At 41.4% G+C, this 132,936-nt stretch overlaps 6 protein-coding genes across 6 annotated transcripts; 4 read left to right on the top strand and 2 right to left on the bottom strand.

Moving 5' to 3' along the window:
• The first annotated feature begins 33,457 nt into the window (after positions 1–33,457).
• Positions 33,458–59,745, top strand: LOC107187645 (probable Na(+)/H(+) antiporter nhx-9). Its single transcript, XM_015575788.1, has 17 exons — positions 33,458–33,926; positions 34,976–35,239; positions 39,148–39,344; positions 40,104–40,360; positions 45,451–45,668; positions 48,207–48,409; positions 51,859–51,948; positions 52,481–52,551; positions 53,176–53,391; positions 54,746–54,881; positions 55,612–55,752; positions 56,221–56,290; positions 56,421–56,525; positions 56,785–56,886; positions 57,657–57,818; positions 58,978–59,133; positions 59,473–59,745. The coding sequence occupies exons 1-17, from the start codon at positions 33,458–33,460 to the stop codon at positions 59,712–59,714; spliced, it is 3,099 nt and encodes a 1,032-aa protein (XP_015431274.1). The 3' UTR covers positions 59,715–59,745.
• Positions 59,746–64,119: 4,374 nt separating this feature from the next.
• LOC107187644 lies at positions 64,120–68,332 on the top strand. The gene is made up of 12 exons (XM_015575787.1): positions 64,120–64,431; positions 64,580–64,657; positions 64,926–65,020; positions 65,106–65,183; positions 65,273–65,419; positions 65,522–65,597; positions 65,672–65,859; positions 65,998–66,142; positions 66,379–66,594; positions 66,882–67,000; positions 67,396–67,531; positions 68,015–68,332. Exons 1-12 carry the CDS (start codon positions 64,120–64,122, stop codon positions 68,330–68,332), a joined length of 1,908 nt encoding a protein of 635 aa, XP_015431273.1.
• Positions 68,333–68,447: 115 nt separating this feature from the next.
• On the bottom strand, positions 68,448–71,727 carry LOC107187715 (uridine-cytidine kinase-like 1). The gene is made up of 10 exons (XM_015575869.1): positions 71,530–71,727; positions 71,339–71,466; positions 70,400–70,570; positions 70,228–70,334; positions 69,977–70,147; positions 69,827–69,898; positions 69,465–69,716; positions 69,186–69,395; positions 68,934–69,119; positions 68,448–68,861 (listed from the first exon to the last, which is right to left on the bottom strand). The coding sequence occupies exons 1-10, from the start codon at positions 71,580–71,582 to the stop codon at positions 68,544–68,546; spliced, it is 1,668 nt and encodes a 555-aa protein (XP_015431355.1). The 5' UTR covers positions 71,583–71,727; the 3' UTR covers positions 68,448–68,543.
• Positions 71,728–73,305: 1,578 nt separating this feature from the next.
• On the top strand, positions 73,306–74,646 carry LOC107187674 (ras-related protein Rab-10). Its single transcript, XM_015575817.1, has 5 exons — positions 73,306–73,456; positions 73,792–73,852; positions 73,908–74,046; positions 74,131–74,220; positions 74,302–74,646. Exons 1-5 carry the CDS (start codon positions 73,330–73,332, stop codon positions 74,485–74,487), a joined length of 603 nt encoding a protein of 200 aa, XP_015431303.1. The 5' UTR covers positions 73,306–73,329; the 3' UTR covers positions 74,488–74,646.
• A 1,050-nt stretch (positions 74,647–75,696) lies between these two features.
• On the bottom strand, positions 75,697–80,193 carry LOC107187703 (protein lifeguard 1-like). Its single transcript, XM_015575855.1, has 7 exons — positions 80,135–80,193; positions 79,071–79,291; positions 77,763–77,833; positions 77,266–77,352; positions 76,896–77,070; positions 76,559–76,829; positions 75,697–76,471 (listed from the first exon to the last, which is right to left on the bottom strand). The coding sequence occupies exons 3-7, from the start codon at positions 77,812–77,814 to the stop codon at positions 76,112–76,114; spliced, it is 945 nt and encodes a 314-aa protein (XP_015431341.1). The 5' UTR covers positions 77,815–77,833; positions 79,071–79,291; positions 80,135–80,193; the 3' UTR covers positions 75,697–76,111.
• Positions 80,194–84,032: 3,839 nt separating this feature from the next.
• On the top strand, positions 84,033–86,827 carry LOC107187723 (cirhin). Its single transcript, XM_015575880.1, has 4 exons — positions 84,033–84,232; positions 84,310–85,849; positions 86,115–86,417; positions 86,485–86,827. The coding sequence occupies exons 1-4, from the start codon at positions 84,129–84,131 to the stop codon at positions 86,599–86,601; spliced, it is 2,064 nt and encodes a 687-aa protein (XP_015431366.1). The 5' UTR covers positions 84,033–84,128; the 3' UTR covers positions 86,602–86,827.
• The last annotated feature ends 46,109 nt before the right edge of the window (positions 86,828–132,936 follow it).

The raw sequence follows: 132,936 nt of genomic DNA, 5'->3' as shown, positions 1-132,936 counted from the left end.
AGCCGATAGGCCAACCACCCACCCATCCTGCTGACTACTAGCTGCCAGTGGTAGGGAGTACGTGTATTCACGGGATGAACGCACCCCCTTGTAGGTACTCGGGAACGCTAAACTCGCGAACCGAGAGGCGCGCTTCCTTCTTCGCGACGCGGATGTATCCTTGCCCTTTGTGCGCTGGCTCTCTATTGTTCTCGGCGAGCTACGCCGATACCGACGGCGGAGGCAATTCCTTCACGACCACGATACAGGGCTCGGCGGAATTGAGACAGCATCGGAGGGTGGAACGGGGAGAGAGGCGGTCGAAGCTCCGATGGTTTGCGGTGAGATTTTGTAATGCGGATACGCGGCCTGTGCTTCCATCCCCTACCTACCTACTCTTTAGGGATATCCTGAATAATTTGGAATTGCTGTGCTCGTCGATATATAGAGGCAAGGTTGACCAACTGGGGAGAAAGTTTGGACGTTGGTTTTTGGAATGGTTTCAGGGTTGATTAGGACGTAGTTCTATCTACTGATTTTTTATGAAATTTTCTAGCACGAAACACCTGTTGGCGCACGGGAATACTTGCTTCTTCGCTTTCTTTTGTGTTCCGAGTCGCAACTTGCGATGAACGTTTCGCTGGTGGCGTGATAGTAATGTTTGGTGAATTGTGAAAATTTTTTAGAATGAATATCGGAATGATGCTGAGGGGATGCTTGCACGGCGAATCTTTTGTAGTAGTATGTATGCTCGATGTAAATATGTTGTTTACTAGGACGTACGGTAAGATTGTAAGGGAATATTCTTTATGTGCGCGTTTATGGCGCCGTTCTCGTGTACGACGGAGCACAGTGTCCTCAATAAGTTTTACTTCAATAGTAAACTGAAAATAGAAACTTTCATGTAGGGTGAACGTACCAATGAATGGACACTTAAGGGATTTTGTAGCTATTAAACGCTTGTCTTATAACATCGAGTCAGACTCGTGGTAAAGATTTCAATAAGGGATTTAATACAAATGAATATCATTCGTTTTCCTTAAGACCAAGTCAAATACTATACTACTAACATTAATATTTAACATTTTATAGAAGTATAACATTTTTTTACTAGTAACAATAAAGTAATTTGGAAGATGGTAGACTTCAAGAAAATCGTAAGGCAAGGAATTAAAGTCGAATTGTAACTGATAATAGTATTAATAGATATTTGGTACATGAAAATTAGATTTGTTAGTGTCTATACGTGTTTAGAGCATGTAGATTTTATTTTGAAAAATTGGGAAATGTAGTTAATTAAATTAAAAAGAAAAAAAAACAGATTTCATCGGTGAATGAACAATATTAAATAAACGAATATTTCTGACCAATGGTGCGAAAATTGTTTGAATATAAAACAAGGAATTGGAAAAAATCAGTATTTAATCATGTGCTTATTTCAATAACTTAATCTACTCGTTTTTATGTATAATATTCATTCACGCATACTTGTTCAGTCACCAGTGCATCCACCCTATTATACGTTACAGGATTGGTCTATAGACATCTATTGATCTTCAAATAGGTACTACACCTAAAATCTTTGAAGTCAGTATCTGACAATATCGATGCAAACGAACCCATCTCCTTCACTGTCAGATAAACGTATGTATATATACATGCAAGGAACGAAATTGAATAAAATATTTGTATTTTCATTTAAATTGAAGTTTAACATATTTTACACTGAATAAACAATTTTGAAAAAGTCGTAAGGATATTCCCTCCGCTGTGACCGTCAAGATGGCCGTAACTCGTGCGGTTGTTGGGTGAAATATAAACCGTGTTCCGGAATATTCTTTTCGGGTGAAGTTTATTACCCCGTCACGGAATATTCTTTTTCTATAATAATCCCCCGGTTCTGATGGAAAAATTGTCGCCGCCCGCAGGAGAAGCGTATGTGACTCGCGGATGACGTCGCTTCGTCATACTTATTTCGAGCAAATTGCACATTTTTCAATAATGTCCCGCAGGGGAGTGATGGATAGGGCGAGGAGACTCCTTAATGCAGTCTCCTCGGTCTCCTGATTCGGATCTACCGGATTTTTATTCCGGGGGTATATGGAGGGGAGGCTGCCGTCATTTACGCGGGTGGAAATGAACGAACCTTCGTGATCCGCGACAATGGCCCTCCGAAGTCATTAAATAACACGTAATGGCTTTCGAATTACTCGTACGACGGATACTCTCAGTCAGGTTCGAACGAATACACTCCATCCTCACCCACCCCTTGGCCGTCTACTTTAATCCGGACGCGGTATATTCATATTGCTCGTTTGCAAGAAGTGTGCCGCGCCGGAAAATTTTTCAAGCTTCGGACTTCCCCGATAAATTTCCCGTGAATGTGAAACCTGTGGCCTTCGTCCCGGAGAAGTTATAATGTCACGGAAAGTTATACGGATCACCCTTAAAGAGAACTTTTTCAAACGTCTCTTCTGGACAGTTCGTCGACCTTTCGGTTCAGTCTAATCCTCCCATTTGCAATGATCCAGAAAATTTGTTTATTAGGAAGATGAAAGACAAAGATGAATAAAATACAATGAAATATGCTATAAAACGATGGCTTGAGAATTTTGCATTTCGTCTACGAATGTATTGGGCTGTTTGGAAAGCAGTGTTATAATCCATGTTTTTGAATTTTTATAATATTATTATTTACTACTTTCTTTTACAATTTCCTTCCGATTTTTCGACTAATTTCATTCTAGCAGTTATAGACAACTTCGATTGTTTTGACAAATAAATCTCTTCAACCTATGGTACTTCCGGATAGACTCCGTTTTCCAAGTTTTTTCTCGATACAGAATATCCTAGCGATCTAAAGCAATAATCATCTGATGAAGCAAAGTTTAATTAATTATGTAAATACTACAGCATGTTCTAACCGAAGTAATGTAATTTTTCTACAAGTTTGGTAGAACGCAATGACTTTTGCCTGTATTTCTTACAAGAAACAAAAACAAAGAAGGAATAACTTACACAACAAACACATTCAATCCACACCTGGAAAGTAGTACCTGTTCGCCAGCTCAAACAATTTTTCCTTCGTCCAGTAAAAACGCAACAAAGACACTGTACTCGAAACGCAACAAATCTTCCAAACAATCCAATATATTAATATTATCACACAAATCGATACTTGAACCAAAGAAAAATCAATTTACATAACTTTCAAAAGATAGCAGTATTAATTCTTACCATCAAACGTTTACATCTATTCAAATACTCCAAGAAACCGGTCCCTTCCCCTCGTGTCTCGTGCATTCAAACCTCCCCTTTTCAAGTAACTACCTCCATCTCTCAAACACGCTACAAATCCACGTGCGTGAACCTTGTATGCCTCTCCAACCCCCCTCTATTGTACTCCCCCACGTTCGATATCCATTCAACGAAGCAAGGTTCGAGAGATTCAATTGACACCTTTATTCGCCCCGTCGACTTACGTAACAGGTAACTTCCATCGGGCACAGCAGCGTTTCTCAGCAAGTTCCAAGGAACCGTTCGGTTGTAAAGTGAAAATTATTTCCGCGGAATCATCTTACGCGCGAAGAGGTCACGACTATATCGCCCTCCATCCACCCTCAAGCTTTTCCATAGACCAGGTAGGTTTCTTCCATTACACGTGTTTATCAGGCCAGCACGAATATTCCAGTACGTTTCAACGTGAACCGATACAACCAGGCTCGCGTGCATAAGTGGGCGAAATCTGGCCTACCGATAGATCCCAAACAACCCCTGGCCGACGCCACGACCCTCCGGATCCCCCAGACCTTGTCTCTGTGTGTGTATGCGGACGAAACGATAGCACCAAGTTGCGGTGTGTCACGCGAAACTTTCACGCAGCGTACACCCTTCTTCCCTATCTTCGACTTCCTTTTTCACGACGTTGCCGCCGCCGGCCTGAACCCACCCTCGGTTTTGCTCGTGCTGCTTTATTTTAATCCTTTTTATATTCCCTCCGCTGAGATGCATAATTTCGAAAGGAAAGTTACAGCGATCCAATGAATGGGAAGTTTTATTATGTAACTTTAGGCTATGGTATTCTGGCTCGTGTTTTGGTGAAATATATTTCAAAATACGGGGCCTCGTTATTATGGTAGGTGTAAGCAGATATAATAGCTGTGATATTTAAGTTGATACTGTGATTATTGTGGTTTTATTTTGTTTTATGGAGGAGACGGTGTATTTTTCCGAGAACAGTACGGAAAATTGTGTACAATGAGATAAACTGGTTTATGTAATTGATGCTAGTAGTGGTGATTCGACACTGGAAATATTTCCGATGGAAAAGGGACATTATATCTGCATACATTAAATATTAATGTATGACGTTCAATAATGGCAATAATGGACATCGTTTTAAATACCCGAAGTATGATTTATAAATGAAGTAATTCATTACGTTTCCCGAAAGTATCGTTATTATTATGTAATATGAATTTAAACGTGAATGTAAAAGGGGTAAGTAGACTGCGGATTTTGATTGAAATTTTATAGGGCAATTTACTGAATTAAAAATACGACGGATTATTTATTACAGATTTCGTTATGTCCGAAAGTGAAGTAATATAAAATAAAATAAGTTTTGCTTCACTATAGACCTAACTTATTTATCACTGACTTTTCCAAAAAAATTTTACTGTGTTGCGTTTTGCATGTTTATATTTACGATATAGAATCTGCAGTCTAGTGGTAAGAAAAATTCTTCGTTTCGAATTATTTCTAAATCGATCGACGATTTGGCGAACTAGTGCGTTACCCGGCCGAAACTCGAAATTGCCTTTCAGCGTAACGGTGTCGTTGCTAACCTCGACGTTTCGCGGGAAAATTTTCCACAATTTCGAAGTGGCCACGTCAGGGATTCTTCCGGTCTCGTTCGTTGTTCACTGGCTTCGGGAAAATGATAATTGCCGCGGAAGTCCTGCCGTGGCTCCGGCAATCGAATCTTCTAAGAACATGAGGTTCCGTTTCTTTCTCGGATTTCAGGGTGATCCGACTGTTTCCTTCCAAGTTACATCTTAATTGGAATCTTGGCAACACGAAAATCGATTTCTCTTCATACATTTCCTATGAGTTTCTCGAAATTTAAAGGAACAACGTTGCCTTTCTACAGTCTATTCCTTTGGGATCGACCGATTGACGTCACGATTACAGTGCAAGACTCGTTAACTACTTCAAATATAATATTTATTACGTACTGTTTGCCTAATCAAATTTTACAATATTTCATCATTCACCCGGGCGAAAATTTAATCAAAAAATACACAAAGCTTCTCCTTTTGCTACCCTCTACTAAATGTAAATGTTCCAAATACTGCCAATTAGATTCCCACTTTATTTATTTTACTAAGTAAAACCCTAACGTAAAAAGAATTGTGCCTACACAAGGGTTAAGGTAACAGTGCAGTAATGTCTCAATAAGTGCGTCATACTCGGTTCCACTTCAGAGCTTTCGTGGCAAGGCGAAAAGTCTTTCAGCCGCTCATAAATTTGTTTCTTGTCCGAAACCGAGCCTCTGCTTAGCTTCCGTTTACTCTGTCTTAATTGGTTCCACAGGGGGGACTTCCCCAGTGGTGCGAATAACGCCAATGCTCGTGTCGCATTCATCGAGGAATGACTGTAGTTTGGACATCTAACCTAAACCCCCAGAAATCCAGCAGAATCCGTCACAGAAATAACAAAGAAAATCGCGACCAGACCCAGATACCACTTTTAATGGAGACATCCAGGCGCCATTGGGATTCCGGGAGTAGTCTCCGGGGTTGAATCTATTTTTTCCGGGCGCGATATGTTCGAATGGTACGTTGACGTCGGCCAAAGGGGTTACTAACGCGACGGTTTCGATCGAAGACCTCGTCGTTCTCCTCATCCCCTTTCCACCCCACCCCGGCGGAGAGCCGGTAAACAAACGCAATTGCACGTATCCGTTGCAATTCCACGGAATCTCATTGGAGGCGACGACGAGGCTCGTTCCACGGAGGAACACGCGTCACTGGGTTTCGTTTCCGTGGATTCGAAACGAGTTTTGTTGTTGTCTCCTTAACGCTGCCTCCTCGCCCCAGACGTCACGGAAATCCCAGCGCGGTTCCTTGGAAACGTAGAAAATTCCCCGAGACACCCGTGCGAAGCCAGCCAGCCAACAACGGCACAACACACCGTCGCGAAACTCGGGGTTCGGAGGATAGCTGGTGGAACTCCGTGTTCTACCATAAACGTCAGAGTTCATTTTCCGTGAGAAACGAGTTCTGTTGACAGATCTTCGGGGCCGAGGCTTGCGCGCCGAAACGCCGTCATAGGAGTCCTAACGCGGCTTCCTGGTGAATATTGAACACACACCTCGGGAACGGGGGATATTATGAACCCCGGGGGCTGCCACCTTCCACTATAAATGTCACCGGGTACTATCGCATGGGAAAAAAAGAGTACCGTGGTTTTATTCCGTTGGAGAACTTTTGCGACACCTCGGCTCTGTGGATACGCGAGTACTGGGAATTTTAGGAGTCGAGATCATTCGCGAGGACATCTTATTCTTGCGGTGTTTAATCGAGATCATTGTTTATGATAGTGTACTGTAAGGAAAGTGTTGTGATCGGAGAAAAAAATGTGGTCCAGCTTCTTGGGTACTTGAGAAATATGGAGGGACCTCTGTATAGGTTCATGACTCTGGAATATCTGTGAGCATATACAGAGGTCTGGCATAGTTGCAGTATTGAATCTAAATTATTGTTCATAGTAGTAAATTGTAACAAAATTGTTACGAATAGAGAAATAAAATGTGGTTCAGATCAGTGGGTATTTGAAAAATACGGAAAGATCGCTGTCAAAGTTCACTACTTCGGACTGTGTGTGATTATATAGAGAGGTTATGTGTTCTTACGGTATGTAATCTAGATTACTGTTTATAGTTGTGTACCTGTAACGAAAGTGTTATGACCAGAGGAAGAAATATGGTTGTGATTCTTGGATACTTAAGAAATACGAAGAAACCTCTGTACAGGTTCATGACTCCGGACTGTCTGTGAGCACATAGAGAGGTCCGGTTGGGAGACATCTAGCGGAAGCTCCACCAACACCTCAACCAATCTACTACCGTTGATTCTCTTATACTTGCTACTTCTTTTACTCTATTCTCCTAGATCCTATACCATCGATGCATAAATGTAACGAGCAAAGGAAGACAGAAGTGTGTAAGGACCATTGTCCCTAATCATCACTGCAACAACTGACGAAAACTGACACATTGTTCCATAAATCGAAGTTGATAATATGCATCGATCTAAAACTTACTCCCTAGTCAAACTTTGTAATAAATACTCAAACCAGTTTTGGCAGATATCATTCGACAACAGACGTTGGTTCGGCTCGCGAGAGTATAATTCATAGGTTAGTTCAGGGAGTTACTTTCGCGAGTTAGTGTCTTGTACAGACTCATTGCGTGACAATAGGGTCGTTTGGGTCACTCTCGCGAGCCGAGGGTGGGGATAACTCATAATTCTATTCAGAGGCCGAAACACGATCCTATAGAGAGACGGTATATCGTAACGAGAAACGTCTGTTGGGAACGCCACGTTCCATCGTTAGAACTCCGGCTGCAGGTTCGTTTCTGCACGAAAAATGTGCTCCGGTCGTGATACGTATTTCTTTCTTTTTCGCGAAGCCTGTAATCCCAGTTCCGGTTATTTTAACTCGGTTTCTTTTGACACGCCACAATTATAGCGTAATGAAAAAATTTTCGTAGCGCACAGAAGATCCCGTGTTCCCCGATCCGAATACGGAATGTACCTAGAATCGTTCGCCTATCGCGGAACGCGAGCGTTGTCGTCGACACACGGCTACCACGGCACAAAGGGTAGCATACTTTTCCTGAAAATATTGGAAATACCTCATAACAAAACTTCTCTGCACATGGAACTCACGGCGTTCCGACAAGAGTATCGAACCCCGGCCTCTCGTATATATATGAAACAAGTTTCATCGATACAGCTTTGTCGAACTTTACAATCTTCTTGCTGGCATACCATCGCGATTCACCTTTTAATATTTTACAGATTAGGGAACAGAGAAGATATATAGGAGAAGATTGTCGAATTTGGACTATCACTTAGGTTGGACTATGCTCCTGTAACTGGTCATGTGTTAGCAATGTGCGCTGTGTGATAGGCAATATGTGTTGTTTATACAGGGTGGACCACGAAAAGTGGTCAGCTTGAATTATTCTACTACTAGTTGTTCGAACGAAAATTTTTGGCATGCTTAACCATCAGTACAGACGTCATAAACAGAAGTAAGCAGTGGTTTCTTAACCACTAGCTGATCGACGCATTTTGAACATCGTCTTAATTAAGGTAGATTTATTTATTTATTTATTAGCGGGATAATACCCTTTAGTACAGAGTTATAATAATAACAGAAGGACGCACATAAAGAAATGAAAATAATGGTGGTAAATGATGATTTCTTAATGTTTCTTTGGTTTAGAAGAAGAAAATGTATTTATTACGATGCTTGCCGAATTCGTCTTAGTATCCGCTAAAAAAGGGGCGTAGGAAAACTATAGGATTATCTATAACAAAACTGATAATGACTGTGAAAGCTCTAGGAAAAAGGGTTGACAAAAAATTGTGTACAATCCTCTTAAAATTCTCCTCGAATCATGTTATACTAGCGAAAAAAATTTTCGATCGAACGTTTCGTGGTACACCGTGTATACTAAGCTACTTAATGCAATCACTCTGTCATACGGCGTAAATTGATTACACACAGTGATCCAATCTAGGCGATGGTCCAAATTCGGCAACCTTCCCCTAATAGAAATTTCCACGTTCCACAACAGAAAAAAAAAACAGAGTTCATTCGATATAAAGGATAAGTTTCAACGTCCTAGTTCCAGTATCATGGAACACACCTGTGGCAACGGTGTGAGCCGCACAGTCGTTAAGAGGTATCAAGCCATCGTTCGATATACAACGACGAGAGTTCCACTACAGAGTTCCATGAACAAACTTCCAGCGTCTTCATCGTCGAAGAACCGAGTTCTGTCGTATCTTCGCGAAGTATACCCAAGGCAATCTATTGAAAATATAAAATATCCTCGGGGATGGACGAAAAATCCCAAAGAACGGAGAACTCGACGTGGGACGTTCCGTCGTTTCGATTTTCCGCGTGCAGAAAGCCGACGTCACAGAAGCCTTAAACGCGATCCTCTTTGAAACGTATCGGACTTTCTGTAACCCGAAGAACCGAGAGGCTCGTGGATACCGTGGGAATCCCCCCGCCCAAGCATCTTCGTTTCACAGAGACGGGAAACGCGTTTTGTCGTGGCATCATTGTCGAAGGCAGAAGTCGAAGCGGAAATCCTGACGCAGCCCTTTCCGTACCGGCTCGAAAATTCGCCGTTGCAGCGGGAAGAATATCGCGTCGGTAATAGAAGCCCTCCCCCCTCCTTCGCGTTTAGGAGACGACCTCGGTGATCTCGTTTTAAGCGAGCAGGACGACGAACTCGCAAAAAAATTCCGAGAGTTAAGACATAGTTTCGCGGAAGTAAGCTGATCAGCACGAAATCCGAGCAAAACGCGCTACGTCACTGGCATCTGGACAATGGCGTTCTTCGGTTAGGCGTCAGCTGCCCTCCGCGTGTAATAGGGTAAAAGACCCATTTACTGCCAGCTACCGATCAAGGCTGTTTTACTTAACATAACAAATAAACGATGTGAAGTTATACGTAAAGAAAATTCTGCATGCAATTAATACTGTAATTTATACGATAGAAAGAGCAGTACTTTCGGAAGAGTAGAAACGACGACTTCCTTACTAGCGTAAGGGAAAACAAGCTAGTAAAGGAAAGACTATAATTGTAATATTTGACCTAGTAACATAATAAAATATATGTTCTAGATAATAAAAAGATCATAGAAAATAATGTTGATCATAATTGAACTATTCGTCGAGTTCTTTAGTTTAATATTTGGGTGACAGTGATTGGTACAAGCGTTTCATAAACGTTTCATTATTTATGAACGATAGTGTATATTCGCTTTTCATTATCAGTGTTTCGCAATTTTACTTTATCCACTTTGGATTGGATTAATGTCAGATATTATTAAATTATCGGAAATGAGGAGTGTCAAATTTGAAACGAATACAAAGTACAAAAATACTAATAGAGTGTTCGAAATATGTATATCTATATTATTACCGTTTATGTTACTATATAAACTGTGGTTAAGGTTCTGCAATATCTCTAGCGGCACAGGTTATAGACGCTACTTTGATGATATATTAAATATATGAAATTATTATTGCGTTTAAATATATGAAATTACCCGCTAATCAATCAGTATCGACAACTCACAGCCAGATATTGATATTCTAGGTATGAACGACCAAAGTTTCAAATTTGGCAGGAATATACAGTATAAAAATACTAATATGTAGAATATTGGAAACATAGGATTACTGTCATTTATGTTACTGTTTCAAAAATTGTCGAAGTTCTTCAATGTCTACAACGATAGAGATTATAGACGCCATATTGATTACAGCACACGAAATATACATACAAGAACGGACAAAATAGTTACTACTTTTTCGATTTGTTCCATTTTTAATATTTTTTTAACGTCAACTTCAATTTTGGTATCCGTTCAATATATATTCCACTACAAAATTAAAAACTGTATAAAACCCAGTTTTAAATTCACATCAAGAAATAAAAAAAATTAAAAAATCAGGAGAGTGGAAACTTTATTGTCCGTTACTGTACGAAATTGCGTCCCAATCTGATGATGTCTAAAACTTATTATTAGGCAACTATTGATATTCTAAATAAGAACGACCAAGATTTCGAAAGAATAAAAATTAACAAATACCAATAACGTATTTGAAACATTATACAAAAAATTGTTAAGGTTCGTCACTATCTGCAGCGACAAACGTTACAGATGTCGTTTTAATTACACCACACAAGATATACAGAATTACGCGTCAATCTGCTGGTGTCAGCCAGATATTTATGTTCGAAATAAGAACGACCTCGCAAACGAAACCTTTTCTATCAGAATCAATCAGTGTTTATTTACAACTCGGTCTGGATCACGGGATCTCATCACAGGACACGCAAATAAAGACAATCCGACAACTCTTCGTCACGCGAGCAACGGGACCGTAAGAACGAGCTTAATTAACGAAATCGCAGGCGCAAGTTACAAACAGATCGCGTACTCCGAGTAGCTTTTAAACCAGATTAGAACGACGATAGCCGTGAAAGAGGCCGCCCGAGTAGTTTAATTAACCTCGGACCGGTCAGATTTTTAATTCGAACGAAACTCGACTCCTGAACACGGCCGGATCTCCCTTTTATAAAACCAGGCTCGAGTTGTCCGGTCGACGGTCAAGAAAAATATAATAATTACCATTTCCGTACGAAGTAACAAGCCTCCCATCCACCCGATAAGGACTCGTCGTCGCTTTGATTAAGGGAAACTTTCAAGCTGGCTTTCAAGCGGCGCGTTTTTCCGGGGTAAGGCGAGTCAGAGCATCCACCCTCCACCCCCTTTCGATGCAAAACTTCCACGACTAGCTACTGCTGCTCTTATCCCTTTCCATCTTCTTCTGCCGTTTCACCCACTTTTTTTTCCTCCATCCACTTCTCCCTACCGTATCCTCTCCCGGCTAGTTTTTCCATTATCTGGTTTTATCTGTTACCCGTGCACTTCTTTAACGCTAGGGAAGGGAAGAGGCTAGAGAAACCTGAGCATTAGATGCAGTTCCCGGCTAGTTTTTCCATTATCTGGTTTTATCTGTTACCCGTGCACTTCTTTAACGCTAGGGAGGGGAAGGGGCTAGAGAAACCTGAGCATTAGATGCAAAACAACGAAGAAAGCGCCTTCACTAGCGAAACAGGAGTAGCTCTCTCCTCTGTTGAGGATAGAATTGGCCACTCGAACGTCATCGTTCGAGTCTCGAAAAAAGCTGCCTGACAATTTTCTTTTTTTTTAACCACTCCCTTTCCCACCCCTCTGGAACTATCTTCACGTGGACGGGATATGCCTGTCACCGGTATTAATTCAATTACAAAATCCCGAGGATAGGACGCGCTTTCGTGCTTAATTCTTCTTTCCGGTTGAAGCTCGGCCCCGAACTCCCCTCCCCTCCATCGACCAATCCCCTGTCCGTGTTGGCTGTCTCGCCGCCTGTCGTCTAAACGGAAAAGAGGGTGTGGGAGGGGAAATAACGAGGGACGGCGGGAAGCGCGGCCGCCTTTGTTTGGAGGCCTCGAAAATGTGATTGTTTAAGCTGCAGCGTCGGCTAATCCGAGGACTCCCCGAGTAGACGGAGCGCGCGAGTAGACCGAGCTCGCTTCGTATTATTTAGCTGAAATGGATTTGTATTTATTCATTAGGCTGGAGGCCTTCGGAGCCTTCTCGAATCCGAGTGCCAAACTTCCCCCCTCCCCTGGCTTGCCTCGGATTCCCTCGCTAATGACTTTGGCCGAAGCCGATGCGCATCGTCTCAGGCGATGTTTACGCGTCTGCACCTCTTCCGACTGATTGTTCGCGTTGTCTGCAATAATAATTAACCTCTTTTTTTTTTGCTTCGGTAATTTCGAAGACATTGTGTTTTTCGGACTGGTTGTTCGAGAGAGACAACAGTTGTCTGGTGTGATTTAGCTCGAGGTTTAGGGAGAGACAAGTACACTATTCAGATAATTGGGAGATAATAGTAGAGTACTTGAGATTCTTGAGAAGATTCCTCAAGAGTGGAAGATATCATTGTATTGGTTAGATGCTTACTCGAGTTATTATGTGATGTTCAGAAAGTATCTCTTCAGAGAATTCAGCATCGTTAATATCGATTACAGCAATTATTCCAATATCTAAACAATATATACGGACACCTGGTCTGTATGGACAAAAAAAAGATGTTCCAGAAAAATGATATATTTTGATCCATGTTTATTACTTTATATTTCAATAAATGCTGTCCATCCAGCTTTAAGATCCCAGGGAAAATATTCATTTCAGACGTTCGATAATTTCGTAATATAACTAAGAATCCCTCTGTTATCTTTAGAAATACGAAAAAACTTTATTTACGAAAGTTGTACTTTGTTTTTCGTTGATACTCGTAGCTTTTCTGGTGTTTAATTAAGGTTTCTTGGTGTTAACAATTTATTGAACAGTGCCGAGAGTTAACCTGTGATATTCAATCTGGATCAGATAAAAAAAAACTAGAAAAATAACATATAAAACACATACTTAGTCAATAAATCACACCACCCACATATGGTCATCACAACCCCCATACGTGACCCGCAACCACCATCAGGGATCCAACAATCCTTCAAGGGGTGCGTCTTACTGCAAAAAACGGTGTCGACCGTCCGAAACATTGTACTCCCTTGTCTCGGTGGTATCTTTTCTTTCCGATTTCTTCTTGTTCATCGTTGTTGATCACGCTTTGATCACGGGGCGTCCCGTGAATCAAAGCGTGAACGACGCCCCGCGAGGAAAGCTGCTTCTTTCTTCGCTGCTTTATCACGACCGAGTGGGCCGTTCTCATTTCCAAGGTTCAAAGGACCCCCTTCTTCTCTCGGCGGAGCTTGTTTTCCTTAATACTCGATGTAACACGACCTCTCGCATTCTACGCCTCGTTTCTTTGATCAGAAGAAAGAAGATGACGACGACGACGACAGTGGCGGGAAACAGCTCGAACCCCGGGTGAGTCTGATAACGATAACGAGGACGAAGAGAGTCAAAGGGCGTGGAAAACGAACCCAGAGAAATATTTCAGACGGTCGTCACCGTTACCAGTGGCCCGTTCATGTATCACAACCAATGATTTCGCGAATTAATTAAGTACAGATGGTCCCAGGGAGGTATACACGCGTGAAAATCACGATTCTCTGTGAAAAATCTAAGAATTCGATGCGGTGTTGCGAGAGGAAAAGTTTTTCCACCGATTCCACGAGCTACGATGTCTGAAATAATACTTTAGTTTCTTAACTTCGAGCTCGAACGCTCCATTTCAGATTGATCTTTTGCGGGCTGGTGTTCGTTCGAGTACCTTTGTTATAACTTTGAAATTCTTGCTTCAGAGAGCACTGGTAGGGGAGATACATTTTTAAACGTATTTTCTACATTGTTACATTCCACGCTGGGAGAGATCGCAGTGGCGTTTTATTTTTTTCACGCGTCATCGCACATTAGGATGACAAGATGGCTCGCTAGTTATCTCTCCATGTCTCGTTCTGCCATCTTTCAATCGATCAGCCCGGCCGATAGACAGCGCTCCTCGATTCTCTGGACCGGGCAACGGGTATTTCGGTTGTTATTATCGTTCGTTTATTCGGAGGATTAATTGTAATGGACAGGAGACTGTCAGGCTAATTATAAGGCTATTTAATGCTTGATTTCGCTGTGTTACGTGCGAATGAACCACAACGCGAAACAATTCAAATAGAATTGCTTGAACAGTTTGATGATTGCGTTCGAACGAAATAGGTGAAACTCGAAAGGATGTAAAAAAATTTTGATGAAAAAAAACAACAAACTTAATATATATGTACACTTAAAGAATATAAAAAATAAATTTGTGGCACGAAGTTTGTTATCAAACATAAAACCTAATGAATGAAAGAATATTTGAACTGTGTATTCTTCAATTCTGAATGTTTCTTTACTTTCGCTTCCGCAGAGTCTGTTAACGATATACAAATTTGTATTCCGATCCGAGAACGTGAATTTCAAGAAACCACACAGAGGGGAATGCAAATTTTCTTTTTTATTCAAACAGACCACTTTGAAGAGTAAAAATATTCCACACGTGTTGTCACGTGTCATCAATATTTCCCCTGAAATATCTAACAACCAAGAGCCACAAAACCATACACAGAGCACGATATACACACACGAACAGCCGCCGGCAGAAAAGTTGCCACCCGCAGTTTTTCAAAAGGTTTCGTTCTCCGATCGAAATACAAAAAAAAAAAAAAGAGAGCCATAAAAGGGTCACGATACTCGTCCGGGAATTGGTGTTTTTTTCATTCCACCGAAACAAGCTTACCATCGGCGAACAACGTACCGATCTGACAGACGGAATATTAATCCCTGCCGTTGCTGTTCAAACTTAAATCGAGTATACACTGCGCCAGTATTGGGAAAGTTGTAGTTCCCGACGTGATAGTGCATGACAATTCAAGACAACTGATAAATATCTTCCAATAGAAAGAACATTTTCAACTGGTAACAGTTACAATGTTTTGTCAACTGTTCCATCATCACCCCATTTTGTATTTTACAATAAAGTTGTCAGAAATAAAATTGTTGCATTATTCTAGATACAGCAAAAAGATGTCAGTAAATAATTATTAGGACTGTGTCCATTTGTATATTGTTATCTTGTGCCTATTCGTTCCTTCCATAGACTACTGCTAAAAGGTAAGTGATCAATTGATTTTAACCTGTATTAAACTGATATATTTCCTTTTTTTAATACATATTAACCCTTTCAGCACTATGAACCTATATATAAATTTCCAGAATTTGTTTGTCATTCGCTTTGAACCCATTTGTAGAGGGCATTAATACAAATGTGACATTTGCACAGGGTGGCTCTACATGACAAATTAACATACAAGACGAAATTGTAAAACAAAAATCAAGAATGACGAAATTGCGTTCGATACATCATCTTCGAGTTATTACTGGTTCAGAATACCAGCAAAATACGCGTGAAATGCGTCTGACGCAACGGGTTAATCTACTTAAGAGGCGCGCTTGTTAATTGTTTCTCGAGTTGGTTTCTTTCATTTCATTTTACTCCATTCTTAAATTTAACTAGGTCATCGATCGAGCCCGTGTATCAGCTGGGAATCAATTGTTTGAGTTCAAATCCACCCTGCATTAAAATTGTCCCACCTTTTTATGAACACCCTGTATATCCGCATGCAACCCTTCAATGCACGGTATGAATTCCCAATACGACCGATTTGTGTCGTAATAAACGATATAAATGTTAAACAAATGATTTCGTTGAAGTTTTTGCATTTTAGTTTTCGAATAATTTCAACTAGAATCGATATATTTTGCATCAAGATTTGAAAAAACTATGTACCCCAAGGCACGCTTGATCGTAATAAGCAGACAACGTATAATAAATGTGCGTCATCGAACATCTTATCGTTGTAAAGATCGATCCGTACATTCAGTTAACGAAGAAAAAGAAACTGTCGTCGCAACGGGCGCGCAATCAAATGCTACATCGTCAGTACCTTTGCGTTGCCTGAGACATGTACACTCCCGTCCACAAGTCACCGGACATTTGATTGCTTGGAGACAAATGGAAATCGAAACAGAAATGAAATTACTTGACACAATTGCACTGATTTATTCTAATATTTATTCTGTGTTTAGGTTAGACAGTGATGTTTAACATATTTGAAACATATTTTAGAGTTACTTTAAAAATACAAAATTGCAAAATAATAATCCACTGAAAATGGTGTAACCCCATTCATAGTCGAACAAATCTAATAAATCAAAGGTGACGTGCTCTAGTAAATAGGGGTTAAGGGTGCAAAAAAATTGATTTTGATTTCTTCAGGTTTTTTTACAGGCAAAAGTATGCTCTTTACAATGACACCAAACCCAATTTCCTAGAATTAATATTGACTCCACAATTTACAATTACAACCATGTATTAATAATCAAAGTTAAACAATAGAATTAATTGGTTGTACAATCTTTATTACGCAAAAGTACTATGTTGTCTGTACATACATACTCTGATCGACCTTAAGTGAAACACGGAATGCTACCCAGCTGGAAATACCAACGTCGAAACACAAGAGAAAACAGCTGGAAACGAAAAAGACAACCTCATTACGGAGTGCCAAACGTTAAACGCGTTTATCTCGAGAAGTTGTTTTCCCACGTTAGCATCTTTTTACCAGAGTACGTCACAAATGATTCTGACATTGATATCTAAGAAGTCTACGAGCACGCGTAAAAATGACCAAAGAACTCGTGAAAGTGATTATAGACTGATTCAAATACAATAAAAGAAAAATTATTTCGAAAGAAATCACTGTTAATATACACTTCATTCGTATGAACATTTCTGAATAAAATGAACACACTGATTAAACTGATCGTTCACACCACTGACAATAATTTACATTATCTCTGTAACCTGCAAAATGACCAAGAATCCGTTCATCTCGTAATTCGACTAACTTTTTAACCCGAATACTCCCTTATTCGTCGTTCGATAGCAAAGTACATATCCCCGTTGGTTTATGGACGTGAGTGTACACCGTCCGCGGAACAATAAGGGCGAACGTTAACAGTAATTACCGAGGGGGACGACGTCGAGGAACGTCGTTCACGAAGACGCGTTTATCAACCGAAACGAAAAGTAACATCGCGTACTACTATATCCAGGACGCAATTACCGCGAATATTCTTCAGGCAAACAGGCCTCGGTTAAGAGGCGGACAGCGTGCGTATTCACGGGTTGGCGTGCTCGCCCTTTTCATTCGCCGCCCGAAAAGGGGGGGATGGGTAGAAGGCTTCATTTCATTAAGGAGACATCTCCGCCTCGGGCAAACGATCCACGAGATCGAAAAGACCGGTCATTAAACGCGGTTAACCGTTTCCTTTTTTTTTTTTCGCGGGGTGAACCGTGCCACCGATACACGGGGTCGAAAAAAGCTCCGAGTTTCCTCCTGCTACGCTTACGCAATCGCATTTTCAACATCTTAATATAGACACGTCATCCACGCTGCTTTCCACCCTTCTCCGCACGGTCCGCAGCCTCCCTCCTCTATCCACCCCGTTTTTATCTGTCTTTCTCTTGCACACCCGTTATATCCCCAACCTCGTCTTTCCCGTTTCTCCCTGCGGAGCTGAGCAACGGTCGAAGCTTGAACGCGAGGGGGCGAACGAATGCGGAGAACAAGAGGCACACCGTGGATAGGGGAGGGAGAAATGGAACGAAAGAGAGGGTAGAACGAAGGGGATGAGCGCGAGGGGTGGGTAAACCGGTGGCTGCAGAAGTTTTCGCATTGCGCGTAAATTACAGACGACATCGATGCATCCCGAGGCTTCCTATATTTGCAACGCTCTCCGGTGAAACAATCGCGCCTTCGATACACACACCGACCCAAGGAGAGCAAGAGGGAGAGTACACCCTTTTCCTGGACCCCGTTCGTTGATTTACCCCGGGCAACTTTAATCATGATACTAGCCCCGGCCAATTTTATTCCGTAGCGAGGGGCAATCAATTTAATAAGGGAAGTTCGCGAGCTCCTGTTTCAATCCTCACCCCGCCCCCACCCTTCACCTCTCGCCGCCTTATGTACCCTCTTTCGAACCGGCGGATGCCTCTTATTTCCTGATTACGTAAGGGTAACGCGAAACGTACTCGCGAGAGGCGACGCGTCCCGCATAAACGGATATACCGACGTGCCAACGGACGATTTTCTCGGAATAACTTTACCTGGGAGATTGGACTTTAGGTTTGTATTGCTTCAGGTGAAATCGTGAGTTGTGCTAAAGGACCAGGCACAGAACCGTTAAGGGTAAAACCACCCCCGGTTTTGCTGGCTCGCGGTTACTTTTTACGGGGTTATTTGCTGCGAAAGTTCGTCAGCGTGCACCGGGTGGACCGATCGATTCTGGAAAGTTCGGCTTGTGAAAATCTGAAAGAGTGGATGAGATGAATTGTGCAATAAATAGTTGCGTATTCGAATTGTGAATGTTAGGTCGTTTCACAGGGAGAGGGTGAAAATAGAATTAAGAGTGGAGGAATGAGTGATAAATTAAAGTTATTTGTATTGTAAGGGTAGTAGAGAATAAATTAAATAATGTAAGGAGTGTGCAGAGTATGTCAGTAAAATTAAGAGTGGAGGAATGAATGATAAATTAAGGTTATTTGTATTGTAAGGGTAGTAAAGAATAAATTAAGTAATGTAAGGAATGTGAAGAATATCTAAGTAGAATTAAGAGTAGAGGAATGAGTGATAAATTAACGTTAGTGTATCGTAAGCGTACATTTCAAGCGGTCGATAAACATAACAAACTTTTGAAAATTTATAAATGTATAAATTAACTAATTTCTCCACTTTCATATTGTAATAAAAGTGGCAAAAAATCTGAGAAAATGCATTATTATAAAATTTTAATTATCGTTACAATAGTGTACTGACTTTTGACTTGTTTGGTAGTTCTAGTGATAAATACATCCTCTTTACAATATGCATTCGTGTCACCCATATTTGGATGACATGACAGTCAAAGTATTAAAATGTCCTAAAATGAAACAGAAGTACAGCACAAGGAAACTTATAAAATCTCCTTCTCCCAGATGTTAAAAACGAGTAGAACAATCAAGCCAAGAAGAGCAATACAGAAATGAATCTCTCCGCCCTTAACCTAACATTTATCGCCCGTCGTAGGGACCCAAGGTATCCCAAACCGAATTCCAAACCACGATCGGAGAAATTTCGTCGGAAGGAAGCCGTCTCCGCTTGAGACGTTATTCGAGACTCAAGGAGATCCGCTGCATGACACCCGAGGAATCCCATGGATCCGCAAACGTCGAACGCGAGTCTCGTGTATCGTGGGTCTCGTTTGGACGGTCATTGATCAGCGTCACGACACCCAGGCTGGGTAAATCTTGATTTTCAGACGCGTCACGATACGCAACCGGTCAACGAGCCCGATTCAATAGAGTCCTCGGGGGTCATTAAAGCGCCATTAACCCGGGCACTTGTCCGTCAGGGAAAATTAATGTTCGCGAAACCAGCAGTTTCGAAACCGCGCCAACACAGCAGCCACTACCCCTAGTCTGTTTTCTTTCGTTGCTGAAACCATAGACGAGATATAAGTATAGAATTAACATCTTATGGGACTTGGTGTCCCACGAAAATCACACATGATTCGAGCGCACTCCACATAAAACTTTCCGACTTCAGAAACTGTGTTCGCCACCGTGATGACGCACAGCAACTGTATATAGCAATACATTGAAGGAATGGAATACTGAAATGATACGGGGGCTTCTGACGCCCTCGAAGCATGGGACAGAAAATTACATTGCATGTTAGGTCTATTGTTATATCTTGTCCGTGCTGAAACTTACGAATTATCGTCCGAAACCGATCGGTGGCCACGAAATTTATCGATGACCTTACCTGTGCGATCGCCAATACGTGCGGGAACGCCGCTGCCTGTCCGCGGACGAGAGGAAATTCGCGACAGCACGATCGCGCGGAGAAATACGCGGATATCCCAGTCAAGGCTGCACGTGGCGTAACGGAAAATCGATATTAACCAGGACCTGTTTCTCCACCGTGTCTCCCCTCCCCCCGTGTGTTACTTTTATCGTTCTGTCGCGATTTGTCTCCGTATGATAACGAGAATGTGAAAGTCAGACGCGATCCACTTCGTCATCCGCCGGGGCGCCGTTGAAAAATCCTCGCGACGAACCCGTACTCCCTCTCGGTTCGTTTCGTTGAAGGAAAATTGTGCTCGATTGCACGTCGACGGCTGTGTACGGAGACGTGGCGGAGGTATTGGAGCGCGTTTGACGGGAAGAAAGTAGAAGGAATATGAAGTATGTACAGGGTGTTAAAGAAACAAAAGGTTCGAGTGGTCAGAAAACGAGTTGTAAAGAAAAAATGTGGCTTTTGCCCCACTCTACAAGAAAAAAATTGGATTTTCTCCCCCTTCCCAGACTTACAAAATTTTTGCGTATTATTTAATATTGCAGTATAATTTGAAACACGACCAACAGCCTATATTAACAAAACGTATACATTTTCAACGATTTATGACTTAAAAAAAATGTGTCTGGCTACGTACGGCCTTTTTCACTGTGGCAATCGATGTGTTAATATTTTTGCCCCCCGATTGATAACCTGGCTACGCCCATGGTTACAGTACTCACTGAATGGAGCAAAGAATGTCTAGTCGTCATATGTATAAAATCAATGCTTTCGATGAAAACTACAGAAGTTTGTATTCACTTTTGTTAGAGATATGTCCTTCCTTCCATGTCAATGCATACGTCGCGTCTGAGGATCCGAGATCGTACTGCCTGTTGTCATGCATGCTTAAATACTTCTAAAAGTATTTTTCTGTTAACATTCAATCTGTCGCGACGAGGCTCCACTTACGACATCGAATACACTCGTAAATATGAAAGTTGATTCTACATCGAAAGGATTGATTTCAGGACCTACGTAACCTTAAGGATATGGACCGTGAATACGCCATTTCTTTTTTTGTCATTTTAAAAGGCAGCAGCAAGCTTTTTGTTTAACTTCCTGTTTCATAATTTTGTATTTTTAATAGTAGATAATTAGGATGAGAAAGAAACATTTTTCGAGTGAAAAAATTTAAAGCAATGGAAGATCACTTCGTATCGATGGCGTACGGAATAGGACACCCGTGTCCTTAAGGGTTAATTAGAAAATTTTTAACTGCACTTACTGAGTACTATAAATCCCTGAAGTCTTAGACCCCTTTTTTAACGACCTGTATAACGGGTAAAGGGGAAAGAGCAAGAAATGTCACGAAACAGCTTTACTAAGAAAATCAATTTTCAGGACTATAGTCCATTACTGGTTAAAACCAGTACACTAAAATTTTTAACGTTATTTTATGTGAAACGTTTCTACTTTATAACCCTTTGTGGTTCGACAGTGATCTTGAAAAAGCACGAAAAAGGTACGTTAAGAGAATTTTTTTTCTTCCAAGATATTTCTCTCTCAAAACCATTTAAATTGTCATTTTAATGTGTTCGTAACAAAAGACAGCTTTGAACAACTGACAGGAAGATCTGGAATTGTATTTTCAGGAATTACGACAGTCTACCTATTGTTTAGTGTAAGAGAAATCCTGTTACCATTTTCGAAACCAACGGTGTATGGTGTACCTACTCCCAGCTCGCAAAGAGAAGGAAATTATTGAAACGTTTACGTTGTCTCAACGAATCACTCGCTTTGATGATTGATTTCTTAACATTCCGCGTCGCTGATTGCAGCGCAACAGGGTCTCCGTCGTTATTATTATTAATTTCGTCTGAATTATTTCCAGTCTGTTTCGAGAGATTCTTCGCGACGAGGTAAAGCCCGTATCGCAATATTGATTAGTTTACATTCACAGCGCATTCGTGCCTGTAGGGTGTTTCTTCGCGTTTCGTAATAATTCTCCTTCGTATTACGTGGTAATTAATTTAAATTACAAATGTCAATATCTTATTAACCGACGCAATAGAAATTAATTTTCTCCAAGCAATTTCTAGGGGAATTTCTATTGAATTCAGGGACTTCTACCGAAACGTAAAATATCGGTATTATACTGGTATTTTCGGTTGTACCTTCGCCTTATATAACCCTATATAAGCCCTACCTTTATAGAAACCGAAAAAATACCGGTATTTATTTCGGTTTTCGGTAATATATCGGTTTCGGTATAGATTTGATGACACCGGTATCAAAACATATCGGTTTAAGTCCCTGATTTAAATACGATAATGGAAAAAGATTTGCTACGATTGCTGGAAGGAACGTAGAATCTTAAGCACAATGTGATGACTGGGAGATATCTTACACCGACGACGACCGTCATTGCTTGATTTCTCTTATGGACAGCATAAACGAGAAGTAGAATTTTACACATCTGTTTCACATTACTATACTATGGTTAATTTCGTCGCAGAAGCTACAAAGCGTATTTTAAGCCGACTCTATACGTATTAGAATCTGCAGTAGACTAAACATATTCAAGGTAACACTCAATGAATAACTCGCAAATGTTTTAACAACTGCACGCTCAAAGCTTGGAGTGTGTTTAAGCATAATTCAAGATGCATTCCCTAGTATTTTCTAAATAAAGGTAGGACATCTTTGTTAACTCCTGGAAACTAATCAAAAGTGATAGAATATTTGTAAACATAGTTATTAGACGTGGTCAATTTATCAGTAATTTCTTACGATTATGCTTTAGCGTCTTTGCCTAAAAATTTGAGCATCGACTGTTATTTTATTAGTAAAATAGTAATAATTCATAGAATTTTTGTAAAAATTGTCATTAGACGTCCCCATTTTAGCATATAATTATCTTTTAGCATTAGTTATATTTTATCTACGAATTTGTACAGTAACTGTTTAGTAACGTTCCATGGAAATAATGAAATTATACGTCTCCGAATAACGAATGTTACACAGAACTCTTTGTGAATATTCCTCCCGTAACTTTTTATGCCCATTAGACCGTAATATTTTATCTCGCAGTCGTCTACAATTGATGTGACCGAGGAAAGAATATCATTATGCAAGACGAATCGAAGTTGTCCGAAAGTTTTGCGAGTACATTTTGCCGACTTTGCCCGGCAAAAACGCTTTGATAAACGTGGGTCAGCGAACTTCTTGTTTCGAAATAGCCCTTATCAATTTTCACATGAATCATGCGCGCCCACGTGACATGCATTTGGCCACAGAAACTCATTTCTGGCAGCGGGTAGATAAACATCAAGATAAATAATCGTAATCGATTTTCCAATTTGAAACACTTTCTAGGTGATATTTAGCTGCATTCAATTAATGTCGTTACCTAATTCTGTAAAATGTATGTTTTTTTAAATAAAATATATTTTTGTAGTCTGCAAAAACATCGATCGATAACGATTCTTGAAATTCGTTCGATATTCTCGTCGTCTCATTACTGCTAACCGTATTAAACAAGCATATTTTCGGATTATTTAAACTAATTCACATCTACCTTTAATTGTAATGACGATGGAGTAAATACAGCCGGTCTGTAATAGAGATTAATAATCTCAGAAATTCTGAGTTCTACGGTTTGCCAGATTTCACTGGTACTCAAATTAATCCTCCCGGAATAAATTTCATTCTGCGACAAGCAACTCCCTCTTTTAAATCGGATTGATATCGCTGATTAAACAGTGCAATTAAAATTAGGTCAATAAAGACTCCGAGATAATTAACATAAAATAGAGAATATTAGTGAACAGTACAGTTTAATTGTGATAAATATTTGCAATAGGAAAGACAAACAAAATGCATCGAATTAATTAGATACCATACGTTGAAATAATGTTTAGTTTACTGAACTTGAATAGCTTCCGCATATCGATTACCTCGATTAATTACCATTAATTACGTAGGCCATCCTGCAATTATGTCAAATGATGAGCATTACGTATGTATAGTGCTGATTTTACTCTTTAAATTTGGTCTGTCCATAATTGCTAAGAGATACAATCCTATAATATCCCTTAAAACAAGCTTTCGTCTTTGTATAAAACATTATTACCATTATGGTTAAATATTTATACGGTCTTCTTTTGAACAGAGAATTTGCACCTCAATTACGTTACATTATTCATGCAATAGCTGTAAGTACTATCGCATTAAATACGCAAGCTTGTCTTCCAGGCTGGATAACGTTGAACAAGAAATAATATCAATATACTTTATTACATTTTTATCTAACACAACTTCGCCAATTATTTTTAAAACAAGGAATATCTTCCTCCAACAAATCTCAATTTTCTATGTAAAAATTCAATTGGAACCATTCGACGGAACGTGATACCATCGACGGCCATCTTGGATATTGACTACGGAAGATTGTATTGCGCTAGAAGTAACAATATCTCAGAAATAAATTGCTTTGGTTCGTTTTTTTCTCTCTAGATCCCTGCGTCGAATATCAGTGTAAACGTTTACGACATTAATTTCGAATGACCCCGTGTAAAATGACATCTATCCAGGTCGCTAGGTACCATATATTTGTGTGTCAAGCTTAACGCGTTAAGCCGCACGTGGCGTAGAAATTCTACGCGGAGCGATTTCACCAAACAATCGTTTTTGTCCAGCTTCCCCGCTTTGTTTTGCAAATATTTACTCAAAATCTGTTCAGTTTCGTTTCTTAATCCCAGCTGACCGTCACGGAGATACTAAATAATTGGTAGAACAAGAATTATTGAAAAACAAGCTTCTTTAAATGTAAAACCCCCTAAAAACTGCTTAAAAAATTAACTTATCACTGCGACACCAATCACCAAACTTCACTAATCTTCACTAATCATTACTAATCTTTACTAATCTTTACTAGTCTTTACTAATCTTTACTAATCTTTACTGATCTTTACTGATCTTTACTAATCTTTACTAATCTTTACTAATCTTTACTAATCTTTACAAATCTTTACTAATCTTTACGAATCTTTACTCATTTTATAATTATGTATGCTTTATGTTTCTTACGCAAAGCGACGAACTTAACCTTTAACTGGTTAGGTGAGGTTTGCGGAACCAGATGAAATTTTTAAACAAATGAGAATCAAATACCAGATACATCTGGGGACCTCTGGTGATCAGTAGCTGTCCACTATAACTCAGTCTTTGTGTAGTCATCATGGAGACTATTACCCAGAAATCGTTGTAATAAAATTATGAATAACACTTAACAAAATCTTCATATAATTCGAAACCCGATAAAACCTTAACATAATTTCCTTGAATCCCAATTTCTTCAAACTACTCAATGAAAATCTATATTTACATCAACACATACAAGTCCAGTAATAAGTATACTGCGGATTTTTATGGAAAATGGCATTTTTTAAAGGTAATTTTTGAAGACAACAGCAAAGATAGGAATGTCATTCTTTCTTAAATATCTTATTGTGTTCAGAATAAAGTGAAAAACACATTGCACCTAATGAAAGTCTTTTCTCTATCGTATTACACAAATTGGCTATAAATGCATAAAATCCGCGGTCTAGTAATAAGATTTCCACCTTACCAGTCACGGTTCAAGCTCACAATGAAACGATTATCAGTTGCACACCACGCACATAAACACCACACGGTTCTCCCACCCGCCTCAGACAGCCGCGATAATTAATTACGCGACAGCCGCACAAGGAAACAGGTAGCATTCTTACGAACGTCACGTTACATTCCGTCAGACCTGGCGAAGGCAGAATTATTTACGAGGCCCGAGGAACGGCCACGAAATCGAAACGGTTTCCGTTTCCTCCCAGCGGCGTCGGAATTGCCGTCATCAATACCGTCGTCGGATACCCACCCCTTGCCTCCCTCCACTTTCCTTTCGGGATCTGATGAAGAAAAGCCGGAAGAAATCGGGTCTCCCGATTACATCCTCGGCTGGCTGTAAATAAAACATGTCAACCTGTGACCACCAGTAACCAGATGCAATCTGGCCGAGCTGATAATAGATTCGCCGCGCAAGCAACCGGAACAACAGTGGCTCTTATCTGGGATGGTCGACGAGGGGTGGGGTGTAGTTTCTCGCGGCACGATTTAAACGCTCGCTGCGTTCGTTAAACAATCGGTGTGACGGGAATATCTGTTCCTATCGTGGCCGAACGCGGAGCTAAAATCGGCCTTGCGCTGAGAATGGCCGGTCAACCGAGCGTGTTACGCAAACCCGGTTGTGTTATCAACCCAAAAGCGATGGAAGTCGTCGAAACTCTGTCTCTATCTCGTTCTCTCTCTCTCTCTCTCTCTCTCTCTCTCTGTTAGTCTATCGAGCTGGTGGTGCTCATCGACAATTAAATTTCGTGACGTGCGTTGCTTATCAATTTGTTTACCGTTGGTTTGTCACTTTGCCGAACGGCGCTCCATTATGAACGGACGAGCTTGATCATTTCTATTGAGTTTGCGGCCGCCGCACCGCGGAGAAAGAGATTTATCGGCTCAGAGTGGGAACGGTAATGGGGAACGGTATACTTTTCCAGAGACGAATAAATGTATTATCGGGGAGGGGGGTTGGGGTGGAGGAGTAAACGGTTCCGGCGTAACGAGCGAAGGGTTTTGGAAACCGATTATACGCTGTTTAATCGAACGAAATGGTATTTTAGGTTGCGAGATGGTATGTTTTATTTGAACCTTCACAGACAACACACCACCTCAGCATACGTAAATAGCAAGCTAGTGCGAATTGGGATTTTCAATTGAAAAATTTTTCATGATTAACCCTTTGAATGCGGCGTACTCACGCACGGAACCATCAGTGTATGTATGCGACGCGACATGAGTATGTCAGTCGCTAAGAAAAAATCTAAATTCTATGTTTGATCAGTTTAGTAAAATAGTAAATGTGTTATAGTAAAAAAAATTTCGAGGGCGTATACATATATACGCCTTTCGTAGTGAAAGGGTTAAGAACTTTGAATAAAAGCAAATTGAACGATTAACATATTTTTTAGTCTAAAGTTTCCTGAGGAATTCTATAGTAATAATTGCATAAGAAATATTTTTTTTACTATGAAAATTTGAAACTGTTATACTAACCAATCGCTGGTACAAATTCGCACTCGTGTGGTGTCCGAGGATTAACCCTCCGTAAACAATGTGGATCCTTGACAACCCAAGCGAATTCCTATTTTTTTATCTTCATTAGAAAAATGTTGTAAACATTTAACTCGACGAACGATTGTATTATATAATGTGGTGGAGACTTTGGTAAGTATTCCAGAATTATTTTCAAATTTTTTAGAAGTCTAAAACAGTAAATTAAGCGAGGGCACAAGTGACCCAGTTTGCCTCTGAAGTGTGAAAATATATGTTTACCTACTATTTTTAAGCTGTACTTTAAATTGTCAAAGACTCTATTGTTTCTTAAATCTAAAGCCTAAGACTGACTACTGTATTCACTTTGATTTAATTTTTATAATTATGCAAATACTGTAACGGAGGTTTAAGATGTCAGCTCCAAGCCGCTTTATAAGTAGCTTTGGAGCTCTAAAAGAGTATTAAAAAAGAATCAGTAGAAAGTAACTTTAGGATAATGGACAGTTTATGATTACATCGACGTCCGAAGCATCTCAAGCGCAGGAAGATTTAATTTTCAGTACCAATACATAGCCAAGAGAATAAGTAAGCTTCCGGTACCAATTAAAAGCGTACTAATTACTTTAACAACGACGATGAGAAAAAATTATCTCGAGGCAAAACCCTTCGCCGTACCGAATCTTTTTTTTCCCGGTAACTGTCTCATTATTTCCAAAAAAAAGCACTGTCAGAAACATTCGATAATAAAATAAACAAGCCCCACGATATCCTTGTTACGATGCTCAGCAATCGTGACTACAAAAACAACAAAAAACGAGATTGTTTTTCAAAACGTGATAATTAATCAAACAACGCGAAACGTTTAACAAGTTCGCCCAATGATCGGCGCAGTCTCACGAAGAATGTTCTGTTTCTTTGAAGCTCGAATGGGAAAAGTGCAATTGTCATTTAATAATAATAACAGTTTTCGTTGTTCTGACTAATGAATCGTCAGTGAAATCACGAAGTTACAGTCTTATTTTAAAAATATTTACGGCATTATGAAGGACATTATGTGGACATTATTGAAACGGTTAAAAAAGGTTGCACTGTACTCACCCTCTTATCTATACAATCACTTTGCACACACACGCATAAATATTTTACAGTCTCTTCGATTTTTCACTTTCTCCGCAAACATGCGTCACATCGAACTGACAAACGCTAGGTCACCCTTAATACTAAACAACTGTGCCATTCTTCCTAATACCTGGCCTAGACCCTCATCCCCTCTACTACTCTCCAAAATTGTTTAGGACCTCTTCATTTTCGCGATTGGTCACTCAGGTCAGATCAGTCAAACGTTCCATTTTCTACTCAGTGGTTCTCAACACTTAATGTTGAACTGTAGTTTGAAACAAGACCAACAGCCTCTATTAACAAAAGACACACATTTTCGGTAATTTATGACTTGAAGTACGACATAAAGATTGTCTGTCTACGTACGGCCTTTTTCACTGTGGCACGGAACGTGTTAACCGGTGTTCCTCAGAACACTAATATTCCACAAAATTATGAAAATAGCGCACAAGCTAGGAAACTATACTAGAATCTTAATACTGAATCAAAATATGTTGATAGATATTTTTATTCTTAGCTTTGTGATCTTAGTGATTTTGGTGTTCCGAAAATGTTTCTTATAATCAAAAGTATTCCGTAACTTTGAAAAGGTTACCCCTCTGTAGGTCAAAATATTTTTTCACATTCTATGGGCAAACTGCGTTGTTCATATCCAAGCCTACTTTTTTGACTGTTTTAGGCTTCACAAAATCTGAAATAATCCTGGAATAATTATCAAAGCCTCTACTACACTAAATAATCGTTCTTTAACTTAAAAGTTTAAGATATTTTTCAATAAAAATACAAATTTTGAAGAAAGTCTGGCAACAACAGGATTTCCCTTGGGTTGTCAACGACCCACATTGCTCACGGTATGATTAAAAACCACTGCTCTAGATCTTAGATCTCAGTTTCAACAAACATTCTTGTTAAATAGTATTTCGTTTATTCTTCTGTCTATTACAAAATAAATTTCATTTAATTATCACGACGTTTCGATTCCTCCAAGACAAACAGATCGTTATTGCTGTCTGTTTACGTGCTGCAGAAATAAAAGAGAGAAAAGGTCGAAAGCCTCGCTTATGTCTTTTTAATTAAAAAGTCATGAGCCGATTAGCCGCTGAGTCGGGTGGTGGCGCGCGAGAAAAGAAAAAGGGTATAAGTAGGCTAGGCAGTCGATGTGTAGGTCGCGGAGCATGATCGAAAAGGCTGGTCGAGTCGCGGGCTGAATGTCGAGGCGAGCCCGAGCATTTCGCCTAGCGCAACAGTGACAAGGTCAAGGGCGGAGGTGTCTCCGAGATCCGGCGTCGGGACGCGACTGGTTTAAGGTCGCCTGCAGTCTGTATAGACGAGCAACCTGATCCACGTATGGGTCTCTTAAAGTGTCTTCAAACATTCATGGTTCACTTCAAAGAAATGAATAAATAAACGAACCAGAAATTTCTTATATTGTGAACTTTGGGTGGAGGATGAGGGTGGGGTTACTTAAGTCACGGAAACTCATCCACTTCGTTCATTTAATTATTCACGGACCTTCGATATTCGCTGGTCTAAACATTGTTTAACGAGTATTCCGTGATGCACTTGAAGATTGAAAACGAAGGGGGTTGATTAATCCCCAGCGATCTAATCGTGCTTCTCTTTGAATTACTCACGATACATTCGTTTAATTAGAAATAGGTATAACTCGACGAGAATTATACAAGCTAAATAAGATAACAGAAAAGAAAACGGTATAATTATTAAACTGCGGAAGTTCATGCAAAATTACAGTTTCCGATATCTAAAAATTTAAATGGAGCAGAATTTTGAATTCTTTACTAGAACACACGACATCTAATGACACCCTGAAGACGGCTTAAAGGCGCCTCAGACCTAAAATAGCTGTAAAATGGACGTCTCTAAGGCGTCATGGGCTATCTGGGATATAAATAGTACTAATATTTATTGGGCCTTTATCTTATTGCATTGTTCAAATTAAGAGATCCTATTAATGCATAAATATCCACGGTCTAATAATTATTATCGGTTATTCTGCCGTCTGGATAAAAATTGCAACAGACCAACCATAAAAAAATCGTAGACACGACACGCAGTAAATTTATGAAACGAAATAAATACTGCTCAAGGCAGTCAGGGACCAGAGACCAGCTAAAAGAAATCAGGATTTTTATGTCGGAGTGCAGAACGCGCGTACAAATCTGTCTACCACCAACAAGCGACCATCATCGTCATCATCGATCAGCCTGGAGGGGTTAGAAATTCCAATTTCGTTACAATTTTCCCCATATGCTCCCGCGACGGGCTGCCTCCAGCGGCGAAACTCTCAACAACAAGGGATCCCGCCGCCGCGATGGGTGCGTGGTGGAACAAGCACGCCCCAGCGACGTCGCGCCGGAATCTATACAGGGTGAAACCAAAAAAGGGCTTATTTATAATCACTACTTATTCTTAAGCAAATGCTTAAATTCCCAGTTATGAATGTATACGTGTATACGTATGGATTACACATTCATAACTGGGGACTTAAGCATTTGCTTAAGAATAAGTACTGACTGTGAATCCCGACCTATAACTTCTAGGGTAAATAGTACTTGCCTAACGACGAAACAAAGTCCTGATGAACATGGGTCCAAAAATTAATATTCTCCAAGTTACAAACAATTCCTTATTTCGGTTAAAGCAACTGACTTTCTCGGTTCGAGAGCTAAAAAAAGTAATAGGAATTGTAGAAAACCTTTTGTAACCAGAAAAAGAAACAATGATAATGCAATCCATTGTTTCCATACGATACAATAGCTCCCAAATCGATAAAGTCAGTTTAACCGAAAAAAAAACTGTTTATAACTTTCAAAATATTAATTTCTCGACCTATGTTTATCAGGACTTTTAATCATTTGGCAAGTACTACCTACGCCACAAGTTACAAACCCTTTTTTCTGTTTCACCCTGTACATCGAAGCGTCGCGACGCCTGCGCGGGTTCCCGCAACGATCAGCTGGGCTGGAAGGCATCGACGACGGAGACGGCAGCAGGCGATGCCAGAGCGAAACGACGAGGGGTGACGAGGGAAGCGTATTGCGTTTGCAGAAAAAGGAGAGAAATATCGTAGGAGCAACGGGCGCAGGTTAGTGGAAGGGAGACGGAGAAGCCGCGCACATCGGCTGTCCACGTCATGGGGGACAGCCTGAACGGGAGTTACGCACGTTTTTGGCATCGTTGCTTCGTGCCTTCAGCCACCGTGGCCATGGTGCTCGTTTCTGGACGTCACGAAACCGGCGTGCACTCGTCGACGTTGTCGTTGGTGATTTAATTTTCCGCGCAGTGCTGCCGTGACGGTCGATCGAAGCGCACCGCCCCGGAGAGACCTGGGAACGACACCGCGGCAGAACTCCTTCCCGAATGCAACAACGATGCCTCCTCGTCGTAACCGCCGCCACCATCGCCACCACCACCACGGACTCGTTCATTGTCTGCTGCTACGTGTCCAGAACGCTGGCGCGTCATCGAGTGCCTGCGTGAGGATTTGAAAGTGAGTCTGATCATCGATCCTGGCTCTGTTTTCTCGACTAGTGTCTACTTGCTGACCCCTGTGTATGTGTGTGTGTGTGTGTCTACGCCGGGCGAGTCACCAGGATCCACGTCCCTGACGGGCTGGCGCTGTGATAGGATAGAGGATTTATCGTGGATTGTCAAACGGAACAATTACCAATTGATTCCTTTGACGAACGTGGTGTACCGTGTTCAGGAGAGGATCATCGAGACCTGGTGCTGTGATTTCACGGGAGAGGATTGATCCTGCGAGAGATTGTGATGGAAGTTTGAGAACCGAGAGAAATCTGGGTCTAGAGGGTGTGTTCTTGTACCTGGTTGGAGTCAGTGGATCACGGAAGGTAGATCCTTCTGTGGGGAACATCGACGGAAGTCTGAAGGAGACAATAAATTGTACGGGTCTTCTGGGTCTACGTTCAAGGTGTGTTTTCCTGTATCTGGTTCAGACCTCGATGGTTATGGAGTAGCTCTGATTAAGAGGAGCTTCAAGTCCCAGAGCAAGGATGTGTAAATAAGTTCTCGAAGAGGCTATCCAGTGCTTCATCCCGCAGCTGCGTACCAAAGAGGATACGTCCGTCGATAACCGGCCAATAAACACGGCACCCGCGCAACATCGAAACGGCGCGGTAAGTACCAAAACAAATCCACCACTCGACCGGTCTATTCTGTCCGTGAACGGGGAAGCATTTTTAACCGCACAAAAATGAACTTGTACGCGCGTAGGTGTCCACCAGGGGTTCATTGACACGACCTGGAAAATCGTCCGCTGCCGAGAAAGGCCACCGGGTAGACGAATATAGACCGCCGCGCGACACTTGGAGGCAAGATTTCTAGGAGTTCCACGGAAAGTGGGCGTTCGAACGATCGTCCACGTCCATGGGCAAAAAATTCCAGAAGATCGGTAAATCTGAAAATCAGCGTGGTATTCAACGGAAATTCTAGTTCCTATCGCTACCAAGTCTGCTGTCCAGAGCGACAAGAATCTTCCATGCCTGCCAGCAAAGCAATACGGGACACCGGATGCGCGTCCAAGTTCTAAGAACTGATCGGGTAGAACAAGCGACATCCGATAACCTCGAAACGATCGTCTTCCACGTGTGTGATCAAGGAAAGATAGTCTCCGGAAGCTTTATTCAATAAACCACTTCTCGAGACAGTGGAGGCTGTACCGTCGATAAATCTAAGAACTAGTCGCGAGACCCCTGCCTGGATAGCAGGAAGCAAGGGTGTAACGGAGTGGAGACAAGGGTGGAGATCCCCCCCAATCCTAAGTGTGACGTGGGAACAGCAGGAGCCACGAAACCCCGTAGCTTCCTCGTGGCTGGAGGTGGTCCCTTTTCTGATGGTACATCGAGTGACGCAGAAACGGTGGACGAGCGCGGACGACGAGCGCAGTCCACGCCATCAGCATCCGAGTCGTCCACGTGTAGCCGCACCATGGGTCCCCGTCCAGTTTGCCCGATGATCGTGCTCCCTTTGATCATCCTGGTCGCCTGCTGGCCTGGCCAAGGCCAGGCTGGTCTGACCAGGTACTACGAAGCTGTTCCCGATAATCTGCAGCCGGAGAAACGGGTCCCTGTGAACGACTACGCGGGCCACGGACCGATCGTCGACGACCAGGAGTTCCCGAGGGATCTACGGGAGCCGTATCCGGGGAAGAGCTTCGGCCCGATGGGTCCGATAGACGGTTCTTTGCCGGATGACGTCTCCTTCCGTAGTCTCTCGGCTGGTAACGGCGACGGCGGTCCTGTGGAATCGCATTTGTCCTCCCAAGTGGTCGGCCAGAGTGGCGATGTCGCGCATCGCGGTGAACGGGAGTACAAGATCATGTCCGTGGAGTTCCATCGTGTCGAGACGCCTTTTGTGATCGGGATATGGATCTTCTTCGCGAGTATCGCGAAAATAGGTACGGTTATGCTCGTGGAACTTGAAGGGATTATGAGTCGAGCGACCTCGATCAACCGGCCTCGTTGCTGGTTTCGTTGGTAGCTATCTACTATGTGGTTAACTTGATCGTTGTTGCGTTGTATCGGATGCGATACGGTCGGATTCTGTGAACTGTTCGACGTCGCTTCACCTAGTCAGCTTTGTATCGGGAATCGAGGTCTGTTTTGCTTGGCGTGTTCATTGATCTGTAATGTTGTGTTAGCTGACTTGGCTGATTGGAACGTTCGCTGTTTGGTATCCCCCTTTGCTGTACGTATAGTCGTTCCATTATTTTCAGAATTCGGTTCGATTCCATGAATTCATGAACTTGGACATTTGTTTCATTTAATGCTTCGTCGTTTTGGATCGTAGTATTGTGTGACAAGTACGTGTGACTGGAATATTAGATGGACACTTAGGTGGTGACCTTGACCGGCTGTAATCGATTCCGATGCGATCGCAGCAACACGCTTTCCCGAATATACAGTAACGAGGCACGGTTCTTTACAAAGAGAATAAATAACGAAACAGTCTCTCGTGAATACTCACACGCTTCCAGGCGTTTCGTATGTTCCAAATTACGAGGACCTTTTCGGTCAGGAGACATTCAGTAGCTGGTGACTGCTTATCACATTTAATCATTTCCTCGTACAAAAAGAAACACCAATTCTCCCTCGTCAAGTTAATCACCAACACAAAACAGTTTTCATACCTCCATATCAAATAATCCAACTTTCATACCTATATTCAAATTATCTTACTCATACTTTCCACAAAATTTCAGCGTCTCAATTAAAAAATTTTCATTCCACGCTTACAACAATTTTCCAGAAATGATAATTGAAGTTTCTATAATTTCATAAAGTCCATAAACTAACTGCTCCCAGCGCCAAAAGCTACCACCGGATAACACACTTACCCTCGAGTGGTAAGGAAAAGGGAAGATTTATCCCCTGATCGCCAGCCCCTGAATGTCCAGATCGAGAACGGCTCGAAGTTGTTACCGTTAAGTTACGATTCTACGTGCAGGCTTCCACATGACGCCGAAGCTCAGCAAGATCTTTCCGGAGTCCTGTTTGCTGATTGTTGTCGGCGTCGTCGTTGGTGTCTTACTGTTCCAGGCGAGCAGCGTCCACGTGTCGCCCCTTACGCCGGACACGTTCTTCCTTTACATGCTGCCGCCCATCATCCTAGACGCCGGTTATTTCATGCCGAATCGGTTGTTCTTCGATCATCTGGGAACGATACTACTCTTCGCGGTCGTCGGTACCATATTTAACACACTGTCGATAGGTAGGTGGAACCGATAAAAAAAAACACCTGTGTCATTGCAACGACTCACTGTGGCGGCTGAATGATAGAATTTGGGAGAAAAATCGACATTCAAACGTAAATATCGAGATATGTGAATTTATTTATGGAAAATAAAATTAGCTACTGAAATTTGACAAATTTCGTGAAATTATTCACTGCTGTCTGATTCAATATCGCTTATCGGTAATGAGTGATTCATTTGATCATATTTGTGGATCTTTAACACTTATTGTAAATCTGCGTTAAATTCTGTTGTCGATTCATAGCTAACTTTCGTCAACAAGGATCCGTAGTTTCACTGATGTGAAGTAGATCTCCGCGTTTTCAGTTGAGAAATTCAAGTGTTCTCTCCAAGAATAAATAATAAAAGAAAATAATTAAAAAATGGGTCTGTTCAATATCAATATTTTCGACTTTAATATAAAATAACAAGATATAATATGTACACAACCGGCCAAAAGTATGGGATCAGAGTTCATGATTGATGGAACACTAATACATTATTTTGTTATGATATAAAAAAAAACGTACGGAATCAGTACGTATACAAATTATTTTTAATCAGTTTCAGCACATTTCTTTTACCAAATCTTTGTACGATAAGTATTCCCCTCTTTCTTTAATTATCAGACCTGGTCCCATACTTTTTGCCGGTAGTGTACATCAGTCTCATAATTTTGAAATAAGGATTTAAGGATCTGGAAATATCCTCCTAACATTTCAATAAGTCCAATAGTTTTTTATTCCACTTTTTAATTCGTTTCGTCCCAACGGAACAACATAACCAGCCCGTTTTTCTGTCGTTTGCGCACTTTTCTTTTATAGTCTGCCTTTTTATTTCTGCTCCACCACAGTGGGACAAATGCGCGGACGGTGATATCGAAGTTGAAGTCGAATCCCAGTTTGTTAACTCTTTTTATGCTCTCGGACGGTTCGCCCGATTCCCGGCGAGCGGCACGAAGTTGAATTCGAATTAATGCACGAAGTATTCGGGAACTGTTGTTGAAATTCTAGTTGGAGTTAAATGGGAACACAGTTTCATCCCCGATTAAAGATCTTATCTTCCAGCGATAGAAATTACTTCTTTGTTAGTTTGAAATTCTTTTGTTTGGAATTCTGTAGTAACCACTTGCGTTGGCAGTTATTTGTCGAACCCGCGTGTGACAAATTCGTTCAAATCAATTTCTCATTGAGCTGATACTTGAAATAATTTCTATAAAATTTGTAGACATAATGATGAAATTAATATTAATTGATAAGTAAATTACAGTAAAACTCTTTGATTTCCAGATAGTTTCATTTCGTAAATGTTTTTTTTTGTACATACTTTGCATCTTCTTTAAGGTCTTTATTTGGTTTTTGCGAGTGGAATGTATCGAGAAAAATGTCCCCCGTTGCTATTCTTCTTCTTGAATGTGGTCGAATAATATCTGCTAGTTTCACTATCACTATCATCAAAATACTACCGTATACTAATTAATTTACTTTATTCTTATTTTGTACCATAACTGCTTTATAATTCAATATATAGAAAATTGATAGAATTTTATAAGAACTGCGAACTTGTTACGTATTTACGTGCCCTACGCGATCGGATATTTTAAACGTTCCAGTGTGCTCGCCAATTACTATAGAATCACTATAGAACAATTGAAAAACCATACAAGACTATTTTTAGTCAACAAGAACGGACGACGTATTATACACGTCATGTCCACGTTTGGGACAGCTGGCATTCATTGTGGTTAACACGTCACTCCAACGCAAGTGATTAATAAAGAAGACTGATTTTAATGTTTTAGCCCTCGTCCACTGTTCGGGTCAATTCGACCCGAGACCAATGTTTGATTTTTATTTATATTTTTTATTACAGAAGCTTGTAAATTAAGTTAACACCAACAGCTTACATACCTTCTAATCTAGCGATATGTAAATAGATTTCCCTAATTCGATTTAATTCAAACACGCTTTAATTCACAGAATAGTAACGCAATAGTTCATTGAACAATGCAACGAGTGTCGATTCACTTAAACCTGTGACTATTTTCTAGCACAGAATCCATATCAATTAGAATATTCTCCAATGAATGAAGCTTGCGTATTCAAATAACTAAGAAACGTTTCTTTCATGTCAGACTTATTTCATCCCACCGAACCGATACGATACAGAGGATCCAATATTAATATCTCGAGAATTGTACGCTCTCGGGAATACTGATCCTCGTATTACATCCTTTCTAACTACCCAATATTGGAATACGCAAGTAAAGATCGTTCAAAATCGAAATTATGGAATCGACGAATGAATGTAGCATTATTCGATTTTCTATTGTTAGGGTAACATTTACGCACAAAATATAACCTTCCACCGAACCATCGAGCACAGATTTACTTAGGGAAAACATGATATCCGCGACTACCATCCCGCTGTCAATTCACCGATCAACGGTTGCACGGTTCTCAAGCCAAGAATTTACGATCGAGGGGTTTAAAAATACACACACAACCGAGCTGCAGTAGCGACGGTTACGTTCCTCCAACAATCGGAAAATACTGGACGACATGCACTTCTCGAGATTGCGCAATGGGTAGTTACGTTATTTCTCTCGTGAAACAAGCGAAAATAACCGTTATTTTTGCCACCCCTGTACATGAAAGGTTCGACCACCTATTTTATAATCATCCAAATAAAGAAGCACCAACGTGAATTTCTCTAAATTGATCCAGATAGAGAGAGGAAAATCGTGTCGGTCGTCGAACTGCCCACGCGTTTTCTGTTTGTGAAACTGCGTAGTCGTCATCGTTGCGAAACTAAGTTTTCCTCCATACGTCGAGGACCAGCCGTGTCCGTGATAATTAATGACGCACGACAAATTTCAAGGAACCAGACTCCGTTTATTATTAACGATGAACGATCATCGTGGAAAATTTCTCCTCGACGCGGAAACGATTTTAAAAAAAAGTCGGCCGAAATTGCGAAACGTTCGTTGGGTAATAATTTTTCGGACAAATTGGGAAAAACTCGACGATGATTTTCCGATACTTTTAATTTCTCCTCGGTGTATTCTGTCAGTGAACAAAAATTCCGTCGATTTATGCATTTCATCGGCCGAACGTTTCGATAAAGTTCAAAAGAGTGTCGAGCACTTTTACGCTGATGATATCCTTTCATCGGCCGGTATAACAAATAATGAATATCGCCGATGAATATCGGACACTTCGTATTTACATTGTTTCGAGCAGGTATCGCCGTCAGCGTGGAAAATGCTTGCTCTCGATTTTATCGGTTTCGACGAAACAAATTGTCGGCGCGTGGTTGTGCAATGTTAAACTCATGATCGACGTTTATGTAACGTTGTCATTATCCGTCTATTGAAATCGTGGCGTTATGTCCGTTTGCTAATTAGTCACCTCGTGGATTTCTGTCTCCAATGTTGATATACCTTTCGTAGAAATATGCATTATCTAATCGACGATAAAAGAAATTCCCTTTCGACAGTTTCTGCATGAATATATCGCACATATCTAATCAAAGATTAACAAATTCTTTGGTTTCTTCGAATGGAAACCAGTTTTTGCAACCGCTATCATACGATAACAGCGATGAGGATGGAAAGATGAAATGTAGAAAATTTTAATGGACCTCTTGAATGATATATCTATGTAGAAAGAAAATAAAACAATATGGAAAATAATTTTTTAGGGGGCCAATGAATTCTTTGAGATCATTGTCAACAGACACATCTGAAATTCAATTCTACGGTTCCGTTGGGTTATTTCGATTAATTCCTTGATCTCTTCGGTCCATAGTTCAATTCTAATTTTTTTTAACAAAATAGTTGAAATTAATTACTGTAGATTTTTCTATTATTTTGAATTGTGTATAGGCTCATCGCTATGGGTGCTAGGCAAAAGCGGTCTGTTCGGCTTCGAAACACCGCTCCTCGACATGTACCTCTTCTCCGCGTTGATCAGCGCTGTCGATCCTGTCGCCGTGTTAGCCGTTTTCGAGGAGATCCACGTGAACGAGATCTTGTACATCGTGGTTTTCGGGGAGAGCCTCCTGAACGATGCCGTCACCGTCGTGAGTATTCCCTCCCCACCGTATCGAAATCAATATTATTGTACCTCGAACATTTAATTCTGTACCGGACGTAACACTTTGCCTGGATATAGACAGAAGCGTAGAATAGTTACAGATTATTTGAGATTAGATTATCACCTATTTCTACAGAATTATGGATAAAACACGAATCTTCAAAGTACAAATGTATTTTAAGAATCGAAGACTTACAGAAACACTCAAATATAGCTTAATGAATTTTCGTTTTGTCTCTAACATAATAATATTCTCCATACTCGTACTATAAAATAAGTTATATAATACAGAATAGAAATCTTTCATAAAAACATTTTACATGATCATTTTCAAGCGTGTAGTAAATCGCTCTCAAGACAAAACGACGCACAGAATTTGTCAGACACGCGTATGCACTACTTCTTTCAACAAGTAGAAACAGTAAGTGACGCGCAGACAGACAGCTGCGATGTTGCTTTCAGCAGCACGTGTGTCCGCGATGAATATCCGATGCAAATTCGATTCCCCAAAACTTCTATCCTTTCGATTCATTCTTGTAAAGTTTCTTCTCTGTTCTGTCACCAATAACACGACAACTTCTATAAAAATCGGAACTTGCGCATATATCCACGATCTAATAATAAATAAAGCGTCCTTGGTCCACGCTGTTCTTCGTCTTACGATCATGGCTCGCGAATCTCCGTAAGTTGCGTTCAAGTCGCTCGATTAACCAAGTGAGTCGTCAATTTTTAATGATCCGTACAGGTGCTGTACCACATGTTCGAGGCGTACAGCGAGATGGGACCATCGCGAATCCTTTACACGGACTTACTGTCGGGCCTGGCGTCGTTCTTCGTGGTGGCCATCGGCGGTACCATAATCGGCGTGATATGGGGCTTCGCTACTGGTTTCGTTACCAGGTTCACCCACCAGGTTCGGGTGATCGAGCCAATCTTTATATTCGTAATGGCGTACCTGGCCTACCTGAACGCTGAGATCTTTCACATGTCGAGCATTCTGGCGTGAGTAGAAAGAACCATAAAACCTCTCGACCTTTCGTCCCGTCCAGACGCCATATTGATTCGCCTGTGGTAACCTTCGACTGTTATAGAATCGTTGGAAACAGACGGAAATAATATGAGAAATGTTCCATCTATTTGGTATGTCTACATGAAAGATATTGTGGATAATACTGATGTTAATTGAGCTCTCTAGAAGCTAAACTGATCTAAACTGTTTTATGACGATTTATCCTGTAGTTTTCAGAGTTTTACTTTAATTTTCTGCACGCAATTCTGGGTTCTCAGTGTCAGAGATATTTTCTTAACCTTCATTTGGATAGAAGAGCTTCTGAGGCTCTTTTATTATTTCACAATGAAAAGTATAGTAATATATACAAATAATAATACGTGTAATAAATATTTAAAAATTTATTATTACTATTTTACTAAACAGACAAACTGAATTAAAAGAATATAATAAACTGAATTATGAAGTAAAATATCTTAGAATTATTCATTTCAGCTATTCTGTACTGAGAGCCTCTGTGGCTCTTCTCTATTCTATCCCGATGAAAGTTAAAGTGTTCGAGACAATTCAATCGATTACTGTGGCAAAATCATTTCATTATCACATGATATGACATTAATGTCTTAAAATAATCTAGTTAATATTCAAATTAATTCGAATATATAGTCCAGCTATACATTCGAAATAACGACGAAGAAAGGGATCAATAACGATTTCCTTGTACGTTTCGCGAATGCAAAAATATTTCTGAAGAGACGAAATTACAATTAAATCGACAAACATCGAAAGTCCTAACAGCGTTCAGAAAACCTGAACGTGATTAAGTCGGTGTAGACCCGATAACCGTAGCAGGGTTAATGTGACGCCATTTATTCAGTAGTACCCTGAAAGGGTCAATCTTGTGGACATACGTTAATTTGTTAAAACTTCTTATATATTTTCAAGAATATTATTGAATAATCTCTTCGATCACCCCATACACGGGGTAACGTTATAATCTCAGACATTACATATTCCCTCATTTGCACCAATAAAGCCAAACCGCCACGCACGTGTCCGCCATCGCCCTGGAAGTTATATTAAACGTGCAGGCCAGCATTTCTTGACACCCCCAAATTATGTGTCGCAATAAATTTGAAAAACGACCAGCCCGGGCCGGTTCTCACGCGACTTGTCGCTGTATATATTCGTCGTAGTCCGTGCATGTTCTTGAACAATAGCTGAGCAACCTAGCAGCCGATCGACGATGCTTTTAATCAGCCTCTGAAACTCGTTAATTGCCCTTTACTTCCGTCAATTATAAACAAAGTTCGCGAGCACTTTTTAATATTGAATCGCGGACGCGCGGCCAGGGAGCGAAAGTTTAACGAAGATTCCCTCCCCCTGGTACCCTTTTTTTATTTCTTCCTTTTTCCCGCCTTTTTCCGAACTCTTCGTGATTATTAATTGGCCGACGATTAGTCAAGACGGTCGAACGCTGGCTTTCACCTTTATCGATATAATTGAAAGCCACGCCGTAAATCCTTTAAAACCTTACCGATCACTTTCCCACCCCTCTGCGATTCTCGTTAAGTCTATTATTTACACGTTTCCCAGGCGAAGAGTCCAGCCCCGACGATGATCGATCACGGCGCAGAAGTACGCCCTCTGTAATAACTGTTCAAATATGCTTACCCCGTAATCGGTCGTTCTTGCACGGGACCATAGTCGATTTTTATCTTTCTCTCTCTATGTATATATATGTAGATATATATATACATATATATACGGTTAAACAGAATGCCGCTAGCGCTCTATTTGACTGGCAAACAAAAGGATTTCGAGCCAGGCTCGCGCGTCAGTGCCGCGGACTCCCGCGACACAGACACCCGTGTTGCCTGGTCGATTGTTGTTTACTGGGGAACCAGTTGAGAACTCTACGCGAGGGCCATGTAGAATCGACAATCGAGAGGTTTTTTATGAAGAGAACAACGGACGACTGTAAAATACGCGGGTGTCACGCTGAAATAAATGAATGACGAAAACTACCACCGCGAAGAGGTTCTAACTGGCAGGAGTAGGAAAAGAGCTCCCTGATTTCCATAAAGCTTGATGAATATTGTCCGTATCTAGATAAGAATATACAGGGTGGACAATTGTATAACTGATATGGATTATCATTCACCTTTAGACAGAATTGGGCAGAATTTTATTCGAATAAAAAACAGTGAAAAGCAGCAGTATCTAAGGGTGTCGTTCTGAGCTTTAAACAGTCAATGAGATTCATAAAGAAGTATTATTTTATTATAAAAATTGAAATTTTCACGTTTAAACGATTAAAAATGACGAAATCCAATTTTGTTCTTGTAGATAAGAAGTATTATTTTATTATAAAAATTGAAATTTTCACGTTTAAACAATTAAAAATGACGAAATCCAATTTTGTTCTTGTAGGGTGGGGCAAAAGCCACTTTTTCCGTCCAGGGGGCAAGTGCCCCCCCTGCCCCCTAGTTCAGCCCATGGAAAGTTATGAAATTTTATCGTCGAAAATAATTAAACCTAAATTATACCAGCTTCCATTTCCACATTCATCATTTGCACTTCCTTCCAACTGTTACAATATTTTGGATCATCACGATGGTAATATACTCATCTTTCTCAATTTCGAGACCGCACACTAATCTCAGAAATTTCAATTTCGATTTTATTAATGCAAGAAGCTCTCGGCTTCTTAAGTGCTGACCTTCCCCATCGTTACTCTCTGATTTCCTCGGACGTCTTATTATGAGCCCGCCCTAGATTTCTCAAAATTTATTCCCCCCGAGAAAGTTACCGCGCCACCCAGCTTCGGTCCCACAAAGTTTCCTGGGTGGCTCGTAAATTTATACCGCTCGAACTTCCGGGCATCTCATATTTTCATCAACTCACCTTCGAGCCGTAATAGTTGTCGAAGAAAATTTTCGCGCGCGTTAAGTTCCTCGATCAGAGGAGCCGACGCCAGTCTGCCCCTTATGCATAATTCATCGTTTCTTCGACAACAACGAAGTAGTAATGGACAATGCAACACGGGAGTTTCCAATATTTCGCGTCTCTCACGTGTCGAAGAAGTTTCATGCGGTAGAAATGAAAGTCGCGTTCCCAAGCGTAAAAGACGGTGAGGGGGGAGAACTATCGGCAGTGGCAACCGATCGACAACGTCTATATTCGCGATACAGTATTTTTTTAATGATATAATAATAAAAAAAAGGCTTTGTTACTTACAGTTGGACTTAAAAAAGTAATAGAAAATCTTATATTTTTCTATAGTTTACGGTTTGTCACACAAGAGCGTTCTGATGATATTTTCAGAAAAATATCTCTATTTGCGATTAGAATATTTTTTTCGCCCCAATTTTCTGTGTTTGAGATGGATATACCTTCGTACCTTACAGACCCAATATTGTCAGTAATGAGCCAATAATAATTTCAGTTAGAGAAAAAACGTATCTCTGGGTAATAAAAATTTCCCGATAACGCTATTGATAATATGAAAATTTAATCAAAAGTGTAGTAGGGAAAACTATATACATATGTTTAAATTATCACAGTCTTGCCCCGATCTACTTAATATTTGTTTAGATACCAGCAGTACAACCCTTATGTGACATACTGTATATTGATTCTCTTCAAATATGGTTGCACTATATATGATTCAACTTGTAAAGCGTACAAGATTGTTCGAAAATACATAGAATTATTTTATCATTTTATTGTTTTAGTCTCTTATTGTAGTATAATTAGTGGAACGAGGTTTAGACTTACTACGAAATGGAAACTTCGAGTTCATACGTGCTGTTTAAGATGGCCTGGAAGTTTCGAGTTCTCTCTCGCACAGTGTTCTTCCATTTACTGTGCATTAAGGAGTCCCTTAAGGAGTAATTCTGTAGAACTCAGAAAACATACGTAGTAATTCATTTTAATATATCTAATTGTTGAGAGGATAGTCGTATAAAATACATCCTCCTTAGTGCGCCATAAGCAACAGGCTTTATTAAAAAGAATCACACTCTAAGCAACATCCAAACTACAATGTAATTATTATATCACACTTGAAGAACTGGAACTTCTCTGCACCTAAAAGGACTATTAGGATCATTTTGCCACAAATGTGCTTTCCTTACCTATTATCGTCAAAAAGTTTCTTTATCTATTATTATAACCTATCTTTATCTGAATACATTCGATACTTTTCAAACCTGGACTACAAAAATCAATAAATAATCCACCGTTTCTTGACGAAATCGGTATTTGTTTCTATAAAAGTCAAGGATCTATACTATTCAAGATCGAGAACATACTTTTACTTTAAAACGTGCCGCCTCACAATTTTAAAAAATAGTACAGTAATGAAAGGTTTTCAGCCCCTTACAAAATTTGTTTTTTTCACAAAGCCGAGCTTCTGCTTAGCTTCTGCTTACTCTGTCTTGATTGGTTCCAGAGGGGCCCCACCCCTCAGTGGTGAAATTAACGCCGTAGTTCGTGTCGCATTCATCTAAGAGTCACTGTAGATTACATATTAGTACACCTACTAAAAACCTTCATAACCCTTTCACTATCAGCACAGAAAATCCTCAAAAGGAACTAGCGACTCTAACTTCAGCGATGAATTTCCCTCCAAACAGTTTCTATTTCGAGACAAAAGGGGGTGTCAACCCCCCCAGACATTTTTACTACTATTCTAACAATCACCATGTTACAAAAGGCATATTTATAGCACCATCAATTTCCCAGACGTGTCCTTTCACAGAGTAGATCGGTTCGGCTAATGAGGAGCTCACGTAAGAAATTTTTGCGCGGCCACCCCTTCGAGAATACCTCGACGGGAATGTTCGTGTCATAACCGCAAAACCGCGTCTCCCCGATCGTCCCCGTAACACGGCCGAACATCGATTTCGTAAGCGCCGCCGTCCCAGGATCGTATGTCCGAATTAATTTCGACGGGCGTTTAGGAAACGGGCTGCGCGAACGATCGATAACTCGAGTTTCCCGTGCTCTCGGCCACGCGTACTCCCTTCTTCTCCCTACTCCCCCACCCCTCTGTTATCCGTGACCTCTTTATCCGCAGGATCACCTTCTGCGGCATTACCATGAAGAACTACGTGGAGGCGAATATATCGCACAAGTCCCACACGACCGTCAAGTACACGATGAAAATGCTGTCGAGCGGATCGGAGACCATCATATTCATGTTCCTCGGGGTGGCGACCGTGAACAACACCCACAACTGGAACACGTGGTTCGTCGTCACGACCATCGTGTTCTGCTCGATCTACCGGATCGTCGGTGAGTACCAGAAGAAACGATCTATAAGTTACCGAGAACTCGTAAAAATTCTATAATAAACCGCGAGGACCTGTTTTACACCCCTTGGTCGACCATCTTTCGCAGAGTTTTTAGACGATTAAGCTTCGACGGTGGTAATCGAGTATAGTCTTATTGGAAAATATAGTTTCATGGTATTCTTGTTGAAGAAGTTGTCTAACGCGTCAGTGTTTACGTTCGCGTCTTCGGAGTGGAATAAGATACGTTGTTAGGTACGTGTTGTCCACTTTTGGAAGTGGACTCAACTAGCGCGAGGGAAGAAGGCGGCCATATTGAAAATCGTGGACGCTTATAGCTTCTATAGTTTCTTTAACAACGGTATATACTTGATTGGATATTTCTTTTTAATGTTCAACGGATATATTTTACTTCGTACTATCTTGTTTGTCTTCAATTTTAACCCTTTGACAGCGAACAGTGCCTTTAGACTTTCTTCGTTCGTTGTAACAAGAAATTCGCAAATGACCATTCTTGAATCTGGCGTTGCTTCATATTTGCTGTACGCTTCTTCTGTCATAAATACAGTTGTTATATTATATAAAATTTAGGCAAACAATTGAATATTTTAAAATTATTATTTGAAAGTCCGAAGTTATACTTCCTCTTGTGCTATACCTATTCTATTTTTTATTATTTTTATATTATTCTCGTTTTAAAATATTTTCTATTACTTAATAAACGTTTACAAGTTCAACAAAAGTACAAGATCCAGATAATAATTTTTTTTACCCGTCTGAAAACAGCAAAAAAGAGCATGGATCGGATCCGACCTCACCTTACCAAGTACCTTAAACCCACCTTACCATTCAGGCTTAACAAAGGTCATCGTAAGATCGTACATAACATGCGTTCTGATTCCGAATGGTTGGCAGTCTAAGGGTTAAGAACATTCTATGCATTTAGAGTACAGATATTTCGATTCTTCAAAATTTCCTCGTAAATAATATTATTTAACATATAATTTTGAGGAAGGCAAGATTCTTTTAAATTAATTTGGGAGAAAGGTTTTACATAGATTCGATACCATTTGATACTCTGGCTAAAGGTCGACCGTGATCGGAGCACAACAATCTCAATGTGCTCGAAACACCCTAATCGTCTCGCTTGGATCGATACGATCGTTCTGGTGGAGTGCGTAATACCAACCGCGCCGATTCAGATGAGTCCGACTTGCTAATAGTATCACCGGGATAAGAGACTTAAGCTAAACCAATCACCGCTTATCGTGTGTCACTTACCGAGGTTACGCGATTCTGCCAAGAATATCGCTTCTTACGGTTCCCACTCGGTCTTTAGCTAACAGGCGAAGAACCAGCCGATGATAGCCCGTGGGACAATTTTTGGCACGGCGATCGGAGGATGACATGTTTTATGCATTTTTAGTCGATTTTCGGCGAACTTCTCTGCTTTGAATCCGTGGAACGAGGGGACCCAACGGAGTCGAGTGTGGAGATTATTTGGACCGGAATTTCAGCTTGAACTCGACTTTTTATTCGATCGTGGGAATGTAATGCATGGAATATCTTCGAATCGACGTAAAAACTTATTTTTACTAGTTGGCCGGCTCGGATCTTGCCAAAACGGATCCGAGACTTTGAATTTCATTCGTGTGATACGATTCTGAAGATCCTTTTTCGATACTTTTTTTTATAAGAAATATACTGGCAGGGACGTGGTTCGGAGCACATAAATGAATACATGATTAATACTTACATCTCGTGTTTCACTACTTAACCCTCCATTGTCAAACGTAGTTGTCACACTGGAGCAATTTTACCCAAGCCAGTATTCAATCAGCTGTTAGTTAAAGACTATTTGTTAAACTAAATCACAAAAAATTCTGCGACAAACTTTGAACATTGTAGATTACATATTCATGATGAAAATTCACATTCAAATTTTCGTCATGTTTAAAAAAATTCTTGAAAAAGATACAAAATTCTGAAAGAAGTTTCTTTAGAATATCTGAAATTATTACTACATCGCGCCAGTAGTGCTATTTACAATGATGCCTAAAGATATTTTACTTCAAATTCTAGTTCAATTTGACCCAGTGTGACAACGGAAAGATAATGTCTCTAACACACATAGACGTGCTCGATAGATACAACACATTAGGGGACTAAAGAAACTTAATGCTGCGTATCTACTTCAGAATGTTGCTCTTGATACCAGAATCGACTGTGATTATTTTACACCATTTACTCGAACACGAAATAGGCTGCCATCAACACGCGTCATTTCCACCAAAGAAGATCCCCTTTCCTTCATCCAAGGCGTTTAGATGTCCCTTAAGTGACAAAATCTCAAAAGACTCTTAAAAGGATTCGTCCCTTCTTCCGCGACCATCAGTTCGCATCACGGCTTACTGTCACTAGCTTACGGCTTCCCGATTCCACTGACACACCGCTAAAATGTCCGACAGCGACCCTCAAAAATCCTCCCCCTTCTCCTGGAAGATTCTGACATTCACGAAAAATCGAAACGGGGATTTTCCAGGTGTGATCGTGCTGACAGCTGTGGCGAACCAATTCCGACTGCACAAACTGGACAAGGTGGAGAAGTTCGTGATGTCCTACGGCGGTCTACGTGGCGCTGTCGCGTTCGCATTGGTTCTGCTGATCGACCCGAGACACGTGCCCCTGCAGCCGATGTTCGTCACCACCACCATAGCCGTCATTTACTTCACCGTGTTCATCCAGGTAACCGAAATTTTCACTTAAAATAGAGACAACTGCTAGTGGGGCAGAGGAGGAAGACCGTCGCGAGCAAATATTGTAGCATTATCTTAGCAAACAGCCGGTGTCGCGTTTCCCATGCTGCCAGCTGCAAGCAATGGCCTCTATCAAAGGAACACCAGGGTTAAAGGTACGACCCCCTTAACCCTTCGTCACGCTTTACTTTCAATTTACGAACGGCAGAACAGCGGGCTATTTAAGGTCGGATAGCTTCGATTTTTGATCGACGATTTTTGCGATGAAAACCAGAGTCTTTTACGTATTTTGGAGATTTTGTGGTTTGCGTGGCGATTGTTTCAGATCTGTCTGTTGAAATAGGATTATACTGCACTATTGCTTGAATACTATGATAATAATAATAGATTAGTACTCACTATTAATATTAATTTCTTTCTTTCTATATTTCTGTTTCGTTTCTGAAGGAAGTTTCCACTCAACTCTTTAACTCTTTAACACCCAGTGTGATATATACGTCACATTTAGAAAATCATATCTCCAGGGGTTTTGTTGTGAAAATACAGACAAAGTGCACGTTTTGGGACCATTTTTGAGTAAACTAATCGCGAAAAATAATTATTTTCCCAGAAGAAGTCTTTAGACGTTAAAGGGTTGAAAATAAATAAAAAGAAATTTAAAAAATAGGTTGGTTTTAAATATCGATAGTTTCGACTTAAAAATTACAAGGTACAACATATATATCTCTCATAATTTTGAAATAACAATTTGAGGGTTTTGTCGTTAAAGGGTTAAGACAAGTTGACTTCCTTGTTTATATAAAATGGAACGACAGATGAAAATTTGTATTGTTTGGATAGTTCAGGAAGGCACTGAATATTCCAGGTATCTCTGAATACATTGAGGGGCGGAATTTCCCTTTGTAAAACATTTTTATTGCGTTTCCTGAGAATTGCAAATGTTTCTCTTAGAAATTATAATGATTGAATTAAAATATCTCAAGTGTACGATGGATATTACCGAACTAAATGTGTTTGGTAGAATAACAGATGTGCCCGAGGTAACAGCCAGAAAATATCCGAGACTCGGTTATAGGCACAGGGAAGAATAACGATAAAGGTTGTTCGATTTAAAGAGGGCTACTATAATAGTAGGAAAATCCCTTTTCTCTAAATCAACATCCCTCGAAGTGTGGCACTCGGGTCTCCCGGCGGCGCTGGGGTTACGGAGAAGCAAACTTCCAGAGATGTTGATTTAGACCCGGGAACCATTCAGTAACACCGGTCGAATTTACTGTTATCAAATTTTCGTGTCTGATCGACGATCATTCCCAAGAAATGGCCCTTGCGATTCCATTATGATGTTCAAGACTGGCATTTAGAATTTTCAAGCCTTCAAAATCTTCAGGTTTCAGAATTTTTAAATCCCTAAATTTTTAAGTTTTCAAATTTTCACATTTTCAAATCCCTAAATTTTCACATTTTCAAATTCTTAAATTCTCAAGTTTTCAAGTCCCTATATCTTCACATTTTCAAATTATCAAATTCCTAAATTTTAATTTCAAGTTTGTAAGATAACAAGCTTCAAGTCTTCGTACTTTCCGAACATTCGAATGTTAACTAAATGTGAATTACTGTCCCATCTTAAAAATCTTAGATTCCCAACGAAAATAACTATTTTCTTCAACTGGAATATACTACCTAAAAATTTACTTCAGCTCCCCAATGCAATCTATCCCGACACACGATGCCGTAAGGCCGTTCGATTAGCTTCGAGCTGGCAGCCGAGGCAAGAAACAACATTTTGCAAAGAGCCGCCCACCCATGGGAAGAATACACCGTGGCCCGTTATCACAATTTGTATCGCTGCATGGTATCCCAGGGTATAAAAACAACTTTTATTATTCGCCTCCGTCATTTTGCCATCATAGACAACCACGGATAAACTCGAGCCCATCCACCCCCTATCCCGCCGCGCGTAGGCTTTTACGACAATCCCTGTGCACGGTCTAGTGGTCGGAAATATATTCCCCTGTAATATTAGCGTGGATATAACCAGCGCGAAGGATTCTTTTCCTATTTTACATGCACGTACCATCGTATACAACAACGCTCGTGGAAATAGACGTCCACGCGTTATCCAAGGCTTGAAGGCAATACTACTTTCCCGTTGTTGTAACTTCTCTGCATAATGACTCCCTTCGATTCCTGCTCGAACCGTTCTCCACGGGGGGATTTAAAACGATCTAAAATAAGAGCGAATCAAATACGAACGCAATTAAATTGCAAAAGGTTAAAGGCCTAGCGAGAGAGAGAGAGAAAGAGAGGGTGGTGAGGGAATGAGGAAAAACACCCTCTTTCATCCGGAAGGCGCGTCCTGTTTGCGAATGGAGCGGGACCCGAGTCCGTGGTTCCATTAGTTCTAAAAACACCGTCGACTTTGTCGGCCAGTCGATCGGAAACTCGATATCGTGGCATTCGAGCCACCGACGAACGGTTCGCGATAGACGCTCAATCCTGCATAATCTATGCAGAGAAGGGCAACTTCGACAGGCAGATTCTGTTCGAGCTGCTGAAGTTCTGGCTATAATAAGAACAATGACATACGTGGGTTCACTTGTGTGTCTCTAGTACTGTTTACATTCACCTTCATCGATTCTGGTACTCAAGAATATACGGTTAGTTTCATTTTCTCGAGTATTTTGACACTTCCACGTTCCTACATATGGAAATTTAACGAACTTCGATATCCTGAGTTCCAGGATCGCTTTAATTCTTCTAGGTACTGAAGCATCTAGCCAATTTCACGAATACTTGAATATTCATAACTATTCACAAATAGAATTTATATTTTCTCAGATACCTAGAATACCTTTGTTCATACTAATATCTTTAAATAATGTGATACGAAGTAGGTGAATTAAACAGGTACCTAACTGAGAATGCAGGTTAGTTTTCATTCTTCTAGGTACTCGATCATCTATCCACCGTCACGAGTACTTGAATATTCATAACTATTCACAGACAGAATTTAGGTATAACGTTTCAAATACCTAAAATACCTTTGTTCATATTCATATCTTTAAATAATCTGATACAAAGTCAGTGAATTAAACAGGTACCTAACAGAATCCAGGTTAGTTTTAATTCTTCTAGGTACTCAATCATCTATCCACCGTCACGAGTACATGAATATTCATAACACTCCATAGACAGAATTCATATGTTCTCAGATACCTAGAGTATATTCAATCCATATCTTGAAACCATCTAACATGATCTCAGTGAACTAATCAGGTACCGGACCGACAATATCCCGGTCAGCGATTCTTCTCCCAATTCGCGTAATCTGACCCAAGATGCCTGCCCTACTCTACCGCTTGCACAACCATCCAACAGTATCTCTATCAACGAAATTCGTCCGTCACCAGTGCCCGTTATCAATCTCTCCGTTTCCAGGGTATCACGATCAAGCCACTGGTGAAGATCCTGAACGTGAAGAGGGCGGAGAAGAAGAAACCGACCATGAACGAGAGGATTCACGAGAGGGTGCGTGAGTTCCTCGCGACTCGCAAACGCCGTCGTTCACCGTAACGTTTAACTTTTTTTTTTTTTTTTTTTTTTTTTTAAACGTTTCCTCGTGCCGCAACGGGGATCGATCGGCTAATAAAAATACTAGACAAAGGAAAGGGGCGGATACGGCGGGGCGTATGAGTTGGAGGACGTTGTAAATTATAGACACGGCTCGCGGCGTATCCTCGTGTCGTTAATGTAAATATTGAAAAAGAATAGCCGGGCCGCGATACGGGGGAATCAATAATCGTTGACCGTACCCCGTGTGTGCACCCTAGGATCGCATTGATTTTCAAGCCGAGGGGGGCGCCTGGTAGCGCAAATGAACGTGTCAAAATAAGAACAATGGCCCCGGTAAATTAACCAAGTCGTTTCGTGGTTGATACCCTTTAGCATATATCACGCCAGATAACGGATATAATAAGCGGCCAACGATCCACACCCCCTGGTAGGGGGGAGTGAAAAAAAAAAAACGAGGCGTGAGAGGAAATGACGTTTCTGTTTTTAGATAATGGATCACGTTATGGCCGGGGTCGAGGACATTTTGGGGAAGCACGGGAATTACCATGTTCGAGATAAGTACGTAGATCCATTCTATATTCTATTAACCATTTACACTCGACTGTCCCCTCCAAAGGGATAGAATGTATGGAAAATTAGAAATTCCGAGTGCAAAGGGTTAAATTACTTAACTTAGTATGAATAGGGCTAATTACACGACTTCTACAAATAACCGTGTAATTAGGCACACCGACTTCTTTTTTATTAATATGCCTACGCAATCAGCATACAATCGCTTTGAGAGCCAGTTAAATACTGATTGGAAGGAATTTTTATCTAATTTTGTGTCTAAACGTAGGCAGTTAAACATGTTGTGTGTATACTGATGGAAACTATTGTTGTGTGAAACGGAGATATTTGTAATATTCGAAGTTGTAATAATACACATATATGGGTATTAGAATTAGACATAATTTTGCGTAAAGCTTAGAATTAAGGGCAAACAGATACCATTTTGAAATTAAAATCAGACACATATGAAATATTCTGAACAGTTCGATAAGAATTAGCACCAAACCAAATTGCACCAGAAACTAAATGTTCAAGGATCTCTATATAACACTTCCATTTTTCGATATTTTCCGATTTCGACAACAATTTGCAAAATCTCTTTATTCCCTCCCATCGTCATGTTTTTTTCAGGTTCAAACGGTTCGATAACAAATTCATCCGGCCGTATCTGGTGAGAGATCACTACGGGGCCGAGCCGAAAATATTGGAAACATACTCGAAGCTCGCGATGAAAGACGCCCTGGATTATATTAGAAGGAACGCGTCCACGATCGGTAATATCAGCGGGACGGAGAGCATGTCCGCGATATTCCGCAACTATAGCAACACGGGACAGTTCAATGGAAGGTACGATTTCTTTCTTTGTTTTTTCCTTCCTTTTTTTCCACCCCTTTACCCCTCCGTTTCCTTCCCTTCTTGCCCGGTTACGTTTCAATCCGCGCGCACGGACAAGAAGCTACGATCTCCTTTACGCTTGACCTGCTTATTTTCACAATAACAAATCCACAGGGGAATGCTCCTTCGAGAGAACAGGTCGCACGACGGTCAAAAGGGAACAAAATATTAATTATAAAGAAAGTTTTAATTAACGACAGACGAGTCGTGGATGCTCGGTTTGGCTATCGTTTAAACGGATCTACCGCGCTTTTAATTCAATGTTTTCTAATTAGACAGATTTTGGCGAGTCGTAGGACAACTGTGAAGTAGTGAAAAGTATCTTTGAAACATTTGATGGATTTAAAGGTGGTTCACAATGCTGTAGAAATCAACTTTACGAGAGGTGTAGGAGGACGCTTCAGAAATGAACTATCGTTATTACTAACTCATTCAGTACTACTGATTCAGAGACACTTCATTAAAAAAATTATAAGATAATTTTGAATATGGAAGTAATAACAGATAATAAATCGTTCATTTTTGTCGTAGCTATTGTTTGAAATATATAAAAGTAAAATATTTATCGGTGTGGAACATTTAAGTGCCAATATTATTATAAGTGATCCCACTTTACCTTCATTTTGTAATATTTTTATTACAGCTTTCTAGTAAAGCAAATTTGGACAACTTTCATAGAATCTTTTCTCCTATTGCTTCCAAAAAGTTAGATCCTTTAACTGTAGAACGTCCTATATCGTACTGTACACATTTAACTTACTGAAAAATTCTGGAATTCTTAAAACCAATCAAGATCCCCGACCCTACTATGATATTTCCTATAAATTCCTATCTTTCTTAATCAATACACACGAACAGAAAATACTAAAAAAAATTGCTTATTTCGTCAAGAGAATCGTTAGATCGGACATAGCAGAGATCCATCTAATTAGTTGTCGTTTACCCCTCCATTTCGTTACATTTCGCCTTTTACTGGCCAATAACAATATCCTCCTATCTCATCAAGAAAAGCTCCTAACCGCGTTATCTCAGAACCACATCACACCCAGCAAATTTCACCCAGCATCACGGTCCCGGTCGTCGAATGTCGGGCTCCGAAAGTAGTTTAGGGGCGGCGAAGTACCAATGACTCACACCCTCCCTGTTCTCCTGTGCACGCGTTGCACATGAAAAACCGTGGCCCCGAAGATAAGTCTGCATTGTATCCTCCCGATTGAACGAGGCGAGCCCTCCTCGAGGCAACCTGGTATCGATCTCGAAGTGGCAGGCTCGTCATAAAATGCAGTCTCATTCTTTCTCCTTCCAGTCCGAGTTGCAGCCAGCTCGAAGCGGGCTGGAATATTGATCCCCAAGAGCTGGAGTACAACCCATCCAAGAAGGACCTGACGGACGCCAGGATCCACCACCTATTGGCCGAAGAACTTTGCAAGCCTTACAAGAGGGTAAGACGCAGCCCTACCACCCCCTCCCCCTCTTTAGTCGACAACGATTTACATATATGCTTGCGCGCGCGCTCACGGCCCTGAAAAACTTTTGCTGACGGCGGGAGGGGGTGGGGGGGCCCGGAATGTCTAGGGGACGGGATCTTAACGTTGAGAAATTCCAATCCCCTCGACCACAGACATACTCTCGTATTCATGAAAAAAAAAAGAAGAAAGGACGACACGAGTAGCGCCCATCTGTCTCGTGGCTGGTGAATCCGTAGTTACGCTGGCTGGAAATTTTTAGCTGTCGATTTCACGGCTGTAAATGTGTAGGTGGAATTGGGATTGATGATCGATGTTTAAAGTTTGAGGAATTAGAGAATAACGACGAGTCAGGTGAATATTGACAGTTAAAAATTTTACGGTGGATTTCGAGGTCTCGATTGAGGGGGAGCGCAAAGAACGGCTAACCCCTAGTCACCCTAGGAGCTCCGAACGTTCCTCTTGCCCTTTATTATCGCTTCTACAGGGTGATTCTCAAGTAAGTGGCTGAACTTTGGGTGCTAGCTCGTGGAAGCGAAACGAAAAATGATTATATAACGTAGCCGTTGTATTTGTGAACGAGTGCTCCGCGGGAGGGGACAATACGCTCCTAAAGTTTAGCTACCTATTTCAGAACCGCTATATAAAAATAAAGAAAAAGGGGGATGGAAACAAGTTCCTGAGTGATGAAATAAAATTCTCCCAGCATCGACGGCTGAGCTACAGCCGACACGCGGTGAACGATCGCGATCTATCGACCCAAGTCAATTACAAAATGCACATGAACATACGACGGATGATGGGCGAGCACAAGCATCGTCACAAGCGCAGCAAAAAATTGCTCAAAGTAAGTACGAGGTCGACGTTATAATCTTGTAGCGATGGGAATTTAGTCTGTCTTACACCAAGGTATAAATTATGGCCAAATTCTGTTACAATCGTTGCTTTACAAATGAAAAAATTGGAAAATGCATTAAATACAAACAATTTCTCTTGATTAACAAAAATAAATACGATTAACATTCAACAGTACTTTCTACTCTATGCCAATTTTTAAGAATCTCAATTGTCGGTTAATTTACTTAAAATTTCACTACTTCCGAATATTTGTCAAATAGTCGCATACTTTCGCACAAAAGCAATCGATGATCTCCATTAAATTATTTATATTAAATACACGAAACTTCAAAGTGACATCCAGAAAAGTTTTCCGTTCAAATAAAATACCATCGGTGCACATTTTTTTCCCACGTCAGACTTAATTCCCATGGCTGGTCGCCATGCAATTAAAAACTTCCTTCTTCTCGATCGCAAGGACGGCAAGCAGAATCACGTGAGTTTCCCGGAGTTCCAGCAGAACGGCTCGACGAAGTTGTTCACCCAAGGTAAATTATAGAAAGACCTATCGACGTTCGATTCAAAGTGACAGACAAAAAAAAAAAGAAAGAAAGAACCGAGAAAACTAACCAGAAAAAGAAGTTCCCGTTTGAATACGTGAATCTGAATTGGTCGCAGATTACATCAACGGTGTGCTGTACGAGCTGGAGAACGGGGACACCTCGAAGCCGTCGAGCAAAGACGACTGGGACTCCGCGATAACTTTTACGGCTCGCACTTCCGGTAAGGATTCGACGGTTTTCTTTTTTCTTACGTTTTCGCCACAAAGCTGATTCGAACCCGAAGTTCCATGCGCTCATTACGGGCGCGAAGTTTCGAGCGAAATTTTCTCCGGCGATTCAGGGCAACGGTCCCTTTGAGGAATTGGCTCCTCGATGATTAGCCCCTGTGGCTCGTTAAAGTCCGGTTTCAACGACTCCGGCAACTAATTTCTATCTGGCGATTCACTCACAAACGCTTGGTCGCTCGATTATTACCGTAGACTCGTCGAACGCGAACGCAGAGAACCAACATGGCGCCACTAGCACTACCTCGATGGACACTATTGATACGGAGGACCCTGATATGAAGCTGGGACGTGATGGTAAGTTCGATAATATTAACCAATGTTCATTTTCTTCTGATGTAATTTCGTTAAGAATGGATCTTTAGCGTTTAGTTTTTTAACCCTTAACTGACGAGGTGCGGTCTGAGGAACCAAAGTTGGGCGCAATTTTAATGGAATAATACACAACGGAAAACAATAATAACTAAGATCATCATCCTGACCTTTGTCTAAGTATCTACTCATTCAAAAAGAAATATTATTATTTTATTATAAAAACTAGAATTTCTACTTTTTATCAATTAAAATTGGCGAAGTACGTTTTTATCTTTTATTCGTTATTTGAAACTTTTTATCTAGGCAATGAATTTGCCAATCTCTGTGAGGAAACCCATGAATATTTTTAGAATGTTTTATTTTTATTCAATAGATACTTCAAGAGATACTTGTTTATTTCGATGTTTTCTAACATGTGAATGCAAAACAACTATTTACGAAATAGACTCCAGATGCGTTTATGCAAATATAGAACTTTATGGATTAATTTCTCGAAACAGGGACACATAAAAAAGTTATTTACCCTGTTAAGGATTCTAATAGTTTTGAAATAAAAAAAATATCGAAATAAACTTTCTGAAACTTTTTACCATACTAAATATTAGACAATCGAATATTGTATCAATTCGTAAAAATCGTAAGTAGTAGTAGGAATAAGTATATGTATAATAAGATTTCCAGCTTACCACTTAAAGATTCAATTAGGAACAAGATTCTAATATTGGGAAATTATTTCGATGCTTGAACTTCAGAAAGCTACAGAGTGACGACGCCCACAGCGACAGAAACCATGCTACCATGGAAGAGGGAGGACGACTACGATTCCGGTCATCCTGTTAAACAAAACGAATTCCCTGCCTGGTGTTCCAACAAAGAATATTTAGCGTACAGTTCCCCTTCGGCTACATTCTTAGGTAAGATTACCAGAAAAAACTGTAGATTTTCGTTATGCCATAGAGACGATTGGTAGCAGAGATAGAGTAGAAAGTAGTAAACTGATTTCATTGGCTGACTGTAAACACAGTTGAATAATTTTCACACATTTAATACACTACACTGTTTATAAATTTTACACGAATAGAAATCGTACACTCCAGTGATATTAAGTCTACTTTTTAACGCTTATTGTTCTGAAAAGATCACGAAGGCTTCTTTTGATGGGGATCAGGTAATCCCTTATACACAAACGGAGAAGATTTTTCAAAAAGACTACTCGTGACCAAAATTCATTAATCCTTTCAGTATAGTTCTGATTAAACTTTACTATATTGAAAATCTGTTTTTTAAGATAGGTTCAATTTAAACAGTAATCCAGATTCTTTCTAAGAAAAGATGGCGGCCAAGTAAGGCTATTAATTGATAAGTTTTACACAGTCACTGTCGTTTTCACGTCTGAAATTGAGAAATACTTAAAATACCTGTCCATTCGGTGACTAGATACGTCCGATGGCAGTGAACAGTGAAAAACACTACTTTACAGGGGATGAATATTTGTGAAGACGAGGCAACGTACGAAGCCGGGGGATATCTTTGGATCACGATAATCGCCCGCTTCCGGTTGGAGACCATGTAAATGTTACGCATCAGGTCATTCCGAATTTTCCCGTCCTTCTTCTTTATCGATGTCCACGGCAAAATCTGTTTCTTTTCCCTCGATCTTTGGGTTACCCAATCCCCCTGATGGCTTTCGCATGCACACATTTTTACACACGCATCAGCCGCTACACAATCTATATCACACCGCAAAATTCATTTGGTTTTCTTGACGTGTCCGAATTCAGCCTTTGAGACCAGTCACTTTTTTCTGTTTTCACGTATGCTTACGTTTTCGAGCACTGGTTTTGCACGTTGACGCAATGCACAGGGTATTTCATTTGTGTCGACTGTGATCAGCATAATAATCGATAGTATTACAATAATTGAAAATATTGTTTCATGTGGAAGTTATACAGGTGTCACGTAATTAAACGAAATAATTATCTTTAGGCTACGCGTTCTATAAACAGTTGAGATTGCTGAAACACCCTGTAGATTAATTTTAATTGCGGTATTAATTGATTCTTCTGATCTAAGGTGGAATCGAACAGCCGAAGGTTCAATCGGTGATCGGACTGTTCCGACGCGACAGTGTTTGCACCCCCGACAGTATGGATCACAAGACCCTGGACAAGCATAACGACTACACGTTGACGGAGACGGAACCGACAGACTCACCCTCAAGAGCTTCGGGTAAGTACAGTTGTTTCATTCTTCTACATTCCACAACACACAACGAAAGTAATTCTATTTTAATGTACTGAAGTTCTTTGCGAGCACTTATTGAGAATTTACTGCCCATATACCACATGACGCCTTAAAGACGTCTATTTTACAGTTATTTTAGCTCTAAGGCGTCATCTGATATCTGGGCGTATACCGTCCGTTCATGCTGCTAATATATGCTACACCCACAAATTTAATGCATTATTAACGTTACCATAGCTTGATCAAAGTTATATAGTCCACTATATTTGGAACAAAATGTCCCGAAGACAGAATCGGATAAGCAGAAACATTTGATTCTTGCAGATGGTAGGAAGGGTCCGATGAGGCGGGTGTCAATGATGGAACTGGGCTCAATGGAGAGATCACGGTCGGACAAGGTAACGGACGACGGTTCCCATTCCCTGCCGGAATGCTGGAATCCACCGCACAAGTACCGGATGACCTCGTTCCCCTATTCGGCCCAAGTGCCGAGCCTGTCGACCGCCCTGATCACGGACTCCTCGGAGTCGTCGGAGGACATCGACGAGGAAGAGGAGAAGGCTTGACCCTTGGGGATCGTCGAGGAGCAGACATCATCGTCCCACGCGGAGAACGAGCGCCGATTACGTCGCCCCTGGCGACGACCGCCTCGACGCTCGTTGCTCTCGTCTCTCCTGCGACGACCCAGCGCTCCTGTCTGAAATGGAGAGAAACAGTGTTCTCCAATCTCTGATCGACCCCCTGAGGCGATTCTCTCCCGAGAAAAGTTCTCGCCGAACACGATCGGGTCGAATCGGTGCTGCCCTCTGAGGACGGACGTTCTAGTACATGGGAGGATCGGCCGCCATCTTGGAGTAGCGGCAGAATCAGCCGCCATTTTGGATTAACGGCAGCCTCCCCTTCCGCCTGGACCACGATGACGGAAAGTATCTTCGTTGACCACACCGATGCTTTCTCATTCGCACGCAGAAAAAAAAAGTGTTGTTCCAAAGACGTAGGGGTAGTTTTCCTATACGGGGAGATGAATATTTTTGTTTCCGGGTTTAAAACGGTGGCCGATGCTACGTAGATACGGAACGACCAAATACAGACGGTTTCGGAGTTTCGAAACGAATGGGCATCGATATTGAAACGTTGTACTTGTATCTGTTAGATGCGCTAATGAGTAATTCATTATTCTCACACGAAGTCAATATTTACTCCAATGATCGTGAATAATGTTGGTTGTTGTTCTCCAGCTGTCCTTACGCCATTTCGATGAAGCGCACGGGGCGAGAGGATTTGTGAATTGTATACTATACTGTCATCTTATTAAGAAAAAAGATAGTGGAATAGTCATTAGTACACCTAATTGTAAACGTTCACGTGAATAGAGAATCACTTTGGAGATATTAAACCGTTCCAGAAATGATTTCGTTGAAACCGACGTAGAGTCCAGATTTTGTAAATATACGAAGCAGATTTTTGGCCAACCCGAAGTGAAACTGTATTAAAGTAGATATTGGAATAATCAAAAATAATTTTCTACAATATAGTTCTCGTTTATCCGCCCGTGTCTACGTTACGTCGGCCCCGTAATTTTATAGGACACCGTAAACAGAGTACACGCGTCGTTCGAGCGAAACAGATCGCGGATAATGTGAACACTGACGCCATTTTGCGTCGATGTTCGATCGCGATCCTTTTGATACTCGAACCCACTGTGCGTGAATCCTTTCGAATATCCGATACGAGTTGTACGTGAAAGAAAGCAAAGGTGAGAAAGAGAGCGAGCGGGAGAGAGAGAGAAAGAAAGCTATTTTTTTAACCGATACCATTTCCTCCACGAGCGACTGATGGTCAAACACGATAAACCAGACGGAGGAAGGGGGGAGGGGGTAGGAACGGATGGTTTTCCGTAGTTCATTTTTCGATGCTTCCTCTGCACGAGCGCGAAACGTATGGACGGATATCGTCCACGGGAGCCTTTTTCGATCGATCGTCGTTGCGCTCCGCTTTCCGCGTGCTGGATCGATCGATCACAGAGGAGTTTGGTTCGCCTATTTCCTAAAACAGGTCCAAATGTCTCCTTTATTTCTGTTCTCTCGGGCATCGAGCAGCGACCGCTGTGCATTCTGCCGTGTACACGACTGTGAAGATCGCTGACGAGACTTGGTATCGTGGCCTTAAGATTCCTAGAAGTATCCTAGCTACGACCGGAACTTCCGGCAAGAATAGGAACGGTGACTTTCTGAATTGCGTGACCGCGAGGACACGATCTGCGTTGCCTTTGCGACGCGTTGGAAATACGCCGTACTTGGTGTGCGCTGTAAACCCTGTGACAGAGGTTGTAGTCTCCGACTTTTTGGTTTTTCTCTGCTGGGAGAAGCACGAGACGCCGGTAACCGACGCGGCACGCTGAGATCATCTTGCGCGATTTGCTTAACAATTTATATAGATCGGAGGTCTCGTGAAATTAGGACGCGCCGCGCCGTTGCATGGTCTACAAGGGATGATGGGTAAATATGTTCCTGTTGCCTTTTGGGACTGGATCATCTTTCTTATCTTATATTTTCTTTTTAACCCGTGTTGCGATTGAATTTCCAGTGCTTGAGTTAACGGGGAGACAGAATCAAGTTAACGAGAATTTTCGATACCGTGATCTATGTGTCACATTTAAGATCTACTTTGTTCTCGTGACTCTGGAGAATTAAAATTATTAGGCGAAATTTGTGCTTTCGAAGTTCTGATACTATAAAATTTATGCGTGGTTAAATTGTGTTCCCAGCAACAGGAACTTCAATGTCTATGCTTAGATAGCTACCCTACTGAGGCTGAGTTTCTGTAGAGACATTCGCGAGAATTTGCTACAGATACAAAGTATGTACTATGTTTAATTTATCAGTAGAGAGCTGATTTAATGCAACTATAATCTATAGAGCTCTGTGAAAAAGAATAAAAGACAAAACTTTCAGATGAGTTTTCTATTCTATTCGGAAGTTACTTCAGAGAAAATAAAAACTCCTACAGTTGCTCTTTTTTTCATGATTTATTGCAAAAAATATCCGCAATCTATTTATCAGTAATGAGCCATAAAATTCAATCACAGTTTTTCATGAAACAGCAGGGAACTTTTTCGAAGAAATGGAATTTCTTTCATTTAATGTATGTTACTTACAGACGTTGAATATATCTGCGAAAGTCTGTGCAGTGACTCGGCCTCTCTCTCGATGCAACAAACGTACTCGTATTATACAGTCACGTTTTCGACGATGATCCTTGCGTGACCGTTTCCCGGATCACCCACCGGAAGGATATCTAAAAGAAAAAGGATAATAGTAAAGTAAACTGTTTCGTGCAAGAATGTACATAATACGAGGATCAAGAAAATTAGCATTTCGTAATATTGTTTATACAGAGCGTATCCCCCAGAAATGGAATCCACTTGAAATGAAGCAACAAGGAACTGCAAGAAAATTCTTACAAAAGTGTATGTATGCGACCTTTTTTCTATCGTTTCACTACACAAAATTGAAACATCATCACTGTACAGTATTAAGTTTCTTTTTACCAATAATTCAATTTAATTTTATAATTCAATACCAATATTTTAAATCACCAAGGTAACTGTTTCGCAAATTAGTATTCAAATCTTCTCAAACTAAATTAACTTGACGTTAACAGTACGACATTGACTTTAATTTTCCTTTAATAAAAACTGAAAAAACTCCGTACCCCAAAAAATAACTGCCCTTTCATCCGAGATTCATCCCCCGAAAATCAGTTTCCATTTCGACCAGGATACGCTCGTTATAGGAAAACGACATACGTCGTCGATGTAATTTGAAAGTTGTCCGAACGCTCCTCTCCTTGAATATGGCCTTAAAAAAAAAAACGTAAAATAATAACCGATGGCGAACAAGATCGACAAACAAAACGGGACAAGCGTCTCGAGATGTAGCAAAAAAAAAAAAAAGAGCAGCCGCGGAGGAATCTCAGTCGTAGGCAAATCAGTGTACCTAACGCGACCATAAACACCGTAATGTAAATAAGGGAAGTTTTCTTAGCGGACAAAAACGTAGCTAGTTATTACCGACGACTATTACAACCACCACCACCATTTATTGGACACGAAAGACGCAAGAAATACCCGGCGTACCGACGTGCGCACGAACTAACGAGGAAAGGCTACGCAAAGGGGAAACACCAGGATTCCGATTCTCGTGAGAATTGAAAGGGGAGGAGACGATTGATTACCTAATTTAAGGCGATTTTCACGCGGCCCTCGTCGCTGGCTACGTACTTACGGAATTGAACGAAACACACCGTTTTATGGTTCTCATTGTTTAGCGTAATTAATCGAATAACTGTAACTATAAGTATGTTTTTTAGGGTCTTTTTCCGTAGGGTTATTGCGTTCTAAGGAGTACCATTTTTCGCGCACAGTTCGCTTGAAATACATAACGTGCATTTTAACGAGAACGCCGTACGCTCAATTCTCATGAAAATCACAGACGAGTTCGGAGTTTCCCTTGTTCGCGGAATATTCCTGGTGGCCTCTAGTTACCTAGCTCAGACGAGATGTCGGACTAGTCTCTAGACGCTAATCTTTACGCTGTTGATTTGTTAAAATAAATGTTTATTTCGTAAAAAAAAAATTATTTGAACCTTCTTCTTTCAATATCCCCGTGCCATCGTGACATATTTGATTGCGTTTTCTTCTTACCCTTCGATGTCAGCTCTAGAACTATAGTCAGAAGACTCACCCAGCGTAGACTTAACCGAACGAAACTGGACTAACTTAACTGGACTGACTTATCGCGTTAATTGAAGACAAAACGATAGACCGATTAGCGCGCTGCTAATGGGATTGATGCTTCGACGATCCGTTCGAGGCTGAAAGATTTATACGAACAGAGTCACGGAACAGATCACACACTCCACGAGACGGGATTAGTATTATTGAATCGTTTAATCGCTCGAAAATAAGAAATGCCTGGCGGTGTCGTGTTTTTAGTTTGCATACCCACGTCTAACCACGAGCACGAATTGATCTTTGGTGTGCCATCGAAACGACCGCGAAAGAACGAGAAACCAGAGAAGCCTGTGGACGTGCCCAAGGTGAATTTACGTCTCAGGGAGACGAGAACGAAAACTCAACTGCTGACACTCGATGACGAGAGGGACGTGGATAGTGTCGTGGACGTTACCAACGATTTTGATGGCGGGAGGTATCGTCGACCTCGAGGACACGGGACTTCCGGTCTGCGCGGGAGGAGTCCCGTTTTTATGTCGATGGAAACGGTAGCAGTATTAACAGAGAGCATGCCTTCTTTTTCTATTATAAACAGAAGATCATTGAATAAATACACTTTATAGCATTATATCGACGGTAATACTTACAGAATATTACACATATCATGTCCTTTTTATAATATTTCGGTCACCAAAGGTACTGGAAGAGTTGCTGAAGAAACTGAAAGTCGAACACGTGGTTTGGTGCAAAGATAAAGAGGACATGTACTACGAGGTAATAAAAGGGTACTATTATCCAACTGTAATATCCAGAGACTTAAACCGATATAATTTTGATACCTGTATTATGCCATCAAAGCTATACCGAATCTGATATATTACCGAAAACCGAAATAAACACCGGTATTTCTTCGGTTTCTGTAAGGGTAGGGCTTATATAGGACGAAGGTACAACCGAAAATGCCGGTATAATACCGATATTTTACGTTCCGGTAGAAGTCCCTAGTAATATCGTTAAATTTTACGTTTTGTTCCGGGTCAAGGTCATATTTCCGGTCCCCGCCGGGGAACCATGCGAGAACTGCCTGCACTGTCTAACGGAGATGGGGATCGGCGTGAAAATGAACTCCATAGTAAGGTGATTTATCTTCAATGTGACCCACGAGCCCACGGGCAGAATTGCATCGAAACGTCTACAATTTGTCTTTTAAACAATTCCTCAGCGTGATTCCGACCCAGTGCACGTACAGCGGCATGGGCAACGCTCGTCCCGCCGCCATTAAGGACGACCTAGCACGAAGGTCTCTATCGGACAGAAACATTGCTCGACGTAACGATCGCGGTAACGGGCGAGGTTCACGTCTTGTGAGATTGAAATTTCTACTTTCAGACGAAAGGAATCTGAAGAGAGGAAGAACGCTTGGAAGGCTTTCGTGGAATCGATACGATCGAAATTGACGGTGAAACAAGTCGTGGATGGAGTTCGTAGTGGTGGAGATCTCACGTTCGATTATGTATTGCTGGTACTGACAGCGGAGTAAGGATCACTTCGTCTTAAATAGTTCAATTTTAGAGATCTGGATAACGTTAAGTGACGAATTTTTGGACATAAAATAATCATTGTGACAATTTTGTACAGTTGTCTTGCAGCCCTTGGTCTCATCGAGAACAGCGCGACGAATGTTGTCGCGGCCATGTTGGTCTCTCCGTTAATGGTACGACGTAATGTTACCACGAATTGAATTGATTTTACGCTTAAACTAATTGATGTCTATAATGCTATGTTAAGGGTCCCGTAATGTCATTGACCTTCGGTACTATAATAGCCGATAGGAACCTCCAATTCATCGGTTTGAAAAGTTTGTTGCTCGGTATATTCGTCTCTATACTATTCGGCTTCATATTCGGCCTGATTCTGGGTACTACAGAGATGCCTTGGGGTTACAACGACTGGCCCACCGACGAAATGAAAGGCAGGTGCGTTTACCGCTTGACATCAACCCTACTTTGCCTTAAAAAATAAAATTCAGATTAAGACCGGCAGAATTGTCTAAATCGGATTAATGTAATGAGAAGAATTATGGAAATTCTGAAACGTAAACGTGTCTCCCGTAGAGGAAATTACAGGTCTCTCTGGATGGGTGTGTTATGGGCTCTTCCATCTGGCACTGGTGTAGCCGTGGCCCTGTTGCAGGGAAGCAGCGGACCTCTGATCGGTGTCGCCATATCAGCCTCTTTGCTACCCCCTGTAGTAAATTGCGTGGGTGACCAATAATAAATCAATCACAATAACAAAAATCATAACATAACACAAATCCACGTTCTCTGAAATCCTTAAAAAATTAAAATCTCCACGATCAAAATGAAATTCCACAACAATCTCTGCTGTTTCTTTTTTAAAAAGAAACTAGCGGGTAAAATGCTTTGATTCGAAAGGATTTGGATTACTTATCGATACACTTATGTACCTTCCCAAAAACAATACAATTTTCCCAGGGTTTATTCTGGGCGCTGGGGTGTATATGGCTAATCTATCGGCCCATTAAGATGCCACACATAAAAGGCGAGTCCTACACGGATTACAACACCTCCTACGTCTACGTGTACACCGATTACCTGCCGGTCGAATTCTTCTGCAACGGTATAATCAGCGCGTGCTTGACCTTTATCAACGTGATGTGTATCTTTATCACGGCGATAATAGTCCTGAAGGTAAGGAAGGTCACGTTACAGTCGGCCACTGCTAGCACGCTCGAGAGATGAAAATCGCGTGTCGACCGTGCGAGATCGCGAGAATCATGGGTATGCAATTTTCATGAATAATTTCAGAGGCCGGCCGGCCGCCATTTTTCCGCCATTACGCAACCGACTACTGCCCGTAATGCTAGATTATAAAATGTTCAATTTCTGTAATGCTTCTTTCCATTTCCCCTCGTGAATAATGTACAGTCACTCTCTTCCCTCTCTCGCTAAATTACTGATTCGTGGTTTCCTTTCAGATTAAGGAAGTCGCCGCCCCGTACACGTCCACGCCAGAATTACGTCGGTTCTGGGAACACGATATCCGTCTGGTCCGCGATAAGAATATTTCACGAGATAACAGCTCCCTGAACTCAAGGTGACTCTAATGAGACATGATTATTTTACACAGGGTGTCAGATGTGGTTCACGAATGGAAATAGGGGAATTTATACATGAAAACGCGACTCCTGAGAAACTTTAGTAAATATGGCAATGAAAATTGGTATTAGCGGTGTATAAACTTCGAATAATACAATATTCGAGTAACGTCCAATATTCTCGTGGGTAAAAACTGAATCCCTCTGTATTTAATTTCGAAAATTGAACTAACAGTTTAAATTTTTCATTGTACAGGTTTAACCTAGTAACTGAATTTGTATTTTCTCCTATTTTATATTTATAATCATGAAACTATGAGACACTTTTATTCGTATGACAACTATCAATAATCAGTTCATATACAAACAAGGGAAATATGCTTATGATTGACAGTTACTACGACGGATTGAGTAAAACGAAACAACGGGCGTTAGAGCAAACCTTAAATGAAGCGGTGCGTGAAGCCATCAATGACGAAACTTTCCGCAAAGTGCAGCGAATTAGTTATGGTCAACACGGGCCTGAGCAGGTATTTATACTGTAGATCCTCCGACTACATCACGATCACTTATGATTTGAACAAGGTTGTTTTTGTTCTTTTGAATTGAAAATAAACTGGAGCTTAACCGGCACATTGTTCCCCCTTTTAAATCGCGGTAAAAACTGGGAACTATGTCCCCATCTAATTATACGAAGAAGAAACTAAGTGGCTAGCAGTTTCATCCTTTTACCACGGATGGCGCTTTTCGGATGCAAATAATTCTTGCCACTATTTGCACAGTATCTTATGACCAAAGTGACAGACATTATTTAAACCTGGATTACATTAATACTTCAATTCCACTTATAGTATTATACATATTTATAACTTTCTTTTCAACAACTACGGAATCTAAAGCTCAGTATACATAAATTAAGCGCCAATCACTTTTGCTTACGGCATTATAAAAACCTAATCTTTTATTTGAAAAGCACTATAGAATAAGTCAGCTAATATAAATATTTAATATAGTTTACTTCAAAATGGGGTCTTCAAAGCAATGGTGCAAGCAACATCACAAATATTGGACACGCTGATGGAGCCATCCCCGAAAGTTTTCGATCGCCGGAAAGTTTAGGAAATTCTGGTAGTACGAGCGAAGACTTAGCTGCACTCGACAGACTGATCACGTATCTATTGGGCCAGCCAAACGGCAACAGTCCCGGAAATTTAGATTCTTGGCGCCGTTCCCGTCGAGCAAGTGCACGAGGTTACAGACAATTGCGCAGTGCAGGTGTCACTGCTGAAAGGGGCGATATCGGTTCCAACGTTGACACAACACCACTTTAATACAAAATTCTTTAGACAACGAATATATTAAAAGATGTACATATGGTTTAACTATCGGACCGTTTTGTATAAACGGGTAGAAAGGATAATATGAATGCTACACGTATTTCCGATTGTAACAAATTTTATTAAAGATATATGGGATAACTGTATTTGCACTATAACAATAGATATTAAGTAACTGTAAAATCCAGATTGCAATCTGCTTGCATTAATTCTCAATTGAAGACGGCTCAGTTCCGAAGTATCGATCTCCAAAGTTACCGATACCAGGCAATACATAGAACTTTTCATTTATCACAGGATCTAAGGCAGAAGTAACGATTTTAACACGCGGGAATGCGTAGGCAATCGAGTGTACACCAGATTCTGCCATGAGTAATGATACAAGTAATACATTCTCTTCGGCAACATCATGGTCCAACAAAACTCTGATAGCCATGATGGCAGCGGCACCTGTCGCTACCGTTGCATCCATCAAAATTACTTTGTAGTCTTTAATATCCTTTGGTAGTCGGAGATAATAAAGCTATAACGTATTTCAGTAGATTATGCGGCGTTCCCGAAGTACAGGGAAAATTACATATAAAGAAATACTTACCTCTGGTTCACCCGTTTGTTGATTCGTTTGTATAAGTATCTTCCCTATTCTAATATCCTTACATACATCCCTAATAGCTTGTTCCATGGTCTCACCGGCACGCAAAATCGAAACACCACATATTTTATCCGTAGCACCGCGTTTTCCTTGATACAGCACTCCTTGTGGTGTTTCTATTGTTACATCCTTTGGGCAGGCAATAGTACATATAGACTGTCATCGCCTCTCAATATACATTTCTGTAGTACTTACCTCGAAGGGTAAAAGGGACAACGCGTACTCAATAACTAAACGTATTAAACGTTTCGAATAAAATATAAATTCGTCTCTATACGTTTCCTTGTTTCTTATAAATGTGTGTAGACCCTTAATCTGTGGTGTATCTGGAAGCAGGTAGAGAGAAGATGGCAATGGCTGACCAATATATGAATGAGCTAATTTTTCTCTGAGTTTAAAACCTCTCTAAAATAAGAAACGATAACAAGTAAGTTCGATCAGTAAAACTAATATTGGAGAAACAGTTCACCTTACCAATTGCAACTGTGTATGCACGTGTTGCACAATCAATTCTATTGCAACCTCGTTTTCTCCACCACGTGGCACGATGATGTCCGCATGAACCATTAATGGTGCAATGTAATAGTAAAAGGCTGGTTGTACCATTGTACTGTACTGCTTTAAGACACCCTCCAGTTCCCTTCCTCTTTGCGATATATCTCTGCGTAATCGCCTCGCGAGCCTCACGTCAGCGTCAGTATCAACGAACACTTTCATGTCGCACATCTTGACCAAGCGAAGAAAGCTGATCAGTGATAATTTATATTCCTTTTCCTTTCGTACCTTAATGTATTTATCAATCCCGTGATCGTGCCTTTCTTGACAATACGTCTTACCTTTAAAACGTCGACATTATAGAACGTCAGTATTCCCTCAAATATAATCACATTGGCACCATACATTGTTTTCTTAGGGACAAGGAGGAATTCAGTATATTTAATGCAAATTTAGTATTGATTTGAACACATCTGTTAATGTCTACTTACGGTTCTACTTTCTCTAGAATGTGTCACAAAATTATAAATAGGAACTTCCACCTTTCTGCCCTCCTTTAAACGTTGTAAAGTTGTTCTAAGGAGCTCAAAATCAAAAGCATCTGGATGGTCGAAATTATATTCATTACATGCAGCCATATCATGTTGCTTTTCATTCAACACCTGAAACATGGATTATTAATACAGTGACTTTGATAGCAATTAATACAACTTATATAATCAAAAACAACAATTGCCCATACTTTGTAAAATGAGTCCATACTGAGTAATGTCACCCATGGTACATCTAAGGATTCAATAATCTTTGTTGCAACTGTAGTTTTACCAGATGCACTGCCTCCACAAATTCCTAAAGAAGACTACTAATAATCTCAAGTATGCTTTCATTATGTCTTATATATACATACTACTAACCTATTACAAAAGGTTCTACTTGCTGGCCTGCTGAATTATACCATGGTGGTCTACCAGCTGTATATATTGTTCTTGTCTTACTCCTAAGGATGGATTCTGCAGATGTCTTTTTACTAGACTGAGACAAACTAGTAGTTCGTTGTCTTCGTGATCGTGGTGATCTTTGAGAACCTACCACATAGTTAATGATTTATTTTGATGACATATTTCGAAACTTATCTAACTAACAAAGTGTTAATCATGTAATGTCTCAAGGAAGGAAAAGGTAAAGGATCAAGTTTTTAAAATACTTCATAAAATATAATTTTTAAACAATCTCTTTGATTGATGTGTGTTATCACCAAAGCTAATGATTGCATGAAAATTCCATTGATTCATTTAATCAATTAAGACTTTTACCAAGTCACCAGCTCTTGTGAAAACTAATTTTGAAGGATAAATAAAGACGATAAGGAAGGATAAAGGTATGAAGAAAAATACTTTTGGGAATCTTAGTTGTCCTTCTGAAATTATACAAGCTCTCTACTTGGCTGAGCCTAGTGCATCCTATCTGCCAAATGCAAGTACTCCAAACTGTAAATAATTAGTATACAATTTATTTAAGTACAAACATGTACAATTAAATATTAGATTGTATTATAAGTAACTTCAATTTTTTTTCTTAGATTCAAATCAATCCAAGACATTTTAATATGTATTTGTCTTATTCTTAACTACCATTGTACAATCAAAGATAAGACTACTGACACTGATAATACCTAAAAAGTGAGGATGGAAAAGAATTTTCTGTTATGTCATGTTTGTCCCTTATGACTGTCGTAGGCTATTGTACTTTTTTTAAACATCAACCCAACAGAGAATATTAAGGTTTCTAGTGGATAATCCTATACATTCAGAATTATTTATGATCAGGTGAAATGAATGAACCCATAGTCTCACCCGTGGAAGGCGGTCGAGATTGCGGTGTAGGTGTTCCGATATCAGAACGTCTGTAGTGTTCAGCATCTTCGCACAGCTCGTCGACGAGGCTGATGTCTCGCTCGTCCAGGCAAACTTCCCCGTCATCGCTAAATGACAAAGATTCAAGAGTCTGTTTACGTAAATGAAACTGACGGAAACACGTTGCTCACCTCTCGGAACTAGCCGAACTGGGTGGGTCGAAATAGTTCATATTCGCTGCCATACTCCTTATTCACGTGCTGGAAGCTCTAACTCAGACCCACGCGGGTACAGCTTTTCCTACGCAGTGCTGTTTTTTCGAGCAATTCACTCTTGTATGCTCGACACTGATGTCCGCATTGATCTAAAAAAAACTGCAGACAGGTGACGACGACAACATGCCGGCAGCATGTGCTGCAACAAGATGCATCGCCACCTACTGCTTGTGTGCTGAACCAACCATTCAACTTCTTTCGCATCTTGCATTCAATTTTGAAAATATACAGTGTCTCTAAACAATGAAACAAGTAGGCTTCGTACATTCATCGAAAATTTAAAAATATACATACGAAATACAATAAGAAATTTATATAGCACTATCATTCACTTCTTCGTGCAAAACTTCTGTGAAGAGTCAATTATTTACTCTTAGCTAAGTTTCTTTCTTAGTACCGTTCCAGCAGAGTTTAATGAACAATTTATCATCAGTGTATTGAATGTACTTCTTACTGCAAATTAACCAGAATTTTAGGTTTCTAGATCGTCTAATCCAATACAGATCTAATACATATACATATGTTGCGTATGAAAAAGACGAAATACATATAGGTAGGGTTTTCAGGGGATGACCGTCCAGAAGTGATATTAGACATACTACATGTACGGAACAAGGTCAGTGACCTATATACCACTACGAAAGAATTTCCACGGTAGTATTCGTTACAAATTTTCAGAGAAAATGTAACATTTTGAATAAGACACCCTGTATATGATTCGTGGTTTCTTGAACTCATTTACTCGTCTGTGGATGCGTTGAAGATGCTTAACGCACTCGTACTCAGTGACCACATAATATCCATCCACGTATCATCGCGCCTTATCCAAATGCGGTAAACAGTAAATCTTAATCGTCAACTACACGTCATCTTTCTAAGTCTATTATACGCGAATCTCTCAAAAGTATTTCTTAGAAAGACACATTTTCTCGTTCTACAATTGAAGTTACTATTGACATAACAATTATCTCGAGCACAGAAAAAGCATATTGCGTCGCAGAACGTCGATGTCTCATTTCTACACGCATCGATACAGAACAGAGTACAGTTACGTATATACACATAACATTTTTCAATTAATTTTTTAAGATTCTCAGATCATATAAAAAAATTCTGACTCATTTTATTCTATTTTTAATGGCAGTATGCTCACAAATATGTTTCTCGCGATAATTTCCATATTGTTTTCATTTTGTTGGATATATGTATGTATTTATTACAAGACATGAGTTTGCAAATACTTTTTCTTATTCACAATATATTCTGTCTAAAATCCTGGGTAATTTAAAAGCGTTCTTTGCAGTGGTGGTGACCTCCCGTGGTAGATGGAATATTTGCAGAGTTGAACCCGGCATAGTTTCGCGATTCTAACGATGAAACGGTTGTACCAGGAAATTGTTGCCTAGCCGATATATGTCGTGACTCTCGTTCGGGCTCGTCAGGACGCAAAGCAGAAACGTTACCCCGATGCTTCTGCGTGCTGCTCTGTTGTGTGACGTCGTATTGTCTTTTAATAGTCAGCCCCTGTGACCGGTTTTTCCGTCGTTAACAAGGCCCCGTTGTACGTTGAGACGCGCCCTCGTCCGACCTTGAAACCTATAATCGTTCAGAGCGTTCGATGTTTGAAACATCGTCTGGAAAAACTTCTAATCGTGCTTCACGGGTTCAACTCTTTTTGTTTCCCTCGGCGCCTCGTTAACGTGAAGCAACAGTGAAATGGCGAAAAAGACGTACGATCTGTTGTTCAAATTACTGCTGATCGGTGACTCAGGAGTCGGCAAGACCTGTATATTGTTTAGATTTTCGGACGATGCCTTCTCCACCACGTTCATCTCTACCATAGGTAAGAGAAGCGATCACGTATAACTAACTGTTCGCTAATATAACATGAGTGCATTTCGCAAACCGGATTGTCCGCCAGCGTGAATTCCTTTCGGCTTCGTAGGTTATGCTACCAAGATGAAATTGGAATATCATACGAAGAAAATTTGTGTAAATTACGATTTGAGAACTACTGAATAATTTGGCATTAAAGTATCACCTGTTTTTAATATAAAAAGCGTGTTAAACTTGTAACTATGAATCAGTGTTAGCGTGAAATGATTGACAACATTGTTCCCGTATAGCTTATTGTTTTACATAAATCGATGTTAAATGTTGTGTTCTTTTGTCACGTAGGTATCGATTTTAAAATCAAGACAGTGGAATTAAGAGGAAAAAAAATCAAGTTACAGATATGGTAAGTTATGGAATATTAAATGTCTCTAAACAACGTTTAATCTATATATTCACAGGGATACTGCAGGCCAAGAAAGATTTCATACCATTACTACATCATACTACAGAGGTGCAATGGGTATTATGCTTGTTTATGATATTACTAACGAAAAAACATTTGAAAATATTGTCAAATGGTTGAGAAACATTGATGAAGTAAGTGTGATTATAAATTCCTTTATTAATTATAAATAGAAAAAGATTTATCTAGGATTTATACTTTACTTTTGATCATTGTAGCATGCAAATGAAGATGTAGAAAAAATGATATTAGGGAATAAAAGTGATATGGAAGAGAAACGTGTTGTCAGCACAGAAAGAGGAGAAGCGGTAAGATAATCAAAGCAAGATTATATTAATTTTTGTTTTACAAGTGAATGGCAAAAATGAATTAGTTAATGTGGTTTACAGATAGCAAGAGAGCATGGTATCAGGTTTATGGAAACATCTGCAAAGGCTAACATCAACATTGATCGCGCATTTAGTGAATTGGCTGAAGCAATATTGGAGAAAACACATGGGAAAGAACCCCAAGATGCTCCTGATAGGGTAACAGTTGATCGAAGGGTGGAGAGAAGTTCTACTCGGTGCTGCTAATTTTATATTATTTATTTTAACGGCGCATAATAAACTATATATCAGCTCGTGCCACTCAAAATAGATTTGTGGATAGATTTAGAGCATAATTTAAAGCATAATAGTAAAATTAATCTCTTCACAACACTGCCTAATCAAATTCATTTCAACTTGTTTGATAACAGTTCAGACAAAAGAAGATCTAACTGAAGGTATAAAAAGAACAGTTATGGTTCAAAAAGTGAAGTTTTTAATTAAAATCTGGATTTCAATGGGTGGATCATAAATGCTGTTTGTCACATATACAATTGTATTTATAAATGTGTTTATTGCATGTACACAGATATTGAAGCTCTATCAGAGTTTTTATAAATAATATAAGGAATCAATACTAAGTACTGCTGATGGAGCTTTGTTTTCCATATGAAACTTGATGCATTGTTGCACGAACAAAGTCAACTAGGAACAATTTATTTGTTATACGAGGCTGCAATTTGTTACCATATTGAGAAGAGTGAGAATGAATGTGGGCTTATAATCTTTCAAATCTATGTGAACATTGAATGCTTTTTCATACGGACATTGCACTATATATGCTTATTTACATTTTAAGTTAAAATCTGAAAAGCTTAAGACCAAGAGCTTTTATCCTATTTGTGTAAGACTAATTTACTATAAATATAAAAATATTCACAATTTCGAAACAATCGTTTATTTTCCTTCACAGTGAACGTACAGTATAATAATAGGACAGGTATATATATAATATTGTCATTGTGGCATTTTTTCCATAATGTACAAAGTTAAATATTTTCGTTTTTATAGTTGATCACCAGTACCATACAAAGTTGAAACATACTGTATGTGTGAAATCGCATTGTGTAAGTTAAAGCACTATTTGAAATACAACAAAAAATACAAATATCCTTCTATACTTTGGAATTTCTTTTATTTAAATACGAACAATAACATCTATTGTCTAAACACACATAACAGGTAAATATACGTATGTATTTATAGGGTAATTTGCAGCTGTAATAATGTGTAAATATTATAATACTAAGCCTAATGCGTATATAAACTATGAAAACATATTTTATACCATTTGTATCGATGATTAAATTTAAATCATGATATATTGGACATAAAGAATTCTTCCTTTGTGTTATGATACAGTACAAAAAGTATATATTTTTCTTTTTTTTTTTGAGAAAATAAATTATAGTGTGCCATGGAAATTCAATGAACATGAATAATACTTCTTTACAGTGAAAATAAAATGATCAAGGATAAATTAATCAACTACGCGTAAATTACGCGTTCACATTCATAAAAATCTTATTTATATTCTTAACTATAATAACCACTTAGCTTGCCTTCCAAGAAAAGCATAGGATTTACTCTGTTTGACTTCTGAGACTAGAAGTCAAACTTTATTCGGTATTGACTTCAATTTGAGAAACGTGTAAAAGCTATTACTTGATATAATTTAATGCTTACTACATGTTGCCTAATTCATTTTCATATTGATCTGTAATACACTCTCTATGTGAAAAGTAAAGAGAGTCAAAACAGAGTAACAATAAGTAGAAGCATTTTGTGTTCAAGATTAATCCAGTGGCAAAAACATAGTATATTACAGCATTTAATCTCGTGCAGCTCCAATAATAGTTAAAATGTAAAGGAAGATGTTCACAACATCCAAGTACAGAGTCAATGCCGCGAAGATATATTCTTCAGGGGAAATTGAATATTTGTGGCTGCCACCAATCATCATTTGCGTATCGTAGACTAAGTAAACAGAGAAAAGTAGAGCTCCAATCGATGCATAAACTAGAGTCATTATTTTTCCGTGCCAGATCATAGCAATTATACCAAAAAGTACAAACACGATCAACGCCACGAACAAAATACTATGGCAAGCAGTGAAATCAAATTTCGTTTGGAATGCAAATAACGTCAGTGCAAAACAAACAGCAGCAGTAATTCCAACGGCCAATAGTACCTACAAACATTTAAAAATACATAATTACAATCCATGTACCTAATACTACAACTTTTTAACGTTCTTTATTTGTCATTCATATCTTACTTCTTCAGAGCTATATGTAGAAGCAGCAGTAGCTAGCAGAAAACCTTCTGCTACCGTGAATAGGAACAAAAATATAAAATTCATGGGGGCTTTTCGCCTCACACTGGTGCAACAGACCATACAGATTATCAAAATAAAAGTAGCTGCAAAACAGATCCAAAATACTTCTCTATGGTTTGCCACCCATAATTTAGTAGGTTGGTGATAAAGGAATAATGCTATCATCGACACAGTAATCAGAAGTTGACACATTAGTATACTGTAAACTTTCCTGCAAAGAGGAAACAGTATTATAGTTAAAGGAACCTCCAAGTACACAATTAATCATCATACAAACCTGATGAATCCATTTCTGATCGTTTTCTCAGTGAAGTCAAATCTTTTGACTTCATCTTGCATGGATTCTTCTGTATAATTTGAATTGTACATGCTTGGGTGTGTTCCAAATGCTGGACCAGCTGGTGGTACTTGTCCAAATGGGGGGCCTCCTGGGGGAGGAATGAAACCTGGTCCTTTGACAAAAGAAAAAGTAATAATTATATATTTTATGTATAAAAATTCTCATTAGAATAAAAAATGCAACGGATCCTTTTATTAAAATAGAGGGTTCCATATTTTTTAGCTTATCCTATCTCTGATCATGTCTTTTTGTTTTACAAAAGCATCAAATTGAAGTACACTTTTCATGTATAAATAGGAATACAAACCTGGTGGTGGATTTGCCCCGTAAGGAGGTGGATACCCTGAATTATATCCTTCGTAAGGTGGATATCCAGGATTTTGTTGAGGAAAACCTGCACAATCGAAATCGAGTGCGTAAAACATACTGGAATAAACTGTGTTCTTTAGCATGAGCATCAATGTCCATAAACGTTTGTGCTCTAATAACAGCCATTAAACACTGGTGCATGATCTTTTCAAATCTTATAGGTGATTCATTCAATAATGGCATGGGTTACGCAGACATTATATTGCCCTTTTCTATAAATGTGCAAATGCTATTACTCTATTATTAGCTGCTAGTGATTGTAAATTATAACTGAAATGTCCAAACACTTGTAGATGGTTTAGAGTGATGATTGTTACATGAAACAAGCATCATGATGTATGCAGTTTGCTAAACATTCTATAGCACATATTAGAGACATGAACAATGTATGTTGAAAATATTTAGTACTTAGAACATAGAAAAAATGATTAGAACCTTGTTGTCCTGGATAAAATCCTGCACCAGGTGCACCCTGCCAAGTTGTCATCTTTCCGTATTTCTTTTAACTGAAAAATAATCTATCGTTATTATGAGATACTTTTGTAGAAACATTACTGGAACACCAGCATACGAATGTATAATCGGCAACCTTCAAAGTGTGATAGATAACATTTTATTTGTATATAATTGATTGAGACCTTAATTAAATAACAACTGATTGTTAGACATACAATAAGGACTAAATGATAAAAAAATAATTAATAAATGTTAATATTATGCAAAACAAGCTACTATCAGAATTTTTATAATACACATGTTTTTAATGTTTTTTATTAACTGATACGCTAATTTTTACAATAGTAAACAATATAATAATAAATCTGACCTTTAATTCTAGAATAAAAAAGTTACACAGTAACAACAAAATTATAAGCATATTACTATTGTAAACAATTGAAACAATTTACAAGATTATTTATAATCAATTATAAACTACAAATAGTTATGAAATTTGAAAACAAATATTGAAGACAATGAAATTTTTATAAACCTACGGCTTTATTATTATCTTATCTCAAAGTGGCTGTAGCAACACACACTATCTAGGATCACACATACCTGAAATTGTTAAGCTCAAGCATAGAAGAGTTGTGCTCATAATAATAGACATTCTTTGTAGTTTAGTACATAAAGGTATAATTATATATGATACATTTAAATACTATTAGCATGAGCACAATCTTTATCAAAATCTCAGAAGACTAAAGTCAACTGAAAATATGCTAAAAAAGCATCAATTAGTAATTACTTCTAAGTTCATATTTTAATACGTTTTTAATTTCACATTGGTCTCACTTGTATTTCAACACAGCTATTCGAGAAAAATAATTTTCTATTAGAGTAACAGGTACACAGTATACGTTTTTTCTAGATCTGACGTAATAATTACAAAAAAAAAGCAATGGAAGCTGTCGATGTAAATTTAATCAGAGGGGATGGTAAATGTGCCGGTATCGGCGGAAATCAACATTGCGAAACAGTAAACGGAATGATGCCTCAACATTTTCCCGGAAAAGCAGCTGATGGGTTGAGGCGGACATTTTGCGACTGCTGGTGTATATTCCAGAAAAAGGATATTTTCGCGACACCATCGCAGACGATTCTGTTTATGACCGTATGCAAGTCACCGGAAAAACGTACAATTATTTGTTCAAGTCAATTTGATGCGTCATGCGCACGTTCTGGAAATTGTTATAATCGATAACCATATTCGTGCGCCGAATAGTTCGAGAATTTATTTACCTTTTGGAAATGGTGCTTAAAATCCCGAAACGGCGAGACGATCGGATCTGCTCGAAATGGTATGTAATTACTTCGCCAAAGATTGGATTGCTGACCACATTCACCAATGCACTCCAAAAATTTATACGTGCAGTCACGTTCGCAATAGTGTAAAGATGACACTGGATGTCACAGTAGCTGATTGTACCCCGCTCCACTCATCAACCTTCGACTGTAACAGACTGTAATATCCACGCAAGTAACTGATATGAAGTGGGTTGAATATTGGGATTGGGAGGTGTAGCTTAACATATGGCGCGCCTGCGTGATGCATTGCGTCAGTTTGCTGTTTACTGTTATATATAACGATGAATAATTACTTACTATTTTTGCGTAAATGAATTAGTAATATAATTTAAAATGAAAATCTGTTTGCTCTTTTCTCTTTTCAAAATAACGATCAATTTTGAAAGATAAAAAGACGAGAATAAACACTAATATTAAACAGTATAAGTTGTTGATTCACTACACTATTAAATTTGTTAACGCGTATACACTGGTAAAGTATACTCATGTCTTCCAAAATATTACTGTACTTTCGACGTTCCTGCACATGTTAGTCTTTATTTACTTCAAACTTTCTCATTTAATCGAGAAACCTTGAGTCTACGTATTAATATAAATACGTTTTCGTAAAAAATTAATTTTTTGGTATATTCAAGAATATTCTAATTGATAAAAAATGAACTGTATCACATTCTCATTTCTTGGAAATATTGATTGAATTAAGATATATGTACTCGTGTTCTTAGAACGGCTTACATGGATGTTCGATATATTATTATTAATGTAGAATATTACATAATTACTACAAAATAATCGAACGTAACATAATCTACTCGTGAATGTTTTGTAAATCCCCTTCGAAGTACGGGAATATACCGCCACACCATCCTAATGTAAATAAGAGCATGGGAAGAAAATTTAGATGATTGGAAAAGAAAATCAATAATATGCTCTCTTTCATTTTTGTACATACTAAAATGTTTACTATAAATGTATCTATACTTTTACTTAATACTTACTTTAATAGTTGAACAGTGACATTATATGGCAGCATTAAATTCTAATTCTTGGACAAATATATGTATGTAAATATGTGTCTCTAAATTTCTATTGGTATAACATATTCTGTCTTTTTTTTATATAAAACGAGAATAAGCACAGGTTATTTCCTTCGAACGGTAATAAACAACTGTTAATTTATATTGTTACGTCATACATGCAACACTGCGCGCATGATTTCATTCTGTGATCGATGATAGTGTGTATGAATTGAAGTAATGAAAATATTTAGAAATTCAGTACAAAAGAAAGAATTAAAATACATAATTTCGTTAATATACAAACATTTTTATTGCGAAGGATACGCACTCCTTTAAATAATGATTAATATCACCGACTAGGTAGTCGGAGGTAGTAGCTTGGTAAGAGGGGTCATAGAACCCCCGGTGGAGGCGCCAGAGGCCCCATGCGCTAGAGCGTGGGGTCATAGAACCCCCCGGTGAAGCGCTAGAGACACCGCGTGGGGTCATAGAACCCCTGGTGGAGGCGCCAGAGACCCCGTGTGGCAGGAACGCGGGGTCACAGAACCCCCCACAGGTGGCGCCAGAGACGTGTGCTGAGAGCGTGGGGTCATGGAGCCCCCAGTGGAGGCGCCAGTGACCCCTTGTGGAGAGAACGTGGGGTCATGGAGCCCCCGGTGGAGGAGCCAGTGACCCCGTGTGGCGGGAATACAGGGTCATGGAACCCCCGGAACAGGTACAATAGTTTTTAAACGTGATCCTTTATCGCTGTTGCTCGTACAACTCTCGAGCTCGGTCTAATGTTGCTCGTACAACTGTCGAAATCTGACTGACACTTGTGCGTGCTCCCGTGAGCAAATTATATAGTAACCCCAACAATCATGGCAGTTTCTGCAGATACTACTACAGCCCAAGTTTAAAAGACGTAGGCAGTAGTTAGTTTCTGTAGTAACGTGTTGAACCAGACAACTATAATTAGTATAGGATTGTACGATATTTATGCAGATATTTTATTAAGACAATTCGATGAAATGAAGCTTATATTACCTGCGGTATGTTTATAGGAATATACATATGTATACATATAAATTCTAATGATATAAAAGTTTGAAATTCAATATGATGCGGTACGGTACAATACGTCTATTCGAATAAATTGCTCCCTTGCGACTACAACATCATGCTATCCGCGTTCGGTGCAATGCGCTAATACGGAGGCCAACGAAATATCACTGTAACACTTAAAAAAGTGTTAAAGTTCCATTTATATCATTGTCCTGTGAAAATATTCATACTTCCATTAGCATTCATATTCCAATCAATGAATTTACAGAATAAGGAAAAGGAATCTAAAGTAATTTTCAGTAGTTCCATACATCTTTATCTCGAATAATTTTCTAAAACATTCAAAGTACTAGACATTTTTACACTTTGAATTTCATATCGATTTCTAAAATAATCCTAGTTCGATGTAATATAGAACGTGGTTTTATGAAATAGATTAGAAGTTCGCAGCCATTAGCTCGATATTGTCTTCAGTTTATAGTACTTTACCGATGACAATACCGATTGCCCAGGCCTCACCACGAGGAGGTTGCTGCGAGTGGAGGCCCAAGGCAAGTAGATGGAATCACAAGTTCTACATCTACCCACCTTTCACAATAAACCTTATAAATTACTTAAATCTTAACTATATAATACTACCGATACTAAAATCCCTCGGCGGATGACTTCTTTCTTGAGCCTAAACCTATAAAAAACTAAGTTCCCTCGTCGGTTGTCTTCGTTCTTCAGCTTAGAACTAATATTATCTTAATATTCTAATTAATACGAATTAATGCTAGTAATACGAAATAACAAATTTAACGCAATGTAGTCGCTAATACTCAAACGAAAGAGATAGACGGAATGGAAAAAGTTCCATCGATCATTTCGTTTACGCACCTAATATACCAAGCCAAAAATTAATTCTACGATGAACCACGTTAAACTACAGTATGAACAAGTATCGCGATGAAAGTGTTGTCGCCAGAACCTGGTTTAAGAAAATAGGAAAGACGGGCGCAACCTCGCAAACCCGAATCCATCTCTCACTTTCCAGGCCCTTTGGGCTGGTCACCTACGTACCAGACCCGAGCACAGGTCATGACCAAGTATGGTAGTGCAAGCGAGATCCCCTGTAAAACAGAGTCCTTTTACGGAGCAGACTCCCGACTACTCCGTAGGCGGGTACGTTGTACCCAGGCGCGCACGAGCCTTTACTCCAAATCCTACTTACCAGGCAAAGACTAAACACGTCCGATATCTGGCTTCTCAATAGAAACCAGAGGGATCGGCAAACAGTCTTAGTGCACAGGCCCACTGCCCGTACCATAATAGGTACAGACCCACTGCCCATACCCCAAGTCTGTGTAGAGAAATCAACGAGCAAAATGAATTAATAATAACTTGGTATGCACAATGGCTGATCACAATTTAAGTCTATTAATAGATAGACTAAAATTAATAATAAACGATGTGATGATGAATATGAATATAACAATGAATATCGAATTATGATTTAAGTTTAACTTACAGTAACTTAACGCAGTGGTAGACGCACGCTTTGAAGATGTAGACGTTGATCGATGTCTTCTTTCGATGGAATAACTGTTTGGAAAAATATTTTTCATTATACAATACACATAGAATACATAATATGCACAGTAAATAAATCACAGTAAATAAGAAAATAAATATCGAAGCCAATGGTTCTCGAACATCTGTAACATACAAGGGATTAGTAACAAGAGAGGGGACACAACAATATGCACAGTAAATAGATTAATAATATGCACAGTAAATAAATCACAGTATAGAAATCAGAGTAAATAAATCAGAGTAAATGAATCACAGTACACAAGAAAATAAATATCGAAGCCAATGGTTCTCGAACATCTGTAACATACAAGGGATTAGTAACAAGAGAGGGGACACAACAATATGCACAGTAAATAAATTAATAATATGCACAGTAAATAAATTGATGGTTGTCGAATGCCTGCAACAAACAATGGGTTAGTAACAAGAGAAAGGACGAGTATGAGACGCGCGACCACCCTCCGCGACGGTTCACGACAAAGTGAGGAAGCAAGCACAGACCTGCACGGGATGGTACGACCTTGGTACACGGCGTACACGGCTAAGACAATAAACTGGGTGACGCAACTCACTAGCGCGTTGGATCGACGGAGAGCACCGATACCGCGGCTCGCTCTACCGCTCTCGCTCGCACGCCGTGACGTCACCCGATTCCCGGAATCCCACGGCCATGAGATGGCTCATTACGGTAAGGTAAGGCATTCCCGCAACGGCCAAAAGGTAGATTTGATAAACTATTTATGAAACTACATCTATTCTGAATTTATCTGTTACAAATACACAAATGTAAGGCAAGATATAAAAACGAATGAAATCCATTAACCATGCATTTAGAATAAATTGTCTTGTAGTTAAGTGAAAAAATATATACTTTTCAGTTTCATGTTTCATGACTGTCATATTTATCCCTTAACGTTAAACTGAAGCAGCGGATATTTTTATTCCCGTCAAATCATATAGATACACACAATATGAATGGAATAACACTTCATTTGTGTTAATAATACTCAGATTCATGCTTTTTCGGTAACGTCGGGTATTGACAATAAAATGGTAACAGTGTTACGTAGCCCTATGAACGTGGGACAGAAAAAAGTATTGGATGATAGGTCTATTCTATACCTAGACGGCGCTAATATCGCAATATTTACTTTATTGATAATTCCAAGTGTACCAAGAACTGAATTAAGATAATCCTACTCAAAACTGGTACCAATATGAAAACATAAAAAGACTCAGTTTCGAGGTGCACGTGTGTGACAGTTGTGGTTATGTTTTCTAGTGTATAGTATAATAGTTTGTACAATTAGACTAACAATATCGGTATAAATGATTTTACGAATATAAATGAATCATGTCAACTTGTAAAATACACAATATTAGATTCTATAATTTAGAACCTCGTTCTGTTACTTGTTTATCTTACGAATCAAAAACAAGAAAGTTAGCACTAGCAAGGTTAGTTTTTGAATGCACATATTAAGTCAAAAAACGTTCAATATAATTATTATAATAACTGTTTTAAAATCTTATAGAAATGATAATTCCATTGAAGTCTGGAATGTTGGAAATGCACCTTTTGTAGAGTGTACAATAGCTGGTAAACCAGAAAACTCCATTGAAAGTATCCTATGGATTGGTTCAAGATTATTCTCCACGGGTCTTCATGGAATGATACCAGAATATGATTTAACAACATTGTCTGTTAAAAATGAGGTTGCAGTTACTGGAGGTGCAGCTTGGTGTATGGATGTTAACCAAAAGAAATCCTGCTTAGCTATTGGTACAGAAGATGGATATATTAATACGTTCACTGTAACAAGTGATGCTTTGATATATGAAAGGATTTTTGATAAACAGAAGGGAAGAATTCTTTGCATTAAATGGGACAATACTGGAGAAATGATTTATACAGGATCAACAGATACTATTAGGGTTTGGAGTGCTATATCAGGTCACGCAATTCATAAAATGACAACTTCTAGAAAGGAAGCTAAAAAAGAAACTATTATTTGGTGTTTAGCTGTCACAGATGATAATGTTATAGTTTCTGGGGATTCACGTGGATGTTTATCATTTTGGGATCCTCATATGGGTACCTTGATTGAATCCCATGAAAGTCATAGTGCAGATGTATTAGCTGTTACTTTATCTCAAGACATGAACATTGTATATTGTGCTGGCGTAGATCCTGTGGTAAGAAGTTTTTGTAAAATAATTACAAAATCCACAGGCAAGCCACAATGGGTAAAAGGAATTGAAAGGAAGTTACATGCCCATGATGTGAGAGCTCTGGTTGATGCAGATGGAAAACTATATTCTGCAGGCGTGGATGGATATTTAGCCCAATCAAGTTATCCACCCAAGGTCCTTGTTAAATATCCACCACTGCTTCAACCACCGTGTGCTACTGTCTGTAGAAAATCTAGGTGTATTCTATTAAGATACACAAATTTCCTTGAGTTATGGAGGCTTGGTTCTACTGCAAAGGTGTCCCCAGAATCTGTACATCCTGGTATGTTCCATCAGTTAGAAGAAGAACCAATGAAATTGTTACAGTTAAAAACAAAAGGTGATGAGAATATCATTTCCTGTGCTATTAACAAAGACTCCAAAACAATTGTGTATTCGACTGATAGTCATGTTAGAGTTTTTAACTTCGACGTAGTTGATGGAGATGCACAATTGTCGCGGAATGATTTTGACATTCCCTCAAGTAGAATACAAAAGATGTTGTTCAGTCCAAATGGTAAACTGTTCTTAACGATTAATAATGAAAAGAAGAAAAATACAGTAACATTATATAAAGTGGAAAAGAAACATTTGAGGCAGCTTGGGTCTTTTCACACAAACAGGGAGTTCATTGTGCATGTTGGGCTTGCTTGTTTCTCCCCTGACAGTAAATATTTTGTGTGTGCCGATCGTGACGGTAGAATTGCTATATATAATGTTAGTGAAGCTGTGAGCACAGATGCACCCGCTGTATGGTGCTTGCCTAAGTACAGTTGTGCTCCAACGGCTATGGCTGTACAGCAGGATACTCTGAACTTAGTTGTTGTATATTCTGATCACAAGGTAAATAAAAATGGTTTATTTTCCTTATTAAATATTACGATCTTACAGCGAGCAATCTACCATCGTAAAACGATGAATTAACAGTAATTACATCATACCATAAAAAAACGTATAATCTATCCGCTACGTTTCCTATCTTTTATAAACCTCGTATTAAATTACTGCTATAACTCGCCTCCAATATCCCGTCACCAGCAAAATTAAAAGCCGTAAACCGTTTTATCGGTAATTATTTCAAATACTCAATTCCCGCGTTTTATTTCAGATCGTCGAGTACAACATTCAGCAAAGACAGTACACAAATTTCTCGAATAATCTGCAAAGTCGACTGCCGAAGCAATGGCTGGCACGGTCGTTCCCCATAACAAATATAATTTTCGATCCGCGGAACGAGAACATTATCATAATGCACGACGACTCGACGGTTTATGTGATTAATAAGTCGAACGAGCTTCCGGAGAAGGAAGCTAAGATTCCAAAACGCGAGAACGGTGAGATCACGGAGGACAGTAATTCCATCCTGAGTTCGCAGTCTCAGCAAGCTTTCCAAGTTCTTAAGAAGTATAAGGTAATTTTAGCTGGTCGTTACGTACTTCGAACAAAAATAAAACAAAAAATGTGTTAACAATTTCTAGCACTTGGTCTATTTGAATTGGTTGAACGATGAAGAAATGGTTGCAGTTGAAGTGAACCCGATATCATTGTCGGAGAAGTTACCACCGACTCTCAAACAGAAGTGGTTCGGAGTGTAAATAATATCCAGCGAACGAAATGAATTCTCGTTTTAACGGGAAAAAAAATTGATGTACAAAGCAATCAGCATATTTTCTGTATAAATTCTATCCAGACATTTTGAACTATGTATTTCGAAAACAATGTCATTGTATCATGACCATACTGTTTATATGTGGACTACCATAATCTATTTTTTAATACAAGTGTTACAGTGTACAATGCATTGTATACAGAAAATATATACACCCAATAGTTCATATCAATCGTTGGAGTCTTACAGAACGTGTTTAATTAATCGGTTCAAGAATGTATAAATTAATGACGCAGCTTTATGTTTCTGTGTATTCAAGCAAGCTTACATCTTCACAGCGTGAATATTTAAATGAAACTGTTGCCATCGTTATTTAACCAAGAAAGATGAATCTTTGTTGCGTGACGCGAAATTCGTCAAGTTCCACAGCCGGTTCGATCGTCCATCTCGGCGAAACGTACCAGCGACCCGTAAACTCGAGATTGTATTCGGGACGGGATGATCGAAGGCCCACTATTCCGGATGTCGTTCTGGGAATGGCCGGCGACGGTTTAAGGGGAATCGGCGAACGTTTAATCGTATCTTCCGGCGGTTTACGTTCGAAAGTGTCCGCCGGAAGTCCCTTCTTTCTGCTTTCTTCGTCCAGCACCTACAGTCAGTGACACCGGGACACATTAAAATTCGTCACATTAAATCCTCTGGTGAAGATCGTTGACACTGCATCGTGCATTCCCCCCTCTACCCTCTACCGCACCCGAATATCTTCATGGTAGATACCTTCTTAAAAGAGTCACCGGTCAGGTGTTCGTACTTTCTGGGCCAGTCACGTCGGAATATTTTGTCTTGTAAAATAACTTCTTTGCTATAATCCAAGCATATTATAAATCGTTAGATGATTTTTTCTTTGTTCTTCTAATAGAAGAATAAATTAATTACACGATGTCTACCAAATCTTGTCGAATGTTACCAAATTCTTCATATCATCGCCATGTTTCCCGTAGCCTTTCTCGATCTTCCTACCCTCAGCCTTGTCTTGCGGCTCGTCCGCCATGTTTCCTTAACACTCGATACAAAACAAGCAGAAGTTATGATACTAGAGCAGCTACCGAAAACTGAAAACAGAGTGCAGCCTAGACCCCCTCTTCGTAGTTTGTTCGATACCTTCGTTGCTATAGTCGGTCTTCGAGTCGTCGAGTGAAAAGGTAAAAAGCTTTGATTCAGAACCGCGCATTGTTTCTATTAGTCGTTAAATATTCAGTCTTATCTACGGAGACAAGTTATACACAATCTATCAAGACTTCTATCACCCCGAACGAATATAGAATTTCACGATGGACCTTCCCCGGATGTTCGAGTCTCGAAATCTCTCGGACGAACACGATTCGACGTCGCCTATGAAAAGAAGCAACTGTCAGCTGCCTGGGTTGCATCCTCGGATTGCGCCAAGGCGGAAATTTCCCGAGGGGTCTGAAGGGTAGGGGAAGGCAAGTGGCGGACAGAATCGGCGGGCTATCGATTTCCAGTAAGAGCCGTATAAAAGGGAAGCGGAGTTACCGCGGGAAAATCTCATTCGAGCCACGTAAACCGAGCCTAAAGATCCTGGGCCGGGGCTATAAACCTGTGAAGCGTTTAATCTCCGACGCAGTTGTAACTCGTAGCCACGAAGGCGTAGACGTCTCGGTTTAAGCCTCCAGGAAATAATCAAAGCGGCGATACCGCGTGCAAGTGGGTACAGTCTGTCGCACGATGCGGTGCGGTTGGCGATGCACGTGTACGTGAGATTTAGGTGCGTGCCTGAAGGTCTGAACACGTTCGTCTTGGTTCGGCGAGAAGGTAACGGTTTGGAAACCTTTGTAGTTGTGAGGTCGGGGTTTGGGTGGAGGAGAGGGGGGTGGATGGACGGGTAGGGGATGGAAACGGCTGCAGAGTGCAATGCGCCGAGATTACGACTAATCTGCGCCCGAGACCGGTCGGAAGCGTAGTTTCTGTAACTTACATCGCTTAAAGCGTCAGCTCGTTCAACCCTCAAACTCCGTCGCGGCCTAGCCACCGCGATGGTGGTTTTCTCTATCCGTCTCTCTTCCGACCGTCCTTTATCTCGCCTTCCTTTTATCCTTACACCCCTTCCTTCTCCAAGCAACTACTCTTACATTAGGACTGATTCCGTTGGGAGACTCGCGTTCACGAAACTCGAATAGTAGAACGGGCGTTACGCACCTGACGGGGCTCCAGCGTCGACAAAGCAGTGGGGGGGGGGGGATTAAGTTTATTCTTTCTCCTACCTGCGAAGTTCGAAGGGACAACGGACACTTTTCTTCCGTTCCCTCAGGACACGATAAGGCGATTCGACGGAGGGATCTATTATTCACGCGGGGCGGCGCGCCTCCTCGACGAGCCATTATCGAGGGAACGCGGTTTAAAGGGATAAAAGGCGGCGTAGGCGAGTCTGCCCTACGGTGAGATTCAATTGGCTGGAGCCTCCTGGCACTAACAGCTGGAATTAATCACCGAAAGATCGCCGATATATACGGTACACCCGTTCGGGAGATAACCACGGGGAGCTACGTACTTTCGGACACGCGAGGGGTTGCTTCATCCCCTTTCCCGTACTCCCTCTATGTCGTTATCGCGATACCAATATTCGCACTCTCTTCACGCGTGGCCGTGTACACTATACCCGTGTATACCAATTGACGCCTGCTTCCCTTTTCACGTGGCCTATCAACGGATCCCCTCGATCGCTCGTACACCGCGCTCACCCGGTGATATCTGAAGTGGCGTGTCCCACACGCGAGCTTCAACATCGGGCGGCTCAGGCCTCGTAGCAGCGCGCGTGTTCGGAGGAATTCCCGCGGTGATATTCGCGTGCTACCGCGCCACTTCCGCGTGCATCCTCAGCCTCTGAGTGAATGAGTGTTTCCGTGTCGATCGATCATATTCCTCTCCCCCATCGATGGAATTTATTCGAAAGACAGAATAAGCCACGTAAGACAGCGAACTGCCGTTGAGGTATCATCCGTGTTCAAACAATTATCGGGGATGTGGGACGATCTAGGATTCACCGTGGAGGAGCGTATACTGGGTACATATGCACGGAAACGGAGGTCAATGGGGTGGCGAGGAAAGAGGACCAGGTGAAAGGAGAGGAGAACGACGGACAAAAGGGGATTCGGGAGGACCAGGGAGAAAAGGGACAAGGTGGTTGGAGGGGAGGGGGTGGCTGTAGAGAGAAATTTGCGGGATCGTAGATGTAGAGACACGCCGGGGCACGCTGTAAATTACAAGCGGAGCGCCAAACCGCTATGGTCTTCTCTCGGTGGCGCAGGGGTGTCTAGACGTATAGATAATGCCGAGTTTGTGCGGGGCAGACGCAAGCTAGACGGTCCCTGGTTCATCCAGCCACCCGAACCAGCCAGCCAACCAGCCAGCCAGCCAACCAGCCAACCGGGCTAGGCTAGACACATCGACCATGCTACGTTTCTCTCTCTGTATACCTCTACCAGTTTCTCTCTTTCTCTGTTTCTCCGTGAGATCTTCTGTCCTGTTCTATCCCGACTACTATCGGTGTTCCACCTATATTGTTGTTCTCTTTCTCGCGCTTTTGGCCATCGCACGAGCATACCTATACGTATATATCTATACCAACCGGATTTCCCATCGTTTTCGTCGCACCAGCTCACGAATCCCGGAGCTTCCTCTTGCATTCGTCGTAGCAGGCAAGAGATGCAAATCCTCAATAGGCATCGCCCGCTGGATCCGAGATCCCATTGGCAGCGATCGTGACGTGGATGACGCACGAGTCTCTTTCGGTTCCACCCCCGCGCCCCTTTCGATCTCCGCCCCGCAGCCAACGAGGTGTGTTATCGCGGGACCTTAGGATTGTTCCCTTCCATTCCTGCGAATATAGGGACCCCCAAAGGTGTATTCTGTATTTACGAAAAATTCTGGGATCCTCGGTGACGCGGTTGTGAATGTTCCAAGGGAATCGTAATGAAATAGGTTGGAACGCACGTAAACGCGAATGAACCACTGCATGACGCATTGTTTTGAATTAGGATATATGATAAAGCGATTATGAGATTGATGGTGTCTCACCTGATGTGTTATCAGTGATTCATTTGCGATCAGTATGAACGATAACGTTTAAAGTTTAATTAAAGATTACTCGTTTTAAGACGGAATTTGTTAACCTATCGCAAACCTACTGCACGTGTACGATTAAGGTTTAAATATTTTTATACTGACGCGTCGGTCTCTCAGACCGACGAAACATACAGTGAGTGTAAAAAGTATTCGTACACCCTTTAAAACGGAACAACTTTTTTAAAATTGGTCCAAATGACTTGAGTTTTTTAATATGTATTTATTAAATTTTCATTATAGCCTCAGATTAAAAAGTTGTAAAACACGACCTTTAATAGTTTCTTCGCGATTCGTACCAATTGCAACTTTTTTAAATTTCTTTTCCACATCATTTAGTAAATTAACGTCTCTAACTTCACAAAAAAATACTCAAGTCATTTGGACCAATTTTAAAAGAGTTGTTCCGTTTTAAAGGGTGTACGAATACTTTCTACACCCACTGTATATCCTCATTTGCTTCAGACAACGAAGATTGAAAAACTGTTTATTACAATAAAACTCTATTCTATAATAGTTTCTTATTTTCATTTTAATTACATACACTCCCTAACATTATTTAATAATAACTTCGAACAAACTGTCTTCAATGATCTAAATAATAATCGCATCACAAAAGTCGGTCCGTGACATCGCGCGCGCAGGTACACAAGGATTAAACTTGCTGAATAAAATTCAAATAGGAAATTAGAATAATAAAAAGTACGTTTACTATAATATTACTTATAACATTACTATAATATTATTTACAATATTACTATAAAAAATTCGTTTCCAACCTGTCCATCCCCTTAATACCACACTACATCGTTCGACCATCCCCCGCGTCTGCCCCCTCCCCCCTGCCCTCCTCACAGTCGTCCCCGTCCACCGTAGTGTTTTAATCGGCGGACTGCAATGCATAAATCCCCGTTAAATGATACGGCAGTTAACAGCGCCATTAAGCCGTTCGAGATACCGCAAAACCGGTAGGGCGCTCCTCGCTGTACGCGCGAAGTCCGTATTTATCGGTAGCCGACGCGCCCGCCACCGAGAAATATTGTTCCGCATTCGTTTCCCATCGTTTCGGTGGCCAGACCGAACGTACATATATATACGTATACGCAGACCTGTCCAGAGAGAGAGAGAAAAAAAAACGCCTAGCGATTTCCAACCGTCGGACAGCCCGGGGAAAACGGTCCAGGCGCGAAGGTACAAATTTCTCGTCCGACCCACCCGCAGGCCGCGCCGCGTAATTAATTGTTTCGTGGGGTAATGAGTAGAATCGTTTTTGCCGTGACCAGAATCGTAATTAGTGACTGTCAGAACTACCTATAAATACGAAATTTCATCGAGGGATTATTTAACGGTATCGTTGTCGAATGCAACCACGCGCGAGAAAAAAAGGGGGTGGGGGGATGAGCTCGAATGACGTTTCAAAGATCCCTGGTTTAAATGATTATTTTTCGATGATTCTCTGAATGGTATATGTATATCTAACTGTCCAAGGTGGTTGGTGTTTTTTTTTTTTTTTTTTTTTTTTTTCGGTACCGAAATTCTTCGTCCATGAAATGTTAATCCATTAGTCGCCATGGTACTCGTTCGTGGTGATTGATTTACGATGCATGCACGATAGATTTAGCCGAATATTTGCTGAAAGTCGAAGGAAGAAGAATAAGGAAAACCAATGGGGTTATTTAATTATAACGGACAAGTTTCTGTCGATCGTGTAACGAAAAAGGATAAGGAATCCTTAATAAAGAAGATATATCGTGGAGGAAAAAGGAAACCGGGAGAGGGGACACAACAGAAATACGTCTCGGTCTCGCATATTTCACTGGAACGAAACTGTGGTGACCCCATTACTTGACAAACGATCCCTTCGTCCCTCCCCCATGCCAGGGGAATCGCAGGAACCGAAGAAACGGTAACGAGCAATACTAGATACCTACCGGTAACAAGCAGCATTCGTCATCGTTTACGAATCGCGACGCGCGCATTGTTCGTACTCGGTTATTTTTCTCTCTTTCTCTTCCCCCTGCTCCATGAATCGTCGCGACGATCCGGTTCGCCCCGTTGCACAGTGGTCCTGAATCAAAATTTAGCAACGCAAATGGTAAAAAAGAAAACAAATTTCATTATCTTCCAAAAAACTTATTATGTATCTTCCAAAAAAATTATTATATATCTTTGAGTTAAATAATCGCGAGGAATATTTTTTTTCCCCAAAAGAGACGTTAAACGGTTAAAAATAAATAAAATTTTATTTAAATAGATTGATTTAATATCGGCCTTTTTTACTTCAAACTGACAAGAGACGACATATTTATCAGAATCATAATTTTAACGATTTAAGAGTCTGCGTGTTAAAAAGGGTTAACCATGGAAGATTTGTTCCGTGCATCATTGTTCTCCTCGGACCCTTTCGTCTCATCAATCTCTGTCAAAAATAGGAAAAAGATTCGGACATTTATGGAAATGTTGAGAATACTGTTGGTGAATGATGACTTCATCAAAGAGGATTACCAAAATGGGTAAAAATTTGTTCATTTATCTAATTCTATTTGAACGAAATTTAAAAAGTTTAAAAATTTGTTTATTGCTCGAGTAAAATAACTGTATGAGCTGCTAAATTATGATTCTGGACCATTGTGTGTTGCTCTGCCGTTGCAGCAACAAGACCAGGCTGAAAATGCTTGTAACAGGGGAAGGGGGTGGCTACCATCACGATCCTTATCCGTGGCGGACACATCGAAGAAAGCACGCGACAGACATGATATATTGCCACCGTCCATTTCGATCCACCGATACGAGGGCGTTTGACAAATGGCAGGTTTCCAGTATTCTTCGCGATGGCTACCGGCCACGTATTAACGGCGCCGAGTGAATTGTTTTTCCGCGTAGAGCGTTCTTTATCTTGGTGACGTTAATTTCAGTTCTGATCGCAGGAACAGATCCGATAGGTTGTTTATGAGGGCGGTTCGCGAGGTGTTTCACTGTTTACTCGGTTCGCGAAGCGTTTAAATCAATGTTTATAAATCTGGAATTGAATAGAAAATTTCAAAAAAGGAATATCTCCGATTTTTGGGAAATGTTACCTTTTGACAGAAATGTAATCTAAACGCAGTTGCACTTCATTTTTTGTTGTAAAGAAAAGAAAAATAACTTGGACTTTAATTTATAATTGTCATAACGTAATTTTTCATTTTTTTTAAAGTAATCTTCAAGTTTCATTATTATTGTGTTCAGTGATTTTGTTACCTACATTATTTCACGTGATTACAGACATTTTTTATTGTTTAATTCTTGTTAAACATGCCTTGGAAAAATGTTTACTTTGGAAAAGGTCAGATTTCAGAACAAATTCAAACATTTTACTTTAGTCAACACATTTTTACTGGTGAACAACACTATTTTCATTCGATTGTTACATGGTTCTAATTACTCCCTAAAAACTACAGTTTTTCTGCTATCTTTACTATTGTCAGAATTCAATTTTTTGTCTGTCTCGAAACATTTATTTCTTCAGAGGTGTGCCCTTTTCGAAATTTCCTATTCAATTACCGTGTCAATGCACGTGAAATGTCGATTGGTGTGGTGTTCATTTATATTTATTCGGTGACAAAAAGAACGTTGAAACAAAATGTTCTCCGTGTTGATTTTTAGAGGAACGACTGAAATCCAGTTGCGTCATGGACACCCCCTTCCCTCCCTCTGTTTGGCGAGTATCGACGAAACCGGATCGAAGGGGAGGTGTCACGGTTTATAAACCCAGACCGTGAAAATTGCGAGACATTGTCGAAAATTTGATCGGCCGTCTGGTCGATTTTCTCGCGCGAAGGGGGAAGAATTAACTTCCTGGCGCCCCTTGTCGCGGACTCGCCGGGGCCAACCCCTTTCGGCAACCCTTTTGATTGTAAGCAATGTCGAAGGGTGACACGGCCGCGTTCAGATTACAATTTTATTTCCTCCCCGCTGTCTTCGTTCGATTACTCGCCGTTGATCGACCGTTACGTTGCTCTGTGGAATGGAAAATGTTTTTTCCTCCTCGTGTTACAATATTATCGACTAGAAAACTCGTTCCGTACAGGATTGTCCGTACGAAAACTTGTCTGAAATTTAGCAAATATTAGTTTTCGAACCATTTGAAATCAGGATATTTTTTAATCATTTAAAAAACATCCAATTGTTTGTAGAAATTTTATAAAATGTAACGACTGTTGTTATGACGAAAGAAGCGTACGATTTATGTAAAGCAAGGGATAATGGACGTTTCTGAATCTCTTATTACAACGAATGAAGAACGCCTAAAAGTGATGTTCACAGTCGAAGGGTTAATTGGGCGTTTAATTAATTTCAGTCAATCTTCAAAGTTTTTCGTTAACCTTTATACTCCGTGTGACTTTGAAGTCTTATTTAATTTTTTTCCGCTACGTGACTTACACATCGTGTTCTATAATCTCTCTTTAGTAACCGATAAGATTGTAGCTATTATCAACTCTAGCTTCAGATATCGGAGTAATAATAAAATCTTTGAAAACTATAAATTCATTGTTAATTTATATTAGGTTGATATTTCTTGGTTTTACGTTACATACACATTTTGATAGTCACGAAAAAAGTTATTAAAACAATGTCTTCTGAACAATCGAATGCATAAGTATTATATAAATCGTCGAAGAACGTGATAGTCCTAATCAATTTGAAGCATCGTGTGAAATAAGAGGATTCCGCTGGTAAATGAAATCGTGGAAAAAAAGGTGATCGGTGGAGAGGTGCCGGTGGGGCAATATCAAATATTTTTTCAACAAATACAGAAGAAAAGAACGGAAACACGGAGAAGGGAAGGAGGGGGGTTGCGTAGCGTGAGTTACAACCCCATCTCATCATTTCAAATCGACAGATTTATTTCCCCGCGTGGCCGGCGAACAAACACCGATGCAGGGGGGGGGGGCTAACACGGCTGGCAAAACGCGCCGTATGTATCCACTCGGTTGTCGAACGATAAAAAATCAAGATTTCCCGACCAACAAACGAAACACGTTAAATCACGTTCGGTGCTGTGCACGAATGGGACGCAGCTGCCGCCCGGCTAAATCGATCGGAAACAGAATTGAGCCGTTTCCGGTCCTCGTCGGGCGGCCCCGCCGCCGCCGTAGTTTCGGGGGCTGGAGCGTTCTCGCTGGTTCCCGCGTCGCACGTGAAATCTCTGCGATATAATAAGATCACCGTTACGAAATAATTGCACCGTACGCACGATAATACGCGGCCCGTCACGACGCAACGCAGCAACCCCCCTCGTTCGTGCGTTTTTATTCGTCGGGGCGCTTTTCATGCTCGACGCACGGGGCTGACCGATGAACAAGCGAAATGGTCGGCCACCAGAAGAGAACGAGGTGTCTTGTTGCGCGTGGATAACGTTTAAATGATTTCTTGGCCTTGGATGACGAAATGGTTCTACTTTCGAACCGGTCCATTTCGATATTCGTACGATTACGGAGAGTCTGATTGCGATATTTAGAGTCTACGGTGGAAAATAAAATAAATATTATGCATCGTGTTGGGTAAGAAGCAATGCTGGATTTCTGCAGTAGATTGTTGCTTTCTTTTGGTTTCTAATACAAAGGGGTACTCGTAACTGATAATATATGTTAACTATTGTTTATAATTATTAGGAAGTTTGGTCTGTACGAAGAAAATTTGATAATGTAAAAATTACATATTTATTACTTTATTGTAGCGTAAGCCTTGTCCATCAAGATTCTAACTCTCCTGAATAAGATTTATCTTAGATTTTCAGCATTTTCGTAATGCCTTGCAACATTTACCGCATATTCGATAAGTGTCCTAATACGTACGAGCGGGAGTGTACATACAAATTTTGAAAGCTGACACTTCAACCGATATTTTTTTGTTATAAACAAATTATATTTTGGCCAATTCGTTACACCATATTATTCTACATAAAAAATGTTTTTATGTTATCTTCTCTGGTTTTCGAGATAGTACTTTGGGGTCGAAACTTCAAGGGGTGGTTTCACCCCTTAAAGTCGCGTCTCAGCCGATAAAAAAAAATACGTATCCCTTATTTTTGATTGCTTTACAGACATACGAAGTTTCATCAAAATCGGAGGGAGAAATTTCCGTGCCTTCCCTTGTTAATTCAGTGCTGGTAGTTTTAATGTTAAAAACACCCGAAGAACTGGCGATGAGTAAAATCGAGAAAAATAGAATTGTATGTGCGGTTTGTTTTCAAATACCACCGACATCGTGACGCCATCGCGCCAAACAGTTCGAGTTACTCGTTACAGAAACTGTCTAGCTTCCGCTCTGCTCTATCGTTCTCGGAAGTTTTTGTTTTGTCTGGCGAACCGGAATGTTTGATGCACCGTCGCCGACCAATTATATCATTACACATGCGCAGGGAACAGCGGCATGTGGTTTCACTGGGCGCGTGTGCACCGCTGGTATACGCTGATGAAGTGTTCCGTGGTTGTCGCGAATTAATTGGGTTGTTCGTTTACTGGTGAAACTCCTATGCATTGGTGGTCGGAAACGTAAGGTGTCTGATAGAGGTTGAAAGAAATACAGACGAAAACGTGAGGAGTTGAACACGGATAAATGTGAGTTTGATCTTCTGAACTGTAAATGGAGAAAGGATAATCCTTTAAATAAAAGGTATAAACTTCGTTCACTCTTCTCTATTATCATTCTGATCTAACCTGTTGGATGACCAACCCCCTGAATCACTAAAGGCCCCAATTGATAAACCTGTCAAGCTACTGTGTCCAATAAATGAATCGGTAAAGGTGACTTATTCTTGCAGTGGCTAAGGGTTAAGTGCTAAGACTATTGTTATTGTTTTTAACTATTGACATTCGTTATTTCCAGCTGTATGGTGTTTTTCGTATTTCATTTAAGGTTGCTCAGAGTCTGTATGTAGTGAACATTGTTAAGACATGATTTTCATTGTGAATTCTGAAGTCAATAATTATTTTAGGAAATTGGGGTTGGTCTTATTGAAAAAGTCGATATTTTTTCACACCTTAACCCCTTTACCACAGCACGTCACATACTGTATATTAACGGAAAATTTACAATCTAAGGAATAGTACTCAGAATTGCTCTTTAATATCACAATTCACGTGATTTTGCGAAACAGTCTTCTATACTTATTGTACCCATATGAAAATATAGTTAGTCATTGAAATTTCAATACTGTATTTCTCTTACACTCGTAGATTTCCAACGAATCTTTTAATATATCAAGTCAAGGTGAACTTAATACTAAAGGCAGGAATTAGACGAAGTTATGTAAGTCTGGATGAATAATGCCAGCAGCCATCTTGAATACGAAGCACAGAGTCTCGTCGAAATTGTATCAACGCTGTAGTTTTCCGCTTCTAGGTTGCGTGAAGCGTTTCAATGGGTAGACGAACAATGTCGTTGGACCCGTTCGTGGTGTTCCAGCACTTACGTGTAACGTTGAAAAAGGACGCCCGTCGCGAAAATTCGTTCGAATTCACGGGAACGCAGGAAATCCACTCAGCCACTTAAGCTCTGCGTCGTAATTAGATCGAAATGACGCAGACGCCGCGGAGTCGCGCGACTCGTTCGGAATTCGCTTAATTGAATGATTCGCTAGTCTAATTGTTATTTCAATTAACGCTCGCCTGCTCACGAGCCCGCGACATCTACGTAGAGTGGCGCACCTGTGCTCGAAGACGAACCAGCGACTATTCGAGGTTTCATGGTCGGGCAAGAACGCATTGTGCCGACAATGAGCGCTGTGAATAACAACGAGGCATTCGTGAATTTTCCGACACGCGAAGAATGCAAAATTTTGGTCAAGAATATATGTTCCTTTATTTGCTGCAATAACTATATAACTAAAAAATCACGATTTTAGGGAAAACGAGTGTGAATGTTTTGATCGCTATTTTTTTTTTGGTGTATACTTTTGGTATTGGAGAGCTGTACCCAGGAACTGTGTTTGCTTCCTTACTGGTAATTTTTGAATGATTAGAGTGATGTTACCTTCAGGAAAATAGGATTAGATTAGTTAATACCGTTGATAGGGAAAAACTTCCAAAAATCCTGTACAGAAGTGTGGATGTTTTGATCGCTATAATTTTGAACGAACATTATATACAGACTCCTCTCGATTATTGTCCCGCGATGTACTTAGTACATACAGTCACTAGAATTACAAATCATTCTCACAAACAATCGTACACAATAGTACTATCCTAGAGGATAGTACGAGACTTACACGAGAAATACAGTTTGTCATTAAAATTTTAATAGTGTGTTTCCCTTAAACTTGTGTGTTTCCAATAGATCGTTATTGTAATTTCCAAATATCCTACCAAAGACTCAAGGAGTTCGAGATTCTCAAGAAGCTTAGGAATTTATATTAACAACATTTTAAAGAATTCCGAAGAATTTACGTCGCGTTACACTTGTATGATATTTTGAAGGTTGAGCTTTTTATCGTTGATGTGATACACCATGGGACGGTTTGAATATCATCGGCATCTGCGAGACAACGGGGGCAGGAACGCGTACCATGTCGGTTCCCCTGGCAGCACAGGTGTCCTTCGACTGTCCACGTTAATGTGGACTTCACGATACAATGGCCTTTCAGGAAAGACCAGGCCATCGTTACGGTTTTTAATGGTCTTTAACGTATAAACCGTCATGGGACACTTGGGACAGGTGAGTGGACGTGTCACGGCTTATGTACTGGCTGATGACATTGCCTTTCACAGTAATTAAGATGTTCGAAATAGTCTTTTCCATTAGGAAGTAAATTACAATTCTAGGATTTCCGTTAATTGTATCGAGTTTCGAGTCAGGGATAAATAAAATGACAGTTGGATGAAAGAATTTTCGATTTACCAATTATGGAACGAAATATTGAAGTAATCGAGGCAGTAAATTGGTTGGTCCCTCGATCGAAACAGACGCGAGCCGTTAGCTCGCGCTGAATTCCTAACAAGTTTATACAAAACTCGATAGTGTTCATGCTTCCTGTTCCATCGGAGAAGGGCTTGTTTCCTGTAGTTTGATCGCTCCCTTCGTGGCCTTCTCTCCAACCCCATTTAAAATCGTTGTCTGAAACGAGCCCTCCGCCACGATAATTTGATTGCTTCGCCATCGAGGCCAGACCCTAGCCAGAATTCGTAATCGCAGCTGCGTATTCGTGGCCGTTCCTGATAGTCTGTTGGGCAAACACATATGTATATCGAAACGGTCGTTGAAAAAATTCATATTCTTGGTTTTCACAACTCAACTTTAATTTTCTGTTAAACATCCTTTGAATTAGAAATAATGGAACAATTTCTGGGTTTCTATCACTTTGATTTGGAATTTTAGGGGAGACCGGGGTTAAAAGTGACAGAGGTTGGTTGTACCAGGGCTTAGAACTTTTTAAATAAAAGAGAGCGCTATGATAACAAATAATTAATAAATGAGGATATCGATTAATCTTATTAAGAAGATAAGGTTATGTAGTTCTAATTATAAAAAGACTGGTAGCTACTGATAAAGAAATTAAAAGAATAATTGTTGTTTCCTAGTTCAATTTTCTTTATAATCTGGTAAATCTTTATTCTCCAGACCAATAAGACATACCTAGATTAATAAACTAAATTTTATAGAAAAATGGCATTAGAACAGTCAAGGATTCACTGAAATTTCCAACAATCTCATTTCGAGCTCTCTTTTACCAATCTCAACCCCTAGTAAAATAAGAATAACACAGTGTGTGTTTGTGAATCTGTAAAACAGAATCTTTACTTCCATTAATTACGTTTCATCAGCGGCAAAGAGGAAGGGGGCAAACAATCGTTGTCCGTGTGCGTTTGCAGGGGGCCGTTACGAGGCGTCGTTAAAGGCGCCTGTGTGCGCACGCCGCTAATAATCATAATTCGCGAGATCGTCTAGCTGGTAGGTAGGTACCGCCGCCTGAAACGAGACGCCGCCACGTGTAATTCGAGTGACAACTGACGCGGGCGTCTACGCGTTAAACGCTCATCCCGGGTCGCGGCGAGACCCAATCTCCACCCCGTGGCCGTGGAACTTTTTTACGAGAACCGACGGCGGGGAGGTCGGGGGAGGTCACGAGACGGCGGGTGTGCTCTCTGCAAATTACGGTGGAAACGGTGGCTTTCTTCCAGACATTTTTCTCGGGCCCGACAGCGCAGAATGAATCACCGTTTCCTCCTCCTCCCTCGGCCGTCGCCGCCGCCGCTGCGCCCCGTGGAACAGGAATTTAACATCGCGCCTCATTTCTCTTATTTACAGATGCATTTGCGTAAATTCACCACCGCCCATCCCCTCCCCGGACATACCCCCGTTCCCGGGCGCGGCTTCTTCATACGACCAGTGTTTCTTTTGGTTTTATAGGGCGATCCGTTGGCTACGCGATAATTCTCGCGGAATTCCTGATCTTGGACCCTTTATGGGGTTTTCCTGGAGATACGCTGAGAGTCCATTTCGTCGGGGGATGGAAATATGATGCGTCTGTTATTCCTTGGACACGAAGTTGACGCTGGGTGTCTAATTCATGGGAATCTTGTGGTTCGAGGAAGGAACGTGAGGCAAAGTGAAAATTAAAGTTGATTAGGAATTGTTGAAATTATTTGTTATTTCTTTAGTGTACGATTTGATTTGTTAAGCCGCCAGAACCGAGGGATTATAGTTGGGACGTGAAGTTTGGGGCGAGTCTACGAGATCGCTGAACTTTTAAATTATTTATACGTAAATGCAGAATTCTTTTTTATTGCTTTATTTTAGTTGGACAATTTTGTAATGAGTGTTACAGAGTTCTGTTGATTTCTAAACTTAACCTTCAGAGGGTGGATGTTATTGATCATGGAATAATCGGCGGTGCTTGGGTTCAGATACACACTGACTGATCTGTTTCTAGAGGTGTTTGGGGCTGAATGTCTTAAAAATGTACTGATCTTTTTATAAAATTCTGATATAAACAATAATAGACTTTGGTCAGTTTCTATAAGCTGTAATGGTACCTTAAGTTTCCAAAATCCTGAGTCAAAATGGACCAGGATACCGTCGTCTGAAGGTTGAATTGATAAAACTACAGAAAAGAGTTGAACAAGAAGAATAGAATTAACGGAATCTCTGAGACTCCACCGCGGCACTACAGGGTTAATAAAAATTAGATATTATTACAGAATGTACGAATAAAGAGAAAGGTTCCCTTTCACATTCGACGAAACCACATGCACGACGTTCGATCAGAAAAATCGAAACCGACCCGAAAAACTCGATACGCAAAGAACCGCGCGAAAGGAAATTAATCCCCGCGAACATGTAAGTACCACTGTTTAAGATCAGATAATTTGTTTCATAAAACAAGATTTACGGGAGCCACGCTCGATATAATTGCCCCATTGGTAACGGCTCGCGACTTAACCGACCGTAAATTATTCGGACAGGGTAGATTTGCAGCCGCCTCCATTTACACAAGGGCCGTCCGAGAGGATCTGCAATTCCTTTTATCCGCGTCGTCGTCGTCGTCGTTCAGGCCCGAAAACGCGGAAACCTCCTCTTTGGGAGGGGGGGGGGGATGAGTTGGGTGGCGTTAATCAACGTGGAACGCGGGCAGAAAGACGGAACCGCGATGAATGAAATTCCGCCTTGGCCCCCTATTAATATCCATCAGCTCCCATAACGGGTGTCGCCCGGGCTCATAACGTCTCGCCACGCGCGCTTCTCCACCGTCTAGGAACGTCTCTTCTCTCTCCTCTCCTCTCCCTTTCTCTCTCTGTGCGCACGCGGAGATTACTCGTCCCGGCGGCTTCATTTGCTTCCACGAGTACGCCGCATTTTACGCAACCGCGAAACAATCTCGTCCCGTCTTGGAAGTTTTTTTACGCCGGCAGCGTGTACCAGGCGAGAAAAAAAAAACGAAAAACTGAAAAAGAAGGACGAAGGAAGAGGACGAGGAGACGAGCTGTGGCGTCACGGCGTGTTTTATTTACCGAGCGGAAAAGCCTAGACTTTGCACTACCGCCACCGAACCACGACGCCCCAGCCTGTCTTCCAGCTTGTCTGTATGTGTACAAACGCGGTCCCATCCACACGAGAATCATCCAGCCGTGTCCACCATGTTTACGACAAAACCTTGGTATACGTACCTACGTGTGGACACCGCGATCGTACACGAGCGTGTGTAAATGGGGAAAGTGGGTGGTCCAAAGTAAACGCGACAAACCGGGTCAGACCGTCTGCCCCCCATTTCCACTGTTACCTATCGGTGGAACGTGTTTTATCAGCGGCGTCCGCCACGGAAATCCGCGCCTATGAACTTCAGACACCTAAAGAACGGGAAGTAGCACCGTAAGTTTGGGTTACTTTGACTCAATCGGCGGCAACTTTGTCCTTAAATCAGAAAATTATCATTTTTTTATTTTCTAACCATTCTTAGTACCCACGAGGCGAAACGTAAATGAGAAATTCTGATACAGAAAGTGACGAAAGTATAGTACTCTCGATATTTTTTATGTAATACAAAATACACTTCTCTATGAAATACAAATGAAGCGGAAAATTATCGTTATTTTTAATAAATATCTTCAAGAATGCATATTTACCAAGGTATTTCTAAATCGTACACGGAAAAATTGTAAGGTACTTAGAGGATTAATTTGACAATTTGCAGAGCCGCAAAATCGAAAATGAACATTTTCTGACTTGGGAAAAAGTTACCCCAATTTAAGGTGAAGAGCCTAGTTCCTAGAAGAAACTAACATTCCTTGTATTCATCTGATAAATAGACTGCGGATTTTATGCATTTATAGCATACTACTTAAAATTTCTAAACTTCTACAAAATTTTTCATCCTGTTTTAAACCCAGTAGAATAGTAAATAAAGATAAACAGATTCTGGTTCGACTCCAGTTCCCGGTAAACTAACTCATAAAAATCAACAATTTGCATAAACATACGCAATCCACCGACCAACAACTCGACGGATGGTAATTCATGAATGCGCCGAGAGATAGAATGTACAAATTGCGTGTAATTCGTAGAATCCATTTGCACGGTAAGCCGGTACAAATGAAAGGGCGCGTACGGAGTTTAATTAAAGAAGCGTATAATTGCCGTGGTATATACACGGCGAATCCGAAGAACGTTCGAAATTGTTGAAATTTCACCGCGTTCCCTAACAGGAAAGGGTTTCCCGTCGGTGGGGGGGAGGGGGAGGGGGAGGGAGGCGTTCATCAGCGTTGTCCACGCGAAACTCCAATTTGCCCCTGGGAATAATGTAAACCGAATTCCGCTCTCTCCTGGACTTGCCCTCGCCGAAAAGCGCTTTAATTCCCCGGCCGCTTAATTCCGTGCGTACGAATGCCACACGTGAATATGCATGACCCGTACGGTTACCGTGGGTAGCGTCGAACAGAGAGAGAAAATATATATAGATAGGACGAACAAGAGAGAGAAAGAGAGCGAGTTGGATGCCTGGATGGGGATGAAGAGGGTGGAGGAGGAGTACGGGACCGACCTGTCGCGACGCCGATTTATTTTGTTTTGCAACTTTTGTCGCTCGAATCCCGCGAACCTATTAAAATGCCGTCCGGCACGACCGCGCCCGTCTGCTCGCTATCTGGTCGTTCCCTTTCTTTTTCCTCCATCTCGTCCCACCGTTCCTGGCTGCCCCGTTGCCCGTTTCGTTTCCGTGAAAACTTTTCCCCTTCGTTCACCGACGGGGGGCCTCGAGCAATGGCGGTGGCTACGGCAGCCATGTTAAAGGACCCACGGGCGAACGACACCGGGACGATCGGGCTTCGTGCTTCTTGCCCTCTGGGGATTATTCCTTTAATCAAGGGAAACGAGTCACGAAGAGATCCCGTGCCGCGCAAAGCGGCTGTAAACGCGCTTTATCGCTTCTTCCGTTGGGGAAGGGGGTCGAGGGGGATGAGAGTTTATTGGTGGGACCCAATTTAGGGGGTTGATTCGGAGTTTAAAAGTGAAGAATATTGTCACGGATCGGAATGGTGGGAGGGACCATAATTTGGAGGATGTTGGAGTCGGTAGTTTTAGATTTCTGTGATTAACGGGTGTAATGTATGAGGTATAATGAATTGTAGTTTTACTTTCTGTTTGTAATATTAGCAGTACCAATAAGGAGTTCATTATGTATTGACGGTATCGGTATTCGTTTCTACAGAATTCCATGATTTGTACCAGCGTTTCTTATCCTTCTTAACACGTAACCCAAACTATTTGTTCATAATGGTACCGCGACCCAAATGTTTATAATATAAAATTTTTAGAAACCTGTTAGATCGGAGTCACTGTATATTACAGGGGTAGGGAAGTTTTTCGATGGTAAGGGCCACGTGTAATACTTTTCATACATTTTTGAATGTTTAACATCCACAAACATTGCTAATGATAAATATACTTCTATAAAAAAAAAAATGAATTTAAAAAAGTAGTGAATTAGATATTGATACCCTTAATACAAAACCACACAAGTTGGGTGTCAAAAGCTGGAACATTCTGTGTATCATAAAGTAATTTATTTCACCGTGTACCTATAGTTATGCACTCTATAATTCAATCCGTGTCCCCCCTGGTAGTCATCCTCGAACCCCGAAAAAAAAGTAGATCAAAGAGGGTGGCGCAGGCTTTACGACCTCGGGAACGCGGTAATTTCGCCCTAGGAGGCGATCGCAATTGGTCCGGCAATTTTCAGGGAAACTTTTATGCACGAACGAACGAACCACCACCACCGACACTCGTTAGAAATCCCATTGACGATGCTCCCAGCCAGGCAGCGTAATTTGTCGCGGCGGGCACGCCACCCCCTTCCCCCCCTTTGGTGACTTGTACACGGTTTCTCACGTACGGTTCCATATTTACGTAGGAAAGCCGCGAAAGAAAAGGGTAGTGGTGGGTGGGTGGTGAAAAGAGAGAAACGAGAAATCGCCGAGAGGAAGACGAACCGTCTGAAATAAGGCTCGAAACCTCAAACCTCCCGGAATCTCCGGCATCGTGCAAGTATCACGTCTGCCTGCCAGCCTCCTGTCCCTCCCACGGCTCACCCCTTTACCCTCCCGTTGCTCCCCTGTATATACAGGGTGAGTAAATGGAAACTACTATCGAAAATAATTCGCTTATAATCGATTGTATCAGAAAACGTTTTAATAAATTATGCAGCATTTTAAGGGATGCATCGGATGGATACAATTTGTTTTCTATATATCTTATTTCTTTTTTAGATATCAAGGTGACCTTGAGTTTATTCAAGGTCAATGCATCCTTTTTTTCATACCACATTATTGCCAATAGAAGGACCAATTCAACCACCTATCTGTATTAAACAAAAGATGTATTGACCTTCAAAAAACTCAAGGACACCTTGATACCTAAAGAAAAAAAAATAAGATATAAGGATATTAAATTGTATCCACCCGATGCGTCCCATAAAATGCTATATAATTCATTAAAACGTTTTTTGATACACCTAATACGTGATGAATTATTTGAGATAGTAGTTCTTATTGACTCACCCTGTATACGTGTGTGTGTGGCGGCCACCCCTTTCTCCGCCGCGCCGTCGCCGCCGTCGTTTTCATCTCTCCTTTCACCCTGCCCTCGTCTCACCCGTCCCAGCCACCCCCGCGATCGCGTCCTCCTACCCCACGAACTGAAACTCCTCTCTCGCCACTCCAGACGACGACGACGACGACAGAGGCTCCCGGTAACGGAGACTCCTTGAAACGTCGAACGAGAGAGCCCCCGTTACGACCGTTTTCTCGTAGACGCGATCGACGACAACGACGACGCCTCGGTTGCACGCGTTAACGTGGATCTGCAAGGTCGAGCCGAAGGACGACTCACCCAGGTTCCCATGAGATCGATCGGTGTGTCCGCGAGGACCTGGGAAAAATTGCAGCCGGACACGAGAACCACCCAATGCTTGACCTTTGATCTTTTGGATCCGCGACTCGATTTCTTGGGGGTGGTTAACGATGGTAGGTTGTGCGGCGACGATTGATGTTCGTGTTATTTTTAATCGACCTTTCGAACAAGTCTGACGGAATTGTATAGGGTGCACCGAAAGAGGGGGCTAGCAGCTGGAGATCTGGCGGTAAATGCGAGTCTGACAATGAGCGAAAAGGTTACAATAGTTATTATTTCTTGGTCTCCGGCTTGAAAATAGCGGAGAATGAAGTTCAGCCTTCTTTCGTGGTCAGTGGGTTGTAAAGGATTGATTGTGGATCTACAGCCTCTGATAAATGAATTAGGACTATTCTTGATTTACAGCATCTTACGTATTTTCAGGAAAATTGAAGGGGCTGAAGCTAATTTAGTAATAAACTTTATTAACTGGTGAAGTACACACGTAGTTTTTTAAATTTTTATTCTTTTTTACGTACACACGGAAAAAGACATTTAGAGTGCAAACGAATGACAAAAATGCCTTACAGTCTATTCTGACGTAGCTTAATACAGAAAATATAATAATACAAAATCGAGAATAAATATGGTTACATTACATTTGTTATTCATACACTAACCTAGCATAAATACTGAATAGTAATAAATATACTGCAGGTGTTTATGCAAATAGAGATATTTATGTGTTAATTCACAAGAACTGGAGTTAAAGGGAAACTTTCTAGTTAAGGGTATATTTTAATAATTAATTTATAATTAAATTTCCTTCAGGTATTAAACACGAAAGACGTTGAAAATTGTGTAGTGGTCCCAATCCAATGGTCAGGGACTGTGCCAGTAGCTTGAATGGATAATTTTTGAAGAAAGTATGAATACTAATTATGTTAATAAAACATTAATATTTAATATCGAGGAGGCTTCGATTTCCATCGGAAAAATTTCATGGCTCGGAAAAACATTCCACGAAGACCGTGGAACGGATGGATATAGATATAACCGGCGTCCAAAAATAAGAATTGATCCCCCGGTGATTTATAGTCTGCGCAGCGCGTCGATGTCGGATGATTATGGATGGTGTTAAACGGTAGCTCCCGACACGGCAGATGTGGTTCGGGCGGTTTACCCTGTATAGCGAAGGGAGACAGGAGGTAGGGAAGGGACATGGGGAGAAGGGACCGTCTAAACCTGCGACCGTGACATTGAAACGTTGCGTCGGGCATCCCCCTCAACGACAGGGCCGACGAATGGATAGGCAGACGAATAGATCGAAATCTGCCTTCACGGTCCTTCGTCCCTTCTCATGCGATTATCCTTTTCCTTTGATGATTCAAGGTTCGACCTCATAGACTGCCATAAAATATTCATCGATACTAAATCTCTCCTCGTACCTCGAATCATTGTTACAATGAAGAAGAGATTTTCCATTAATCAAAATTCACAGAGTTATTCCCTTTCAATGCAAACAATAACGACATTGTCCGTGGCCAATTTAATTCTCGAACACGAATCCACTGTACAGTTCCACGATTCATATACACGCTATAGATCTGCAATGGATCTCCCAATCCAGGGGGAGGCAGTTTCAACGGACCAATGTACGAAGTAAGCGATTTTATATCCACGCCGAAGGTATGGACGCATGAAAGATTCAGGAGTCACGACAGCTCCGAGAATGCCCGGTTGTTACCCGGTATTCCAGCATTTCGGCCAGGAACGATCAAGGTGCGCGCACGAAGGAACGGTCGGTGCGCGCACGGGAGAATGTATCTGTCCGGACGATCGGCGAGATCGAAACTGACGGGGCAGCCGAGGCGTTACGTCCCGCGGCGGTTTCCGAGCGGACAAGATCGCGTTATATTCCACCCGTTCTGATCGCGCCGGGAGAATGTTCACTTTCGTATGCGGGAAAGGGGGAGGAACAATGGCGTAAGCGGCATGCACGACCGCACAGACAGACGGACGGACGGCTCTGCGGGAAATTGCGTTGCACGCATCGAAGGGGCACGGAATTCTGTCCGTCTCACTCTTTCTGTTTCACGAATGGGGAACAGGGCCCCGGGGGCTTCTCTGTTCGGTTGTCTGTCGCTCCCTGAACGTCAGGGCCCCGATGTCCTCCTTCCTGCCCACTTACGATCGTCAACCGGCCACCTGTCCCTGCGTATCCTGTCCACCCGTCTGTCCGTTCCTCCATCCGTTCGCCAAGCACCCGACGCTTCACACTTCCGGGAGAAAGAGAGAGATAGCGGCGACGCTTGTTGGCGGAGAACCCTTGCTAATAGCGGGCCCAAGTTATATCTCTCCTTTTTCCTTCCTCCCCCAATGGCGGAGAAGATCGTTAAAGCGAAGGCGAAGCGTGTCGGTGATTATGAAGGTGGTTTCAGCGAAAAATCTTGAATAATTGAATTTATGTATGAAACATGGTAAAAAGAGTGTATAGGTTAGGAAAGGGGTTACACGGGGAGAGGACTTCGAAGTCTACCGTTTTATGTAACTTTTAACTCTTATTTTTCGTTCAACGCTGTAAGTCGCATAGAGATGCAGATGTACTTGCTACCAGACTTGGGTGAAATTTACTTGGAAAGTTTCCAGAACGCCCCCGTCTGTGTCAGTTCCGGAGTGTTTTGGTTAAATTCCGAGTGGAACATGGCAGAAAATGGTATTTCAATTTCGTCAGAGGTAATGGGAACAGTTTGAACGTACCCTACGTCGTGGTTTACTTTAGTATGTACATATTTAAGAAACAGTTCCTATCACTATCAAAGTTGTTCTTTATTCGTCAGTTTTAATCATGGAAAGTGTAACAGGACCGTTAATCTTTGAAAAGATCCGTATTTTAGGAATGTGTGACAGAAACTTTTGGTGAAATGTCACGTCAGTTCCCTGCGCTGATCTGTGATCGAAGCGATTTCCATCGAAATTTCATGCCAAGAACCGAATATCTCGTTTCGACCTAAACCCTAACGATCGTTCGTAGTCTGGGAAAAGGGTTGCACGGTTTCCATTTAAGGAAAGACGAATTCGTACGAGGTCAATCGATCGGTTAGCTCAATACGTTGCCTTGTCTTCTCACTTTGAATAGGTTTCTTGTATTTTTGTCTGCGCTTAGTTCTTGCCTTGGTATGTGGCCGAGACAACCGGTGACAAGCGTTCCTCCCACGACGCACCAGACCCAAAGGCGGCTCTGTCTTGTCTCTCGATCGCGACGCTTCCGCGTGTGGATGCTAGGTTCGAGACCCGATACCAGGTATCGGAACGACTTTAACGAGAAAAAAGACATCTCCTTCTATAGGACGGCAGACGTGAAGCCACGTAAGGCGACGGCGAACGACGAGCAGCCAGTAGGACTTTCCTATAAGGAGGCAAAGAGGATGGCAGACGCCCGCTCGTCTAGACCCGCTTTCGACTCAACTCTCAACTCTCTGCAGTCACTCGATAAAAAACAGTCCGCCGCTTTCCTGGCCGTCCGATCCATTGGCGTACCACGACGGGGATTTTTCCCTGGTAGGATTGCTCCGTCGCTTTTACCCAGACCCCGGGAGCGATCGAACGACGTCAATGCGGCCTCTCGACTGTACTTGCTTTGTGATTTCAAGATTGCTCGATATATACCGTCCTTGCGATTTTTCCTCACATGCACCCTTCGAGCAAGATTGAAATCGTATTAACATCTCGCGTGGTTGTCGACTATTGCTCTTTTCCAGAACCGGGAATATTGAGATGCAATCGTGTTGAGTGTCCTTTTATTGTTATTACGGGTACTCTGACAAATACACTGTTTGTTTTAAATGTAGTACGTATTTTTCGCGATGTCACCTCTACTATTATTATTTTTACACTATTCTATTTTACATACAGCTAAGGCACACTGCATGTGTAATGGAGATAGAATTTAAATTAATATTTACAGGACGGGAAGCTTAGTTTTAGGCTTCAGAGGGATCGCTTACTTTTCGTAGTATAATAACAGAGATGGTTGAATTCATTATCTACATAAAGAGTTTCGAATAATGAAAAAAAGATAAGAACAAAGTACTTCGTTATTTTTAATCATTTAAACGTGGAAATTTCGATATTTATAATAAAATAGTACTTCTTCTTGAATGAGTCGAAATGCTCTTAAATACTGCAGCTGTCCACTATTTATTACTCGAATGAACTTCTGCCCAGCTCTGTATAAAATTACAACAAACATGTAAAAGTTGTCGCTAGAAAATATAAAAAGTAATGGAAAAAACCAGCCCGTTCTCCAAAAATCCAACGTTAGAAATTACATTTCTACCGAACAAACCTTGTCCCACTAGGATAATCATTAAAATACAAATGTATAGGTTTGCAAAATACACAGTGAACGAAATTTTACCGCGAACAATAGAATCGACAGAACCCGGACACAATTGAAATTCGAGTCTTATTAAACCGTGTTCGTGTGCGCGTGAGCGAGCAAGGCCCCGAACGCGTTAGGCGGGACAAAGGGACACTATGGTACAGGAAGTATGATTTATGAAACCGCAGGACAATTACCAACGGCTACGTGCGTGCGTTCGGCTAATCAGAAACGGGTTGACGCGATCGCCCCGCCAGATGGGGAATCGAATTCGCAAGGCGCGCAGACGGTCAGCCCACGCGGCCGTCGCCGATGTCGCGACATCCTTTTTTTTTTTGACGCACGTAATCAGAACACGTGCGGGGCTTGGGCGCTGTCGTCGTTGGTGCAGGTGCAGCTTGAATCCTGTGTGTGTGTGCGTGGAACGGACGTGTATATATATACATATATATATATCCGTGACCTTTTTTCCGAAAGGCCACCCTGGTCGGGGCGATCGTGCCAGGTGCAGTCGTCGACACACCATCGTCGGGTGTTTCTGCTTTAGGCGTAGTCGATCGTTTCCCAGCTCTCGACGCCAATGCAGAAATTACCCCCTGCGACCCCCTGGACCGTCTGAGCGGTGTCTAGCCAGCGCCCCCTACCTCGAACTACCGTGAGCCCTCGCCCCCGCTGCGCCCTAGCTCTTTCTCTCTTTCTCTCGTTCTCCTCCCTTCTGCGTGCCCAACGTCCTCATTCCTCTACCGTATCGGTCTCTCCGTCTCGCTTCATCGTAACCCGCCTGGCCCCACCCATCCTCCCTTACCCCCGTCACAATTGCTCCTACCCCCCGTACCACGATCTCCGTCGACCTTCTACCCCCTCCCTGCCCCCCACCCCTGGCGAGGGTGCAGTCTAGCCAGCTACTATAGTCACCGCAGCGGGGAACGTTATACTGTATAACCGTGAGCCAACGGTATTGCACTCTATACAACCGGCGTGGACTCTACCCACGCGACCCAGCCGAAAACCCATCGACGACGAGACGTTGTTGTTGGATCGAGGAGGAAAAATTTTCGCCTCTTTTCTCTCCCCGCTGCCGTCGCGTGTGTCTACGCTTCGCGGCCCTCTCGACTTTACGTCGAGATAGGTGTCGAGTGCCGATTGACAGTCGCGTTGGCGAAACAAGGATCGACCGAGCGATCTCGGGACAGAGGGTGGTGGTGATGGTGGCACTTTGGTGGCGACCACGGGTGCTCGATACGGATCCGTCTGTCTGTTGTCTGAATATGCTTCGGACCGTTGCGCGAGGGGTGGGCGGAAGTTTATTCGGTGAACAGTGAAGACTGTGTGTAAGGGTTTTATCTTGGTACGAAATTGATTAAACCTTGTGTTGTTGAATAAATGCTTCGGTATCAAAGTTCTGTTATATTCGTTAAAGAATTGGTTAAATCTAGTGTTGTCGAATGAATGTATCAGAATTCTGTTATATTCGTAGCTACTTCGAAAAGTAAATTAAGGTAGAATAAGTTTCAATCGATTCAGCCAAGAACTTCGTACTTCGAACGTTGTAGACCATCGAGCTTTTGAATCGCAAGAAGATAATGGCATGTACACGTTGGTTCGCGACACAATGCCGTCCATTGTCCGGTTTCCAAGTGACTGGCGTAAATAATTCTTTCTTACCGATACATATATACATATACCAGGGATCACGGGACGGTGCGCATTCCAAGGGGGATCGAAGAACGCACGCAAAAAGCTCCCCGGCACTTTCCAGACGGCCCCTGTTCGTCGCGTGACTCAAGGCGATTAGGTCTGGCATGGGAGCGCAGGAGTTTAGTCTCGCTTTGATTGGGGTAGGTCCCAAACGTATAGTCGACGACGACGTAATAAGCCGTACCGCGAGTAGGACATTCTACTGGCGTGGCAAGGTCAGTGATGAGAGGGGGTTGGGGGTAGAGGGACCTACGTTAATTAACGTCTTGCCGTTAAACCGTCCCGATAGATCTCCGGGGACCCCCTCCCCCCCCGATGACCATCATAAACCAACGATAGCGGCCGAACATGGCGGAATTCCCATTGGGGGAGATCGATATTTTACACCGTACCGGCCGGAATATATTGCTATCGGTATCACCATGTCGATGGTAAATAATTACTTAACACGGTCGGTTTAATGAAAACCAATATTGGAAAGATGTTGTTCGCCCGCTAATTCTGCAATCATCCATTCAATTGCATTGTTTTCGAAAATGTGTATACAGAGCGAGTGATTTAATTGTACCATCGTAATTTATTTATTATTTCTTTAGTAGTATGTACTATTACAGAAGTAATGCACGCAGCAACAACATCGAATTATCGGGCCAGAAATGATGTAGTCAACTGCTCGATGAAACTTGTCATGCACAGAAGTTCCATCATCCTTCACTGAAGAATATCTCGGTAAGTACTGTAAAAAGTCCATTAGAGTTGTATAGGATGTTCCTCGTGAGAGTTTCTACTTCATCCCCACCACTGGGCCGGTGAGAGAAAAGCCGTGGAACCTGTCAGGCGCATGATTTAAGTATTGCCTTTCTGCTTTTGTTGCCCAGGCTCGGCTTCGGGCAAAAAATAGATTTGTGAGGTGTTGAAACGATTCCTGGTGCACCGTGAAAGTTTTGAAGCGGTGCCGAGTTTCAATCTCTCATGGAGCTTTTATTGTATTAGTTCGTGACCCCATATACTTTAGTAGTGTTTAATTCTTACAAATTGCAGGGTGCAACATTTTACATTATGATATAAAAATTCAAGGTTACCTTAATATCTCAATAAAAAAACGAAATATCAAAAAACTAATTATCACATAGTATGCACTGCTCGATATTAAACAACTTTCGTTTCAAACATGTTTTTATACAACAAGTAGTATATGAAAATAAATTTACGTGGTACAGTTAAGTGACTCACTCTGCTTATTCGATCACTATTTATTGGTCATCGATTTCTCCTTTGAAGCTACAGAATCAGGAACAATGCTAATTTAAAAAAGGAGAAATACGTCAGGTTAGCCGCCAATGTCCCAATCCAATATGCTCACGGAACAAGACGGCAAAGTGTTGCGTATGTGACAATATTTATTCAAATGGCGAGACGGTGTTTCCCCATAGCAAAAAAGCTCCGGCGGTAATTACCATTCGTCCGATTTTTGTATTCCGTTTGCGCTTTTGTAAGCTCGGGGATACAACGAACCGAGAGCATCCCCGGATCTATGGAAAATCCCAGGGTTGAGCTGTGATCGCGACGCCGTTCATGAATACGAATTTCGGAGTCCGGCGAGTTCGGCCACAGGTCGAAAAATATTCAATCGTAAACTGTGTGAAAAAGGTTTCCCGGAATATACATTATACAACGGAACTTACGCGACTACAACAGCTATAAATAGATCAATATTTTTAGATAGAATAATTCAAGAAAATATTCTCAAAGTCCATAGCCCTCTTAGCTTACCCCTTGCAACTAACAGAAAGAAAAGCGTAGTTTCCTTGTTTGCATAATACAGTGAGAATAAAAAGTGAATGTCTATGGGATTAATTTATATTTATTTCTCTTAATTTAGAATCTAATATTTCGAATAGATGCTCTATTATATGTATTGAGATCTCGTGACTGTGGAGGAGGACTCAACTGATTGAAAGTGTTTTTCAGCAAACAATTTTTACGATCTCACTAAAATACGAATGCACTTGCAGCTGGATTGGACTTTAAATTATTTAAACATATAAATTTTCTCCATAGTACTTACTATGAATAAAAAACAGCTGTCCTACACTAGAGGTGCCATGCTGCCTCAAAACTTAATAGTACATTCACCTTGTTTAACGATATTTACAAAATTTTGTGGTTACAGCTCGATTTTCTTTTTCTCAAATTTTTTTGAGCCTATTCATCCCGAAATTGTTAAGAAAATCGTATCCAACTGTATCACTTCTATGATCTTACAATATGCTACAGAAGTGTTACACGAACTTCATCTTTTGAAGATGTACATACTTAATTTTGACTCTCACTGTACACATACTACTCGTTGGATTCCGTAATCAGGCCTCCGTATTCCGAGTCCCCGCGGGGCAGTCGAGGGCCAGATGGTTGTCGTAGGTTAGTAATCGATAAAAAACTTATTTTTCCCCGTTGCGCGACGCAGCAAAAGGGGTTCGGGGAGCGTAGCTAGTTCTATTGTGGTCCGCAGCTGTACACTTCGTCGCTTCGCACGAGTGGCGTTATCAAGGAAATCGTTTTGTTGCATTCGTAGCCGCGGAAGACCAATGGAGCGGAATGGGTTAAAGGGGGAGGGGGTGGGAGGGAGTACGGCGGTGGCATGGGGTCGTGCTCGAGCGAGTTATTGAAAAGCGTGGAAAAAAACGCCGGAAGAAACGCGTGCAAAACGTGATAGGGGCTGAGAGACAGAGGACGCGAGTCGTTCTGGGCCACGAGGTGGGGCGCATCGTCGCTTGCAAAAAGCTAGAGAAAGCCGAAAACACACCGTGTCCTCTCGCGTCATGTTGTATGCGTGTGTGTAGTTACAAAACCCTGACTGGTCACGTGAAGCCGTGTACTCACCGAGCGAGCATTCTCACTCAGTGCTCGCTGAATGATCCTATTCGTGTCGGTACATCAAAAGAGAGACGTGCTCTTTTGGCGTAGACTGTCATTTGTTGCATTCGACTGCTTGGCGAACATTTTATAGTTGCTGCTCTCGCCCGGGAATATTCTATTCTGTGTAATAAAAATGGAATGGTGTAATGAGAAAGTAATTAAATACATAGAGGCTTACAAAGCCGCCCGGTTTTGTGGGATTCTGACGATTTGTATTTTAAAAGAACAGTGATCCCTCGGTGAATGCGATTGGAGCAACGGCGTTATTCTCACCAGTGGGGGAGTCCCCCAATCAAAACGGAGTGATCAGAAGCTAAGCAGAGGCTTGGCTTCGGGCAAAAAACAAATTTATGAGGGGCTGAAAATCTTTCCATCTTGCCACGAATGTTCCGAAGTGGACCCGAGCACGTCGCACTCAACGAGGCATTACTGTACAAGTAAAAAAAAAGGATACATGGGTAGAACTGTCTACTTCATTTGAAATCAAGATCATAGAAGCGAAAAAGAAAATGCATTCACTTAATTCTTGGACCGTTCAAAAGGGAAGGGCAAAAACTCCGTCAGTGTTTCGGCTAATTTCTTCCCATTTCTTCACAATTTGCTCGCGGTGAGTTTTCGGATCAATTGTGAACAGAAATGAAATCGTGTGTACATAGATCGAGCATTTCAGTTGATCACGAACAAGCACGACTGAATGTTCGCTGGTGCTTCGTCGCTGGTGAATATGCGGCTTGACCTAGCCCCGTTTCCCAGTGGTGTGGCCCCTGTGTGGCGTGAGACGCGATGTTTTTGATTTTTCGTGTTCTCGAAAATCCTCCCGTAGCTCTCTCGACTGGCGTGTACGTTTGTATGATGTAACTCGTGCGTGCACCACGCGGCTCCTTCTGCATCTGTGCTGAAGAAGAGTAGGAGACGGAGGGGCGGGGGTCCGCTGGCGCGTTGCGTGTACACACGCGCGTGAGTGCGTGTCACACGCGGGGCAGAGAGCCGTTCACGCGCGCCTCCCGGACGTAGAGAGAGGCGCGCGAGCGAGGGTATGCCACGCCGCGGACGAAAACACGCCGTTGCCCGAAATAACCGGGTATGAGTCAACTGGAGAGTCTAAATAGGAGGTTCTCCGCATTTAGAGCCCGGTGTCTGGATTATATACGGTCTATACGCGAAATAACCCAGAAAATACGTGGCTGTCGAACTTGCCGGTTCGGGTAACTCGAAGGGATCGAGATATGGGGCTTTAACGTTTTGATTCTGGTTCGCGTTCATCTATTCGGGCCTGGTTTCTGGTGTATGTACGGTTTGAGTCCAGTTTTCGGGCGTCTGGTGACCACTTGAATTTTTGGCTCGTTAGTGCTCTGAAACCAGAGGGGCTTTTGAAAATCATCGAGATGGTAGAATCTTTGTGGGTATGCATCGTGGTATGCGTAACATCATCTTTGCGTTTATCGCATCGATCGCTGACAGAACCATCATAGAACGGAAAGAGATAACGGGCGATGTTTTATTCATTCGGTAATCGACAATTAAGATACACCTTGCCGGCACGTGGAAAGTGTAAAATCAAGTAGGTGCTCTTAAGCGGCGAGCGATTTAATTTCTCATCATCTTCGGCCGCTCGTTAAACGCGCCCCCTTCCACAGGGCCGCAATACCGAGCCCTGGAGTGTTACTTGATTTTATGGAAACCATAATAAATATGTACAAAGGGGTGGAAGCTTGGTGGTAAGGTGGGAGGCAAGGGGGGGGGGGTCTGGTGGCCAAAGCAAGGGAACAAAAGCTATCGTTGGCTGCGCTTGTAATTCAAATTTTCTCTTCCGGGGACGCAAGATGTTTTCGTGTTCGCGGGAACGAAACAGAGGCTCGTAATTAGCAGGTTCCGGCGGGCAGGAATCGTTTTTGAGCCGTGGCAAAGAGCGGAGGGGCTCTTTATTCATCGTTGCAAAACCGTTTGCGCACGAAAGTGTTTCCACAAGTAGGTAACACCTCGCTTGCCGGCGAACAAATGAAAAAAAAAAGGTCGTTTCTACTAAATGTGCCGTGAAAGCGCGAGTCACGGATATTCACGCCGTCGAAAAAAAGGCTTTAACGCTTAGTGGATAATATATATTCACCAGACTGACTAAAAAAGCCCTTCAGTCGAGGTGGATTGAAAACTGAACCGTATCACAACACACGAAAGCAAACACGAAGATCACATGATTAAGTCTGTGCTATTGCTGTATGTAGTATACAGTGTCATTCCAATGTCCAAAATGGCTGCCACTTTAAAGACAGTTGAGTTCAACATTCTATTGTATGCTCACTAGGAGCCCTATTACTCCGCCTGGCCAACAGCATATGTCCCGAACTTTTTTTCTTTTTAACACCCCGTGTACTGTACATACAAGCGGGCTTCCAATTTTTCAGGAACACGTTTTGATCCTGCCACTCGGGGATTAACCCACCTCTGACGTACACGTTGAATATAAATATATACACGGAGGGACACACTGGTAACCCTCGCGGAGCTGACCGGCACGTGTCTCGACACGGCGGTTAGTTGAAAGCGCAAGATTGAAAGGCAGACAGGAAAGAGAGACGCAGAACAAGAGAATAAAGGGGTGAGAGGTTGGGTGAGCAGGGGCCGGGAGGGGGGAGGTGGCTAGAATTATACGTGCCCCGAGGAAAACTCAATTCGCGGCCACTTTGACGCACCCTCCATCTGGGTGGATCGTCGGATACGCGCTGATACAAATCCACAAGGTATATTCCTTCTTCCTCCTTTCACTCCCCACAATCCGTTCCATCCGTCTCTCTCTCCACGGTGTGCTGTAGCCGTGTGGTAGTTTATCCTGCTCCGTACCCCATGGAGCACACCAGTCCACCACGTGCAGACGCTCCGTCCCCGCGTGCTCACAAACACACACATAGCAGACGGGGGCCCCGCAGACACGTGCGTGGACCGGCAACAATTCCTAACCAAAAAGCCGGAGTCACCCTCGCCTCCTCCCCTCTTTCCCCTCGCACACGGGAGTGTCTGGCTGCGACCGTCATCGGCGTGGCATCGAGAGAGAGAGAATGCGAGGAAGAGAAAAAGGGGAGAACAGCCGGTACCACGGTCAGGGGAGCCGGAGGAAAGGGGCACGGGACCGACAGTGGCTCAGGGGGGAGGGTACGTACTCGTGACGTTGCGTCTAGACGCCCCCTCCACCTCAACCCGAAACGACGTCCACACAACGAGCGCGTCGAGGAACCTCTCGGCTTTCTCCGCCCCTCGTCTACGTAAATTGCCGAGTACCGAAGCGTACGCTTTCACCCGACGCCGCTAGATGTCGCCGCCATTGGCTGCCACGGCGTCTCCGAACGCGGCTTTTCAAATAGCGCGCGCTTTTCTTCCTAGCGTCTCGAGTAATAGTAGACGTTTTACGCGCGCGGTTCCTTGTTATTTACGGAGTGAAGAACGGGTTGAAGTGTTTTTTTCTTGGTGTTACCTGTGTATTAGGACGGAATGAAGCTCGAATGGATCCAGTTCTGGTGCGGAGTCCACGGTCAAGGACGATCTAGGTGAGTGAGTCTAAATTTTTGTCGCTCGGCGTTACTTCGAATTCCGGTATATGTTTACCGGCGAACAAACCGTTCACTTCGGTATTTTTATCGCGTTATCGCGACTTGTGTGATTCATCGGGTTTATAGACGTTTATCGGGGACCGAGGCGAATGCAGGAGACTTAAAATCGGTATTATTTTGATTTCGATGTTTTGTTGGTTAAGTCTTACCGAAACGATTATGGCTCACGTTGATTGCACGCAACGTACACGATGCTAGCGTACACTGTACAGCTACATACACTGTACTTTGAAAACATTTTGTATTTATAGTAATCTAAGTAATCTCAGAAATTAATCACAGAGTAAAAGTTTCGAAAATATACTACTGAATACATATATTGATGTTTCCAAGTACCTGGTATGACATTATAGTCTCGTACTTTCATTTCTGTAAAGGTTAGAAAGGCGTCACCAAGAAATACCGTTTTAACACTGACACTTCGCGTTTTGATGTAAGTTGTAAGTCCTGGACAAAAGTACACGGTCAGAAAGGCCAGACGCGATTTAAGAGCGGCGGTATCCTTACGCTCCGCGATCTTACGCATGCGTTTAAATTAGGAATGGCATTTAAGGCCATTCGTGAACTTTATTATCGTTTAATCGCGACGTGGTGCACGCACACACACACACGCGTGCCTTTAATCGCGTGCACACGCGGCCGGCCCTGCGTGTACCACACGTACACGCGCCTGGTGGAAAGGGAGACACGAGAGTAGATGTGCATCGTTGAATTTTTATGGACTGAGGGGAGCGATGCGAGACAGACGTTTCGTGGCCTTGAAGATCCGCGAGCTGCGATAGGGGCACAGTTCTTTTGTGGAAAATAATTTTAGTCGTTGAACCGACCTTTCCACCGGCTAATTAAATTTCAACGGATCGGCTAGCCCGCTTGACGCGGCAAACAGAGGGCCGGGGACTTCTAAATACCTTTTAATAAGTTTAAGGCTGAACCTCGCCCGGCCAGAGGAAAAAGGGAGGATGAAAGGGGGGAGGGGCCGCTATGAAACTACTTTGCGACTAACAATAAGCGATCTCCTCTGTCGACGTAACTCAAAGCTAATAGCGCTCCGCTGACGACCATTGTTATTTGTCTTCGTTGAAAATTTCTTTAGGACAGTTATACTTTATATTGTTTCCAGAGTGCATTTCTGCGAGAATTGAAATTTATTGTCCGATTGTATAGGATGTTTCGAAGTTTTAGACTACGAACTCACAGCGAGTGGAATGGCTCGTAAAAAGTTAGTAACCAGTACACCATAATTCCAGCAGACATTCTCGTTCATTTTTATGGACTAATTTACAGAAAAATGTTTACCATGTTTGAAGGTTCTATCAGGTAGTTAAGACTCTAAATTCTAGTTACCCATTTAGTATATCCAATGTTTGCAATCCCTAATACAAATGTGAATAAATTTTGCAGTCTAGATTAATTCTTTTGATTAACTACCTTTAGTCAAGATTTCGAGCGTAGTACCGTCTAATTTGGGTTGTCCCATACGGTCGATTATAGAATTACAAAGATTGTTGAATCGCATGATCAATGGCAAGCCAGTTTCTACGTTCCCTCGTTCACGTTTACGCGGATGAAAGAGACGCAGGACCACGGTTCGCCTTCTGTCGGCGACGACGGCAATAACAATTGAATCCGCGGCGTGCGGTAGCTGCACGTGTTTATGACGATCTCGGTCTGCGCTCGTAAAGAGCTAGCTGGCCTCTAAAGGCCGAGGGATCCGACCGACCCTTGCCTCGTACTCTTTGCTTTAATAAATAAGACCAGGTCGATTGCATTCGTTCTCCTCTGCTTCTTTCCTTTAATCTCATTTCTCCTGCTACGGGGTTTCAGCTTGTTCGCTCTCTGCCCTCCGAGATTTGGCTGAGCACCTTGCAAAGTTAACAGGTTATTTCGAAAATGTAGGCGTCTTTGTTCAGTTACTCTGTTACAATTTAACGAAACTCGTTTCTGCGAGGTTCATTTTTACATCAGGTTCAGGTTCATGAATATTGTTTTTCGATGCTAATTAAATCTATATCAAAGTTACCACTATTTCAGACTGCCATATCTTTTTTCGGGACTATAGTAATGCTTCTTTCCTTTTCAATCGATGGATCACTTCCGAGGTACAGTAAATTCTTGATGAGTGTTCGAAGGCTCCTCGACAGTGACAATGATAGTGCTTGGAATTCTAAAGCTAATGATATTTGTTTCAGACGTATCTGGCTACTGGTTTATGAAATATTGAATGTTTTGTGTCGAGAAGCCTTCGAGTGCTCATCGAGGATTTACTGTATCTTGTATTCCTAGTAACTTCTAAGTTATTTTGTTTACGTACGATTCACGTAGAAATGGACAAAGAAGGCAGAAAATTGATCTCAATCAATCGAATCGATTGCGTAGGTGTAAACATCAAGGAGAGACAATACGCCAGGCACGTTCGGGTGCCGCGAAACGGGCGCGCGCGAGCGTTCGCTCGCATATTTTTACGTGGCCGACGTGCAGCTGCACCGCCGCCGCGAAATATATGCGTGACCTTTAAATAGTTTCCCTCGTGCTTGCTGCAGGAGCCCGCATTTCGAGCGAGTTCGCTTGCGTAAGTTCTGTTTTCCGATGAACGCCGCTACGCCGCTTGTACCCTTTTGGAGAACTCTGGACCCTTTCGCTTATTTTTCAGGAAATCCCCTCTGTCGCCTCTGTCCTCTTCGGTTCGATTCCTCTGTGCCCTAAAAAGGTGAAGAATCAACGATACTCTCCTATTGTTTCTCGTATTGTTTGATCCTCCATTCTGGTCTAATAAAATGGCGAAGAATCAATGATATCAGTCCGTTATTTCTCATATGGTTTGATCTTCCATTGTGATCTAAAAACAGTACTTCAGTATTTAAATTACGATTATCGACGCTTAATTGCAATCAATGTATCGACCACTCTTCTTAAATAAGGCGGTAGCGTACATCAGACTTAAAGTGTTTACAACCAAAGATTCACTGTGGGTTAGAATCAATCCCTCTGTGGAGGGTTAATAATATTCCAGCCATTCACTTATCAGTACACTAGATACTAGATACCCCACAAATAAAGAATCGAATCCTTCACGGCAGAACACCTCAGCCGATTCCAAGTACCGTGGAAGGTTGACGCGTAACCGCGATTCAGTTCAAGAGAAACCGACGATTTTCCTCGATGGGGGAACACGACGCGGCGCTTTCGCGTGGATTTTTGCGTGGCTCGATCGTCGTCGGTATGACGTCCGCCCGGAGGAAAAGAATGCAGGACGCGGAGAAATCCGGGGAAGATTCCAGAGTGTAAGGAGAACGAGGACGGCGAGGGCCAGAACGAGAAAACAGACGCGGAGTGGGAAAGAGAAACCCGTCGTTTCTCGACGTGTGTTTCCTCGGAGTTGTCGACACACACGCACACACACACATGTGTCAGGGGAGAGGAGATACACACTTTGAAACGGCGGCCCCGAGGGCCGACGCCGATGGTGGGGTTGTTTTGATGATTTCGCGTAAACATATTGCGAAGGAATCTACCGCTTTAGGGGGTGACCGGGCTAACCGGTGGCGAGGAGTTATGGGGATAGGCGAACGCGCCTGCCGTGGAGGGATCTCGCTGAGGTGGAGTGGTGGGTGGGGAGAGAGAGAGAAAGAGAGGGAGAAGAGGTTGCGAAGGAGGGAGCCATCAAATTCGTCCTTTTTTGATTAATTTTACTCACCGACCGACAGCCACGTTTCTAAAATCGTCCCCATTCTTAGCTTTCTGTGTATGGGACATACGTCTCGCGGACTACAGAATGGACGCGAGAGTAGACTTTTGATTTAACCGTGAATACAATTCAGGGGAATATTGAATTATTATTATTAGTTATTAAACGGGCAATAAGCCTTTTGGTATACGTGTACACACAAGATATAAATAACAAAATTATAAGTGAGGTTTGAAACAGAAACAAGAATAATATTGAATTAAAAATGTTTAAAAATCCCGATACAAGAGAACGGTTTATTTATTTAGTAGATCGAGTTATTATTTTCATCGTCATCATCAGACCCTCAAGATTTGAGTCCAAATTTGAAGTACAACAACCGTGGCTGAGATCCTTTCAGAAATTGTGAAAAATGTTGAGGAAGTTGAAAAGTATTGAACCGATTTTGACCAAACATACCTATTAGCCTTCTCGGAATATACAGTTTAAAACAAAATTGTTTTTTTGGGAATAAATATCAGGATTGAAACGCTTAAATCTTCACAGATAAGGGCAATATGTGACAACATTGCTTTGAGACAGAGGAAGATCGATTATTCGATCCTCTACTTCTTGGATAGTGTTTAAGAAGCTAATTAGACTATGACATTCTTCTATATGAAGTCATCGAACGATTTAGGGAACAAATATCGGGGTTGAAACGTTTAAATATTCACAAACAAGGACAACATGTGACAAAATTGCTTTGAGACAGAGGAAGATTGTTTTGACGATCTCCTACTTCTTGGATAGTGTTTGAGATACTATATGACTATGACATTCTTCTATATGAAGTCGTCGAACGATTTGCAATAATTGCAATAGAAGCATCGTCTCATTTTAGTTTCACTTGCGTGAAACGTGTCACGACGGTCGCACGTAAGAACCGGAGATTCCACACACGTTGTACACACGCTCTTAAGATGTTTCCCTTTCGCGGTTAGCGCGTGGTCCCCGGCTCTAGGCCAAGACGCTTATTATCCCTAGCGCCCAGTCATAATAGAAACGCAGACGGGAACGCGACCGGTTCGAGAGCTCGCTGATTACCACGCGAGGGGAAAAAAGTGTAACCAGATGGTATTTGTTTAGTCTGGAATCGCTGGCCTGCTAACAGCAGGTTTACTGTTGCTTGTCGGGTGGATGCGGTCGGCTCTGATAACTTTGTCGAGTCAAAGTTCACCGTAGACCCACTGTGAGGATGATCGAAACAGATTTTTTAACTTTCCTCACGACTGCTCTAGCGTCGCTATCTTACTTTTATTGGTTACTTCCTGGAATCCATAAGAACAGTTTCTGCGAGCTTTCAAGTATTTAATGCGTCTGGCTAATATGTCTGATTATTACTTACTGTTTCTACTTGTGGGAAATAGTTACGATGATACAGTATCGGTGTTAGTATCTTCCAGCAATTTATATTAAATTATTGTAAAAAGAATATCACCGTGTTATGTGTATACTTACAAACATTGGTATAAGTAGAAACAGCCGATCATGCACAGACATTCGAACGAGGAAGTACTGACGTACTTGTATTCTTGACCAATCTTGAAATTCTGTTTTCCTCGAAACTAAACCTTGTGTGTAAGGTTATTTTAATAGTCTTGTATTGTTCTTGGTTCTACTGTCAATGACAGGGCCAGAGATGGGCGAATTCATTACCTAGATAAAGAGTTTCGAATAAGGAATGAAAGATGAAAAGGTATTCCGCCAGTTTTAATCGATTAAACGTGGAAATTTTAATATTTTAATTATTCTTCTCTTCATTAATATTATGTATTGTTCGAATAACATTGTTCCCAACTCTGTATAGGGCGTTCTATTCCTTGTCGAGGTTTCGTCCAATTGTAGACAGGTTGATGATTCAAGTATGCATACTTTGAAGCAATTGCTTACTCTGATGACTCACAGTTTAAGGGAAACACCGAGACATATTGACACAGGGTAAACATACACAGACACCCAGCGAAATCTCAGACTAGTGACTTGCACCAATAACTGACTGGAAACCTCGAATAAGGGTATAAAGCACATTTAGCACAATTTAGGAAAAAACAGTTCTCAAGTTACACTGTATTCAGTAAGTTATGATGCACTGTTCCTATACCTTAGACCATTTTTCCATTGAAACAACCAACGGAACAACTATAGGTTGTAACATTAAAACCCACGTTTAATATAGTTTCAACCATAAGTTTCAACCACCTAAAGTACTTCTTGCGTTCTGCATTACATCACCTTCTATCTGCAATCTATGTGTACTGAAACGATCGGTAGGGCCTACAGACTTTACTGTTAACATATTAGGTTGTGATTTAATAGGTGTAGTAGATCCAATGATCACCAACAAAGGAACTATTATTAAACAGTTCAATCACAGTGAAAAATTATATTAATGAAAAATAGCAAGAACTCTCATAGAATAACGTGACAATTTCTTATTTACCTCTAATCTACAGGTAAATTAGACTTCATATCTACAAGCACTGAAATTAAAAAATTTATAAATACACTACCGGTCAGTAGAGTGTTAATTCAACTTCGACCAAAATGTGTTATTCAAGGTTTCTGAATCTTTTATAAATCTGTCTCAAAACACCAGCTGGAGAACCGTTCGCAGCCCGTTGGGAAAGCTCGCTTTTCGCGGTCGAATTTTTTGGTCCCGAAGACGGATCGGTTCGCGGGATAAGAAAGCTGCGAGGGCACAGCCACCGCGGAGGCGCCTGCAGCAGTGGTTCACGAAGGGGATGTGGGAGGGGACCAGAGGGGAAATAATGCCGGGTCGAACTGGCGTGCATTCCAGCAAAAAGATTTGTCTCTTTCGCGGCGGAGGACGAGCCGGGCTCGTTTGTCTGTCCCCGACGTCGTGCACGTCGAACAGACTCGTTGTGGTAAGATGGAGAAGGAGGAAGAGAAGGATGGGTGTTGCTCTGGAAAGAATCGTCGCGAGCGAATCCGCCTGACGTTCCAGGGCCGCGAGCATAATGCCCCCCTCCCATCCTCCCCCCAGGAGGAGGGCAAAATTAAGCAACGAGACACGATCACCGGTCATGAATATACAAAGAGGACGACGCGACCCCGGGACGTGTGGCGTTGATCTTGGCATAAAACAAGATCGAAATTAACTCGAGAATGTAACCAGTCCGCAGCATTAACAATTTATATAGGGTGTTTAAAACAAAGCCATTCAATATTTATATGGTACATAGAAACATATCGTACTGGGTAAAAAAGGCTTAGTAAATATAGGTTGAATGATCAACCGTTCCTGCGATATAAATATTTTTGTATGTTTGCAACATGATTCAGTTGAGCTTCTATCATCGCGTGCGATGTTTATCTCAGTGTTTATAAACAGCATTCCGAGTGGCTTCATTCAATTTCCATATACATATACTTCATGACAGAAGATTTCATCGGCTGTCAGTCAGTTGTCATCAGGGACTTAAACTGGTATTATGCCATCAAAGCTAGACTGGAACCGATATATTACCGAAAACCGAAATAAATACCGGTATTTTTTCGATTTCTATAAGGGTAGGGCTTATACAGGTTTATTAATGGCGAAGGTACTATCGAAAATACCGATATTTTACGTTTCGGTAGAAGTTCCTGCGAAAATGACAGCGACATTGTAAGTTTTTCTGTAAGAAGAAGACGCTAAGCGTGTATCGAAATGGAAGGAGCATATGTGGAATATCTGTAAATGTCGAAAAGCCAGTAGTAAGTCAGTCATGACGCTAACATATAAAAATGTTTATATCCCAAAAACGGTTGACTTTTCGACCTGTGTGTTTACCAAGGTTTTTTTATTCAATATAGTGTGTCCTATGTATCATATAATGATTTTCATTTTAACACCCTGTATTTCCTGGACGAGCCTCCGTATCCTTGCGATTTTCCGCGAAGCAAGCAACAATTGCCCGCTGAACGCACGTAAACATATTGTTCTCCGAATAATGGAGATCGTACGAGGCGTTCCGTTTTTATCGCGGCCGGTTTTACGAATCACGGCTGGGAACGTGGTTGGTCGAGGACGATTTTTTTGGAGCTCGTTTCTGTTTGGTGGATCGGTGAGCTGTTCGATTGTTATGACACGCTAAAAGGTTCGAGGCCTCTTTTGGTGGTTGTTTTGACGAATTCTGTTAGTCGCCACGGTTCAGGTTCCGGTTTAATGTCTCGGATTGTGGGACGTGCGATGTGGACGTTCAGTTCTGACGTATCGACAGTCTTGGGCTAAATATTTTTGTGTGATTCAGTACTTCTCCTGTTTGTTCCATTTCGAAATCTTCACGGTGTTGTGAATTTGTTGGGGCTCTTGGAAGAACTGCATCGCTTTCTGAAACAATTAGATCATTCAGTCACTCTGCTCTTCAATACGAGGTATAATTTACGAAAAGTTCGTTATGCAAATATAAATAGGTGTTAATAGTGATAGTATTATACAAAAAAAAATATTAATTTAGCAAACCCACGACTTGTTTTGGTTCTTAGCGAGTACGACAGGACCACCCATAATAGCGATCCCCTAATTCTCCTGTGCATTTTATTAGGTCTGAGTTAGAACTGCAACTTACTACTTGGAGAATCTACTGGGTGATTTAAAAAAAAGCGTTCGTAACTTCCAGGGTAGATAGTACTCGCCAAACGATGAAACAAAGTTCTAATAAACATAGGTCGAAAAATTGATATTTTCAAAGTTATAAACAATTCTCTATTCCGGGAGCTATCGTACCGTAAGGAAATAATGAAGAAAATTGTAATAAAACTAATAAAAATCGTAGAAAACCTTCTGTAACCAGGGAAAGAAAAAATGACAAGCTAATCCATTGTTCCCCTACAGTACGATAGCTCCAGTGCCGAAAAGGTCAGTTGTTTCAACCGCAACAAAAAACTGTTTCCAACTGTGAAAATATTAATTTTCCGACCCACATTTATTAGAAATTTTTTTCATCATTTTGCGAGTACTATCTACCCCAGAAGTTAAGAACCCTTTTCTTCTAATCAGCCTGTATAAGCTCAGCATAATGCACCAAGATTACGATCCAACAGACTTCCCACAAGATATCCATCCCGATAATCTTATCCAGACATTTAAAACGTAGACGATTCTGGGCGGTGTTCAACAATTATATACTCGTTGAACAGCCGCGATGGACGTAGTATCGATAATTCCAGGCGGTTGTTCTTTGTGACGAACCGATCGTCGAAACTGATAAACCCGGACGATAGTCCTGGGTAACGAAGGAGCCGGCTGTATCGCGGAACGAGAGCCAGAGAAAGGAAAAGGGAGATCGACAGAGAGGCGGAGAGGATCCGTGGTAACAACGTCTTTGTCAGCCGGTCGTGCATTCTTCGTGAGCCCGACAATTACATTCCGCGCATCGCTTTGCGCTGTGCCCAACCCGCCGACGTCGTATTCTGCCCGGCCACACATCGACACGATTTGCTCCTGGAAAATTTCAATACGCTTTACAAGGTGGCGGACACTCGGTATCGAGATCAAAGGGATCTCTGTACAGCGTATCTCGCGTTTCGCTTGTATCGCGGGGCTGTCAGGGAATTTGCCCTTCACTCGCTTCCCCTCCCCCCTAACCCCTCCCTCAACAGACCACCAGGCCTTTGATTCCACAAAAGAAATTTTCGTGCCGGCCTCGTTTCGCAGACGCGACGCTTCGGCTCGCATTTTTCTCACGAGGAAAATTTCACGTGATAGCACGCATAAGTATTGCACACGCGAACCGTCACTTTGTGATCAATTTTGAGAATGGAAAGTGATGATACAGAAGCATTTTGGCGACTTTAACAGAAGGTATTTGAAGGAGGAAATTAATGACGCCTGTGTAATTGTTCGTGGTTTGGGAGTGGTGTTGGTCATCGGAGTAGGTTGGGTATTCAATTATAAGCGATTTTGTCTGACACTCGAACTGTGTGGTAATGAATAGGGTAATATAAAAAATTGTAATGCTGTCAATTCAATGGGAAGAATTATATTGGTTATTGGAAAAGTAGAGTTTAGTACTTACAAATTTGGGGTTACTGTATGTGTTGCAACCTAACGCAGATAGGGAATAGCCTCAATCGACGAACCGTCGTAAACGGGGATTTCTGGATAACTGTACATCACGTGTAAATATTCACTGTCTTTGAAACAGTTATTTATTACAATCCAGTGGGGATTTCCAGGAATCTCAGAAGCAGTACAAGTCCCAGACCCACTTCGTGTCGTCATATACCCCACACAAATGTACACTAACTGGAAATCTACATCTGCATGACCACACAACACCAATTAGAAATCTTCATCTACACCACCACAAAAATACATACAACCAATCAGGATTGCAACAGCACCAACAGGCAAATATACACACCAATATTCAGTAGAATATATTCAGCAGTTAAAAAGAATATATCCATCGCTCAGATCAAATATAACTGGAAACACACATACACATATATCATATTTATCGAATTTATTAAAATTTAACCCACTGTACGTTTTAAACTTCTCGCGTAGCTATCGCCATGTTGCAATGAAACAGTTATAAATGCAGTATTTCTAAATGCAATAACGAGAAACATTAATCTAATGAAGTCAAATTATTATCTTTCCTAAGCAATTTATACAACTTTAAAAAAAATTAATATTTTAAATAATAGTGCCAACTATTGCAGATAAATCATGTGGCGTACTGGTACGATTGCGGTCGTTAGTGGACTAAGTATGCTACCAGGTTCTGTTAACTTATTAAAAAACGCACATCAACATTCAAAATCACGTCATCCTCCAACGAGCTTAGCGATATTAATTTATCAATGAGCAGTGGGAAAGTTCATCAGTATAAAAATATTGAGACTAGTAATCTATCCTACAAAAACGTGATTTCTTCAAATACTCAAAACAGTAGTTATTTCTCAAAACCTCGAAGTATCCCAACGAATTGTTAAACGACCCCAGTCTAATAATTTCCGCCGTATGGCGAAAATCCGCAATTTGACCCTCGAATTATCGGACACACCCTCAACCCCTGTTCATTTACGCCATTCATTTGTGGCAAATAAATAGGCGCAATTTACCGGGCCGAACGCGTCGTGTCCCACAAATAACCGTTTCTATTATTAGTATTCTAAAGTCATGTTTCTCATTCGAAGCGTCGGGTGGCAAGAAGTCGCGTGCACCGTGACCGCTTGTCTTCGTCGAAGCACTCTTGATCGTCAGTTTTTCCGGACAACTCTTCATTTTTCACATCACCATCACCAATGCAGCCACGCCAGTTTCTCCTTTCCTTAGCCACTTCCCTCGCGCTCTTTTTCCATTTCCCCGTTCACCCTCATTTGGGAATTCAAAACTTCGATAGCCCCCAAATAAAAACGGGGTAGCGGACCCCTTTTTAGTTCTCAGGGATGCTAGAAACTATGCAAACGAGTGGCTTCATAATGAGAAGGGGGGTTAGTATTGGGGTTTACGGGGCCTCCGGATTAGCGTCTTCGGATAGACCACCGATGAGAAGGAAAAAGCAATCGGGCAGAGGAAGAGAGGGTATGGTTCCCTCCACCCACACCCTTTTTTTTGCCCATCCACTCGTTGGTTCGAGCGCGGAACGGCGAAGAAAGGGAAAAAGAGAGAACGGTTAAGAGATTTTGGACGAGTGCATCGGTGAAGGTGTGAGGAGAAAAGGGGTAGAAGCGGCGGTGAGAGAGAACGAGAGGGGAAGGAGGGGTTGTTACGACATTGGTCGCAACCTGTCTGCTCGCAGTCTGAGTGGTAGTGGTAGTGGCGGCGAGGGTGGTGCGCTACGTTTCGGGGGGGAGGGGGTCAGAGGGTGATGGGTAGGGGTGGAAGTCGGGGGTCTCCCGTCTAGACTAACCCCCGATTCACCCCCGGCAGACAAGCCAACCAAACTGTTCGAGTGAACTGCTCCGCTCCTACTGCTCCGTACACCCCCTTAAAAAGTTAAAATACTCTGTCCTCGCGCCTCCGTCGACCTATCCTCTGTCCCAACCATTGCACCCCGACCGACGACCCCCGCCTTGACTCGCGACTCCTACACCCCTTTCCACCAATTCTTCCCCACCTACTCCTCCAGATTTTATTATTACCATTTCTAGTAGGCACCTTCTTTCGCCTCCACCTCGGTTTCTTTTATTCTCCCCGCCATTTCTTCGCCTCTATTCTCTCTCCTCATCGTCCCCGTCTTCTCATCCCAGGGTCGACGTAACGGGTGGAGGATGGAAGGAGGCGTTGTTTAAATTGTTTCCAAGGGAAATACGCATCGCATCTGCTGGCTGTCTCTATTCGTCCCGGGGGCGTGCGCGCGGAACCGGGTCCCATTCACCGATCAGCGAACCGATTGGGGTAGAAACTTCGCGGCTGGTCTTGGGAAAACTCGACAGATCCCAAAGTACAGACCGCCGAGCGACGCGTTTGAAACGCGAGGAATAGGATGAATAGACGGTTGGGGGAACCAGGGCGCGATTCCCCCACACGTTTGTGTCCATCGTAATCGCCCTGCGCTCGGTCGATTTTTCTCCCGGATTATTCGAATGATTAATCGCTGGGGGAGGTCCGTTCGATGCCACGACCCAGCTCATTGAGGATTGACAATCGCGTTACAGACGACTACGCGCATAGACGAGTTAGTATTCCCCTATCTGTTACGCATTGGCTCGGTAGAAGTTGGACTCTGTTCCTTTCACTCTCAGGAAACTAACGTTCTGGTCATTGACAGATATCAACTACAATTGTCTTCATAAATATTTACAAAATCCCCATTCACATTCTGTTTTTCAACCGAACCATGAAAAACGTTTTAGATGAACTCCTAAACAGCCCATAGACCATGCGATTTATCTTACTTCAGATTGTACGACAAGTTGCACAGACAGTGTTGGATTTCGAGGCGTAGAATCGAGTACAATTAATACAATTAATTATAAGCTAAACGAAGTTCTGAAGTATCAGTCTGAATTAGGTCAGAGGTAGGTCTGAAATTGCATAGGGTCTTATATACCATCCCCATATGGTAGGGAGATGATGCTTGTGGGCCTTAGTACAGGATTAGGTGAGGAAAGGGTGACTTAGAAAAAGGTGACTAGGTTGTTTAGGACAGAGCAGCGTGGTCGCAGTTCTTCATAGAGTGAATCAAAGTCACTAGGTACCCAGGTTGATCATCCAACAACAGCTTACGTTCTTCAATTAGCTATGCAATAAATCGTCTCATCTATGGGCTGTTTCAGACGCAATCTCGAGATCCATCTCGGACAAATCTCGACTTCCAGGTCAAACTGATAATTGCTACCACAATGATCTCACCAGTATCATCTTCTCGAACCAAGTAGATACTGTGTACCGCACAAGTGTCAAAACAACAGACCAAGTTTCTTCTATATCCGCCTATATCGATACACCTGTGTTTGATCTCCTTAATGATTCACGTAGTCACCGGGTCTGGGATGTCCCCAGCAGCCCCTAATCTATATCCCCGGAAAGCCGGCAGGGATATCGGCCTAGTACCAACATGAATCATTAAGAGGCTTCGGAGCTTAAGCCCCGCGAACGATACTATCGAATCGTGGTGGATGCTCGCTCAGAAGCGGCTGCCCACTTTTGTGTCCGTATAGGGGGCACCGGGGATCGTGGCTGGGTGGGCAGGGTAAGGGCAAAGAGAGCCTAAGAGAGAGAGGAGAAGGGTCGATCGGGCTCTGTATGTGTGCAACCATGGTGCGGAGACTGCGGCGTTGCATTTAAACGACGATAAGTCTCGAAGCTTTGAAGACACCGGTCGGCTCGGGATATAAGAGGGGCAAGAGGGGGGTTCAACGACCCGTTGACAGCCAGACAGGCGGACGCAGGCCAGACCAGTGCATCATCCCGGTCGATCGAGAGAGAAAGAAGGAAGGAAGGGAACGGTGCACCGCGCGCACGGTCGAGGGGTGGGTGGGTGGTGGTGGAAAGGGCGGGGGGCGAGTATATCGCCGTTATTATCGCCATCG

Source organism: Dufourea novaeangliae, unplaced genomic scaffold (genome assembly GCF_001272555.1).
Source record: "Dufourea novaeangliae isolate 0120121106 unplaced genomic scaffold, ASM127255v1 scaffold101, whole genome shotgun sequence".
Taxonomy (NCBI): domain Eukaryota; kingdom Metazoa; phylum Arthropoda; class Insecta; order Hymenoptera; family Halictidae; genus Dufourea; species Dufourea novaeangliae.
The sequence above is the reverse complement of the archived record's forward strand: the minus strand, read 5'-3'. Positions and strand labels throughout refer to the sequence as shown.

Bases quoted from the DNA above. Each gene is read 5' to 3' on its own strand.
- LOC107187645 (XM_015575788.1), top strand. From the start codon at position 33,458: ATGGGTCCCCGTCCAGTTTGCCCGATGATCGTGCTCCCTTTGATCATC. The intron at 33,927-34,975 runs GTACGGTTATGC...TTCTACGTGCAG, and splicing joins CGCGAGTATCGCGAAAATAG to GCTTCCACATGACGCCGAAG. The intron at 59,134-59,472 runs GTAAGTACAGTT...TGATTCTTGCAG, and splicing joins CTCACCCTCAAGAGCTTCGG to ATGGTAGGAAGGGTCCGATG.
- LOC107187644 (XM_015575787.1), top strand. From the start codon at position 64,120: ATGCCTGGCGGTGTCGTGTTTTTAGTTTGCATACCCACGTCTAACCAC. The intron at 64,658-64,925 runs GTAATAAAAGGG...TTCCGGGTCAAG, and splicing joins AAGAGGACATGTACTACGAG to GTCATATTTCCGGTCCCCGC. The intron at 66,143-66,378 runs GTGGGTGACCAA...CAATTTTCCCAG, and splicing joins TACCCCCTGTAGTAAATTGC to GGTTTATTCTGGGCGCTGGG.
- LOC107187715 (XM_015575869.1), bottom strand. From the start codon at position 71,582: ATGGCAGCGAATATGAACTATTTCGACCCACCCAGTTCGGCTAGTTCC. The intron at 70,148-70,227 runs GTATGGGCAATT...TCCATGTTTCAG, and splicing joins GTATGGACTCATTTTACAAA to GTGTTGAATGAAAAGCAACA. The intron at 69,396-69,464 runs GTAAGGTGAACT...TTCTTATTTTAG, and splicing joins TGCATACACAGTTGCAATTG to AGAGGTTTTAAACTCAGAGA.
- LOC107187674 (XM_015575817.1), top strand. From the start codon at position 73,330: ATGGCGAAAAAGACGTACGATCTGTTGTTCAAATTACTGCTGATCGGT. The intron at 74,047-74,130 runs GTAAGTGTGATT...TGATCATTGTAG, and splicing joins GGTTGAGAAACATTGATGAA to CATGCAAATGAAGATGTAGA. The intron at 74,221-74,301 runs GTAAGATAATCA...TGTGGTTTACAG, and splicing joins GCACAGAAAGAGGAGAAGCG to ATAGCAAGAGAGCATGGTAT.
- LOC107187703 (XM_015575855.1), bottom strand. From the start codon at position 77,814: ATGACAACTTGGCAGGGTGCACCTGGTGCAGGATTTTATCCAGGACAA. The intron at 77,353-77,762 runs GTTCTAATCATT...TCGATTGTGCAG, and splicing joins ATTTTATCCAGGACAACAAG to GTTTTCCTCAACAAAATCCT. The intron at 76,830-76,895 runs GTTTGTATGATG...TCCTCTTTGCAG, and splicing joins ATCAGAAATGGATTCATCAG to GAAAGTTTACAGTATACTAA.
- LOC107187723 (XM_015575880.1), top strand. From the start codon at position 84,129: ATGTCAACTTGTAAAATACACAATATTAGATTCTATAATTTAGAACCT. The intron at 84,233-84,309 runs GTTAGTTTTTGA...AAAATCTTATAG, and splicing joins AGAAAGTTAGCACTAGCAAG to AAATGATAATTCCATTGAAG. The intron at 85,850-86,114 runs GTAAATAAAAAT...GTTTTATTTCAG, and splicing joins TTGTATATTCTGATCACAAG to ATCGTCGAGTACAACATTCA.